This window comes from Aethalodelphis obliquidens, unplaced genomic scaffold (genome assembly GCF_003676395.1).
Source record: "Aethalodelphis obliquidens isolate GAN/ISIS:26980383/991018 unplaced genomic scaffold, ASM367639v1 scaffold8, whole genome shotgun sequence".
In the NCBI taxonomy this organism is placed as follows: domain Eukaryota; kingdom Metazoa; phylum Chordata; class Mammalia; order Artiodactyla; family Delphinidae; genus Aethalodelphis; species Aethalodelphis obliquidens.
In genome coordinates, this window is record NW_020837952.1 from 31,286,349 (window position 1) to 31,430,527 (window position 144,179).

The 144,179-nt window shown below is 35.9% G+C and overlaps 2 protein-coding genes and 1 pseudogene across 5 annotated transcripts in view; 2 read left to right on the top strand and 1 right to left on the bottom strand.

Moving 5' to 3' along the window:
• Positions 1-3,455: 3,455 nt before the first annotated feature.
• Positions 3,456-4,403, top strand: LOC113620802 (proline-rich protein 13 pseudogene; annotated as a pseudogene).
• RASSF9 (Ras association domain family member 9) lies at positions 4,209-117,130 on the bottom strand. Of its 4 annotated transcripts, XM_027107122.1 has the most exons (6): positions 116,952-117,130; positions 116,407-116,715; positions 90,197-91,427; positions 88,609-88,727; positions 70,734-70,816; positions 60,835-60,926 (listed from the first exon to the last, which is right to left on the bottom strand). In XM_027107122.1, the coding sequence occupies exons 2-6, from the start codon at positions 116,451-116,453 to the stop codon at positions 60,850-60,852; spliced, it is 1,557 nt and encodes a 518-aa protein (XP_026962923.1). In that variant the 5' UTR covers positions 116,454-116,715; positions 116,952-117,130; the 3' UTR covers positions 60,835-60,849. The 4 variants fall into 4 exon arrangements, with proteins under 4 accessions (XP_026962924.1, XP_026962923.1, XP_026962925.1 ...); XM_027107123.1 differs by lacking the exons at positions 60,835-60,926; positions 70,734-70,816 and adding an exon at positions 4,209-4,570 and having other exon boundaries at positions 116,952-117,121; XM_027107124.1 differs by lacking the exon at positions 70,734-70,816 and having other exon boundaries at positions 60,896-60,926; positions 116,952-117,118.
• A 25,864-nt stretch (positions 117,131-142,994) lies between these two features.
• NTS (neurotensin) overlaps positions 142,995-144,179 on the top strand; it is a 10,973-nt gene continuing 9,788 nt past the window's right edge. Inside the window, exon 1 of the mRNA XM_027108248.1 lies at positions 142,995-143,176. Within this exon, the coding sequence (XP_026964049.1) occupies positions 143,104-143,176 (73 nt within the window). The 5' untranslated portion in view covers positions 142,995-143,103. The remainder of the gene's footprint in view (positions 143,177-144,179) is intronic.

Sequence of the window (144,179 nt, forward strand, 5' to 3'; positions counted from 1 at the left end):
ATTTACATTTATAAATAGTTTTTATGACATTATATCTTTAATAATTAGCTGGGAATTTATAAAAATATATTTACAAATTTTCTCTTAAACTGTGTTGAATCACAATGTACTAGCAAACCTGTTATGAAATTAGATCATTTCACAATAGATAAAAAGTTGACACTATTTCCATTGACTATAAATTACTTTGAAGTTTATAAAATTAAATACTTCTAAATAACTCTAATCTAATTTCCTATTCAGAATTTGGCAAACACAGAATTCTTTAGCTAGTATTTGCTTTAAGTCTTATAAGAAGGCATTTGATATAGAGCATATTAACATTATAAAAACAAAATTCGGTGAAAGAAAATGCATGTGTTGAGAGCTGTTGAAAAATATAACTAAAATTTTATATTAATCTCATCTAATTTAGGTAATAAGTTGGCAAACAAAGGTTTTGCTTACTAAGTTGATAATTTTGACAGCTCTGATTATTTGAATGTTACGTAATGAATTTTATCACAGAACTTATTCGTAGATTAATTTAATAGTTGTAGCAATAATAAAAGCCTATATTTTATATCTTTGATTTCAAGACAAGAATAGATTAGATAAATATAGTATGTATACATCCAAAGAAATATAAAATAGTTCTGAATTAACAAAATAGAGGGGAGACCCTACATATTTTATTGTAGATTTTGACAACTTTATGTTTATTTTAGCTATATTTCATTTATGAATGAAAATATACTGATTCATTTTATCAAATGAATAACACATGACCTAATGTGAAGAGTTTACATTGCAGATAGTGATTTTTTTTCTGGTTTCAGTGAAGTATTTTATACAAAAATTTTTCACAATCATAGATCATGCCAGTATGTGACAAAGAATATAATGAGATTGATTCATTTGTCTTGTTCCCAAAAATGATGTAAATTACCAGTAAATTGGTCACTTTGAAGGAACTGCTGATCATAAAAATGACTAGGACGAAAACCCTGCCCTATGGTTTTATTCCCATTGTATATGTAAGTACAGTCATCATTGCAGCTAAGAAATGCAAGAAAAAGAAAAAGACTAAATTTTAAAAGTACAGCTGCAAGTTATTAACTCCTGATTTATTGAAGCTATACAACTAAATGCCTAGGACAGTAACAGGCATATAACAGGTATTACAAAACATCTACTGAATAAAATGACTATCTGACCTTATTGAATATCCAGTGTAATGGGGAACTCATCACACTTGCAAGTAAGTTTCTATACACTTAGTTATAGCTAATGAGTCCTTATTTCTATTACTTGGGCAGAATTATTGTTGAAATAGTCTGAGACCTCAACAGATGACCAGTTAGAAATGGAGAAAGGTTGGAATTGGGAGGTACTAAACCTTGGGGAACTGACGTTGGTATGAAGAAGAATGGTATTCAAAATAGACAGGCAAAAATTCAAATCACAATGTGTCTAAAGATATACATTGAATATGTACTGATTTAGGAAGTTGTCAGTATTTGAGAAAACTTTTTCTTAGGTTTCAATTTTTTATTGATATGTAATTTAAATGACAGTAATACCACATATCTTATGTGTAATGAATTTTGATGAATACATATATACCCAAGTATTGAGTGCCTCAGTCAAGATAGAGTTCCCTCCTGCTGGTTTCCAGTCAGGTCTTCCTAATCCTAGCACTGAGCCTACCATGGTTTCTTTCACCACAGAAGGGGCTTCCTTGTCCTTGAACAGTATGTACATACAATTACAGAGTATATACTCTTTTGAGTCTGTTTTATTTTCATTCAAAATCATGTTCATGTGATTTACCCATTTTGCTGCATGTATCAGCAGTTCAGTTATCTTTATTGCTCAGTTGTGTTCCACTCTGTGACTATGTCACAATTTGTCCATTTCCCAGCTGATGAATATTTGGGATGCTTTCAGTTTTTATTTATTACAAAAGAGGTGCTTATGAGCATTCTATACAAGTCTTTTTCAAATTTTCATTTATTTCTAGAAGTAGAATTGCTAGGATTTTTTTTTAGCTTTTCAAGAAACTAGACAACTCTTTTCTAAAGCGGTTGCACCATTTTGTACTCCCAGTTATCAATCTCTGAGGGTTCTAATTGTTCCATACCCTTACAAACACTTTTTTAAAAATTGAGATATAATTGACGTATAACATTATATTGGTTTCAGGTATATAATATAATGATTTGATATCTGTATATGTTGTGAAATGAGCATCACAGTAAGTCTAGTTAACATCCATCACCAAACATAGTTAACATATTTTTTTCTTGTGATGAGAACTTTTAAGTTCTATTCTTAGCAATATTCAAATATACAATAGAGTATTTTTTTTAATTTATTTTATTTTATTTATTTTTATTTTTGCCTGAATTGGGTCTTTGTTGCTGCGCACGGGGTTTCTCTAGTTGTAGCGAGCAGGGGCTACTCTTGGTTGTGGTGTGCGGGCTTCTTACGGTGGTGGCTTCTCTTGTTGTGGAGCACGGGCCCTAGGTGCACGGATTTCAGTAGTTGTGGCACGCGGGCTCAGTAGTTGTGGGTCACGGGCTGTAGAGTGCAGGCTTAGTTGCTCCGTGGCATGTGGGCACAGGGCTTAGTTGCTCCGTGGCATGTGGGATCTTCCCGGACCAGGGCTCGAACCCATGTCCCCTGCATTAGCAGGCAGATTCTTAACCACTGCACCACCAGGGAAGCCCTGCAATAGAGCATTATTAATTATAGTCAATATGCTGTACATTACATCCCTAAAAACACTTAATCTTAGCCATTCTAAAGGTGGGAAATGGTATCTCATGGCAGTTTTAATTAGAATTTCCCTGAGAACTAATAAAATTGAGCACTTTTTCTTGTGCTTATTGGCTACTTGCATATTTGTCTTGTTGTTTAAAGCTCTGCTCATTTTTTAATTGGGTTGTTTGTCTTTTTGGTATTGAGTTATAGGAGTTCTTTCTATATTATTTATATGTTATATATATTCTTATATTATACCCTTCCATATTCTTTATATATACTAGATATGTCTTTTATTAGATACATATATACTATAACATTTTCTCCCATTTTTTGGCTTACCTTTTCATTTATGTTAACTATTTCTTTTGATAACAAAATTTTTAAGTTGATGAAATATAATTTATAAATATTTTCTTGTATGGTTTTTGCCTTCTATGTCTTACCTGAGAAATCTTTGCCTACCCAGAGTTCTTGAAAAATTTCTCATGTATTTTGTCTATAAGAGATATAGTTTTAGCTTTATATTTATGTCTATGATCCTTCCTGAATAAAATATGTATGTGAGTGAAGTGCAAGGGGAATCAAAATTTTGGGGTTTGTTTTTGTTTTTTCCATATGGATATCCACTTGGTCGGGAACTTTTCTCTCCCCCATTGAATTATATTGTTACCTTTGTTCAAAACTGACTGTTGAAGCAGTGGTGTTAAGGTGACGGGACACCTGGATTCCTCAGTTTCCTTCTTTTTCCATTCCTGGGCTGGAGGAAATACCTGAACATATGGAACCCCAATGCCGGGCAGCCAGGGCCATATCCACACTCCCCTAATGTCGGGTACCCTGGAGGTTGCAATCCTGCCCATCTACCACCTGCCACCCCTACCTTTCCTCCAAACCCCTTTCCCACTCCCCCAGGAGCACCCCAGGGGAATCCAGCCTTTCCCCCTGGTGGGCCCTGTCATCCTGTGCCACAACAAGGGTATCAGGATGCCAACCCTCAGGTCCCTACCCCCCTCAATACCCACCACCTGCCCCTGGCATGTGTCCTGTGAATCCATTGACTCCTGGCAAGGTAGGAGCAGGAATGGTGATTGACAAGAAGATGCAAAAGAAAATTTAAAAAGCTCATAAAAAGAAGCAGAAACACCACAAACATGGCAAGCTTTCCTCCTCCTGCTCTTCCTCTTCCAGCAGTGACTCTGACTGAATACAGGGCCTGAACCCTTCCCTCAAGTCTCTCCAGTTCTGCTCTCCCATCAAGTTTCAGATGCCATCTTGTACTGGGGGAAATTAGCCCTTGTGTCCCTCCCCCCGCCATCCCTGCAATCTAAGCCTTTCTCTGCTGTCCAACCCTAACTGGCTAGGGAAAATGGGAGAAGAATTGCCATGGGCTAGCAAAGGCCGTCTTCCCACTGCTTAGATAAAACTTTTAGCTGGTGAATTTTTCAGAGCTGTATTTTGAAGATGGTGAGATTTGAGCTAAATGCTGAAGACAAGTCTAAGATCTGTAAAATGTGATTTTTTTACTTTCTTTTGTAATGCTCATGATTGGGGAGATGCTGTGGAAATTTAATTATGGAAAGAAAGAAACGACCTGTACCTTTCTTGTAATTGTGGCATGCTTGGGTGATTTAGTGGCAAATAAACATGTCCCAGCAGGCCTTTTATTGATTGCACTCACTGCAGGGCTGCTGGGAAGTGGAGTCCATTTGGCTGATGAGCTCTGACTGCCATTTTGGAAACTGATATCTACCCCTTAGCTCAGTATGCTATCTCAGGTCCTGCTCTCACTCTCCAACTCTCAGTCCAAATAAAGCTGTTTCTCCTGGGGAAAAAAACAAAAAACAAAAACTGACTGTTGATACATCTTTATATTTCTAGACTTTCTATTCTGTTTCATTGATCACCTTGTCTATCCTTATTTTAATACCATACTGTCCTGACTCCTATAATTTTAAGTCTTGAAATCAGGAAGTGAAGGTCTAACAACTTTGTTCTTCTTCAAGATTGTTTTGTCAATTCTAGAATATTTGTATTTCCTATAAATTCTAAAGCCAGGCTCTGATTTATATAAAAAATACTAATTGGCTTTTGAAGAGAATTACATAGAACCTATACAGACATTTTGATGAATTGGTTTCTTAACAATTTGTCTTATAATGCACGAACATGCACAAACATTATGTATCTCTTCATTTATTCTGGTCTTCCCTCTTTTCTCATCAATATTTTGTAGTTTATAGTAGAAGGATTTGCATATGTTTTGTTAAGTATTTCCTGTCCTTGAATGCTGTGTTTTAAATTTGATTTCCTAGTTTTCTGTTGCTAATACATAGAAATACAATTAATTTTTGTGTATTAACTTTGTATTCTGTGCTAAGTTCACTGTTCTAGTAGGTTTTCTTTTAAGATTCCTTTGGGGGTTTCTACATAAAATAATGTCATCTGTGTATAATGACAATTTTACTTCTTTTGTTTTAATCTGAGTGGCCTTTTATTTCTTTTCCTTACCTCACACTAGTATTTCCAGCTCAGTGCTGAATAGAGGTAGCAAAAGTAAACATATTCACCACATTTCTCAATCTTGAAGTGGAAATGTTCCATTTTTTACCATTAAGTATGTTAACTATAGGTTTTTCATAAATGTCCCTTATGAGATTGAAAATCTTTCTTTCTCTTCCTTGTATACTGAGTACATTTATCGTGAATGGCAGCTGAATGTTTTTTCAATACTTTTTTTGTATCTATCAAGATGCTCATGTATTTTACTTTTTGTTATGTTAACGTAGTGAGTTTGTTTGATTGATTTTCAAATATTAAACCAACTTTATATTGATGGAACATATCTAACCTGTTCATGATATATTTTTGTGTATGTATATAAATATTGCTGGATTCAATTTGCTATTTTGTTAAATATTTTTGCATCTATATTCACAAGGAGTATGACTCCGTAATATTTTTTATAATGTCGCTTTTAGAATTCATTATCAAGTTTGTGTTGATGTTATAGACAAGTTGGAAAATGTTCCCTCCTCCTATCTCTTTCTTATATGTTTAATAATATTTACTGGGGATGGGATATGACCCTGGGATTTGCTTTTATGTTTGAATTCATTTTTCATTAACAGATATAGGGCTATTCAATTAAGTTTTCCTATTTCTTCTTGTGGAAAGAATCTATTCAAAAATTCAGAAATCATACTTTACTAAGAGTTGCCAAAATTGAACTTTGAAAAGTGACAGTGTTAACCTGACAACTGGCCTATGACTTTCTAGGATTCCATACACTGGTTGGATGTTTGAGAGCTGCAGCTCCTAAGGGGAAGGCAGGAGCGGGGAAGAGCCAAGCCAGTTGAGATCTCAGACACACAGCTGGATTTTGGGGTAAGATTTCATTTCCGGTGGGGAGACTGAAGCTAACTAAAGAAGCAGAGCAGGAATTTCAGTTACACTGAATGAGCAAACACAATAGAGGTTTAAAAAAGAAATTCTGCCTTGAGGATTAATGCAACTGGAACATAGATGGAAGTGACACAAGACCTAAATAAATAATAAATATTTAATGCAAAAGGGATCTAATCTCAAAAGGCTTTAATAAAAGGGGAACTGATCTCAAAAAGTTACATACTGTCTGATTCCATTTATATAATGTTCTCAGAATGATAAAATTATAGAGAAAGAGAATGCACAAGTGGTTGCCGTGGGTTAAAAGCATGATTAGAAAGGAGGCAGCATGAGAGATTCGCTTTGTAGGGATGTAATGATGTAATGATGGTTTTTTATGTTGATTATAATGATGGTTATATAAATCTATACATATGGAAAAATATCATAGCCTTACACACAACAGCATAAAATAATGAGTGCATGCAAAACACAATAAATTTGAGCAAGGTGTATAGTTCGGTTAATTCTACTATACCAGTCAATTTCCTGGTTTTGATAATGCACTATAATTATGTAAGATGTCACCATTGAGAGAAGCTGGGTGATGGGTACAAGGAATCTCTCTGTACAATTTTTACAATTTTATGTGAATTTATAATTATTTCAACATATAAGTTTAAGCAAATTTAAAAATAAATAAAAAAGGGAATTTGTTGGCTCACAAAAGTTAAATATCCATGGTTATACTAGTACCAGAGTTTCAAATTATATTACTAGGACCCACTCTAAGAAAACGTCTTAATTCTGCTCTCTTTCTTGTTGGCTTCTGTCAAAGATTTAATGAAAAGACAGTAGCTTCCCAGACAAGTACATTTTGTGTGTATGTGTGTGATGGGGGTGGGGGAGAGTTAAGGAGGACACAATTATCTTCTTCCAGCAATTCAAACATAATATTCTGTGTCCAAGTGTTACTGGACAAAATTGGGACATATGATCATTCCTAAGCCAATCACAGTGCCCATACCCAGGGTATGTTGTTGAGTCGGCCTCATAAAAAGCACAGCGAATTGAGACTGTGGGAGGGGTAAGTCAAAGGTACATCAAGGTATTGTTACCAAAAGACAGAATAGACACTGGGTTCCCTGAAAAACCACTAGGAGGGCATAAAATTACTCAGAGCTCATGTCAGGTGTGCCAGACACTTAAAAGAATATGGTAGGCTCACTATTCTAGAATGCACTCATCATTCAAGCAGAAGTCTTAATACACTTTCTGACTTAAACAACATTGGTTTAGAAACTGGGTGGCATTTGAGAAGACAGAAATTGACATATTAAAATGGAAAATACTTTCCCCTAAGCCTCATTCATTAATCATATATAAAATATGCTTTCGAGAGCTGCATAAAATAAGTCTAATTGTTATTTAATTTAGAGTTCTTTAAGTTAGGCAAATATCATTTTACCCTGAAATCTCTTTTTTACAAAGCTAAACTTCTTTAATTTTTATAGGACTCCCTTATATATCATGGTTTTCAAATGTATTTCTCTTAAAGAACTGTGTGTATTATTCTAGATGTGGCCTGAACAGCACAGAGTAAAGCAAAACTCTTACCTCCCATGTTCTGGACACTGTATCTATGCTATTAGTTAGTTTGGTGGACATCTTCACTATGTCACTGACTCATTATATTTGCAGTCGACCAAAACTCTTCCTTAAATCTTTCCTACATATACTTTTATTTATTTGCACCTTTTCAATATTGAACTTGTAAAGATTTTTTAAAATAATTCATTCTTTTACTTTGTGTTGGAAAAATTTCTATTTTAAATATCACATTCTCAGATTTTTCCCCCTGTAGTTTTAACCACCTAGGATTATCTTGCAGTCAATATCTTCAATTTTGTATGTCAATAATATTCCCAGTGTTTTCTCATCAATAATTTTCAATTAACATATTATCTGTATCCAGCCCTATTTATCATTATATATCTTGGTCAAGAAACAAACCTTTCACATAGATTTAACACTATTGGGATCTGGGCGTTAAGTCCATCTGAGTATTTTATTGTCAAATATGGTTTGAACTCTCTATGTGTTGAAAACATCTCCAAGAACCCTATGTGTTGCTTTACTTAATCACCACAACAACCCATGAGGATGTAATATTGTCATCCCCATTTTACAGATTAGAAAACTGAGTCACACAGAGTTTAAGTAACTTTCCCAAAGTTGTACCATTAGTAAGTAGCTGAGCCAGGACTCTAACTAAGGCAAACTGACTCCAGAACCTGTTTTCTTCCAACCTCATCACTTTCCCTCACCACTCATGCCTACAAGAATATCATGTGCAGTCTCTTAAAAGGCCATACTAAAATTCATGTCATTAGAACTCTAGAACCAAGTCTGAATCACTAGGAATCACTATTTTCCCAATTTATCATAGTCATGACTGCAAAGAAATGAGTAGAGATGTATAAATATTCACTAAACCATGTGCACTCTTACAAGCCTGAAAGGAACCCAGAGGACGTTATACTCTGGGTTACAGACTTATACTCACCTAACTTTTAGCTGCATTATTCAATATAAGAACTATTCTATTATGAGCTGGACAACTCAAATTTATTATGGAAAATCTCAAGCCAAGTCTATAATCTTGTTTTTGCTACAATTATGATATCAATATTTGTTTAACTATTTCAGGCTCAAGGTTACTTTGACCTTTCCTACTATTTCTGCTCCCAAGAAATCTGCCTCAGAATTCTGTTCTTATATTCCTTAAATCAAGAATTCCTCTTTTCATCTCAAATTTGTCCTAGAAGGTGAAATTCCCCTCATCTTCTGCCTCTACAAGTAAAAGGAATTTTGAGTAGAATTGTTATTCTTAGGAGTCATTACCAATACCATGTCTTCAAGGACCCGAAAAGAATATATACTCAAAATCTGAAAAATTTATCAAGGCATTAACAATGAAATAAAATAAAGAGAAAAATAAATTGGAGTCATCAAAAGTTTATGGTAACAAATCCAGACGCCTGTACCCTGAAACTCTGCCTATTATGAGCTCTTACCATCTATTCTGGTTTGCATTCTGTTCTCTCCTCTCCATTATTCTGGAGGAAAAATAATCATGTTAGTTAGACCTTGTATTGGTTAGATCTCTACTGGTAAAAGCATCAGAAACTCAATTAAAATCAGCTCAGAAAAAAAAAAAGAAAGATCACTGGCTTCCTTAAAAAAAAACCCAGAACTACAAGAAAGCCAGAGATTGTGCTAAAACTGAAACAATTAAGAGAACTCTAATGCCACCATCATCCAGTCTTTCTCTTTCACACATTTTCTCCTTCTTCCTTTTTCTTTTCTTTCTCTGTAGGTTGGCTTTATCTTAACAAAGCTAATTCTTTTAAGACATCAGAGACTTTTACCTGGCAGCTCTAGGAATTTCATTCATTTCACCATCAGAGAGTAACAGCCCTTTTTTCTTTAATTCTGATTACAAAAATCCTTGGGGAAAAATGTTGATTGACCTGACATGAGTCTGTACCCATTCCTGTGGATAAAGGGTTGGGTTTCCATGATGGAAATATCCCAGTACTACCTGAGGATGGAGTGGAGGAGGAGCTATTCCCACCAAAAAGGGGAGAGTTCCTTCTGGAATAGGGAGCAGTGTTCAACAGGCAAACAGTATTTGCCCAATGCATGCTCTCTTTACCCACACTAATACAGATATTCCTCCCCTATATTCTCTATATTCTCTATACTGACATGAGGAAAAACAACCTTTTCCAAGTCTGAAATTTATCTGCAAAATAGACATCTCACATTATCAAGATCTTTCTATCAAGATCTTTGTACTGTCTTTTATTCAAGTCCCAAAGCACTTTCTTTCCAGTTTTTACCTATCTCACAGTGTTCACAGGCAAATAAAATCCCTGCCAATGAAACTACCCAGGGCTACTTATATCTACCCAGAATCACCTAAATATTCAGTATAGACACAGCTTAGGTTCTAGCTCTGGGATCTTTACTATATAAAATTTTAAAATTATATAGCATTCCCATACAATAAGTTTGCAGTTTGACAAATTTAGAAGGGATTAGGTATAAACCACGTAATCAGTCAAAAATATGAATCACCTGTGGTGCTTAGCTTGCAGGTATTTCAAAATGAAATAAAATTAAGATTGCAGGTATTTTAAAAAGTTAATTACTTTTAAGTTGATCCAAGACCACAGGTTACACCCCTAACTCCTGCAGCTGGTCAAAACATCATGCATGGAAAACAGAAACGATTCAAGTCATTCAACTCCACAAAAAGAAAAGCAATAGAAAGCATTTTCTTTCCTTTGAGTTATTAAGACCCCAGTTCTCAATGTTATTTTCTCTACACATTTGTAACTTGCCATGAATTATGACATATGTCATAAACGTTTTGTACTAACAAGAACTACAGTAATAAAGTTTGTAAATAATTCCTTTTTCAGTAATTATATGTAGATCCAAGTTCATCCCATACCATAATACATTATTCCTATTTACATCTTTTCAATATTCCTCCTTGAATGGGAGGGAAACTAGTGACCTTATAGTGAGAACACAGGATTAAAACCACTGAAGAATATTTAGTAGGATGGACATGACCAGATTTGCTTTCACTAAAGAGCACACTGGCTACATTGTGAAAAGCAGGGAGACAACTTACAGGCTGCTGCATGCAGTAATTCTGCAGAGAGATGAGAAAGCCAAGACCAGAAACAGCAGCAGTGGTAATACATGTTTGAAAGTGGATTGATAAGATACAACAAAAGTCTCATAGGCAGACCACTTTCTAAAAATCACTGAGAGAAGTTGACTTTACGTTAATAAGAAATTAAATATTTATTGTTCAGTGACCTCATGCAGGGCAGTTTTATGGACACTGCTGATTTAGTTACAAACAAAACACTAAAAATCCCTGCTTTTATGAGGCTCACGTTCTAGGTGGGCATGTGAAGAAAACAAATGATAGTAATAAGTTCAAAGTATACTACATTTGATACTGATAAATACTATAGGGAATAATAAAACAAGGAGGGGGGTTAGAGGTACAGTATCTGAGAGCTGAAAATGTAGATGTTCCCCAAGAAGAGCTCACTGAGAAAGTGGATTCGAGAGTAAAGTCCTGAAGGAACTAGAGTCAAGCAAGTATAAGGCAAAGAGAATTTCTGGCAAAGGAAATATCTTTGAGGCAAGAAAGTGGTGTTCTCTGAGATGTCAGCATGACTGGAGAAGAGGAAAGGAGGTGAGAATAGTAGAAGATGAGGTGAGAGAAATACAGGGTTTGCAGGGATCAGATCACACAGGGCCTTGTAAATTGTGTCAGGATTTAGGTTTTTATTCAGAATAAGAGGGAAAAGCATTGGAATCATTTGAACATAAGAGTGGCATGATCTGACTTTTAACAGAATTACTCTATTGTATTGATAATAGACTGAGGGGAGGAAAGGAGGACAAAGGTGGAAGAAGCCTCATCAATTAGGAAGCTACAGAATAATCCAGATGAGGGATGATGGTGGATTAGATCAGGAAGATAGCAGTGAGGTGGTAAGAAATGGCTAGATTCTGAATACATTTTGAAGGTAGAGGTAGTAGGACTTGCAGGTGGACCAGATAAAGGAATGAGAATAAGAGATGGGTAAAGAATTTTGCCAAGGATTTTGGACTAAGCAATTGGAAGACAGGAGCTGGAGGCCATCATTCAGCCCATGATAAATATATATCCTTTGTAATGCAATAGTCCAGCAAAGCATTTCTAAAAACTGTACTGGAATTATTAAGCTACACCTATTAAATAGTATTACTGAGAATCTGTGGAGAATATTATTGACAAAGAAAAGTAATGAGATCTGGATGGAGAATAGGATACTTATAACACTAAATGAATTTTCCCTGTTTTAACTGTGACATAATAAACAGATCACTTACCTGGACTTTGTTGCTTAGGCTATGGACAGAAATGTTATTAGTAATAATTATTATTAGATTCTCAGGAGACTACATTCATTTATGCACATGCAAAAATATTACAGAAATTTTAAATACAAAAACAGTACAATATATTTTGTTAATATTGTGTATTATTATATAATATTATGGAATATTCATCTGTATCTACTTTGTTTTTTTATTTTTCTAGCATAGACTTTTATTATCTCTTCATATAGCCATATTTTGAAACATCTTTTTCTATAGCGTTAATATAAAGATAATTTAGTCTTTCTTCTAGTTAGTTAACCAAATTTCATTTTTCATGATAGAGAATTTAGAAAAAATTTTTTGTAATTTTAACCATCAGAGTTTTAAGATGCATTATAATGTAATAAAATAGTTATGACATTTTGAAACTCTGCTGGTCCTTTTTTTTTTTCTTTCAGTGTACATGTCTGGCTTTCACTAGAATACCTTCTGTCATACTTAAATTTTGGCAAGATTAATAATTCTGAAAAAAATGTAAAAAATTAATCTGAAATTAAGGCCTACCCACGAACACTTCAAATGCATGGTCTAATTGTCTCTGTGTGGTATTGAGCTACTCAGTTTTGTAAACATTTGTTTATACTACATATTTTGAATTATTGACAAATGTGTAGGAGTCTCATCACTGGAACACTTGTTTCTTCAGGCTGTTTGCTGCATTGGTGTCAGTTTTCAACATCATTTTATCTGAAACTGCTAGACTTTATCAAGACAAAATGTGTTAGATAGGTTAAGACATGATTCCTGTACATAAAACATGAAGGTTCACATCCAGATGTACTTAAGATTTGTAGTGCTGCTGTCAGTCTGCACCCACCCCAAAAACACAATAACTCTGATAATTTCCATTTTGTACAATTCCCATTAAAAAAAGAGGGTGCAGGGCTTCCCTGGTGGCGCAGTGGTTGAGAGTCTGCCTGCCGACGCAGGGGACACAGGTTTGTGCCCCGGTCCGGGAAGATCCCACATGCCGCGGAGCAGCTAGGCCCGTGAGCCATGGCCGCTGAGCCTGCGCGTCTGGAGCCTGTGCTCCGGAACAGGAGAGGCCACAACAGTGACAGGCCCGCGTACAGCAAAAAAAAAAAAAAAAAAAAAAAAAAAAAGAAGGTGCACATATAATTTGCTGCTTGAGTGAATATACGCCTGACAAAAGAGGACTTCTGTTTTTGCTAGGCATTGAAGCAACTAAAATCTACTGCTTAATATTTGCACATATAATGACTAGAAGAATTTTCCACAAACTAGTTATGGTTCTGGTTCTGTATATTTCAAATTTTGTTTCTCCTTTACCATCCACATGTATGTGGTGTTAGGAGGTAAAGGACATAGTCATACTGTAATATTGCCTCTGGCAGGCACCTTTATAAGTCCATGATTTGCACCTGGTAAGTCAATGTGGCAAGTGATGGAAGTCTTTTTGAGGGTCATTCTAACTGTGGCTGGCAGGAACTTAATTATACATAGAAATGACTATAAATCAAATAATAATATCCTACCAAACTCAATTAACTGTCAATTCAACTCATTTCCCTTTATCCAGATCCAAAATAGTGCCTGTGACCACTCCAAAGTCAACTATCAAAAGGGAAGTGTGATCAAGGCAAGGTCAAAGTAATAAGATGTATGAAATTATAAGCATATTATACATCAGATATACTAAGATATAATTGTAATACATAAAAAATTGTGAGTTCACACAGATGAATTCACCATTTGTAGCAGTGCTATATGTTTGCCTTACAAATACAGGAATTCTGATTAAATGTATTTTGTGTAATTCCATAAAAAATGGAAAAAAGATGGTGCATTTATAATTATAGTACTGAGCATATAAGAAATGTTCATATTGTGATTATATCTGGCCCTATATCTCACAATGCCAGCTGAATCTGAAAAACCCAATTTGTATTCAGATAAAGTATGAAATTATAAATGTTACAACATGACATCTTTTCACATCATGTGGTACCCTAGATATTAAACACAAATGTCATTCTTTTTTTATCCCTAAATAGTATCAGAATCCAGATGAAATCCATGTAAAATAACATATTTCAACCTATTTTTAATAACTCGGTGAAAATGAATTTAAATATTTATGAAGATAGAGTTTATTTTTGAGTATATTATTCACAGGCCTATCTCTTTCATATAACCAAAGCTCATGGAAAATATCAATCAAGGATCATAATTCTATCCACTATTATTTATTAAACCCTCAACAGAACTATTTTCTATAAACGGATGTTTTGTATTATGATTGATTGCCAAGTGAGATAAACTGACTCAAAAATTGCGAGCCATTTCAGTTTCTGGTAGGGGGTATATCAGAATTAATTTGAACAGATACTTTTTATTCTAAGCAAAGCAATATAGAGTCTGGCCCCTTTCCTTTTGAAGTTCAACATTATTAAAATATCTTTGATGAAATGAGAAGGCCTGACTGAGGTCGTCTTGCAAATGTGGACAGCAGGTACTCAAAAAGAGGAATTTACTGAAAGGATGAAAAATATTAGTGATCTGGGCTCAAAACCAATTTCTAGAGCTGTGTGGTTGAGACCAGATTCTGCTTCTGACCTGGCCTTGCTGGTACTATTATAGCTTGCCTTCAGGAAAATGGCAATGTGTAAACTTAAACTTATAAAGCCATGTGATACAGAACTGCTGTTTTAGAAACCTAGCTCTTCTTTTATCATGGAGTAACTATTGCTAATCATAGTATGAAGGGAGAGAGAATTTTTCTACCCTACCGCTGTCCACTCTCTGAGAAACTGCTACTGCTGCAGACCAGCAAATAAAAAGAATATCTAATTCTCTGCAGGTTTGCTAGTTCTCACTGTGTAGCTATAATCACAGTACAAGAGATCAGGATTCTCTGACAACTTGAGCAGGCTTTCTGGTTTTCTATCCTTCAGTAATAATAACTAATTTTGGTTTCATGGCAGGAAAAAAGAATGCCGGCCAGGAAATAAAACCATTCTCTCCACCTGTAAACTGGAGCCTGGGATGACTTAATTTGAATGGTCTCATATTGTGCTCTTCTATTGCTGGAGATGCATAGAACATTTTATAACAAACTCTAAGCCCAACCTTGGAGGAAATGAATGATAGAGTTTCTATTGATAAGATAGAACCCTAGAGGCAAGTGTTTTTTCAGATAATTTTGTTTCTAAAATTTGGTGGAATTCTTCTTTAAATTACCTGATTAGTAGCCAGATGGATATCTGAATGTTTTTATATTTAATTGTGATATTTAAAATATTTCTATATAACTCTTGATTAAATAATGAATACTAATATAAATTAAACTTGTAAAGCATCATGACATGACATAGAGCATAGATGAGACTATCCAGAGAGTGTGTGGCATGAGAGGAGAAGGGACAAAGATGAAGACCACATGAACACTGAATTTCAAGAGTTGGATAGAAGGGGCTGCTAATTAGACAGAGAAGAGGTAGATAGAGGAGGAGACCAAACAGAAGGAGGAAGTAGTCAAAATGGCTGTATTGACACCTGGAAAGCCACTGGTAATTTGTGAAGAGAGTGTGATGGCGTGTTATATAATGTGTGTGTGTGTGTGTGTGTGTGTGTGTGTGTGTGTGTGAAAAGTCAAACTGTTAAATGAAAAACTGCTTTGTAGTTGAAAAGATCTGAATTTGTAACTCGGGTCTGATACTTATTAGCTGGATGATTTTGTGTTGCCTCGGTGTCATCATTTTTTAAAGAGAGACATTAATGCTTAAAGTGGCTTTAAGAAATAAACTGAATATTATGTGTATACTCCCTAGCCAAGTTTAAGTATTTACTAATGGTAGCTATTGGTACTGTTAAAAAGTAGCTTAGATCCTCCCTCCTTCTAATGACTTTATTATTAATAATGAAATTACTCATGATAATAATAATGCTAAATGCTATTGACAGACCGTCTCTACTAATCAGGTTTTCTTGATGGCTAACATGAAATTTAATTAACTTAAGCATTAAGGGAATTTATTGGAAGAGTGTGTCATGTAGCTTACAAAATTATATAGGAAACAAAGGTGCTGAGATCAAGCAGGCAGTCCAGGAGACACGGCATAGTCAAGATGCCAAAAGGTTGTCACAGAAGACATCTGCTCAGGACACTGAATCGTGGCCAGACAGCTAGACATTCCTTATCGCCTCCTGACACTGACTGCTATGATACTAAATTGTCCACTCTGCCACTGGTGCTATTCCAGGGCTGCTCAACCTCAGCATGATTGACATTTTGGATCAGACTTTGATTTGTGGGGCTTTCTGGTGAATTGTAGCATGCTTAGCAACGTCTCTGGCTTCCGCCCACTAGATGCCAGTAGCCCTTCCCAAATCTTGACGTCAAAAATTTCTCCAGACAAAAAGGGCCCCAGTTGAGAACCACTGTGCTTTGCAAATATCTCTGACTTACACCTTTGCTTCCCTCTTGCAAAATTCAAATATAGAACAGGGGCATCCACTTAGTTATACCTGGGTCACACGACCAGCCTCTAATTACCAGGTAAAAGGAATATTGCTCCAATTTAATTTTCCTTGTTGGGGACACTTGGTTCCCGCTGTTATATATGAATTGTGTTAAAATACTGCTCCACAAAAGCAACAAATATCCATGGAGTCTCCTCTGTGCCAGAATTATGCTAGACCATTTACAGTGGTTTATGATCTTTACAACAACACTTTAAGGCAAATATTGTTAGAATTATTGAACTGATGCACAAAACGGTGCTTTAAGACTACATATTTTGCCCAACACCACACAGATGAAAAACCAAGTTTGTCTGATGCAGATGTCCATTATCTTCTATCAGGTCAAATTCAACTCCAGGTTATAACAAGCCCACCTCAAGTTGCTATCTTTTCATTTTGTTTATTACTTAGAGCAAATGGTTTTTGATTATATTGAACTATAATTTCTTCATTGTGGGAATGTTTCCACATGGTGTTTACAGTAGTGAATTTTTGCAGGATTGTTTTTGACTTATGTCTCTATTCAATGAACAAACAACATTGCCCATTTTTTTCATTCCAAATTCTTCTACTGTCACTCAAGTCTAAGCTGTTTCAGTGTCATGTATACAAGAAAGAATTTCAGTTCTGAAAAATCCTTGAAGATGCTTTTCAGAAGACATCTGAAGAAAAAGTGTCAATTCTAGGTTTCCTCTTTCCTAAGAGAGTTCTTTTTTTTTTTTAATGTCTTTACTGGAGTAGAGAGTTCATTTTTACATCCTAATTCTGTGTCAACTTGCAAACTCATGATTTCTCCTCGAAACTAGCAACCTAGCCCAAAATCTGTCAAATTGAGTAAGTCCCAGTATGGAAGCTTGCTGGCTGTACAACTAAAGTATCTTGAGGGCACTGTCCAACTGGCCCATGTATTTTGGGCTATGATGACTCAGTTTAGCAGTATTTATCGTATAAACATTATTAAATGGCTATTTGTTGACCACTTATTTTTTGGCTACTTGGTAATCTCTGTAAATACCTTATTGTCTTATTCTGTTTAGGCTACTATAACAAACACACCATAGACTGTGTGGCTTAAACAACAGCATTTATTTCTCATATTTCTGGAGTCTAGGAAGTCCAAGATCAAGGCTGGCAGATTCATTGTCTGGTGATAGCCTGCTTCCTGGTTCATAGATGGTCTTCTTCTCCTGTGTCCTCACATGGTGGAAGGGGGAAGGGAGTTCTCTGGGGTCTCTTTTATAAAGGGCAGTAATATCATTCATGAGGGCTCACCCTCATGACCTAGTCACCACCCACTCCCCTAATACCATCACATTAGGATTAGGATTTCAACATATGAACATTCAACATAAAGATTCAGTCCTTTGCATTTATTTTCCTTTGTATTTTATCTTCTCCACACCTGTGCATTTATTATTAGGTCATTTATAGATGTTTGGCTTCAACAAATATAAACTGTACCAAACAAACATGCAAAAATCAATAAACATTTAATACAGTTTTGTTATCAATAAATGTTTTGGGGACTTCTCTGGTGGTGCAGGAGTTAAGAATCTGCCTGCCAACACAGGGGACACAGGTTCGATCCCTGGTCCGGGAAGATCCCACATGCTGCGGAGCAACTAAGCCCGTGTGCCACAACTACTGAGCCTGAACTCTAGAGCCCATGAGCCACAACTACTGAGCCCATGTGCCACAACTACTGAAGCCTGCTCACCTAGAGCTCTGCAACAAGAGAAACCATGACAATGAGAAGCCTGCCTACCGTGATGAAGGGTAGCCCCTACTCACCACAACTAGAGAAAGCCCGCATGCAGCAACAAAGACCCAGTGCAGCCAAAAATAAATAAATAAATATTTTTTTAAAAAAATCGTTTTGACTACATGCCAATCCACTTGCCCAAACCAGAAATATTATAGCATCCATCACTGATAATGATCGTTTTTGGACTAAGAAGTCTCTTGCTCTCATTATGATCCAAATGCTTTCATTCTCTGGTGAATATCATGCTTTTTAAGTTTTATCTTTCTACATGAAATATAGATAAGAAGAATGGGAGAGGTTGGCAAAGGAAAGAAGTTTAATCTCAGTGGATTTCACTCTCTTTCCCATAGTGTATCCATGTCAGCCAAGTTGCCAAAATGTAAGAGTAGCATAACAATATTAATAGCCATTCTTAATTGAGTGTATACCAGGTTACATGTACTGGACAGAGTGGTTTATGTGCCTTATTCATTTATTATTCAAACACCACTAGGAAATAGGTTTATTCTTCTCGTTTTATAGCTAAGGAGTTTGAGTTACAATAAAACTGAACATGAAGCAGGTCAGTACCAGGGCCATGTCCTAACTGCTGCTTTCTAGTTCAGAAGCCTAGTTTACATTCTTGTTACAGAAGTGTTACTGCTTTAGGAGAGCAGATCGTTAGTAGTGTTATTTGGACTAAAAGGGAAAAAAAAAATGAGTTCAGGTAAGAGGACTATCACTAGGAATTTACTTATTTATTTTTGCATATGTGATATATATATATATATATATATATATATATATATATGCGCCAGGTTATTATACTTGCTCTTGTAACCTCTTTACAAGCATTAACTAATTCAGTTCTCATACCAACTTTCTGAGGAAGGTTTAATTATTATCACCATTTTAGGGTGAGGAAAGTGAGATACAGAGAAGTTAATAGCTTGCCTAAGTCACAGTGCTGTTAAATGGCAGGAGTGGAATTCCAAACCAGGTGGTCTGGCTCCTGCACTCTTGGCCTTAACTGCTACTGTATGCGGAGGTGAGGCGAGAGTTTCACACATTCTCATGTTCTCATCTCCTTTTTAGTAGGCTTAAATTCCATGGTGAATTGTAACTGATCCCTTGCAGAGCAGTTTTTCCTTCCCTACTTGATCTTTTACATCAACTTATAAATGTGTTATTATATCTCTTCTCAAAAAGAACAAAATTTATATTACTCCCATTTCTCTTTGGAAATACTTCCCCATTTTCCTACTGGTCTTCACAGTAAAACTTCTATAAGGCATTTTTCTATATTTATTATCACCAATTTATCTTCTTCCATTTCTTCTTGGACCACTACAGGTATTTACCCCCAGTGCTATATCAAAAGTGCAGTAAACCAGTGTCATCATTGATCATTGTTTGATCCAGAAATTAATTCTTAGCCATCATACTTTTTGACTCATCAGCAGTTTTTAAAACTTAAAATACTTTATTTTTTCACTTTTTCTTTCAGGACACCAACCTCACTTGGTTTCCCACTTAACTTTCAGGCAGCTTTGTCTTAGTCTATTTTTCTGGTCCCTCTACATCTCCTCCAACCTTTAATCAGTGGAATGTCCCAGGACTCAGTTCTTGGACCTCTTCTCCTTATATTTTTATTTTTCTATTCATATTTACTCCCTATATGGTCTCATCTAGTCTCACAGCCTACTAATATCTATACAGATTATTCCTAAATTTTATTTCAAACCCATACCTCTCCTCTGAACAAACATATGCATTCAATTGCTTACCCTACAACTGCATTTCAAACTTAACAGGTTTAAAAGTTAGTTCCTAGTCTTTTTCTCCCGGTACCTGTTCCCATTCCCATCCCCCCAACAACATTCCCCCTCCATTCCACCCCCCCATCCTCAGTCCCCCACCACTGTCAACCTGCTGTACCCATAGTTGTCCCATTTCAGTTGTCCCATTCCATTCCTTGTGTGATGGGCTTTATCACACATTCCACAGAGTATCTTGTTTGCCTCAAAATATAGCCATAAATTCACCACTCTTCATGATCCTCCTTCTTTCACTCCCAACCACCTGCATTGTGCAGGTTTCCTAATTGTGTCCATACTTCTGCCTTTACCACACCAGTCTGTTTTTCCACACAGAAATGGGAGTTATCTTTGAAAAACACAGTTAGATCCTCTGCTGAAATTCTTCCATTGGCATCCCAACTCAAGAGTGAAAGTCTAAGTTCCTATAAGGTGGACGGGCCCAACTTGACTTTGACCTTTTCTTCTGTGTCTCTGCACCTGGTTCCCTCTCCTCCTCCCCTTTGCTGTTCCTTGAACGTTTTGGACATTCTGTCCCAGCAGAAACCTGCTTTTTCCTCAAATGAAACAACTATACCCGTGTGGCTCATTCTCTCACCTCTTTCAGGTCTGTACTCAACTGCTGTCTTCTCAGTGAACCTCCTCTAGGAACCCAGCCAGACAGTCCCATCCTCTGTCACCTTCTGGCACTCACTGTACTCCTTTCCTGCTTTGGTTTTCCCCTTAAGGTTTGTTCACAGTGAACACATTGTATACTTTATACATTTTTAAAAATCATCACACAGAATGTTAAAAAGACATCAAAGGTAAAGCTTTAATGAAATTAATAATTATTATACTTCAATCAAGGATATTTTTAAGTGACACTGGCCACCCCATTGGTGCCTGGTAGTGAAGAGCACAATGGCTACCACACTACCTTGATTCCTGCTAAGGTACCAGCGTACCATTGCTTTTGTATATCAGTGCAAGTGTCAATACAATGAAAAAGACAAACAGTGTCTTAATAGTGTTAAAAAATAGCTTTGACTTTGTGGATGCTCTGAAAATGTCTCTGGAACCCACAGGGTTCTGAGAACCGCATTTTGAGAACTAATAGGCAAAGTGCTTTGGAAACTCAGAATAAATGTAAGGCAATATAAATATAAGAAGGTTACAACTGTAATAACTAGGTTGATACCGCCAACATACTGAACAATCAAATATTCAAGAAGAAATGCAATTAAATAGCAAACATTTTCAGATGCAATGCCGTTACCTAAACACAAACCCTCAGAGTGTAAAGAGGAACAGAGCGTTGGAACTTTAAACACAGAATTTCTCAGTTCATGGAAAATGTTAGGGTAGAGGCAAAGTTTAAAAAATCTGGAAACTTTAAATGACTTATCCTCATTTAATTGTTGACAGTGATAAGATTGACTCCTTCCCAGTATGCTGTGCTATTTCAGAAATGACACTAGCACAATTCTTGAATCTATGTGTCTAACTCAGATATTTCTCCTCAGTACAGAGTCATATAGCCTTTCAGCTACTTTCTGGGCATCTGTCAGAGTACTTGTCACTCTATTCATTTTCTGAACACTCTACTATCCCACAAACTCCTTGGGGGAAAACAGCACATTATTCCTTTCTATGCCCCACATGTGTGCAGCCTAGCATTTAGTACAATGGCTGGCATATGGTAGTTAACATTTCTGAAAATTTTTCTCTTTACCCTTACTTTAGTAAATAATAGCTTTTACTGTTCTAAGGTCTTTCCATGTGTTCTCTTTAACGCTCACAACATTGCCATAAGCTAAATATATTGTCTAAATTTTATGAAAATAAATGTAAAATACTCCAAGACAATGAGTCATTTGGCCAAGTTGCCAGTGCTAATAAGCAATGAAGCTCAGGTTGAGCCCACTCTCACAGCCATGATGAAGTGTGTAATAATGCTCAATAACTGTTAATTGAGTGAATAAAAGTCACTTGGAAGGTCTTTAAAAACATGTATGAATAAATTTCATTTTGGTGGATCTTTAAAGACATGTTTGTTTCATTTATTGAATTATGGGGAAGCAAACTTTCTTATAAATTGTATCAATTCTGTCCTTAATTAAAAGTTTTATGGGCTTCCCTGGTGGCGCAGTGGTTGAGAGTCCGCCTGCCGATGCAGGGGACACGGGTTCGTGCCCCGGTCCGGGAAGATCCCACATGCCGTGGAGCGGCTGGGCCCGTGAGCCATGGCCGCTGAGCCTGCGCGTCTGGAGCCTGTGCTCCACAACGGAAGAGGCCACAACAGTGAGAGGCCCGCGTACTGCACAAAAAAAAAAAAAAAAAATAGTATTATGAATTTTTACCAAGGGTAAAATGACTTTATATGGAATGTTTATATTGATATAACTGTTCTGAGGATATTTATGTTCACTCATTTTTTTCTATCTCATCAAATATATTTATTCGCTATTCATAAACAGTAGGGAGATTTCGTCTTTGAAAGTTAGCACTATATTAATAAATGTTTATAGCCAAAATATTGAGATAGAGTAAATGGAAAGCAAACTGCATTTTTGCTTTAAAATTCTCAGGTTGTTTTTCCTGGGCAAGTAATGCATTATTTTCTTGAGTGTGGAAATTGTTTTGTATGGGGTTTATAATAACAGAAATATACATTATATTTCTCTTGATAATGACTGGGGTGGTGTACACACAAAACTAAACTGGATGCTTGTCAGTCAAATAATCATCAACTTGATTGCTCACACTTCGGGGAGGATGCTTTGGAAATTTTATTCTGATGGAGTCAGGGATCATTCGACTTACTTTCTATCCAGTTACTAGCATTTACTTTACTTAGCTTCAGAAAAGATTTCTTGATATCTCACATCACATACGTTCTTAATTTTGTATATATACATAAGAATCTGTTACTGTGTATATAATTTTGCTATTTATCATCCTTCCCTAGCTATCCTTTTTGGATGAAATGGAGTTTTACATATTACCACTGCCCCAGAGCATTTGATGGGAGGATCAAAGTTGTCAAACTTCTCTTTTTCCTCCAACAATCTGTTTTCCCAAAAGTTCTACCTAATAATAAATACTATACCATATCCATCAGAAATCCTAAGCACACTGTAGATTACTAGAAAGATTAATATCCAAGAAAAGATGACAGGACTCAAATACCAAGGAAGCAGACCTCACTTGTGAATCATACACCATAAGGAAAAAGAGCTTTCAAATGGGACACATGTTGGTTCATATCTATGTCCTGTCACTTTTTTAGGCAATTTAGAAAGCTTCTCTGAGAACTAGCTTATAATTTTGTAAAACAGGGATAACCAGCTATAACTTTGTGAATTTAATATATATAATCATATATAAATATATATAATCTATTACTGATTATTATTATATATAGTTAATATACAATATGGTATATACTATGCCACATCATATCATATATCATATATACCATATACTGAAACTGCCTATTGCATAGTAACTATGTAAAGTATGTAAATACTCAAATATAACTACCATTAGTTCCAAGTTATAAATTGGAATAAGCAGAAGAAATGTTTATAGGGGCTTCCCTGGTGGCGCAGTGGTTAAGAATCCACCTGCCAATGCAGGGGACGTGAGTTTGAGCCCTGGTCCGGGAAGATCCCACATGCCGTGGAGCAACTAAGCCTGTGCACCACAACTACTGAGCCTGTGGTCTAGAGCCCACGAGCCACAACTACTGAAACCCATGTGCCTAGAGCCCATGCTCCGCAACAAGAGAAGCCACCGCAATGAGAAGCCAGTGCTCCACAACGAAGAGCGGACCCCGCTTGCTGCAACTAGAGGAAGCCCGCATGCGGCAATGAAGACCCAACGCAGCCAAAAATTAATTAATTAATTAATTTTAAAAAATGTTTATAGCTTGAATATAGGTTTGCTATTACAAATTAGCTAGCAGTGGAGCTAACAGTTCTAAAGTCACGTATATACACTACCAAATGTAAAATAGATAGCTAGTGGGAAGCAGCCGCATAGCACAGGGAGATCAGCTCGGTCCTTTGTGACCACCTAGTGGGGTGGGATAGGGAGGGTGGGAGGGAGATGCAAGAGGGAGGAGATATGGGAGCATATGTATATGTATAGCTGATTCACTTTGTTATAAAGCAGAAACTAACACAACATTGTAAAGCAATTATACTCCAATAAAGATGTTAAAAAAAAATCTAACGTCAGAGAAGGCAAGTTTTTAATCAAATGTTCAATTGCTGACCATAATATAAACCACAGTTGAGTAAAAAAAATTATCTTTAATGTGTAAATAATAATCAGCAAAATTTTGGCTTTGATATTTTAGCTTATATAGTTTTTGTTTTGCTTTGTTTTGTTAGTGGTGGGGTTAACTAGTGGACAAAGCTTGCTTTGAATGGTTCTTCATGGTCTATAAGACACAGAAGCACACAGAAATGAGGCCATTTGAAGGGCATTTCTATCATAGGTGATGCAACAGTGAGGATTATAAATCTTTGAACCAAATCTTTGAACCAAAGGAATGTGTGTTCACCTTTATAGATGACAGATCATTAATTTTACTTACAACATATCAATAATCTAGTCCCTAGTCTATAATATTGGTAGGTTAATGGAACCAGATGACATTGATACCAATTACAAAATGTAACAGAGGCAATCATTTTTCAAGCAAAAATATAGAAATTAACAACCTTCTCTTCAAAATCAAATCTCTCTGATCTTAAAAGGTGATTTTGCCACAGTGCCTGAATGGTTAAGTAACTTCTGCACAGCTAATTAATCATGGATCAAAGATTATATTGATATAAATGCTAGAATCACCATAGATTTAACTGGTGCCAAACCTCAGGCCTTTTGAGTTGTCAGATTTGTATTATACTGTTAATGTTTATAGCAATGTTAATAAAAGGTTTGTAATGCTTATAAAACTTCCTGGCACACAAATATCCATCGTAGGTCTGATTCCTGGGAAACCTGATATAAGAGATGTTGTATCAGGAATGCTCCTAAAGGCAGGCACAAAAATGGGATTTTGTAGATGGGACACCAGCTGGAAGTAAAGACTCCATCACTGATGGTAGCTGACAGCTCCTAGCATGCTATAGTGGTGCAATTGCTAAAAATTTTACTGAGGACAAACTGGGATGAGATACACATACAAGGAATTGTCCTTGGCTGTTGCAATACCTCATATGACTCTTAGAAAAAATGAAAAGTCCATGGCTCACATTAAGTGAAGTCTACTTACCATAACTACTGTGACCGATGGTGGAAAATAGAATAAAAAAGCTCATAAAAGTGAGCCTAGTAGGAGGGCAGAACACACAGGAGCCACCTATGTTCTGTGAGAGAACTGGTAGCAGTTACAGGAAGAAATATTGTAACTGAGTAGAATAATTTAAGTAGTGCCTTGCTAACATAGTATCTTAATTGTTTTTACTTCAGTTGTTACTGAAGCTACACATTTTTAATATCTATTGATCATATATTATCTTACATTGTGAATTACCAGTTTATGTTCTTTGTAAATTTTACTATTGTGGTATTTGTATTTTCTTTTTAACTTGTAAGAGCCTTTTGTACAGGAAGGCCATTACCTTTACCTGCTATATGTAGCACACATATTATTACTATATTTTTAAAACCATTCATTTCAGTTTTGGTATTTTTGATACAGAGCTCTCCTAAAAAAAATTGTGTACTTCAAACCATTAGTTGCTGTTGTTTCTTCATTTGTTTTTGTGTCTAGTAAAGCTCTTTCCCATAATTAGAAAAATAAACACTCATCTGTATATTTCTTGAATCTGTTTTTAATTTGTGCATTAATTTTTATATTATATCTGTAAATTCTGAAGGACTTTTAATGGTAGACTAAGGAATCTTGGAAAAAGAGGGGAAAACAGTCTAACCGAATTGTTATATTGTCAGTAAACCAATCTAAAGTTTACTGAGTGCCTATAGCAAGCCTGACACAGTGCTGGTTCGTTTACAGACTGGTCATAAATGTTACACCACTGTTAACATTGTGTCATTATGCTTGGTTTACAGATAAAAAATCCAAGTCCACAAAGTGTAATAGTTTGATCAATAACACCTAGTTCGTAAGTGGTAAGGCAGAAATTTAGATGGTTCTGTTTGACCTAAAGCTCATGTTCTTTCTATTACAGCGATATTCTATAAGCAGTAGGGAGGCTCCTGGACTTTAGAGTGGAAAATGACATGGTCAGAACTGGGCTGTAAGAAAATCATTTTAAAAATAGTTGACATGGGAAAATTTTGTTAGAAAAGGACATTCTGGAGGCTATTGAAGTAGACCGAGTCAAGGATAATGAAATCCCTGTGTCTGAATGCAAGTAGTGGCTGGAAATTACAGAGGAAGAAATAGAGAAGAGATATTGTAGAGAGAGGGTTGGCAGGACAGGGTAACTGACTGAGTGTTGGGGAAAGAAAATAGGTGTGCTAAAGATGATTAGAAAATTTCCAACAATTTAACTTGAATATATGAGTAGTTTTTCAAATATGAAATTTTTCTAAGGAAGATTATAAGGTTAATTTTGGATATCCTGGAGTGCCAAATGAAGAGGGAAAGTCCTACGTGATGGTGTAAACTGTGGAATTGCATCTTGGGACAGGAAGAAAGGGTTGAAATTGAGTTATACATGTGGGAATCATCTGCATTGATACAACAGAAACCATGAGATTGCCAAAGTTATGAGGTGAAATGAGAAAAATCATGGGCAGATGCTTGGAAAATGTCTGCATTTAAGTGGTGAAAATAGGACAGGACTGTAGATGTGAAAATAAAGGAGTGTGTAGAGAAGTAAAAGGGGAAACAAAGAGTTTTTATAAAAAGAGAATAATCATCTGTTGCAAACAATGTAAATATTTTTAAATAACATATAACCTACACCATCAGTGTCGTGACCATAGGCCCTCACACTAACCAGGTGTGTGTCTGGCTGCTGGAATTCCCGCTCCCAGCAACTGCATTACTCTGTCTGCGAGCTTTCTCTGGTCACAAGCACCTGTCATCTGTGCTCACGCCACAGGCTAAGAGTGTCAGAGAATTCCCTCCCAACCCGAGCAGCCCTCAACCAATTAACGGGACTTGGTGTATAAGCACTCCAGCTCCCTTAAGTCTTGAGAGGATACCTCTGAGGCACATCTCCCACACTGGCTACGCCAGTTCCCCAACATGCTTAACTTTAAGTTATTCTCAGGAGAAACTTACCTGGTGACAAAACTTTATTGACTGTCTTCTCTTTTATCATTGCCCTGGTAGTGTTTCCTAGAATCATTTAAGAATGTGTTCCCAAACTCAAATCTACCTCAAGATCTTCTGGAAGAACCCACGTGAGAACAGAACATGAAAAATGGTAAAGGATATTAGTCTCAGGGACAGAGAAGCCATTCCTGACTTCAGGAACAGCCCTCACAGATGAGTGGAAGATAAATTGCATGGAAGAAAACTAAGAATGAGAGAATGCTTGGAGATGCCAGGTAATTTGATGTAGAGGGAAGTTGAGAGGATTAGATCCTGGTCTGAGCCAAGAGTGGGCTTGAACCTTGCTTCTCAGCCTAGAGTGAGGTGAAGAGAGATGTTGAGGTTCTGAGAAAAGCAGATGAATTCTAGAATAGCTGCTGCAGATAACATGATAAGCCATCAATCCAAGTTAAAAATATTTTAAGATACCATTAGGTAATGAAAAGAGCGTTTTTTTTTTTCAATCCCTGCATAGGGATTCTGGCTTTACCTTACTGGGTAACCACATGCAGGACATTTAACTTCTCTGGCCTCATTTTCTATCTGTGAAATGGGGATAAGACTCATCAATCAAATATTTGTGGATTAAATGCAACAACGTATAGGGTTTCCTGGCACATACTAAGTAAGAAATGTGAGCTGTTAACCCATCTGAGGGGCGAAAAGAATCCAGCTGCAGTGTGATTGCATAGTTCAGAATGGCAATATTCAGCTCGGTGCTATGTACCTTAAAAAAAAATCAAAATGTTGATCTCTGTTACCTAAATCTTGAGATAAGAAATACCTATTTGTTCCAAGTTTTCCTTTCTCAGGGGTTCTAAGGGACTCACGGGTCCTATTTTGATAATATACTACATTTGCCTGGCATGCACTTTAAAAGGTAACAAAAATAATGGTTACGTCAGCTTTGGCTTTATGGATGTTTTACATGGGTATTATTTTTCAGGCAATGAATGGTATCTGATTATTCTGGGAATATCAGATTTGACTTGAGGTTTCCTTCTCAGATTTTATTTACAAATCAAAACAATGTACTGAATACCAAATTAAAAAGAATCTTTCAGGCACACTGTTATGCCCCCAAAGGAAGCAACAACCTCAAGTGAACTTCCTTGTTCTTAATACATATTCTAATTTCTTTAAGTTTTTCTCTTTTAAAAGTAGATTTTATATACTCAAACATTGTTTTTATTATTAGGATTGATTAGACATGGCGTTAAAGCAGAAAACACTATTTTACTGTTATTTCTATAGCTATGAATCAATCATGTGAATTTTTTGTGTACTGTATCTCCTAAAGAGCATGGAAGGGAAATATTCACATAATCATTACATTTCAAAGTTTATGGGGTCAGTTGCTCTTATTAGACGCTAGCAAGTAGGAAGCAAAATGTTTAAGTATCAGCTATGATGCTTCTGGCTTTTGAATATGGATATTCTGGTCTTCTACTTGCAGACTACACGGTTTTTTTTCTCTTTACAAATCCAGATTAAAGTAAATTTCAATGCAGAAAAAAATTTTAAAGGTTATCAGAAAGCATTTTGCCTGTATTGAATTGCACCTGAAATGATATAAAAAATTATACAAAGAAAGCTTCTTTTGGTAATTGTGGTAGAATATGGATTTATACCCTTATGTTCATTTAAATTATTCAACATTATCTTATTGAAACTTAACTATTTCATATGTTCTCTACTAGACACAAAAGTCACAAAAATGAAAAACTCACAGTGCCTTCCCTCAAAGATTTAACCATCCAGGGAAACTATTAACCTGTCCACTTCCCTTTTATGAATATAAATTATAAAAATGGGATTTCCTTCGCCAGGAATTCAGCCAGCATAAAAATAGTTTTTTCTTCCTCTGATTCTGTGGCTTCCAGAGTTTTGGCAACAATCCGAGCCCTGAACTGAGCCATCAACACATATAGCACAGAATACTAAAATAACCTCCTAATCTCCACTGGAATAATTCTAGACATATTAAAGTTTATGTTCTCTCCAAAACCTTCTCCTACCCAAGATTTTTCCATTCAATTCAACAGTGTGCTTAGACCCCAAAGCTAGAAATCATCCTTTATCCCTTCCTTAACACCCCTAATCCAGTACATCGGCAAGTATGCCAGTTGTAACCACTTATCATTTCTGCCATTTACCTTATCCAAACATTATCCTTTCTCACCTTGGCTAAAACAGTAACTTCACAACTGATCTTTCTTTCCACTCTCACTCCTATGTCCACTAAGCCACTAGAATAACTTTTAAATTATGTAAGTCACTCATATCCCACAAAATTTGATCCTACATCATATGTCATATCCTCTCCCACCTCCAGTCCTGCTTTAAATACTCCAGTGGCTTCTATCCCAATTAGAATAACATTTAAACTCCTTACAACATCCCACAATCTGTGACCTCACCCATCTCTTAATGTCTTCTTTCACTCTTCCATTTTTTCTCTCTGCCACCATGGTCTTACTTTTCTTAAGAATGCCATTGATTTTCTTCTTTTTTAATACAGGCTTTTCAGCTGTAATTTTTTGCCTCTAAGCACTGCTTTAGCTGCATCCCGTAGGTTTTGATATGTTTTGTTTTCACTTTCAATCATCTTAAAATGGTTTCTGATTCTCCTTGTGATTTTTTTCTTTGACTCATCAGTTATTTAGAAGTGTGTCACCTACTTTCCACATAGTTGTGATTTTCCCAGATTTCCTTCTGTTACTGATTTCTAACATCATTATTTTATGGTTATATAGCATACTTCATATAATTTCAATCCTTTTACATTTATTGAGACCTGTTTTAAATGCAGTTATAAGGAATGCACATTCTACTTTGTAGGATGGAATATTCTATAGACGTCTATTAAGTCTACTAGTTTATAATGTTGTTCAAGTCTTATTTTTCCTTGTGGATCGTCTTTATAGTTCTATTTACTACTGAAACTGGGGTATTGAAATCTCAAGTTATTATTCTTAAATTTTCTATTTATCCTTTTAATTTTGTAAGTTTTTGCTTTACATATTTGGGGCTCTTTGTTAGTAATTGTTAGTAACAATTTTTCTTTCTCTGATACTACTTTGTCTGATATTAGTATAGTTTCTGCAGCTCTTTTGGTTACTGCTTATGTGGTATGTCTTTTCCATCCTTTTACTTTCAATCTGATATATGTCTTTGAAGTGGGATCATTTTTTAAAATCCATTGTGTCGATCTCTGCTTTTTGGTTGGAATGTTTAATCCTTTCTTATTTAATGTAGTTACTGATAAGATAGAATTTACATCTTCCATTTTGCTGTTTGTTTTCCATTTGTGTTACATCTTTTTATTGTTGTTCTCTATTTCTCCTTACTGCTTTTAATTTTTTTGCTAAAGAAATATTTTCAAGTATACAACTTTAATTCCCTTAGTGTTTTTTAATTATTATTTATTTATTTTTGGCTGTGTTGGGTCTTCGTTTCTGTGCGAGGGCTTTCTCCAGTTGCGGCAAGCGGGGGCCACTCTTCATTGCGGTGCACGGGCCTCTCACTATCGTGGCCTCTCTTGTTGCGGAGCACAGGCTCCAGACGTGCAGGCTCAGTAGTTGTGGCTCACGGGCCTAGTTGCTCCGCAGCATGTGAGATCTTCCCAGACCAGGGCTCGATCCCATGTCCCCTGCATCGTCAGGCAGATTCTCAACCACTGCGCCACCAGGGAAGCCCCCCTTAGTGTTTCTTGTACTAGATTTTTTTGAGTTATTTTCTTAGTGGTTGACCTGGGTACTACAATTAAAATTGCAATTTATAGCAACCTAGTTTGGATTAATACCAACTAATTTCAATAGTATACAAAAGCTTTACACCATTCCCTCCCCATTCCTTTGTGATCTGATTGTCATATAAATGACATCTTTATATATTATATGCCCATGAATATAGACTTATAATTATTACTTAATGCAGTTGTTTTTTAAACTTAGGAGAAAAAAATATTACACACAAAAAGCACATTTACTCTATCTTTTACATTTTCCTATGTAGCTAGCTACTTCTTCACTGATGCTCTTTATTTCTTCGTGTCAGTTTGAAGTACTATATTGTTTCCTTTCATTTCATCCTGAACAAATCTTTTAACATTTCTTACAGGTCAGGTCTACTAGTGACAAATTAGCTGTTATTTCTTAACCTGGGAATGTCTTAATTTCTCCTTCATTCTTGAAGGTGATTTTGCTAGATGTAGAATTATTGGTTGACAGTTTCTTCCTTGCAGCCCTTTGAATGCCTCCTGCATTCCAGATTTATGTTGAAAAACCATCTATTAATCTTACTGAGCATCTCTTTTATGTGATGAGTCACTTTTCCCTTGTTACTTACAAGACCTTCTCTTTTTCTTTGTCTTTCAACAGTTGGATTTTGATATGTCTGTATGTTGATCTCTGTGTTTATCCTCAATGCTGTTTAAACTTCTCAGGTATGTAAGCTTCTTGGGATTTTTTTTTTTTTTTTTTTTTACCAAATGTGAGATGTTTTGGGCCATTAATTCTTCATATGCTCTTTCCGCTTTTCTCTCTCTCCTTTCCTTCTGGGACTCCCAATATGCATACATTGCTATCCACAGGCCTCCGAGCCTCTTTATTTTTCTCCATTTTTTTTCTTCTGTTCCTCAAGCTGGATAAACTCAATTGACCCATTTTCAACTTCACTGATATTTTCTTCTTCCAACTCATATCTGCTATTGAGTCCCTATAGTGCACTTTTAATTTGGTTGTTGTACTTTTCAACTCCTGAATTTCTATCTGTCTCCTTATTGATAGTCTCTATTTGGTGAGACATTGTTCCCCAACTTTCTTTTAGTTCTTTGCACATGATTTCTTTTAGTTCTTTGACTATATTTAAAATAGCCGATTTAAAGTCCTTGTCTAGTGAGTACAATAAATGTGCTTTCTCAGGATCCTAGGGACAGTTTCTATTAATTGCCTTTTTGTTCATGTATATGTGCCTAACTTTCATGTTTCTCTGCATGTCACACATTTTGTAGAAAACTGAACATTTTGAATAATATAGTGTTGCAACTCTAGAAATCAGATTTCTTTTCCTAAGGTTTATTTTTATTCCTATTTCTTCTTCTTGTTGTTGTTGCTACTATTTTTTTGCTTAGTGACTTTTCTGAACTGATTTCATAAAGTCAGTATTTATTGTCATGTGTAGCCATGGAAGTCTTTGCTTGGTTAGTTTAGTTACTAGCTAATGATTAGATAGAGATTTCCTTGATTGCCTTCTACCAATATGTCTCCTAGGCTTTCTCAAGGGGCTGAGTGTATGTTGGGGTACGCGTTCAATGTTCAAACAATTTACAACTGTAACTTAATCTTCACTTCCTGTTTTCCCGGTGCCTCATAGTCATCCAGACGTGAGAGCTTAGAGCCTTCTCAGATCCTTCGTGGGCATCTACACAGCCCCAAGCATGTATGTGCCTTTTAGATTCCCAAAAATATATTTTCACTTTTCAAACCCCCTATGGACAGTTCACCCATCAGATTTTCCTTTTAAGTTTGTTGGTCAGCTTGTTTGCCCCATCTGTTATTGCTGCCACAGGCAACTGCAACATTAAACAATTGCTGCTAATTGTTTTCCATGAATGCCCAAAGGGAAAGGCTGTTCACCCTGAGTGAGGTCTGAATCAAGTTAAATAGAGATAGGTCCCATAAATGCAGTTTTTCAGAAAACTGGAAACAGGTCAAATAATGACAATTCTTTGGAAATTGAGCTTTAGTGGAACTCCAGTCCTACTCTGTCTCCTCTAATTGATGCTAGGCTGCTGTATTCACTGTGATTGTACAGATCTGATGTCAGCTACTACAAAGCTGGGGAGAGTAGAATGGGAATAGGGCAAGTTAAAAACAGCTCAGTGCTTTATGACCACCTACACGGGTGGGATAGGGAGGGTGGGAGGGAGGGAGATGCAAGAGGGAAGAGATATGGGGACATATGTATATGTATAACTGATTCACTTTGTTATAAAGCAGAAACTAACACACCATTGTAAAGCAATTATACTCCAATAAAGATGTTAAAAAAAAAACAACCACATAATTTACTGCACTTGTTTAGATTTAGCCATTTATCTTGAATAAATGCTCCCAGAATCTTGCAAGCTTTCAGCTAACTTCCAGAGTTCCCCAAAAGCTGATTTTTGCCAGTGCTTTCATTAAGTGAATAGGCTAATTTTGAGTCCCGTCTTAACTCAAAGAAATTACAGTACATTCAGTTTTTTATCTCCTTCTGTTTTGAACAGAAAGAACTGTGCAGCAAATTATAAAAGTTTTGACGTGGTCCATCTCAGACACATTAAACTATCATTAACATGTTTGAACAAAAAGAGAAAAAGTATAAGGCCTATGAAGAGGTCCAAAAGAGAAAAACATGTCTCTGTAATCAGAGTAAATTGGCCCCAGTGAAATAGAGAACATACATTAATTGAAAGAATTTTTTTTCATATCGCTCAGTGCTCAACTTTATTTTTTTTATTTAATTTTTTTATACAGCAGGTTCTCATTAGTTATCCATTTTATACATATTAGTGTATATATGTCAATCCCAATCTCCCAATTCATCACACTACCACCCCCCAGAAAGAAATTTTAAAAAAGAAAAGTATATTTTAAAAAGGGCAAAGTGTTCCAACAAAGGACAGATGATAAATGGCGTCAGGATACTGCTGAGAGGCATAATTAGAGTTCACAATTGTCCAAGGACACATTATTATGTGAGATCCTTTACCTATTCAACTTTCTCTAGACATACATGCATTATTCTCATTTATAGCTTTTTAAGTGAATTTGTACAATAACTAGATCCAGGAGGTATGAGGATAAAGAATGGAATAGGTACTTTTTATGTTCAGATTTCTTCACTTGGGTAAACATTACAAATGCAGGTACTTTAGAGCACAGACTTTAGAAAGATACAAATCTAATTTCAATTCCTACCTCATCTTCTTAATAGTCCTGTGACATTAAAAGAGTTACTATTTAGAAACATCATTTTCTCCCTATGTAAAATGTAGAGTTTGTGAGAAATAAACTAAATAATGTATGTAAAGCTCTTAGCTTGGTTCCTAGTTTGTAATGAATGCTAAATAAATGGCAGCTATGATAAGTGTATTGTCTGTATTAAATATCTGTGCATATAAACAGGAGTTCTCCTAATTCTGCACTTTTCATAATAACATAATTTTAAATAAGGTCTAGTCCACATGTGAATATAAACCACATACAACTTGATCAGTAGTTAATGTGGGTCTTCCCTGGTGGCGCAGTGGTTGAGAGTCCGCCTGCCAATGCAGGGGACGTGGGTTCGTGCCCCGGTCCGGGAAGATCCCACATGCCGCGGAGCGGCTGGGCCCGTGAGCCATGGCCACTGAGCCTGCGCGTCCGGAGCCTGTGCCCCGAAAACGGAGAGGAAAAAAAAGAAAGAGGCCCACGAAAAAAAAAAAAAAAAAAAAAAAAAAAAAAAAAAAGTTAATGTGTACAACACAATTAATAAGTAAGCATTAAGAAAGTATGATTCTATCACTCCTACTCCCCTGTGTTATTGGGGAAAATAATCCAGAGCTGTTTAAAATGAGAGGCTGAATAATTTTGTTCATTATCTTGTTGTTTCATTGCTCTTGTTTCATTTCTCTGTGATAAGTCTGAATTGTTTCTTAATGCAGCATAATTTTTTTCTTCTTTTTCTATCATGCCCATTTTAGTTTGGTATTAGATCAGTATACTACTGTAGAAAAATCTTGCTATCATTCAGTTTGACTTCTGCATCATTTGTCTCTCAAACTCAAATGCATAATTTATATCTGCAGGATTGCTATTGCTATAGCTATTTTTTCTTAATTTCTATTTCATAGATTCACTAAATACTACATTTTCTCTTCTATAGTAACAGTAATAATCATCATCATCACTACTATTCATTGAAGATTCTCTATGGACTAACCACAGTCCCAGGAATAATAATACCAATGTCTACTGTTCATTGAGAAAAATTTCATGTATATCTCAATCTTTGCAACAAATCTATTAAGGAATTATTATTCTTACTTTATAGATGAGAATACTGATACTCAGAAAGCTACACAGGAATAAAATTGGACAGCTTTAACTTGAATTTTTCTATTTCCAAATACATATTCTTTCTATCTTACCATATAACCACTCCAACCAAAAACATTTTCCTTGCAATCATGACTGTTAAAAAAATTTTCTACATTGATGTTGAAGTGACATTATATGTTGCTTTTAAATGTAAAAATAAATAGTTTTCAAATTAAATATTGTCTCTAAGATTATCCTGTATTAGTCAGAACTCTATTCTCATTGATCGATTCTTGCTTCCTCTTCTCAAGCATATCTTGTCCTTCCTACCGTAGACCCTTACCGACAGCATCTGAGGTTAAATATATTTAATTATTTTATGGTAATTTACATATAAATTATTAAACATATAAATATATTCCCCTCTCATGTTTTTTGTTCCATAAGCTTTCAAATCACTTCCAACCCTATGTCAGTTAGTATGGTCAGTCACACACACACACACACACACATTTACAGACATATATGCCCACCACATACATACATACACAAAATGCTACTGAGCAAACTATCCAAAAACTCAGTGGGTTAAATAATGTTTTAATTTCTCACAGTCTGGGGATCAACTGAAGGTAAGCAGATTTGACTAGACTCAGGTTGGAGGCTGTGGTTATCCCAGCTGTTTGAATTCATGCATCTAGAGATAGCCTGATGTACTTTGGGCCTTGCTCTGTTTATCTTTCTTCCTTCTGCAAGTTGGCTTGCTGGGCATATTCTCCTCATTGTAATAGTATATTTGCAAGAGAGGGACATCAATGATACAAGCACTTTTCAAATCTCTGCTTGTATCACTTTTACTAAAATTCTCCTGGATGTAGCAAGTCTCATAGCTGTGTCCATGAAAGTAGGAGGGAGGGGGGAGGATAATTTTGGACAAGATTTAATACCACCAGACAGAAATACATTATATATTTCTAAAAATTACCCTAACCAGTCAGAGTCTTGGACACAAATGTAGACTACTTTAATTGGCATTACAGCTCTCATATCTGGATGGCACCTGACATACAGATATACTCTGGGGCCAGTTCACCCTCGTCACAGTTCAGGAAAAGGCATCACCACACAATTTACCATCAGCCTTATCAATTAAGAGTGAAATAATGTTCAAATAATTTGGTCTTCTTCCCTATAATTAATGATGAAAGAAGATAGGGGTAACCCATTAACATAGCCTTCTTATTTGCTTCCACACAAATACATAGACGATCTCTCTCCAAGTTCACATTTTTGGGGTGGGTCTGATATAAAGAGTGCTTAATTCATTAAAAACATATGGATTAGCTAAAGAAAACTGAAATTGTCAGTCATCAGATCACTAAGGTTAGTGCAGAAGCACTTCTTTAACAGTGTGGAAGGTGTTTTCTAACTATGTTTTCTGTCCCCAAATATTATAATTCTGACTTCTGTATATTCTGCCCATAAAGAACTACAAAAAGTAAAATAAGGCAAGATGGTAAATTGTGACTAATAGAAAATTTGTAGTGATAATTTGACTTAAAGTTTAAATAATCGTGTTTATAAAACAGATAAGCCAGAAGCTTTTCATTTTGAGATATTTATATGAATGTAATTTTCTAAATTTATTTGGCCTAGCATTAAAGGCTATGTTTTCACAAGGTCAACAGTTATTAATAGTATACTCTTAGGATCATATAACACTAAAATCATTCAATTATTTACATATTCCTAGGTATGTATACATTTATCTTCAAAACATGTATATATAGATTTTATGACTCATTTGATAGTTTTACATCTCTTTCCATATGCTGACTATGTCACTAACACATATACCAAAGGCATAAACATTAGTAACTTTATAAAGGTATAATTTAAATAATTAGTCTCTCTTCCATTTGACAGTATTTCTTAAAAATATCTAACTCTCAGGTTGATGCTATGGTAACTGTCAGTGTTACTAGTGGCAACCAAGAAAAGCAATCTTGAGGTTCAGCAATAAAAAGACATAAGAAAACAATTGGAAAAAAATTTTATCAGTTTACTTCTAACAATATTATGAAAAATAGCAGAGAGAACACTTTGGAAATGTTCAAGTCTTGTGTCAATTTGTTGACATGATTCTAAGACTAGTTTACTTTTCCTAGAGAAAACTGTTTCAGCCAGAATTACTTTAATAGTTTTAATTTTTATCTAAATGTAGTTGTTGACGCCTTATTTACATTACTTATATCATTTGAAGCAAAATTGTATAACTTTTGATGGTTTATTTTATTTTTTTAAATGATTTGTGCTTCTCTTACAGTAGAAATACATGTCACTTTGGAATAAAACAAGTAAATTAATGCTGAATATTAATTATATATTTGATTTAAACCACACAGTTTATTTTGAAGACCATATAAGAAATTATTTCAATTAACAAAATTTTGCTTTTAAAATGGTTTTCATTTAGTGAAAAGATAAGGAACCTTATTTATTCAATTTCTAGTTCCACTAAAACTTTTTAAATTTTTAAATATTTTTGATACTGAAATCAGGTACGACCTTGAGCAATTATGCTAAGTGAGATAAGTCAGGCAGAGAAAGACAAGTACTGTATGATATCATTTATATGTGGAATCTAAAAAAGTTATACCTACAAGAAAACAGAGTAAAATGATGGTAACAGGGGATGGGGCGTGGGGGTATAAGAGTGATGGTGTTTAAGGGTGCAAACTTATAACAAGTAGTAAATAAGCCATGGACATCTGATGCACAGTATAATGAATATAGACAATAATATTGTACTATGATGATATAATGTGATAAATACTGCTTCAAAGGCAATCATATTACTATATATAAAGGAATCATAGTAACATGCTATATACCTTAAACTTTCAAAATATAACATATCAAATTTATCAAATTAAAAAAAAAGAATTTTTAATTTGTGTGTGTGAGAGAGATTATGCACAGATGAATTAGAACAGTACTGAAGACATATATTTATCTAATTGTCCTCAGCTGAATTATTTGAAAAGGCAGCAAAATTTAATTTAAATTATGTTTGAATCCCTGATTGTCCCTTAAAATTTGTTTCAAAGATTATACTATGGTACATTCTTAAAACAAAAATTATTGTGTATACCAATTATTCTGTCACAAGCCCAGCAAGTCAGTTTAGGAAGTAGAAATAACTAAGCCCCTTCAGATGTCAGAGAATTTACAAAGCTTGGAAAGATTGAAGATTCATTGATGTGTCACAAAAAGCAATCACTCAAGCATTGAATAGGCATCTGTCAAAAGCTTCCAAATGATTTTTCAAGAGAAACTGTTTAATTTCTAGCATTGAGAAAAAAGAATGGGGTGGGGTTTACTAAAGAGGAAATACACATAAAATTCTAGAATTCTTTGATATACTGTTTTCCAAGCTGCAAATAAATTCAAGATCATGAGCATGTACTATCAAAGCAGGAGTCACCTGATGTGTGTACTTGTAGCAGTTATTCGGGAGACCATTTAGACTAAATAACGAAGACATTTAAATTTTATGATATTACAGATTAAAATGGTCTGTAGTTATATGGAAACATATGCAGTGCTGTAGTTGTCTTTTTAAATGTCTATATTTAAGGTAATACTTTATTCTTTTCACCGAGCTTCCAGAAAATGGATGATGATGTGTCTTACAATTAATAGTGTCTATGAACTGAGGAAATACGGTCCTTATACTTCACAAAGCAAAATCCCAGCCCAAATTACATTTTATTTGTAAATGCTTTTTCTAAAATGATTGATATCACATTTGCTACCTTGAAAAGGCAGACATTTTTCATATGACTCGTGTGATCTATTCATTTGTGTAGCAAAACTTCTATCATAGACAAGGCACAGGTACACTTTTATTGAGCTTCATCTTTACTTTATCTTATTATTACTAATTCAGTACAGTAAGTCCCCTACTTAAAAACCTTCAAGTTGCGAACTTTCAAAGATGAGAACGTGCGTTCCGTCAAGGTCAGGTGTGAGTGAAATTGCAGTTTGCCCTCTGTCTCCTATTGTGATGATCCTTCAGCTCTACCATCTACCACCTCCTCTCCCTCCTCCAGTCAGTAACTCTTCTTGCCTGTTCACTCGATGCCAGCCCCTGTATGCCAGCTGTTGTACTGTACTACTGTGCTTTTCAAGGTACGGTACTTTAAGATTAAAAATGTTTTCTTTATTTTTTGTGTTTGTTTCTTATGTATTATTTGTGTGAAAAGTATTATAAACCTATTACAGTACAGTACTGTATAGCCGATTGTGTTACTTGGGTACCTAGGCTAACTTTGTTGGACTTACTAACAAATTGGACTTAACGAACACACTCTTGGAATGGAACTCGTTCCTATGTAGGGGATTTACTGTAATATATTTTCCTTTTCTACTTCTTTCTATGCGTCCTGCAAGTTATAAGGCCTATATTATTCTCCGTTACTCTATATTTCTTATTGTAGTAACTGGGCAACATTATAACTCTTCCAGGACTTCTCGACCTCAGCACCAATGACATTATGAGTCAGATAATCCTCTGCTGTGGGAGGTTGTCCTTTGCATTGTAAGATATTTAGCAGCGTCTCTGGCCTCTACCCACCAGATGTCAGTGGCAAACTCCCCTTCTCCCAGTTGTGACAAGCTAAAGTATCTCCAAACATTGCCAAGTGTTCTCTGGAGAGCAAAATCCCTCTGGCTGAGAATCGCTGATCTATTGCAATGCTTAAGGCCTTGATGAAGTTCACATGTGGAACTATGATTCAAAACCTGAATTTATCCATTACTTATAGTTTGTGTGATCTTGGGCCTCATGTTTATATAAATAATACATTTCTTATAGAATTATTAGAATTAGATGGATAATATATGTTTTAGAATAACAATTTATACCTTTTACTATAAAGAAGATTTAAAAGCATTTAAAGACAAAAGGAAGAGGGGTCATATTAAAAAGTATATATTTATTATTATTTTAGCTATTGAGCTGAATTTAATAATAATTTTGAAAATTATTTGGTATATCTTATAAAGTCATTATCAGCATATTTTTTTCTCCTACCTGTTGTTCTTTTCATGCACTTCTTTAGACCTGATACTTTGTAGAGATACAGAACATTTGGCCACCTTATTAGTTTTAATTCCTCATGTAATTAAGTAGAATTCTTGAGTCAAACCTCACACCTACCGTAATTATACTCAATTATGCCTGTTAGTTTATGCTTTTATTATCCATCCCAACTACTACTCATTGCTTTCAACCAGGTATATTTCTCTTCATGCACTGGCCACTAACATTTCTTCCTGCTTTAATAGGGGACTAGTTAGATACTGGGAGTAGTATCTATTTGGTTGTATCTTAACTCTTATTGGTCAATATAACTTAAGCCTATCAAATTCTTATTCTCACCAGTCTTAAATATTAGCCAACCTTTGGTGGCATGGTCTGACTTAGGTGGCCTGGAAAGAATGGAAGCAGGGAAAACTATTAGGAGACTATTTCAGTAATCTATAAGAATAATGAGATTGCAATGAAGAAGAGATGGCTATAAGAAATATGTAGATAAAATCTGATTGAATGTTGTTGATGGACAAGATTGTGGCATCTGAAGTAACTGACGGTTTGTGGGACATCTATAACATATTTGATTAAGGAATTATAAGAGTAAAGAATAGTGGAAAACGATGAGGTATTCAGTTTGGAACAAGCTAAGTCTGAGAATTAAGTGGAAAATCCAGGCTCAAATATCTAGTACAGAGTTAGATTAGACCTACATAATATCTAGAACTTAGTTTTTAGCCAAAGCTAAACCTTTGGACATATATATAAATATATATAAATATATATATATATGCACATACATATATACACACACACACATATATATACACACATATATAACCAATTATATATATATATGTATATATATCCAATATAATGTATGTATATGTATTTATTTTTTTATGGTCCATCTTAATGCCTTAACTTCTATACATACGTAAACACACACGTGTATATGCAAAAATCAAATCCTCAGACACTGGAATTATTAGTATCATGTAAGTCTTCTCAGATGGCCCTAGGAATTTTTAAGGTCTTAAATAAATGAATGTTACTTGTGGAAAAAATACCAACCATCATATGATTGTAAATGGCAAGAAGATGACAATATTCTCAACATATATTACTACAGTTCACAGACCATGGCTTTGTGACAGCTGTATAATTTTAGTGAAATTATGAAGTAGAACAAAGCACTGTAATGTTGGGGAAAAGTGCTTCAAAATCAGTCTTTGAACTGTAAGACTTTATATAACACAGTTGCTACTGACAAATACAATCCTCTCAATTCTTTTTTTTCAGTAGGAGGAGCTGTCATGTATTTCCTCTATCACATTAATTTCTAACTTCCTTTATACTAACATAACCAATCAGATCTGAATTTATGACCATAACTTACTGCTCCTTATTTCATACCTCTCAAAATTTACTTTTAATAGTTTAGTTGAAATTTCAAATTCTTCTACAGAAGTTCAATTTAATCCAACATCCTTCAGATATTTTTTCTTCCATTGGTCTCTTTCACTAATTTGATAAAAGTTTATGAAAAGAACTGACACAGATGTTTTAAAATAATACCTACATTTGGTGATCTAACACAATGAAGATATCAGTAGGATATCTTGTCTATCTTTCTGTGAATGTGGTTTTTGTTCCACAGGCTGCAGGATTGTAGTTCTTGCTTCTGCTGTCTGCCCTCTGGTCAATTTTCTCTTTTTTGTAGTGTCTTTGGTTTTGGTATCAGAGTAATGCTGATCTCATAGGAGGAGTTTGGAAGCATTCCTTTCCCTTGAATTTTTGGGGAGCTTTATTTTATTCTCTCATTTGGAACATATTCCTCTGTCTTCTCATTTTGTTTGACTTTTGCTGTCTCTGAAATTATGCAAAGCAGTTACCTATCTGGTCCTGAAGATGTGTCCTTATGTGGGAGCATCTCCATTGTAGCCAGTGGCCTCAGTGAGAGAGCCAGATCTGAAGTAAGCATGGGCTGTCTTCTCCTGGGGTCCACTGGCACATGCCACCTTGATAGGAGGTAATTCCAGAGTTGGAGGGGCTAGAGTTAGTGCCAGGTGTGAGCCAGGGGTTTTCCCAGGCTCAGTAGCAGTCACTGCCTTGTCATGGGGCAGGGGCAGGGCCCAAGGAGCTGAAGCCCCACTTCTGAGCTGGCTCCACTTTTCCGCAGTGCACACAAAGCCAGTCTTCACCTTATCAGGGGGCAGTGCTGGAGCAGAAGAGACTGGAGCAGGAGTCCTCTGTGGGCATTGGGATGCACTGGGGTAGTCTTGGAAGGCCAAGCAGAGTACCAGGCAGTTCAGTCTTCTGCCTCTGTACTGGGACTGAGAGCAAGCAAGCCTGTGCATGCGCTCTTCAAGAGCAGTCTCAGTTTCTTACTGCCCTCAGGTAAGCCCCACTTGTTTTCAAACCAGCTAAGGGGGTTTGTCTTCCCAGGGGTGAACCCCAAGGCTAGGTGCCTAATATGGGGCTTGTGCCTCTCACTCCCTAGGGAAGGTTCCCCAAGCCTGTGATATCCTCCTGTTTTTCTGGGTCACCCATAAGGAATGTGGGTCCCAACTAGATCGCTCCTCCTCCCCTCCTACCAGACATTTTGTGGTTCTTTCTTTATAGCCTCAGTTGTAGAAGAGCCATTCTGCTAGTCTTTATGTCATTTTAAGTGAGAGTTTTTCTATATGTATTTGTATTTTTGATGTATTCGTAGGGGAGGTGAGCTCAGGGTCCTCCTACTCTGCCATCTTTATCCCCCTCTCCTAGCAAGCACATTTCTATCCCTGACACTCTCAGTGTAGGTACTGATTAAGGCTGTGTCCTTGACCATTCATTATTCTCTCCCTATTTATCTGTAGCAATCATATTCTCTACTCTGTTTCAATCATCATTTCAATATAAATGGTTCTTAAAATTTTGTCTCCATTAATTCTATCCATCTGAAATTCCAGACCTTTTAAAATTACTATGTGAATGTGGATTTTTGTTAAGCTCAATTTTGTGACCAAATATTTACACTGTATATCTTGCCATCATGGCAAATTCCACAAAAAAAACCCCACAAAAGTCATTTTTTATCAACTTGGCTCTTACTACTAAATTACATTTTTATGTTAACGATACTAGTGTTCTCTCATGAATTCAATCCTTTTCACATGTTAGTTTGTTTTATTTTATTCCATTATTTTATGCCTGGAGCTGAGCTATTATGGAAGACACAAAAAACAAATGAACTTTGAGCCTTGTCTTAAGGGGTGAACTTGACGATTAACCAGATGTGTAACACTAAATGATAAATTCTCTAGTTATGGGTATGAAAAGCATACAAAGGACATACATAAATGTCTAACTGAAAACTAAACTGAAGGGTCAGAAGATGCCTCTAATCTCAACCTGTATGATCTCAGAAAAGAGGACCACTGAATTTTGTTTTGAAGTTTGTTAGTTTATCAGCAAAAAGAGTATGGGAAAAGAAAGAGCTTCCCTGTCAGAAGGAATAGCAATTATGAAGACATGAAGTCACTTGAGCATGAAACATTCTTAACCTAACTCCTACTCTTGCCTTTCCTCCCATAATCAGTTTGTCACAGAGTCTTCTACTCTGACTTCAGGACATTCCTCTCACTCTCTACATTTCCTTTGCTACCACTTGAACTATCATTAACTCTTATGTGGATTTATCTCTTAAATTCTTAACTGATCTCCCTGCATTTTGTCTCTTCTGATTCCAACTCATCCTACACACCAATTTCAGATAACTGTAATTATGTTAGAAACATGAACTGAATTTGGTCTTAAAGTTAGAATTAGAGCTTGTCACTATTCCAATTCAAGAATGGATGTTTGAGTCATTCCCTAAAGTAAAAGAGACAAGAAAAATAAAAGTTTGTATCTTTCTAATGTAACCTGAAGAGAGATAGCTAGATAGACATAGATGATAGATAAATGATAGATAGATGATTGATAGATGATAGATAGATAGATAGATAGATAGATAGATAGATAGATAAAGATACAGAACAGAGGACTGTACCATGAAGCAAAATAAGAAGGGACAGTTTGTTCCAGAGAGTTTAGCAAAAGTCACAGAAAGGAGTTGCCATTTGAAGGGATTCGATGTTTGAGTATAAAAAAAAAAGAAGAAGAGGAAATAAGAAAAATAAAATCCAGACAGAGCCAAAATCTTGTAGAAAATCACGCAACCATAAATATCTTATATATAAGTTAATATATATCTTGGGAATGATGAATGACCTGCTTACACTAGGAAATATTATGTGCAAATCTGAATCATTGGGGACAATTTTCAGAGCTCCTAGTAAACTCTAGAGTGAATGCTGAACTTCTTAAGTTGAAATCAAAGGTATTTGTGATGGTTTCAGTGACCTTTTAGTTATCTCTTTCTGCTTCTTTATATAACCCATTGTATTACTCAGGGTTTTCCAGAGAAATAGAATCAATAAGATGTGCATGTATATGTCTGTGTGTGTGTGTGTGTTTGTATATATAGAGAGATTTTAAGGAATTGGCTCACATCATTATGGAGTGTGACAAATCTAAAATCTGTAGGGTCAGCCAGCAGGATGGAGACCCATGGAAGAATTGGTGTTGTAGTTCAAGTATGAAGGCCATAAAGCTGTAGACCTGGTGTATTAGTCAACCCTGGCTGCAATGACAAATTACCATAGACTGAGTAGCTTAAACAACAGAACTTTATTTTCCCATAGTTCTGGAGGCTGAAAAGTCCAAGATCAAGGTATGGCAGTGATCATTTTCTAGTGAGGGTTCTCTTCTTTGCTGGCAGATGGCCACCTTCTTAATATGTCCTTATAAACTGGAGATATCCTCTCCTCTCCTCTCCTCTCCTCTCCTCTCCTCTCCTCTTCCCTTCCCTTCCCTTCCCTTCCCTTCCCTTCTCTTTCTTTCTCTCTCTCTCCTTCTTCTTCTATAAGGCCACCAATCCTATCGAGTTATCACCCCACCCTTATGACTTTATTACATCCTAAAAGCACTATCTCCAAATACTTTAATTACCTCCTAAAATTACCTTAGTTACCTCTATTTACAAATACAATCACATTGTGGTTTAGGGATTCAAAATATAAATTTTGAAGGGATACATTTCAGTCCATAGAACCTGGGAAGAGGTGATGTTGCAGTTGAACTCTGAAGGCGTCTGCTGATGGAATTCCTTCTTGCTCAGTGGAAACCAATCTTTTGGTCTATTCAGGTCTTCAACGGGTTGGATGAGCCCATCCACATTATGGAGGGAATATGCTTTACTCAAAGTCTACTAATATAAAGGTTAGCTTTATCCAAATATGCTCTCACAGAAACATCTGTAATAATTTTTGAGCAAATACCTGGCACTGTGGTCAAGTTGACACATTAAATTAACCATCACACTCATGTTTCCTCCCAAACTGCTTTCCTCTTTTCTTTGACATGCTTCAAAACATCCTTTCCCCAATGTTTACTCACCTGGAATATATTATTTCCCTACCTCTATTTAGAAAAATTCCACCCATTTGGTAAGATACAGATCAAATGCCATCCCTTTCATAAGGGTTCCTTTGATTATTCCCCAGAAGCAATTACTATACCTTTCTGTTTCAAAGTCTCTAGTAATTTGTAGCATTTGTGGCATGTAGTTCTTATCATAAACAGACATATCATTTGTGTGCTTATATAAGTTTTGTTACTAAATTTTCATCAAGTTTATCTCTGGAGTATCTCAAAAGCAGTATCTTTCACTGTTTCATATCTACTCATAATTCTTATTATTTTCTATTTCCCCATGTTGCCAACAGAGGGACACTGAGTTTCAACTGGGGTTCAGCTCTTCTACTTTGTGGTAGAATAATTAGAGAGATTATGAGAAAAAAAGAGTTGGTGAAGAATCAAATGTATAGCAGGCCTATACTATGATGTGTGAAATGTTTGAAATTACACAATTATATATGCTTACGTTAGACTATGAGGTAATAAACAATTAAATCATTCTATATAATATCACAGGTGGGTTTTATCAATATTTATGATGTTACAGGTGGTTTTATCAATATTTAAACACATTTTTTACAGAAAGCTATTTTGATATTCTAGAAGCACAGGAGGAAATATTCTATAACATCACATCTTTTATAATGCAAAATTTTTTAAGTTATCTAAACATGATATATTAGTTTTCTAAGGTTCCCTTAACAAACTGTCACAAACTGAATGGTTTTAAACAAGTGAAATTTATTGTCTCACAGTTTTGGAGCCCAGATGTCCAAAATCAAGATGCCCATACTCTTTCAAGGCTATAGGGGAGAATCTGTCCCATACCTTCTCTTAGCTCTGGTGTCGCCAGTAATCATTGGCATTCTTTGGTTTGCAATCATCTCACTCCAATCTCTGCCTCTGTAGTCAAATGTCATTCTTTTTTTATATCATCATCTTCTTATAATGACACCAGTAATATCTGATTAAGGTCTCAGCCTACTCCATTATGACCTCATCTTAACTAATTATATCTGCAAATAACCTATTTTCAAATAAGGTCACATTCTGAAGTACTGGGGGTTAGGACTTAGACATAGGACTTAGACATAAAAGGAGAAGTTAGGCAGGATAATTTCTAACGGGCTTGACAGTCCTTAAATGTTGGGCTCCTGATATTTTAAGGGACAGAAATGACTTATGTAGTTTGAGCATCGCGTGTTAATGAAACCATAATTTTCTGAATCTGTTTCAAAGTGGAACTTCTTTCTATAATATTTTCATTAAAGTAACATGGAAATCTGATTGATTATACCCATCTTTTGCTGTACAGTGTGTAGAATCCGTGGTGATTCTGATCATGTGTTAATGCAATGCCCATTATCACATGTAATACTACCTACAGTCTTGTAAGGTGGGAATTACTATCCTTACTTTAAAATTGTTGAAAATGAATCCAGGAAGTTAGAGTAGTTTGCCTAATGCAAACTACTTAGTGGTGCACAAAACTGGTGTAAGTTCCTGGAGTATTCACTAAATGTCAGAGGATAGAGTAATGGGGTAGCCTGAGGCAGGGAGGGGTGAAGTTTGTTATCAAATAGAAAACATTTTTTGGAAAAGCAGAATAAATATCCCAGGAATAAATCTGAGTTAGAAGAAGCAAAAACATAAATGTTTCATATTAAATTTTAAGAAAGGAAAAATAGACAAGGAGTAATTAGTGTAAAGAAACAAAACATTATATAGGATAAGTCAAATGGGAAACCATAGGAAATAGTAACATAAGAGGGAAGATAACTCATTCAATATCTGGCCACATCTTATCTCTTCATCCCTATTTCTTACCACTTCTCTTCCAGATAGTCTAGTCAAAATGAGCATTTTTACATGTCCTGCAATTACAAACTCTCTAGACACTGTCCTTTTACTTGTTCTTTTGTATCCAGTACCATCCTAGTCATAATTGTAGATAGTTATTCCTATCATAAAAGGGCTATGCCATGAATAGAGAAAATCAGATTAAAGGAACGCATTTTTGTAAATTAATAATATACTCACAGAAATAAAAAGAAACAGTCTAATGTTAATGCTTACGCTGATAACTGATACTCCATGTTGCATCGAGGAAACAAAGGAACATTGTCCAGAAAAACCTGAATTGCCAGACTAAAAGGAACTACTGAATACTCAGTAGATTCTGAAATTTTATCCTGGGGAAAAAGAGAGGACTCTAAAAACTCAAGAGAGAGAAACAGAATGAAAAAAGGTGATATACAAAGGTGAATGAATGGGAAAGATATAAGGTTTCTGATCTGCCAGATCAGTGAAATGATGCCTTCTAAATACCAAAAGAAAATGATTTGCAACCTAAAATTCTCTACCCAGTCTAGCTATCAATTGAGTAGGAGACTATAACAAAGACATTTGCAAATGTGTTCATTTTTTTTAAAGATAAAAATGACTTTTATGAATATATAAAATAAATCAATGATTTTATTTCACCCATTCATTGATGTTAAAACCAATTCAAATGAGAATTTGAATATATATTTAGAAATGCTAAAATTAATTTGAAGTTATAAAAATTATTAATTCGTATAGAGCAATATGAGGTAATGATTGAAATCATCTTTTCTTTAAGGCAAAATCAATTATCTCTATATGCTAGACAAAACTCATTTGGATTATTACGAAAAAGATGATTTGAATGACTATCAGTTTTCCACACCTTGACTTACACCCCTACACAATTATCAAACAGTTTAGTCAATGGGAAGATTATCCAAGAAATACACTTGTATAGGTCAGGCAATTCCTGAAGAGTTTGCTAGAGGATGCCCAGAACTCCACGGAAGGGACATTCAGTAACCTTTTTGTCCTTTTCCAATTCTGTGACATGTTTTCCTGACATGAAAGAAAACTCTCAATTTTAAATTCTTAAGCATTTATGAAGCCAGTGAAAGATAATCTTCAACAAGATAAAGAATGATCCAAGAAAAAAAATAACATGAAGTTTCTGGAGGATAGGTAATTCTTCCAGCTCCATTGCTCGATTGCTGCAGGAGAGCAGAGAAGCTCCAAGATGATAGCCGAGCGTCAGTCACAGCAGGAAACCAATCATTAAGAGCAATGTGGAAAAAAAATTAAGTGCAATTATATATTATGTATATATGGGATCTCCAGAGGAAATTATTCCCATACTTTGACAGATCGCTTACTGTATTTAGAGAAGGAAAAAAAAAAGCAGTAGATACCCAGAAACTAAGCAAATGAAAAAATGCAATTATTAATGCCAGGGAAAAAACACTATTTTATAAGAAGATAAAAATAAATGTAATACAATGCTTGGATTGATACTAAGGCATATTTATATATCATAATAAAATAATGACTTGATTGATTTAATGCATGCTGTAACTATATGATGTAACTATACTGGGCTATTGGATGCTGGGGAAATGTGTTGAAATAAGAGGGCTGAAACCATCGTATAATAGGAAGTTAGTAAATGATGTCAAAATATGATAGACTAGGAAATAAAACCTTAACATTACTTTTTAAAAATATGGTTTTTTTTAATGTCTGTAAAAAAATGAATGAAACATTTGAAAATTTGTCTTAGGGGAAGAAGATCTGGGTTGAGTGAGAACTGAAGAATGTGTTCTTCGTTTTCATTAAAAGTCTCAGTTTTATTTGATTTCTCAAATATGTGTATTTATAATATTGACACAATTACAAAATAATTTCCAAAAAATGGACAAATATGTAACTGCACAGCGTGTGTGTGTGGTAGAAACAGGATTAATACAGGTGGCTGAAGTTGGGAAATTATTCTTAGTTGAGGTAATATTTGATTTGGTACCTTTTGAGATTCAGCGTTTTCTTGATGGAAAAAGAGAAGTAAAGGTTTTTCGGTATAGAAAATATCATGTGAGCTGGTCTCTACCATTCAAATAAGTTTACTGAGTTATGGATATAACTGAGTTGTGAATATAATTCTGTATTTAATTATCTCTGACATTTCCAGACTATTTACATAAAATTTATATCTATATATAATGAAATGCATAAAAACTACATAAATTTAATTCCTTGTATCCTTGCTTCATGTGTGTTGCATAGATTTGTAAGTGTCTGCTTTTCTGATGTTCTAATATTTTAACTTGCATTGTTCAGGAGAGAACAAAAAGAAGAATGAATTACATGTGGACTGACATAAAGAACTTCCACATTCTTGTATGGAAAGCAAGTCTTTAATATATGCAAGCATATATTTTCTTATAAGCAGATGTTGACATTAGAAAATAACACGTAATTGAGCACAGATGGTGTGCTTGGCATACTAAAAATGCTTAGGGGAAAGCACTTAGCAGAAAGCACAGATTTTCTTTTCAGTTAGGATTCTTTTGGCTTTAAATATTCCAGATTTCTTTCTCACTTAATGCCTCTTTGCAAAGGGAGTATTCTGAGCCAGTATGAAAATGATAATATACTAAATATTAATGATAGATATAAAAGTGATTGTAATTCCAAATCAACCTCAAAAGAATGATGCTACATAGCGTAAGTGTAAATGGTAATTAACATTAGTATTATGTATAAATTACATATATATCTATTATATCTTTTATTTCCAATTTTTATTATAGTGATATGACTATTACATTCATTTGTATTAGTCATTGAATAAACTAACCTTAAACTTGCTGTGGTGATAGCTTAGTATTTCTGATAACTGTAGTGAATTAAACCTGCAGCAGAATAAAATAGTGTCTACTTTCTCCTATTAATGTTTCCTGTTGAAATGTGTCTAACTACTTAACCAAAATACTAATGATGATAATTGAGGGAAGAAATGGGGAAAAAAAGTAGATAGATAATGGTTTCAAATTGGCATTTGGTATAGCAAAATAATGCTAATTTTCATTTTAAAGTATAATACCAAGACATCCACACCATGTTCACAGCACTGACTTTTAAAAATGTTAAAAGATGTATTTGAAGTTGTTTACTCCTTATGAAAGAGGAGAGAGGACAGACTACATCACAAATTTCTGGGCTGTGCCCAATTTTTTTGTTCAGTTGAGAAGACTTGAATTATTTTATGCCCCAAAGCCATCTCTTCCTCACAAAGGTTTTCCCATTGACTTCAAAGTAAGAGCCACAGGGGTGCATATTAACACTGAAATGGATGAAAAACAGATTCAAAATTTTGAATGAGCATAACAAATTGAAAGGCAGCTAGTAGAAATAATCAGCAGATCAGTCACTGACAGACCATTTGAATCTCTATTATATTAAAGTCAAATGAAAAGGATGAACATATTGTTTTCTGTGAATGTGGAAAATCTGACAGTAGAAATGCCTATTCATAAGACAGGGGGAAAAGGAAGCATTTAACTCAGATGCAATGTACCATTACTCTGACAATGAAGCACGCAGGATACTTTATTCTTTGCATCCCATGCTAAATCTTAGGATATGCAAGGATTTTGGTGACTTAACAGTTCTTAATCATTCTCACAGAAAATTTTTTAAAAATAAAGACCCGGGCTTCCCTGGTGGCGTAGTGGTTGGGAGTCCGCCTGCTGATGCAGGGGACGCGGGTTCGTGCCCCGGTTCGGGAGGATCCCGCGAGCCGTGGAGCGGCTGGGCCCATGGGCCATGGCCGCTGAGCCTGCGCGTCCGGAGCCTGTGCTCCGCGACGGGAGGGGCCACGGCAGTGAGAGGCCCGCGTACTGAAAAAATAAAGAAATAAAGACCCGAGAAGAGTTAGATACTCTGGTATTCTCTGAGTATAAGTAAGTTGTTTTTTGGGGAAGGTTTGCCTCATATGAATCTCTTAAGAGTCAAAAGGATAGCATGGAAGATTTATTTTGAAGAGCTTTGATTAAAATTATTTCTATACATTTCAAAGTTTTCTTTTAACTCTGGGTGGAGGATTACTAATTAAATTGACTCATCACATATTTATTGAATATGTTATGATAGTGAACTAGCTGCAGAATAATCAATGGAAAAGTTTTATTCAACAAAATTTGAGGCCATTATAATACTGGAGAACAGAAAGGGTACCATCAACAGAACAAAAATTTTGAAAAATTCCAAAAAATAGCTAATGAGATTGGATAAATTCTTAAATCAGAGCAGAGGAACCTGCAGCTGAAGCCACCAAGAGTAAGGGAGGGATTTCACCCAGTGGAGTTCCGGGTAAGCTCCAAGTTCAGTATCAACTAGTACCAGCTGCAGAAACAGCAATCATTAAAGTGTTCATGAAACTCTATTCTGAACAATTGTTGTCTTCCTTCTCACTGCCATGAAAACAGAAGCGCTATTGACGAGGGATAGATGAAAGAGCAATGTGGTTCCATCTCCTTCACAGTGGTTCTAAACCATGGTGGCATTGTTAGGATTAGATGCGGAGCCTTTACAAAGTACTAATTCTTAGCTTGCCCTCTCCAGATAGTCTGAGTCTATTGATTTTTACAGGACCCAGAAGTCAGTATTTTTGATAAATTTCCCAGGTAGAAATTTTTTACAGTTTGGTCACTGGTGAATCCCCAGCATCTAGAACAGTTCCTAACACAGTAGGAACTCAATAGATGTTTGCAGAGTGAATGGATAAATGAATGAGAATGATTGCCTTTAAGAAAAATATTAATAACTAGATAGTTGTATATAATTGAAAGATAAGGTCACAGTTCTAAAGAAAAAAACAAGTGATCCTAGATTTTACACACAATTGAATGATCAATAAAATGTAAGAAAAACAAAAGTAAGCATGTTTTGAAATATGCATACACAATTTACCACCAAAGCAAACTATGTGAAAGCATGACTCAAGGTCATACTATAAGCAAATAAATAAGAAATCCAAGCAGTAGAGCACAGGATATAAGTAGCATTTGAGTACAACACAGATGTAGTAAATAAAATCTGAAATAATTAAAAGAGAACCCAGTAGACATGGCACCTGGAAGATTCTCACTACTGCAGGGAATACTTTCTTCATTTGATCTCCAATCACACTACAGGTTTTATAGTGAATAACTTTATAAATAAATTTTAAATGCTGTTTATTACACTTGAATTATTTAATCAAATCAAGCCATAAATATTTAATAAAATTACCAAATAAAATATAACTGTTAATAGCTGTAGTATGAAATATACTTGGTCTTCATCACTGGTTCCTGACACAGGAACTCCTAAAACCCTTGAGATTCCCTGCTGTGATGTCTTTTGTTATTCTTAAGGAACCCCATTTGATCACACTTGAGTTTATGCTAATGAGGTGACTAAGGGGGTGTCCCTAGATAGCCTCGGGGTGGCACTGATCACCAGAGTAAGTAATCTGAGGGCTGGAACTTTCAGCTCCACCCACCAGCCTCCAGGAAAGGAGGTAAAAGGGGCTGGAGATTAAGCTCTATAAAAGCTCTTGAATAACAGCATTTGATGAGCTTCCAAATTGATGAACATTTTCACATGCTTGCTCCTGTGCTGGGAACCCTTCAGACCCTGCCCTATGTACCTCTTCATCTGGCTGTTTATCTGTATCCTTTAAAAATAAATCAGGAAATGTCGTAAAGTGCCCTTCTGATTTCTGTGAGCTGCTCCAGCAAATTATTGAACCTAAGGATGGAGTTGTGGGAACCCCCGACTTATAGTGGATTTAAAACAGTACTTCAGTCAGAAGTATGGGGGCCAGGACTTTGGACTAGCATCTGAAGTGGGGAGCCATATGTGGGACTGAGCCCTTAAGTGGAGCTAGAATTGAATTGAATTGTTAAACACTCAGTTGTTATCAGGTGAATCAGAGGATTGCTTGTTGATTTTGGAACAATATTTTGGCCTGGCTTCTTTCACTCAGTATAATTATTGTAATACTCTTAAGTTATATAGTATGTATCAGTAGTTCATTCCTTTTTATTGCTGAGTACTGCTTCTTTGTAGAGAGATACAATCATTTATCCATTCACCTGTTGATCAACGTTTAGATTGTTCTTCATTCTGGGCCTTTACAAATAAAGCTGCTATGAACATTCATACACAAGTTTTTGTATAGTCATAAGCTTTCACCTCTTTTGCGTAAATACCTAGGAGTGCAAAGTCTGGACCACATGGCAGGCGAATGTTTAACTTTTTTAGGAAACTGTCAAACCGTTTTCCATTTTGTATCCTACCAGCAGTGTGTGGGAGTTTTAATTCCTTTGCATCCTTGACAATATGGTCAATTGTGTACATGTGTTTAAGTTTAGCTATTCTCATGAGTGTGTAATAGTATCTCACTGTTATTTTAATTTGCATTTTCCTGATGATTAATGATGTTGAGCATTTTTTCATACAGTTATTTTTTAAAGTTGTCTTCTTTGATGCAGTGTCTGGTTAAATAATTTTGGTTTTGTTCCTTAATTGGGATGTAAAATAGTGTTTTAAAGATTCCTCTCAGGTGCTTCAAGTTCTTAAGAATTTTTAAATTTTGTCTTTTCATTCCGATAATGACTTAAAAATTAGTGCGGTTGTATTATGTTTCATTAGGACGACAGTGTATAACAAAATTCTGCCAAGCAATTTCAACTCCTGCATTTCCAGTTGTGTGCATAAAGAATTATCCAGAGCTACAGAGAAGCAAATAGTTGCCTATTTAATGATCAAATACTTGTGCAGAATGATTGATGCCAGGCAATCTACATTGCATTATTGCTTTTACCCTCTGGAATCTTAAGATTTTTTTGCATCAACTTTTCTCTAATTAATCAATTCATATAAGCAAATTGACTTTGATATTCTGTATTTTTTCTAGATTTTTCTTCCTTATGTCTTAATATCCTCCATTCTACTTACCACATACAAAAAAAAAAGACATTTTTAAAAAGTCTCTTCTTGCTAGCTTAGGAGAAGAAAATCTCTTCAGAACTACATTTCTTTCGCTTTATGATCAAGGAGCATGTAAGATTTGCCACATTCCTCCCATTTATTTTTGTCTTTTTAACATGGAACCACAAAATTATTAACATGAAAAAGTGGGACTTTTGTTTATGAAGATATATACTGTTACTGTGTACCAACACCTTTTTTTCTCTAGGTCAACATTGGCACATGTCAATTTAAATATTTTAACATCACCCTTCAGCTGATAGGTGTTGAGGTACAGGAAGGAGAGGTGAGAAAGGCATGTGGGCTTAGTTGCCCCACAGCATGTGGGATCTTAGTTCCCCAACCAGGATCAAAACCACGTCCCCTGCATTGGAAGGCGGATTCTTAACCACTGGGCCACCAGGGCAGTCCCATGGAAACTTGTTAATCATAGGTTAAGGGCAAACAAGAAGAGAGGGAACCGGTCAGAATGGCCATCATCAAAAAATCTACAAACAATAAATGCTGGAGAGGTTGTGGAGAAAAGGGAACCCTCTTGCACTGTTGGTGGGAATGTAAATTGATACAGCCACTATGGAGAACAGTATGGAGGTTCCTTAAAAAACAAAAAATAGAACTACCATACGACCCAGCAATCCCACTACTGGGCATATACCCTGAGAAAACCATAATTCAAAAAGAGTCATGTACCACAATGCTCATTGCAGCTCTATATACAATGCCAGGACATGGAAGCAACCTAAGTATCCATTGACAGATGAATGGGTAAAGAAAATGTGGCACATATATACAATGGAATATTACTCAGCCATAAAAAGAAACGAAATTGAGATTTGTAGTGAGGTGGATGGACCTAGAGTCTGTCATACAGAGTTAAGTAAGTCAGAAAGAGAAAAACAAATACCGTATGCTAACACATATATATGGAATCTAAAAAAAAAAAAAAGGTTCTGAAGAACGTAGGGGCAGGACAGGAATAAAGAGGCAGACATAGAGAATGGACTTGAGGACACAGGGAGGGGGAACGGTAAGCTGGGACGAAGTGAGAGAGTGGCATGGACATATATACACTACCAAACGTAAAATAGATAGCTAGTGGGAAGCAGCCGCATAGCACAGGGAGATCAGCTCTGTGCTTTGTGACCACCTAGAGGGGTGGGATAGGGAGGGTGGCAGGGAGGGAGACACAAGAGGGAAGAGATAAGGGGACATATGTATATGTATAACTGATTCACTTTGTTATAAAGCAGAAACTAACACACCACTGTAAAGCAATTATATTCTAATAAAGATGTTAAAAAAAAAGAGGGAGAATCTTGTAAATCATTTAACTTATTCATTCTTTCCACAATTATATGTTTAACATTAGGTACTATGCTACATGCTGATGATACAAAGGTGAAAGAAGACATGGGCCTTGCCTTGGTAGAACTTTTACAATATGCATGTTGCATATGTGCAAAATAACATTTTTCAGGCTACATGTATTTGTAGAATTTGTAGATGCACTAACTGTGACTAGATGATTTCCCTGTTTTGGCTAATCAAGGAGAGAAATAGTAGAGAGTCATCTTTCCTCTGTGCCTAGAGATTGGAATTTTGATCATCATAGACTTGCATTCACAGACTTCATTAAGAAATAGTAAACCTTCCTTCTTCATTAAGAATAGTATTTGAGGGCTCCCCTGCTGGCGCAGTGGTTGAGAGTCCGCCTGCCGATGCAGGGGACACAGGTTCATGCCCCGGCCCGGGAAGATCCCACATGCCGTGGGGCGGCAGGGCCCGTGAGCCATGGCCGCTGAGCCTGCGTGTCCGGAGCCTGTTCTCCGCAACGGGAGAGGCCACAACAGTGAGAGGCCCGTGTATCGCAAAAAACAAACAAACAAAAAAAACCTAGTGTATACAAATCATTCATAATAGAAATTTAATTGATTTGATTACAGTCTAACAAATTGTTTATTCTGAATTACTTTCGTTTTTACCTACTCTTTCACTTATTTGTATTATTTTCTTAAGTTTAAAATTCTCTTGTTATACTCTCAGTTTGTTTTTTACTTTGTGATTTATGCTTAAATTTACAAGCTATTTCAGACAAAATGAAGCAAATTCTGTGGTCTCTGTTTAATTTGTCCTATTGGCAAAATAAAAATTGTATCCTAATATGACCTATGTGCCTCTCACACTTGTTCAAAGAATTGAAGGATGCCTTATACCCTGTTACTTCACTCCACCCTATATTTCTGCTGTCATTACCACTCACTCATTTTATTATTGCCTTGTTTCAACATGTTGCCCAACTACCCCTTTTACACCTGCCTGTGTTCTCTGTCACATTAATTTAATACCCAGAATGTTATCCCTTTTTCATATTAACCATTTTATTTTTCAGATCAGATAAATTGTTATTTCTAATGATTTTTGTAGTCCCATTTCCAAATCGATGGAAATTATTATGAAATTAAAACATCATTTTGTGCCCATATGGAAGAGGACATTTTTTTGAAAGTACAATGCTTTGTAAAGCTACACTAACATGTATCAGATACTTCGTGTCCTAATTACCATACCCTTAATGAAAAGTGGCTGTTTTGTAAAAAATGAAAAAAACCACATATAGCAGAAATTCATTAAAAATTAAAATTTATGGGAAGTTTTCAGTTAATAGAGTGAATCAAATTGATACCCAACATTTATAGAAAGGAGGCAAAAATAAGCAAATAATCCTTTTATCCAAAAAAAATGTAAGTACTCTGTATACCAGAAATAATAGTACATTATAACCATTTTTATCATAGAAAAAATGTACTAGTTCCTTTGAGGAAGCATCCTTTGTCCAGAAAATTTCACTTACGGGCTTCTGAATAGAGCTGTTTAACTTTATTCACAGGTTCATACTATTAACTCCTCTCCAACTACTCTCTACTGTTTAACTATTTTACTCTCCATGTCCTTTATTGTATAATGCTTAACATTCCTTAAGTATTTTTTATTTCATGTACTGTTTCTCAAAGTAGATTAACTGATTTGACATCATCTTATATTTCTTTTTCATATAAATCTAGGTCCAATATTGATACCTGGTTGAGATCTGCTACAGCCTCCTTCAGTAACAAAATACTTATAAATTTGTACGAAAAAATAGATTTTAATGTGATTTTTATATTTGATAAGACCCTGGGCCACAAACATGGAATTAGCAATAACAGAAAGATGAGTCAAGCATGACTGTAGTTTTCAGCTTTGGTAATTGAGTCCCTTATGTTTAGAGACTGGGAAGGGGCAAAAGTACGTGATTTGGGAGAAACATGCATAGGAGGAATAATAGATGTGCAGGTGCAAATAATGAGAGTAGATTTGGCTTGATAAGCTTCAGGTGCCTGCATTACTGTCAGGTGGTAATGATTAATAGGTAGTAGGAAATATAAGTGTAGCAACAGGGTGATGAAATAGGTTTGGTAAGACCTAGTTATTTGAAGTGACTGGATTGGATGAAATCCATTGGGAGAATGCTAAAAAAGAAGAAAGAGAAAGGAAGGAAAGAAGGAAGGGAGAGGGAGAGAGAGGGAGGGAGGAAGGTAAGGAAAACAATGAATAGCTCAGGAATCTGACTATGAAACTAGTGGTCAGTTATTTTAAGGCCAGATTAGTAGGCATAAGCCTAAAGTAGGGCACAAAATAACACATGTAATCCATGAATAAAAGAAAAAAGGGTATATACGCATGATTTATAGTTTGTGAACAGAGTCTGAGACTCAAGGTTTCTATCCAGGAATGTAGGAGAAGTGATTCACAAACATTCTGATGGACCATGGGAACCATCAAGTTTATCTTCCACAATTGCTAACTGCCTAGCTATGAAAATTTTTGAATTCAGGATTCAAGAATTCCAACTAATGAATGGACTTGGGTAGGAGATAGAAAACTCAGTCAAAAATAGGCTTAGGCAATAAGGACTATGAAAATAGTTATCAGGAAAACAGGTTCATGTACAGGGATTAGTTAATAAGAAACTCTAGTGCAAATGCAAAGTAAGAATCCAGCAGGAGTGCCTATAAAACCACTGTACATTCTCAATATTTTCCCTTGTGTCTAGGTTGGGGCTCTTAAAAGTAGAGGCAAATAAAGTCATTTCAGCTGAACGTCTATGGAAGTGGGAAACCAGGTTTATTCACTCAAACACAGCCCCCCCCACCCCCGCCAAAGGGAAAAGAGCAGCCCAGGCAGGCTCACCCAAAAATCGGGTGTAGGGTCTCAGGCTCAGCTCCTTTCAGGTTCTCCAATCAAATTATCACTCTTCTTCCACGGAGTAGGATTGAAAGGCAAAGAGTACAACTCCAGGGAAGTCCCTCCACATTGAAACATGAGAATTGAGGATAAAGTAACCTCCCCTAACAGAACACTTAAGGTTTGTAGTCTCTCTGCCCCTTCTTCCAGGAGTTACTGCTGAAGATAATGAGAAAGTGCTCATTTCTCCGGGTTCCTTTTTTTTTTTTTTTTTTTGCGGTACACGGGCCTCTCACTGCTGTGGCCTCTCCCGTTGCAGAGCACAGGCTCCGGATGCGCAGGCTCAGCGGCCATAGCTCACGGGCCCAGCCGCACCGCGGCATGTGGGATCTTCCCGGACCGAGGCACGAACCCGTGTGCCCCGCATTGACAGGCGGACTCTCAACCACTGCGCCACCAGGGAATCCCACTCTGGGTTCCTTTTTTAAAAGCTTTCTCTCTCCCGCTCCTCCCTCTCCTCCCTCTCCTCTCTGTAATAGAACAAAGATTCCTCCCTTTCTGGGCCTTGTGCCAGGCAGCTTAGGGTGCTTGCCATCTTCCACATTAGGGCTAAGAACAGACCAAGGCAGTTAAGATTTTGATGAGTAAGAGGCTACATCTTGCTACCCTGCCCTAATAATTCACTAGAGTATGCCAAAGAAGAGGTTAGCATTAGTAAGAGAATTGCTCATCTTATAGTTGTTTCATTCTGATAGTAGAATAGGATTTTTCCCTTTTCTTCATTACTTTTCAAGCATAAAATCTGAAAAAAACTGATAACTTTTCCTCAGCTCAAGAGAGGGGAAAGTGGGGTATAAGCAGATAAATGAGGGCCAGCCTCGGAGGGAACTGGGCTGGGGATTTCCTGTCCTTCCAAACTTCCAGGGTATAGTTAGGTGGTTTGTATTTACATCTGCCAAATCTCCTCTCATCAGAAAGAAGGTTAAGTCTACTCCCTATCCTGTAATTATGGTTTTTGGTTCTGAATTTTTGATTGAGGCCCCCAGGTAGTGTTTTTGCTGGCACAGATCTCTTCCTACCTAGAGCTTTGGGTGGGTCCATCCCACTATGTTGGAGGTATTTATCCTTTTTTTTTTTTTTTTTTTCTTTTAAGTTCCTTCAGCAGCCCTCTCAGCAGCTCTGTTCACTTTAAATTGTATCAGGAAAATTAAAGAGAATATCTTTTCAATACAAAAAACATTGTGAAGAAATTCTGAAAAATAAGTTTATTGGATTTCAACCCAGTGTTCTACACTGATTATTTTTTAGCTTCTCTATATAGCATTTTATTCAGAAGTCTTTAATAAATTAAATTACCTAGGCTGTTAATAATTCTAGAGATTATATCAGAAGCTGCGACATTTTCTCCTGCCACATTGTGCTACAATTAGTCTTTTATCAGCTTCATAATTTATGACTATTTTTTTACACAGTCTTTTAAATTTTTCCAAAAGTTGGTTTCCTTCTTTGTAAGCTTCTCTTTATTTTTAATAATATAATTTGCTTTCTGTGGTTTGGAATGACATCATACCAATGGAAATTATCATATTAGACAAGAATATTAAAATTACATTTTATTGTAAGTCATTGAAAATGTTCATAGACAAATGGAAATGATCAGACACCATTTTTGCACTATAAAACGTAAGTCCTACAAAGGAGATAATGAAAATAAAATAAATAGTGATTAAATTATGAATAATTAAGTGAACCAAAGGAAAATATGTAAAATTAGATTATCTACTCTTATTCCACATACATATGTTGATATAAAATGATGTTCCTTTATTTTTCACCAAACTCAGTGCTTTGCAATGATTGCCTCTATTGTTTTGATACTACATTAGTGCTGGTAGCATTTAGGATTTTGTTTGTTTATGTATCAGACCTATTCACAGTGGCTAAAACAAAAAGGAATTATTTCTTTTCAAGTAACAAGTCAGGAAATAGGCAATTGAGGTCAGTGCAGCTGCTTAACGAAATCATCAAGGACCAACACTCATCCTGGCTTCCTGATCTACCATCCTTAGCATATAATTTTGGACACTGCTTCACTTCCAGGGAATTTGATCTTATTTCAGGCAGAAAAGAAGGGCAAAAGGCAGGGCAACTCAGTCTGTCCTACGAAGAGACCTCTACTTATAACCTTGGCTGGAATGCAGCAACCCCAGACCCCTTGCAGTTATTTTTAAACATGTGTTTTAACCAAATAAAAGTGGGGCTCTCTTAGGCCTTCCTCAAAAACACAAGAAAAATCTCAAACAAACAACCTATCCTAATTAGAAAAAGAAGAATAAACAAAACCTAAAGTCAGTAGAAGGAAGGAAATAATAAAGATCAGAAAGGAAATAAATAATATAGAGATTAAAAAAACAATAGAAAAAGTCAATAAAACCAAGAGCTGTTTGTTCGAAAGGATAAACAAGATTGACAAACCTCTGGCCAAGCTCACCAAGAAGAAAAGAGAGAGAACACAAACAAAATAAGAAATGAAAAAGGAGACAAAACAACTGATAAGCAGAAATACAAAAAACCATAAGGGAATACTATGACTAATTATTTGCCAACAAATTCGACAACCTAGAAGAAATGGACAAGTTTCTAGAAACATATAGCCCACCAAAATTGAATCAAGAAGAAATAGATAATTTGAACAGACCTATCACTAGAACTGAAATAGAATCTGTAATTTAAAAACTCCCTACAAACAAAAAGTCCGGGACCAGATGACTTCATAGGTGAATTCTACCAAACATACAAAGAAGAATTTATACCAGTCTTTCTCAAACTCTTCCAAAAAATTGAAGCGGAGGGAACACTCCCAAGGACATTCAATGAAGCTACCATCACCCTAACACCGCAACCAAAAACACCACCAAAAAAAAAATTACAGGCTAAAAGCAGGGCTGTCTTAGTAAGAAAATAATATATTTGCCATTGCATTTCTTTCTGACAGAAATAGGTTACAACACTATAATGATTGCAGAAGTTTTCAAAATTAGAATGCTTAAGATTCAACTAGAATGTTTATCAGAGGTAGATTTCAAGTCCTCAAAAGGAGAGACTCATTCAGTAGGGGAGAGTCATCTCAGTTAATTCTGATACAGATGCTTCACAGACCATTCTTTGAGAAATGCTAGTAAATTCTAGTAAAGTTCATTGAAGATCCTTTCCATTACTATTAGTGGAGTTCAAAGATAATTGGTGTTTTAATTTATTTGAACTTTTTGCTTCATCTTCTTGTAATTTTATTCTTTTACTTCTAATATTTTCCATCTTTTTCTTTATTTCTATATATGAGACTATCTGTTATTGCAAACCTTGTCATTTCTAATAATAATAATGATTAAGTGAACTTAATTACTTTTCTATCTTCATTGATTCTTTTTTTTTAACACATTTATTAATTTATTTTTGGCTGCATTGGGTCTTCGTTGCTGTGCAGCTCTTCTCATTGCAGTGGCTTCTCTTGTTGCGGAGCACAGGCTCTAGGCGTGCAGGCTTCAGTAGTTGTGGCACATGGGCTCAGTAGTTGTGGTGCACAGGCTTAGTTGCTTCACGGCATGTGGGATCTTCCTAGACCAGGGCTCGAACCCGTGTCCCCTGCCAGATTCTTAACCACTTCACCACCAGGGAAGTCCTGATTCTTGAAACATAAACAGTCTGGAAACTGTTATATGCTTTTGGGAATAAACTCTAGATGCATTACTTAAGGTAAATTTTGAGACATATTTAAAGATGGCAACATATTGAGACTTTTTCAAGTTTGAGAGTATGCAAGCATCAAATCCTCAGAACTGCTGTGAAAGAAGACTCCTTTTCTATCTCTTCCCTTTGATTCTGGTACTGATTTTAACAAATATCTTTCATAGCCTTCCATTGACTAGAATGTGATCTACCTTAAAAGAAGCAAAGGAGCTTAGTAGCTGTAAATTACTAAGCAGTTCCACCCTCCTTGCTCATATTCAGTGATGAGCTAGAGCAGGCTTGTGCCAGCTAATTAGAGGCAAGTGTCAACACCTATTTCCAACTCCATGCTCAATGACGTCAGCTTGGTAGTTTGAAATTGGCCTTCCTGGGTATATTTTACACCACAGAAATTGGCAAATGCTACAAATTAAGTTTTTGCTTTGTTTTTACTAGAACATTACTGCTTATAAATTTACCTGACTTTCCTCAGCTTCAACCCCTCAGAAATTTGAGTTTTGTTTTACATAGCTAAGAGGTAGGGCTGAAGGAAGAAAGAAAAGAAAAAGGAAGGAAGGAAAGTGGGAGAAAGGAAGGAAGGATGGAAGAAAAAGACAGAGATTTGGTGAAATCAATCAAAATCTGGGCCTCCTTTGTTCTCAATTTCATTCAAAATTTTTTAAAAAAATGAATTAGAGTCTGAGGATCTGAAATAGAGTCCTTCTTTTTTTTTTTTTTTTTTTTTAGTGGGTTGCGGGGCCCCCCCACTTTTGTGGCCCCTCCCGTTGTGGAGCACAGGCTCCGGACGCGCAGGCCCAGCGGTCATGGCTCACGAGCCTAGCCGCTCCGCGGCATGTGGGATCTTCCCGGACTGGGGCATGAACCTGTGTCCCCTGCATTGGCAGGCGGACTCTCAACTGCTGCGCCACCAGGGAAGCCCTAGAATCCTTCTTAATAAAATTAAATTAAAAACTTTTTTTTCAATACCATACTAGTTTCTACTAAAAAATCCTTGGTTACATTAAAATTGTTTTACTCATCCATCTCCAGATGAAGAATCTAGGCATTTTTGAAGGACAGGATAGGAAGAAAGGTGTGGAATAGCTCTAGAACAGTCATATAAATCATTTACTGTGTTCTGTAGGATACAGATTATGGGTTGCTGAGACCATCACAATGGAAGGTACGGATTTGCTTATAAAAAAGTAGAAAGTCAGAACTGAGTCAGCTCTCAAAGAACACTACAGAATGTTGTCCTGTAAAATGCTACCAAGACAAGCTGCATGGTTAGGCAGCCTCCACACAACCTGTTTTTGCAAGATGCCCTTGACTGATGCATAGAGCCAGCTATCCTTAAAACAACACAGCAACACAGTATGATAATAGTGAAGAAATAATTTTGTAATTGCTTTTGTTGTGGCAGTTCTATGGAATCCTCAAGGCAAACTGCATACTTTGAAATGGGATGAACTACTAAGTTAGTAGTCCAAAAACAACAGTCCCACCTAGGTCATTGATTAATGACATGCAATACATGCACTCTGGTTAAGTTTGTATTTTGCAAGTCAATCTAAATAAGTCTGGCACACCACGTAATAGACTTGAAAAAAGATCTCGACTAAGGACATGAACTTTGGGAAGACAGATATACCAAGAGTCATTGTAAAGAATGCAGTCACCATCCCTTCCAAAAGAATCCAGCATTACAGTTTAAAATAACAGAAATTCTGAAATAGGTATTTTATGAACAGACAAGGCAGTCATAAGACTCTGTTAGCTGTGTATACATACATATTAAATGTTCTTATTTTGCTTCTAATTTTTAGTTAAATCTGTCACAGTATCTGTCTGGTTCCATTCACTTTTACCTATATACACCATGAAAGACATTTTTCTAATTGATGTTAATATTATTATCAAATGTTCTTCTCAAAAATTTTATACCAAACTATTGAACTAAAAGTGATTAAGTCCACCCAATCTCATGTGTATTAAATATTCACTTGGTAAAAACCTAACTCAAAGTAGAGAAAGTTTTAAAATAGGCCAATTTCACAATAACTGAGGACAGGTGTGGAGGTGACAGAGGCATAAGGGTGGATCTAGGGCTCACACATTGTCCTTAGAACTCTTTCTACCTACTCACCCTGCTTCTCTCTGAGTTTTGGCCACATTCTCTATTAATACAATCAGGTTTCCTCCATGTGGTGGGGAAAACGGGCAACGCTAGCACTTAATTATACTTTCTGCACTGTGAATCCAGAAGCAAGAGAGTTACTTTTTTTTTTTTTTTGGTACGCGGGCCTCTCACTGTTGTGGCCTCTCCTGTTGCGGAGCACAGGCTTCGGACGCGCAGGCTCAGCGGCCATGGCTCACGGGCCCAGCCGCTCTAGCGGCATGTGGGATCTTCCCGGACCGGGGCACGAACCCACGTCCCCTGTATCGGCAGGCGGACTCTCAACCACTGCGCCACCAGGGAAGCCCAAGAGAGTTACTTTTAAGCCTTCTAACAAAGAAAGAATGTCCCAGTTTAAATTATGTGTTTATCTTTGAAAGCAATCACTGTGGAGAGGAGAGTGAATTGGTCAAAAGGCCTAAATGAGAAGCTAAGCCAAATACCTTCTCCTAAATCTGGGAACAGTTGAAATTGATATGATTTATTTCCAGTACTTTTTAGCTTCCTCACAAAAGTTAGCAGAATTTTAAGAGCTTTTTTTTTCCAGTTCACACAGGAATAGCTGATGAACATATATAACAATTTCCAGCTTACAAAGTGTTTCTTCACAAATGTCATCATATTTGCTTGAGGTAGTTTGAGTAGGTTTTTGTCCTTTGTTGCTGAGAAGCCTAATTCACAAGGCCTAGTGGGCTTGGTTTTCCATATTCAGTCTAATTCATTATAATTATAATTATTCCAAATGAGAAAACTGAGATTTAGTGATGTTTTTCAAGTACCCAAGGTGAATAAGGATTCTATTTCAGAATTTCAGACCCCAATTCATGTTTCTCTTTTTTTGTTTTTGTTTTTAAATTTTGAATGAAACTGAAAAGAAAGCACGTCCAGCTATTGATGCATTTTATCATCTTATTTATTTGTTTATATTTCTGTACTATCATTAGCCTGCCTTTTGAGGGCAACTATATCCGAAAGCCAGTAAGAATCCAAGTGTTGCTTTCACCTCAGTGACCATTTATAAATTACTTTTTGGTGAATGAGAAACAGTGACTCCATTTGCACTGTAAGACTTCCTTGTTCTTGATTAAATTGCTAATTTGAATCAATAGGAATAGAAAGTCACCTTGGTTCTTACAACAACACTGTTAGGTGAACGTATTGCTCAATTTTCTGTTCATTTTGTGGAAGAAAATCAGAGCACCATTAGCCTAAGACTTTATTCAAAAATGCTGTGAACAGAAATGTTCACAATGACCATTGTCACGAAGAAGGAAGGAAAATTTTAGCTGAGCTTTAGCAAGAGGAGTTATACAAAATTGAGCTAATTTTGGAAATAGTTGGTCAAAATCAGTTCTGGGAAGATGGAGAAATTGTTCTGCAGATTAGTAGTTATTTGTTAGTCAGTTAGAATTTCTCAAGAAGTATGAGGAGGAAGTGTTAGGGACTAAGGTCATGTGTCAGTAGGGTGGGAGAAACAGCTGTGGGAGACAAGGACTTGCCTCAGTAGAAACTGTCAGTCTTTCAAGCTCTCTTACAATTCTATTCTAGTCTATGGAGTACAGACTCATCTCCCCTCATTTATGTTTGGGTTACATTGTCTGTCTGGACTGCATATAAATAGAACTCTGTTAATGCGTCTCATTATTTATTTACAAGAAGATCTAGCTTTTTGAATTCCTTTTTAAAATAAGTTATTTGTACTTAACTTAATCAAACCCCAAAATTTAACCAAAACAAAACAAACCTAAAAAACCCCTCTTTCACTCATTGTCACTAAATGTTTTTTAAAATATTCCCCTGATAGCTTTGATCTGCATTCTAGCATCATCTATAATTGGACAGTAAGAAGTATGTAGGGCTTGCTTAATACATGAATATAATATGATATATAATTTAATACAGTAGTTAAAAGGATGAATTAATATATCTTAATGTAAGCTAAATCATTTGAAATCTGTTACCTTAAATATATTAACTTGGAAAATAGCATCAATAATTCTGTTCACTGGAAACCATGTAACAGCAGCCCTGAAAATGTATGAGCGCTGAATAATATTCATTATGGAAATTCATTTTCTAATAACATATCAATGTAGCCCTGTCCAACTTATAATATGCTCACCTGATTTACAACGGACCTTCTTGTAATAGTTATCAGGGTCATACATAGTTAATAATTCAATATATCAGCCTAATTTGAAAGAACTAATTGCTTTATTGAACAATATAATTAAAATATGTCTAATCTGTTGGGTATTTAAACATATTAACATGGTGACAAAACAAGTTTAACCAACATTTAAAGGTTCCCAGTCATCACCACAAAACAACATGGAGGGAAAAGTAAAGAAACCAAGAGGTACCTGTCTATGCACAGTGTGTTCATTGGACTCACTGTATCTTTGGATCAGACTGGTTTTGAAAACAGAGTGTTTCTATAAATAATAAATGCAGTCACCCCAACAGAGAATCTTTCTGTTTTGACAAGAACAAAAAATTAAAATATATCAGTTGCTTCACATCTCCCACAACACTGCAATAATCTTGGAAGCACAAGTGTTTCACCTTGTCAACATTTCATTGTCAATACATGTTTTAAGCAAATATTAATATAATACATAGTGTCATTGTACCTGTAATGCATAGGAAGCCATTTCCATAATTCTAATAATTAAGATTACTCAAACACAACCGCCTACCATTGGATTAAATTGAAAATATGTAGCCAAAATTATCTGAAGTAAGAAGCTTGAGACCAAAGAGTCAATTTCTTGTAAGAGTAAATTTAAATGTAACTTCTCTCCTGATTGAGATCCTCCCAGAAATAAATGCACCAGGTGAGTGACATTGCCTCTCACCAAAATAAAGTTTAAAGTGTATCAAAGCTGCTGTACCCCTTAGCCCACAGCCTTCTTTCCTGCAGAAGCCCAGTGACATTAAACTTTCTTGCCTGCCTGAGAGGTAGAATTCCATTGTGGTTAAACGTAGAGATTTTAGAGATAGCTACTTGGGTTCAAACCTTGGCTTTCCCACTCACTGCCTTTAGGACACTGGACAAATCACTGAAAATATCTACCTTAGTGTGCTTACTTTTAAAATAACAGAAATAAGAAATAAAAACCTACCTCACAGCATTGCAGTGGTAGTTAAATGGTTGGGTAAGTGCAAAGCCCTTTAAAACAGTGCCTGGGGCTTCCCTGGTGGCGCAATGGTTGAGAGTCCACCTGCCAATGCAGGGGACACGGGTTTGTGCCCCGGTCCAGGAAGATCCCACATGCCGCGGAGCGACTGGACCTGTGAGCCATGGCCGCTGAGCCTGCGCGTCCGGAGCCTGTGCTCTGCAACGGGCGAGGCCACAACAGTGAGAGGCCTGCGTACCGCAAAAAAAAAAAAAAAAAACAGTGCCTGGTTCATAGTGTGAACTGTGTAAATGTGAGTTCATATTATTGTTTATCCCCATCCCTGTTCTAGATGGCCAGGGTGTCTTTCTACTGGGGAAAACCTTTAAATAAAGTTTAAAGGCATAAACCTGGGCAGAGACATAGAATTTGGGTGACTGATGGCTAATTTGACGATCCTAGGGAAGTGGACTCAATAAGTAGTGTGATAATTCCCATTAAAATTCAAACCTCAGGATCATGGACAGAGACAGCAATGAAAGGTCAGACTTCTATATTCTGGCTCTTTTTTCTGTTTCCTAGGCTATTCTTAGAATGGGATACTATAGGTCCACTTTCAATGTAGTTTTGGTTTACAGTATTCTCAATCTGTCTCCAAGAAAATACTCAGAAAATGTTCAAATTTTGAAAGTAATTCTAGTTCTCATTTTACAGATAAAATAACTCAATTTAAAAATGATTGCTTGATCTTTCTTATGTCACACAAGTAATCATAACAGTTAATCCCATGTTGGAATCAACTAGTCACAGATTGAAATACTTCCATTTGGAATCTCACTATATCAAACCAATCAAGGGTAAATTCAGTTAAAAAAACTGAAATAGGTGAGCTATAGAAAAATGAAAGATTTTAGCATTAGAACAGACCATGCTGTCCAAGTTGAAATAACAAAGACTTGTAACCCAAATGCCTAAGAGAATTTCATATTCTGAAGTAATCAAAAGTGTGTTTTCCTAAGTCAGTTTTGTTTGCTCCTCTGATATTCTCTCTTCAGTGTTAATGGTACCATTCTGTCAATGTGAATGGCAATCTGGTGATTCATCCTAGACTTTACCTTCTCTTGCCCCTGCTTCTTTGCAAAAAGCCCAATTATTGGGGCTTCCCTGGTGGTGCAGTGGTTAGGAGTCCGCCTGCCGATGCAGGGTATGCGGGTTCGTGCCCCGGTCCGGGAGGGTCCCACGTACCGCGGAGCGGCTGGGCCTGTGAGCCATGGCCGCTGAGCCTGCGCGTCCGGAGCCTGTGCTCCGCAACGGGAGAGGCCGCGGCGGTGGGAGGCCCACGTACCAAAAAAAAAAAAAAAAAAGCCCGATTATTATACTTCAAAATCCCTCTCTAGCTCCTTTCCTTCCACATCTCTACCTCACTTCCAGCTCTTAGCAGTTTTGCCTGGATTGTCTCTTGACCTCCTTTCTCATAATATTCCATCGAAGTCAGAGAATGTCAAAACCTTAGTATTAAATATAAAGGCCCTATGTAATAAGACCCAACACCTTCCTCCTCCTCTTCACTCCTGAAGGTGAGTATGAAATATTTCCTGCTCTGAACTTCCATATTCTGGGTTAAACACTAGGAAAATTATTGTTTTGCTGTTGTTTTCTGCTCAGACTCCTTTCCTTACCTCTCACAGAAGTAGGACAGATGGCCCAGCCTGGCTAGTCACAACAGCCTCACTCCACTGGCAATAGTTATTGGTCTAGAACAGATTTAGCCTGTCCAATCAGAGTCTCTTTCCGATGTTTTTCTTATGGTTCTAACAAGAAACTCTATTGTCCTGGACACATGGAACAGGAAACATGGGGTCTTGGGTCAGCTAATGGCCCCCATCACATGAAAAAGCCTGTCTGTAAGATAACAAATGATGCTAAGTGGAGAGGAAAGATACGTAGAAAAGTAGTACTGGCAGAGTTGAATTCCTCTTCTAAACCCTGAAGTTTTCAGAGATGCCAAGATTGCAACAGATCTTCCTTTAATTGTCACAGAATCTTCATTATCTTTACAACATATGTAGTTTTTTGTATAAGCAACTTAATTGGGTTTCTGTCACTCACAACCACAGAGTCCTAACTATAAAAATACACAACCTGGACCACATGCTGTCTGAGCACTCTCATTTTCTATTGATTTGTGTTTGTGTATTTTATTCCCCAAATAAGACTGAAAATTTAATGGAGGAGGGGAGAGGGTGGTGCTTCATACATGATTCTGCAAATATTAACACAGTAAATAATACATAATTGTTGAATAAATATGTTAACAGATCACTAATTTAGCAAAGCTTTGAAAATAAAGCAAATTTAAACTCTTTATATATAATTATGGATTTTGAAATAATAAATATTTATAAATCAGTTTAAATTTTTTTCTCAAAATAAACTTATAATATTTGACCACAGTAGTCTTATAGCCCAATGTTACCATTTTGCAGATGAAAGATATAGGCCCCAAAGTGATGAAACTTGACCAGGATCACCGTGTTGATACATGGCAATCTTCTCAACCTTATCCAGACAAGAGGCAAAAAAAAAAAAAAAAAAAGCTTTATAATATTTGCTTGGACTATCCAAGCAAAAGTAATTCAATGAGTTAAATTAGATAAAATTAATTAATCATCTTTATCAGTGTCATTGCTTTCATTTACTTAAAGCTTCCTTTATTTATATTTATTGTTTCTGCTTTTAACAACAAATTTCCCAGGAATTAAAATTCTAGTCACTATAAAAAATAGATTTCTTTCTTTTTTATGTGTTTATGTTTGTCCAACAGAGAGTAAATCAATAGTAAAGAAGAGAGTGAGTCTGTCAATATGACACTCCAGGATATGTAATTGATTCTTAAGCTTTTGACATTTGCCCTAAATATATACTGAGTATCGTCCATCAAGACTTCTTAAAGATTTTTTTCTTTATTAGAAATAAACAGTGAAAGTTGATGTGAATCAGTCTTACAAAATTTTCTCTGAGATATAGGTTTCTCACAGAGTACTTAGTGAGAAATGAAATATTTCAGAAATATTCATGAATGTTTTAAAGTTGAAAAAAATTCCAAATCAGATAAAGAGCATGTGAAATTTAAAAGGGCAAAATTCTTTTTTTCAGTAAAAAATATTATTTCCTTTAAGAAAACTAGTTTAAGCTGTTTATATGAAAATTTCATCAGTAAAGTTAGGGATTAATTTTATCTGTTTAATTTAGTATCTGCAAAAAAAAAAAAAGCACCTACTTTGTTTTACTTCTACACCACATCTAATTTTTTCAGTAAAACATTCACCACACATCAAAGTATACCCCAGATGTGGTCACTTCTCACCATCTCCACTGCTGTCACCTTCATTCAAGCCACCATTTCCCACCTGAATTGTTTCAGTGGATTTTTACTGTCCTGTATACCCCACCTCCAGTGTTCTCTTTTACATACAATATCCATAGGGATCCTATTAAAACATTGCTTTGATTTTGTCCCTCCTATGTCTTCCCAGTTTACCCAGAGAAATGGTAACCTTTATGATGGCCTACCAGGCTGACACAGTCTAGCAGTTTCCTCTCCGATTTCCCATTACTGAATCCTCCTTGCCATGCTTCCAACCATCCTCTCTTCCCTTCTGTTCTGCGAACACATCATGCATGCCCACAATGCAGTTTATGCACTCTCTCTTCCCTCTGAAGTGCTCTGCACCCTGTTATTTATACATCTTGCGTATTTCCTTCTTCAAGCATCTGCACAAATTTCAACTGTTCAGGGAGACCTGGATTGACCATTGTACATAAAATTAGCCGCACTTCTGTAACATGCTTTGCTTTCTCATAGCAAGTTATGCTAGCTAAGTGTTGAATATTTTTTTATCTCCATTAACTACAGTACAAGCTGAATGAGAGCAGGGACATTGTTTTGTTCACTGACATATCCTCAGAAACAAGTAAGGGTTCAAAAATATTTACAGGATGAAAGAATAGATAAATAAAGAATGAATGAATGAATGGAGTAGCACCATCTAAAATCTATAGTGAGGGGCTTCCCTGGTGGCACAGTGGTTAGGAATCCGCCTGCCGATGCAGGGGACACGGGTTCAAGCTCTGGTCCAGGAAGATCCCACATGCCACAGAACAACTAAGCCCATGCGCCACAACTACTGAGCCTGCGCTCTAGAGCCCATGAGCCACAACTATTGAAGCCCGCACACCTAGAGCCCGTGCTCCGCAACAAGAGAAGCCACTGCAATGAGAAGCCGAAGCACCACAACGAAGAGTAGCCCCCGCTTGCTGCAACTAGAGAAAGCCCACACACAGCAATGAAGACCCAACACAGCGAAAAGTAAACAAAATAAAATAAATAATAAATAAATAAGCAAAATCTATAGTGAGGCATTTAAGAAATTTTTAATTGTTTCTAACTATTTTCATTACTTCTATCATTTTCATTTCCAAGTTTGTGGGTTTTATTCTAAATAATTTGGACAGATTCTGCAGTTGGAGTTAGATTCATGACTTTAAGGTAAATATGACGTATTTCTTCCAGGTTAGTGCTTGAGGACATACCCTTCCTAATTTGAGCCTTCAGATAAGACCACCTTGATTACAGTCTTGTGAGAGCTTTTGAAGGAGAGGACCCAGCTCAGCTGTTTCTAGGAAACTGTGAAATAATAAATTTGTGTTGTTTCTAGGCTGCTAAGCTTTGAGATAATTTGTTATGTACCAATAGATAAATAATCAGATTAGGTAATTTTGCATGAATTTATCCTTGCATAGAACTTGAAATATAAGTTTTTCTGGTGTTTTCTAAAGACATATTTTCTTCTTTTGGCAGTGCAGCAGTTTATCATTAGCAAAGTATAGTTTCTTCATCACCCAGGCATCATCACCCAGATCTAAGAATAAGCAAAACTTTTTGAAAACTTTTTCAGTTTTTTTAGTATAAAGGAGATGTTAGAGAAATTATTCCATCATATATTATATGTAAAGGTTAAATATGCTCTGATTTATTTATTGTCCTCAGTTTGTTTTCCACATATTCTATTCTATTGTTTCTAAGAGAAGTTGCTTATCTGTGGAACTTTCCATTTCCTATCTCTTGTAGAGCCTTTTTGATTGTTTATTCTGTTTTTGTTTTTGGCACATCTCTGAGATTATTCTTTGCCTACATAATCGCTCACCTAGTTTTATGACCACTTTTTTTCTTTGTGAGTCACTACTGTTCTCTTTTGATTTACTGGATGTTTTTCCCCTCAGTGATATATTAGCATTTCTTCTTTTGCTTTATGTAATTAGGAACTTGTATTCAAACAAGACAAAGCAAAACAAACTACAACCAAAACAAACAAACAAAAAACGCCACAAAGACTACCAAGACTTTAGGGGATACTATTATACTTCAACAAAATCACCTCAGCACATTTGTGTTACAACACAATAGCAGATCATTTGTAAAAACAAGAAACTCAAGAACAGCTTTTTTAAAGGAAAAATAATTGAATATAGGTAAAGTTAATAGAATTTAATAGGTAATAAGTTAATAGGTAAAGAAAATAGAATAGAATTTATAAGTCACAAAACCAGCATCATTAACCTAGAATTTCTGTCTCTAAACCTTCATGAAAGAAGTAGGTGGTCAATATCTTGACTAGGAAGAGAATCATGGGATCAAATAAAATATGCTCAGTTTTCAACAGGTGAGGATTGAAAACAGAGAGAATCTTATTAATTTAAGATAGTTTCATCCTAGAAAGAAAGCAATTACTGTGCCCTTTTCTCCTATTGGTGAGTTACACTGCATCTGTATATAATTAAATGTTTACTGTAATCTGACCTAAACCCTTCATCTCATTAGATTCCTGAAAGGAAACTACTGTATCCTCCCCATCCCCTGCCCATCACTTAGTAATATGTGTTTCTGTGTATAACTACACCCTGGAGCTTAATTATGTCTTAAGTATAATGCAAATCAAATTATTATTTGTCCTTGGAAGTCCTTGCCATCAGATATAAGGAAATAAGAAAAGGAAAACAGCAGAATGACTTTTCAGTCCTAAATAACAACAAACATCCTACTTACTTTCTTTTTTCAAGTTATTTTCTGCACAGGAACTAGCTCTCAATTCAGTAGATGCATTCTATTGTAAATTATTAACATCCTGATGACATGCATGTTCAAGTGTTAGTTTGAACCAAATGAAATTGCAGATTTCTTAAGTGAAAAATTGTTTAATAGCAGTAACTTTATACTGCTTAACCTAGCAGGATACCTGATTTTCAATTATTCTTTTAAGAAATGTTAACCTACGTTTGGGTTATTATTCACTTGAAAGGAGCTATTTGTTTTCCACATTGTTTTTAAAATCCATTGAACACCTTTGCATATGAGATTTTATCTTTTCCAAACTCATTTATAATCATACTTTTCAGCATATTCCAGACTTGAAACAACACAATATTATATATAACACCAACTAGATTACCTCTTGACCCAGGTGTGGACCTGTGCTGGTGTAGGTTTACATTTGTGTTTCAGTTGTCTGTAATTTTCTATGAGAACATAAATCAGCCTTTTAAAGCCAGGATTGAATTTCTCTTGTGATCAGTGGAACATTTGGTCAAGCTGATTTTTTTTTTTAATTACAGATATAGAATATGCTCACTGTAAAAAACTTAGTATGTATAATTGGACCAAATGGAAAAAATGAAAACCAATTTCTACATAGAATACCTAGGTTACTATTCTGATGTATGCTCTTCTAGTTTTTCTTCCCCTATATTATATTTACATAAATCAGCATATGCACTTGTATTATATATTTTGTGTATGTGCATGTATGTATATACAATTGCATAGAAAAAAATAAATGGTTGGTGAGCCTGTTAACATGTCCTCTTTATGAATTCTTATTACTGTAGTATCCTCTACTCCTCTGCATCTATGGACATTTTGAGGCAAACATTCACCTATTCTCTCACATTGTTTTAGAAACATGAGTATTTGTAGACTCCTATAACACAAGTACACAAAGGTGTGCTTCGACTCATGTAAAATCAAACATAATAGAAATGAAGCTTTGTCTACTAAGTTAAAGACAAAATAGAAATTAGCTGGCTACTTAATTCAATAAATAAAGTAAAAGTAGAAAAAGTAAAAACTTCCCGAATAATTTAATTACTTCTCAATGAATGTGAAAAAAACAATTGTTAAGACTACAATTTAATTTGGACTAGGCAAGCCAGTGTTTCCCAAGATGCTTCATAAAATGCTACTTTAGTGGATCTTTTTTAGGTGTAATCGAAAAAACGGAGTTAAGAAACCAAATAATATTGGACATATTCAGTTACCTTAAGTGAAGCAGGTTATTTGTTGTTGTTTGTTATTGTGTATTTTTGTTTGTTCTTAACACAGATATTCTCAGATCTTTTAATACGCTAATATACATTGCAAATATCCAATAATAGAAAGCAGGATACAATATTTTCCCAAATTTTGGGCCATGGAACTCCTCCACTTCTTTTATTTAAAAGAACTGACAAGGGTTTCAATGAACAATTCCTGACAAATGCTTGTGTACAAATATCAGAAATGATTTTCCTTGAATGTTTAGCATGTTGTTTCTTTTAGTAGCTTCTATTTAGTGGTCTATGTAAACTAGATTAGAAGCCTTGTGCAAATTTTCTAACTTGATAGCCTCACATGCCTTTAAACTCTTTAAATTCAGTGATCTTTACCTTTCTGACTCTTTAGTCCCCAAGGTATTTGGATGTTAATTTCCACGGCTTAATCTTAAACTCTGAAATATTTTTCTTTTATCACCTCCTCTATTCTTTCACTTCTTTACTTGACTGAACAAATTCCCAATTACTAGACATCGGTATTTCAATGCACCTCTTCCTTTTTTCTTCCTCTTTGGTTTTATCAGTATAACCAGTCACAGCTCTTCTTAAAGTCATTATAAGGGATAGCCAAGGCTTAAGGCCACTGCTCTGTGAATTTTCTCTTAGTTATAGAAACTAATTTTTCAATTCTAACAATATCTCAAAATCAGCAAATCAGAACCTTTATTTTTTAATCTACTCTTGGTTCTACTAAGTCCCAATCAATTTACAATTTTATATATCTTTTGTCTCCTTCCTCAACCATAACCCAAAGTTTCAAACACTTTCCTACAGTTAATACTGCTGAATATCTCTCCTGTCTTTCCCTTTGTAATCCCAAGAGCAGCCACCATTTAGTACCTCATTCGCTCCTAGCTACACTTTTGCAATAGCATCTATTCCGTGTGTCCTTCCAGAATAATAGTCTCAAAAAGGTTTTGATCATGTTATAGCCAATTTATTGACTATTTAAATTAAATACAAGCAAATGCAACATTTATGTATCACTTTTGCCAAGTCTATTTCCTTTAGCCAGGCTAGACTGGCTCAGATCTCTTGTTCATTTGTTAATCTTTGTATTCCTTTGCTTATGCTTTTTCTCTCTACCTACAGCTTTCTAAGTCCTTCAGGGTCCAAAATAAGATCTTTGACATCATGCACTTAGTTTCAAATCTGACTGTATTATCGTGGGAAATTTGCTTATCCTCTTTTAGCCTCAGTTTTGTTTTGTTTTTTTAATCTGTATGTTTGAAGTGATAATATCTATCTCACCCTTGTGCAGTTGAAATGAGATAATGATTGCAAAATCCCTTGTTAAATATAGATCCTCAAAAATGTTAGGTTCCTTTCCTAACTGATTTTCGCTTCCATATAGGCTTTCTTTAAAATTCTGTCATGTTACTTTTTATTATAATTATCACTTCCACTCTTTCATGGCTGTATGTCTTGCTTCTTCAGTAAGTTCTTAGAGACTGCACCCATCTTGAATCATACTTCTTTTGTCTCCACCACAGTATATAACATGTATTATATTCGTTGTTAGGATCATCAAATATTAGTTGAATGGATTTTGCTATATAAGTTATAAAATCTTCTATTGAAGTACAAACTAAAATCTTGAAAATTTAAATTGTGAAGGATTTCATGTGAGCTCCTAATCTGTAGATGACGAAAAAAAAGTCATCTAACTTTTGGTATTTAAAAAGAAAACACAAAAGGGAGGAAGGAAGGGAGGGAGGAAGGGAGAAGGAGAACAACAATTAAAATCTGGTTTTTGAAAAACAAAATGTATATACAGTTTAAGATGAGAAACTGATATGAAAGAGCTAGAAAACGAGTTTTATTCTCTGCCTACAACATTAACAGCATGGTAATGCTTGGAGGAAAACACTGCTATGCCTTAGTTTCAGCAACTCTAAAATGCAGGTAAATTCACTTTAACTCTCTTCCATATGAGTTATGATGGTAGGACAATATCATATGTGGAAATGTTTTGAGACTTTTGGAAAGTTTCAAAGAACTGCTATATATAAAGTGAGATCATCATTGTGTATACTGTAAATATTGTATAGATGTGTTTCTTATAGATTTATAATATTAATTTATTCTTATAACTTCTTCTTATTAGTCGTGATTTCATATTTACATGGCATTCATTATACCTGATATGATGTACTCTTTCTTCCCTGACTCTCTTGATGAATGTGCTCCCTGAAGTTCAGATGTCTCCAAGTTCAGCTGTTTCACCCATCCGTAAAGGCTGTGTGTATTAAGTGTCTAAAGCTCAAGATGTTTTTTTATAATTAGAGTACAGTAAGCTCTCAATTATCTATGATAGTGGGTTACTGGGAGAGCCTATATAAACAGATTGGTTTGGAGATTTGTCACTTTGAGTAAACTCTCCCAGGGTGTCTGCTGGGAGTGGCAGAAAGGGTAGGGTGAGAGGAACAGGCAGGCTGACTCCTCACAATGACTGGAGCTCCAGAGGGTGGCTCAACAGATAACTTCTGGAATGTCCCTGTGTCATTCCGCCCTCGAGGATGAGAAGACTGACAAAGCTGAGAGCCTCTAGCAACAAACATTTGTTGAGCAAACGAGTGAGTGAGAGGATTGACTTGGTGTGGCTCCAGCAGGGGAGAGGTCTCTTCTTTTACTTCCATCCCAAGTTTGGAGTAAATAAATGCATGCTCTAAAGAAAGACTGTGGTACTGCAAACTCTTATCTCAGGAAGCTAGACTTCCATGAGAGACAATTCTGTCATATGTTCTGTAAAATATATTCACTGCAACAAGGCAACAAATAATAACAAAATATTTTTAAATCAATGCTAAATATGGAATATTACTTCTTTAAAGATTGTACAATATTTATGACATTCAGAAACAATATTTCTGGGACTTCCCTGGTGGCACGGTGGTTGAGAGTCTGCCTGCTGGTGCAGGGGACACGGGTTCAAGCCCTGGTCTGGGAAGATCCCACATGCCGCGGAGCGGCTGGGCCCGAGCACCACAACTACTGAGCCTGCGCTCTAGAGCCCACGAGCCACAACTACTGAGCCTGCATGCCGCGACTACTGAGGCCTGCGCGCCTAGAGCCCGTGCTCCGCAGCAAGAGAGGCCACCGCAATGAGAGGCCCATGCACCTCAGCGAAGAATAGCCCCCCGCTCGCCACAACTAGAGAGGGTCTGCACGCAGCAGCAAGGACCCATCGCAGGCAGAAACATAAATAAATAAATAAATTTATGAAAAAACAAAACAAAACAATATTTCTTCTGTTCCTTTGGAAACTGCTGTTGATTTTCTGTAGTAGATACATTGAAAATTGTAAACTGTTTATTGAGACGGGGAGAAGGTGCACGCCTTCTAATTGTACAACCAGTTGTCGAATGATTGATTCATTTGAATTCAACCAATATTCATGAAATACTTGTCAGTTCCAGGCATTTTCTAGTTACTAAGGATGAAAAGGTAAACAAGATACTTCACCTGTCCATTTGTTGCTTCTGTGGGTACGTTGGTATGAGTTGCAGAGAGATTTGATCCCAGGCTCTAACTCCTCCAAGGCTACATGACACTTTTCTATCAGTTCTGTTTTGTCTTTTTTTTCCAAAGAAGGAAATGACACTAAGATAAATATTCTTAGACTATTATAATTGGGACAGTAAGTGTCACATTAACACAGACTGCGAATAATCCACTTTCCTAAAGGCAACATGTGGAAAGAGAACTCTATTGGGGATTCAAAGGTCTGAATCTCAGTTATAATTCCACCATTACTATCTATAAAACTTCAGCTGTCTGGAACTCTGTAATATGAGATGTTTGGACTACATGGACTCTTAAAGATGTCTCAGACTCTAACTGCAATAAGACCATAATAAAAGAAAGATGGGATTTTTGAGAACTACATGGATGACAAAAAGCAATGGGACATGGAATATGAGGATTTGGTAGAGTGAAGAGTTTAAGGAGGTTCTGAGGATTCCAATTTGGATAACCTGTGTCTGGGTAAAAGTTTTAGAGAGGTTAGTTAACTGCTAACTCCTTCAAAATACAGGCGAACTGAGGAGAAAGCAGCAGCCAGGATGATTCATATATTTGACAATTGAACACTAATTGCCTAAGAAAACTATAATCAATCTTTTTTTTTTCCTTTCCCTGACTTGTGTGTTCTTGTTCTACCCATCTAGAAAAATTCCACTGGCATATGCATAAAAACTCATTACTCACTTAGCATGGAGTAGGCATACACTCTTCAAGCCTCATTTAATTTGTGTCTACAAGGAATGATGAATGCTCAGCATGGGCTCTAATGATGATTTTAAGATAGTGGAGTAAAGCATAAAATAGTGACCACCCATGATCCCAGCTAATGGCGGTATTAAGTACAATAAGGTAGAGACAGAGACTTCCAGAGCCAGTTTCAGCCGAGCTTCCGTGGTGACTGAGGCCTACACAGAGTGCTTGTGAGAGTCCATTTGTAATGACACAGCACTGCATCAAGGCTTTAAAGTATTTAACTTGCATCATACCCTCCAACTGCATTATATACGGAAAGTTGCTTATTTATGTGTGTATATGTGAAAAGCTGAAAGATTTTAGTTCAAAATAAGTAGATCATTTTATCTTTTTATAGTATTTTGGGATTCTTCATCCTGAATCATTATCATTGATATTTTGGTTATAATGTAATAGCCATATGATTTTTTTCCTATAGTATTTTTATCACTTGTATCTCCAAATATTAACTGCTAAAAAAATCTTTTTAAAAACTGTAACATCGAGATAGAGGTCAGAGCTGTTTTCTTTCCAGTTGTATCATAACCATCATCTAATTCCTCACGTGCCAAAGTTACAAATTGCCTTCTCTCTAGCTCAGCTAAAGTGAAGTAACATTAGAGGAAGATGGTCAGCAATCCCCTGCTTCCTTTGGAAATTGGGGTCTTGATTATGTCTTTCTCGATGTTGTCTGTTATGAAATAATAGTTGTAAGGTGAAATGTACTATGCATAGAATAATGCATATTTGCTCAATAATGTTTTTTGAGAAATAAAAGAAACACTTCATGTGATAGCATTTTTAGCCAAAAATTATATCACTTTCTTATTCTGTTATAACAGGAGTGTAGGTCTGTCTTCCTGTCAAGAGCTCCTAAATTGTTCTAAGTCACCAAGCATTAGAAATTATGACTCCTTCTTATGTATATAAAATGCCGATTATCATAAAAAATATTTATGAACTTGATCTCTATCTTGAGAAAAAAGAGAATGTAAACATTCTGCACCTCTCTTTTGTAATAACTTGATTCCTTAACAATTAAATATTACTGGAAATTAATTTTTCCTGAAAATCAGTCAGATGTTTTTGACAAATCGTCATTTGGTGTCTGAAAGATAGTCTTCACGACACATAAGTTACTCACACCAACATCTCTTAACTTTGAAAATTCCATGGTCCATTCTAAGATTCTTCAAAATTTTTGCTGCCTTTAACTGTCTGTTCTGTGAATAGACAATCCCTTCATAATTTGTCTCAATGACCAGCTATGGTGCAACTTTATCTTATTTTTGTTAAAATTTTGGTTGTTGCTTCAAATTCAGTATAAACATGTAGTTATTATATTTCATTTCATTGCTCTATTTCTGTCCTTTTTCTTCCACACACAAATTTTTAATTTTCATGCTGGATTGTAGTCAAGTATGTAAAGTGAATTTTTATGATGTAGCACAAACCATATAAATAAATACACAGCTGAAATGGCAATGGGATGAATAGATAGACACTGTAAATAATCCCCAAAAACTCACAGCAAAAACTACAGCATAACCTACTCTTCAACCCGGTGGGCATTTAAATTTTTTGACAAATAAAATGGTGCATACTTCTTTTATTATCCTTAGCATATTAAAAAGTAATAAGATCAAGAATATATTATTATAATAATACTTGCTATAATAATAAAAGCCTACTTATGCCAAGTGCCATGCTAGGTATTTTTTTAAATTAATTTTTATTGGAGTATAGTGACTTTACAATGCATGCTAGGTATTTTTCATGCTACATCACTTATCCTTAAATTATTACAAAAAGTCAGATACTATTATCTCAGTTTTCTAGTTGAGGAAATTCAGGCATGAAATGCTTGAATAATTTGACTAAAATCATGTAGGAAAAAAGGCTGGAATCCAAATTGAACTGAATAGATCTGGCTTCTTGAATAAAAAGTGTCTTAGCTATTTTGTAGACGAAATCATATTTAATTTAAGCCCGTAAAACACAACACTTTTGGATAGTTTATTATTCTTAATATGCAAGCCTACTTACTGGCCTGTGTGAGGAAAAAAGTATAAGACACATCAAAAATATCTGCAGTACTTACATGGCAACAGTAGTCCACACAATAGTCTAATTTCTTCTATCATTTTTGCCTCAGAATAAGCACTATTTAAAAAATGAGACAATAAGGCTTCTGTCCTTGGTCACCTGCCATCTCTGGAGCTAACTTTTAACAAGTGTCTGTTTCCAGATTTCCTTTGGCTTCTGACCCTAGAACTGTTTCTGTCTTTCCCAAGCCAATGACCTCTCTTGGTCATTTTGAGAATTCTTGCACTTCACATCCTTTCATTTTTGCTTGGTAAAGCCTTCAGTTACTCACCAGCTCTGTTAGAATTAATAAACTGCAATTGAATGTCATTGCTTTGGAAACATTCAGGTAGCTATTTTAAAGCACAAAAGTTGCCATCTAGACCTCCTCAGTCAAATTCTCCAGGGTGAAGTTTAGGAATCTCTATTTTTAACAAGAACTCTTTGTGATTCTGTTGTGGAGACAGCTTTGGGAATTACTGCAGAAAGCTTCATGGCTCAGAATGGCCAAAAAAGTTAAATTTCCAACCCAGGGCATGTTCCTCCCTAGTTTGACCTACTTTTGAATTATAAATCCCGGTTAGCATTACCACCCTTCATCCCGGGAAATTGCTGTTCCTCTCAATATTTGACATTTGTCATGTTATAATCCTTTGGAAGATGACCTCAGGAGTGAGTGGTGTGAGTGAATGCTGAAAAGGGGATATATAGCCTTCCTGTCCATCTTTGAGCTCTTTCCCCTTAAGGTAATTTATCTTTTCTGTCAATACTTGAGAAGCAGAAAAATTATTGGTAATCACTGTGTCAAATAGCTGCACTTACTAGAGGAGTGATTCATGAAACTCGTATACATAAAACGTAATGCTAAGAAGCTTTTCAAAATCTTAGTTTCAGTTCTGAAATGGTATAAAACTTTCTCCACTGTCTTGTGTGGAGTATGACGAATGCTACTTAGAGTGAAAAATAAACTTTAAAAATATGATTCAGAATGGAAAAACCTTACCTTGAATATGCATCTATATAAATGCCAGTGTATTTGTGCTGAGTGATAGACAGTTACGATATAATCTTTCCAAGATACTTAAATTATAAAATGGAAATAATTTATAGAAAGGGAAAGAGGTAGTGTTCATTTTGAATATAGTATGTAAGCGTATTTTACTCAAGGATAGAAGTTTCACTTTTTTTCATTACTTACAATAATAGTTAACATTTACAGAACAACTTTTATGTTCAAGGAACTGTGCTAGCCCTTTGAGTTATGAATCTGATTTTACTAACACTTTTTTTGGTGACTACTAGGTGCTAATCTCTATTAGACACTAGAGCAATATAAAAATAAATAATACAGGCTCTTTTCCTCTCCATCTCTATTTCCAGCATAGTTTTTCTGTTCTGGAAGCACAAATGATGTTCTTTTTTCCTGGCCATATATTGTTTAGCTAATGTAACCATGACTTTTTTGTCTATCAGGACTGGTACTAACAGCCCTACAGCCCTGCCCTAACTAATTTGGAAAGAAATGATAAGAGCGAAAATGTTGGGAGAGGCAGAGTTTTGAGTTTTAACTCCTCTTTTGTCAGTTAGTGGGCTACTTTAATTTAACCTTGTGTAGACTCTGCCAGAGATAAAAAAGAGAATAGAGCCAAGAACAATAAATGTATATCTAACATGTGTTGTGCATGTACCAAATCCATTGAATACATTACCTTACATAATTTAACCTAGCTTAAAAAAAAACCTTAAGGAGTATCTAATTTATTTTTTAACTTTTCTTTTTCTTAAAGCTTTTAATTTGTTATTAGCCCTAAAACTGTGATAAATATCATAGTTTGTGTGTGTTTTCACAAAACTTTGCATATGTTTTTTCACAAACTTTGGAATATATATTTTTAAAATTATTTTATAGGTAGGTATCTGACATCCTGGGATTCAAATGGTTTGCTTACAGCACTCAGGCTTTCTGTTCCCAGTTGGTTGACCTTGTCATTACTCATCACTCTCTAGCTGTTTGGTGTTCATGAAGGTCTCTGGAAAGCCTCAGCAAAGAAATGAGAGAGTCAGAGGGGTATTCTATTTTATACAAAAAACATTTTTAATGTGTTTAAATTATAAAGATTATATATATATATGTATTATATATACTTGTGCCCCAAATGATCACTTTAATATAAAAACCCAGCAAAAATTATGCATCTCCATTTTTATATGATTTGCTTTCTGGTATGCATGGGTTTTTTTAAAACAGGGTTGGTCTATATACATTTTTAATTCCTTTCTTTTAAACTAGAATTTCACTGTTGTATGGTCTTATAAACATCAGAATTAATATTTATAAATTTCTCACACAAATAATACCTCAGAATTTACCTAATAATTTGTCTATTATTGGACTTTTAAATTCATAAAACTATAAAACCTAAATGCATATGTGTTTTCATAACTTTTGGAATACTTTCTTGCCATTTATTATGAACAATAGGAGTACTGACTGAAAGCTGTGAATAATTGAGAGTTGTTGATAGATACCAATATTCGCAAGTTACTTTCCAATGTTAGTTATCGCAATTGCCTTAAGTAAATCTAGGTGACTAGTAGGCCATTTCATTTACAGTTGACCCTTGAACAACACGTGGGTCAGGAGCACGGACCCCCAAAAGCTGAAAAATCTGTGTATAACTTCATAGTCTGCTCTCTGCTATCCACAGTTCCATATCCTCTGATTCAACCAACCGTGGACCATGTAGTACTGCAGTACATATTTAATGAAAAAAATCTGCATGTAAGTGTAGTGGACCTGTGCAGTTCAAACCAGCGTTGGTCAAGAGTCAACTGTATTCTACTTCCAAAGTGAGAAGTTCTTCAGTAATCTGAGTGGTGGGGCCCGTACATGGTAATAGCACAAATTCTAATAAAATACACAGCCAAATCAATGGAATGGTATAGGAAGTCCAGAAATAGACCCCAAATACATACCAGAGATTGGTTCACCAAAGAAAGGTGGGACAAATTTATTTGGTAAGTGATGTGGGATAACTGGTAACTATCAAAAAAAAACTCTTTCTACTTCTGAACATTGTAACAAACTGAATTTCAGATAGTTCAAATGTTTAAAAGTAAAACATAAAGCATAGTATAAAAAAGACATGATAGAAACTTATTTTTAAAATTACTTATCACGCAATGGAAAGGCCTTTTTAAGAATAACCAAAAACAAGAAAAAAACCCTCGTGTTATTAATGAGAAAAATCCATAAATTCAAATTCAAAAAATTAAAAAACATTTTTGCATTCAAATAAAATAAAAAAGACAAACAGCACACACCGTGGGAGGGAGGAGTACATTTCCAACTCAGTTGTTAAAGAGTTAATTTCCATAAAGAATAACCAGCAATGTTTGTTAAATTTAAAAAAATCCATTTGTCACTCTGACACATTTCTACATCTAGTAATCTAGCCTCTCAGAAATGCATTGATGGGATAATAGTAAATGATTGTTTATAATAGTAAATGATTGGGAGACACAGAAATGCCCATCAAAAGAGGACCGGTGAAATAAAATTATGATAATTGATATAGTGAAATTCCCTGCTGCCATCAAACAGAATAAGGAATCGCTACATGAATAATGTAGGAATATATATGTATAGATCTGTATATGCATAGATTATCTCTAGAACAATAAATAACAGTGATATTTCTGAGGAGGATATCTGGGTAATTAGGCCATGGGACAGAAGGGAGACTTACTTTTCATGGTGCACATTTTTTGAGTAGTTTGAGTTATAGTAATAATAATTTGAATATCATGTGTCTATTTTACTTGAAAATAAATTCAATGGTATTACACATGCATTATATATACATATGAAATGTAAGGAAAGACTTAGTAGTCTTTTGTAAAAAGGTGTCTGATATTTCTATTTAGGAAAAATATAATATTTAAGTTGCTTTTTTTTAAATATGAAGGTAATCATTTAGTTTTTCACTTCCTGATATGGAACTATTAATTATGAAACCTACAAATTGTGATTCTCAATTCCAACAGTCGTTGAAAACACAAATTAATGCTAGATTAACAAAATGACTATTGTATGTTTTCTCTCACTATTGAGATACACTGGCTAAGAAAATAGTGTTAACTTATTTCTATGTGTCATTACTGAACATTATATACAGTCTTTTAATAGAGTAATTTCATGGTCATTTATAGAAGGAGCAAATGAGTTTCCTTAATTTTCAAATGATTTAGTTTCAAAGACAGTCAAAATTAAAGGCCTATTTTGAGAAATAAGGGTAGTGACAAACTGAATAATAGCAAGTAAGATTTACACTTGAGTATTTTTACATTAAAATGGATTTCATTCTAGAAAGCAACATACCAGGCCATAAAACCAGCTATCCAGTGTAAAAGTGAGGACATACTTTCATGACAAATTGAAACAAATATGTATGAAACCCAACAAAAAGTTTTGTTAGATCTTTTTTGCTATATATATTGTCATGAAACAATATCTGATCTTAACTTGTGTGAGTTAGCTCAGCAATTATATAATTTCAACTGATACAAAATTTATTTTTAATATAGCCAAGTAACACACCCAGAAAAACAAACAATATCTCATGAAAGAATACAACCATTCCTTTTATTATTCTGGATCAGTTACACTTGAAGAAATTATTTGTACTTTATATTTGTCATATCAGGTTATTAAACCAATCAGGTAGTATGAAATGAAATAGCCTAATATTTAAAAGAAATCTATGTTAAAAGGTATTCCTTTGTCACTAGAAAAATATTTTAAATCAAACAATAATCCTACTTAGAAAAATTATGAAATGCAGCCACAGAAATATATTTTGTCATGTACAATAGATGTTTAAATAAATATAAAAATAAAATTTCAATGGATTAGGATAGCTTCTGCACGCTAATGAGAGGGCATTTATGTTTTTAATTAAAAAGAAAATAAAATAGATATTTTTAAAAGAGACTTTGAAGTTATTTTGTGTGTCTACCACTTAAAATCTAGTTCTATAAAATATAATTTTTCTTACATGCAAGGGATGCAGAGGAAAATACTATAATTTAACCATTGAGGGGCTTTAAAAAAAGACAATATTTCCATTGTTTTAAATCAGTAACTCTGTGAATTAAAAGTAAAATAGAAAATTGACACTACTTTAAAATTTTTTCATAATAACCCTAAGATTTAGTGCTTTCCCCAAAGAATATATAAGTAGAATTACTGTTAATATTTTGTCTTCTAAAATGCATATTTCTGTATAAAATGCACAAGCATCATTTACCATGTATGGAAATAACTTTTTTAACAGGTTACAATCTTCTAAAATTTAGCAATTCAATTCCAAAACTGAGTAGGGGCAAAGAGGTTGTTGTAGGGAATAAGGTCAACAAGATAGAAGACAAAGTAATACAATCAAAAATACATTGGGGGAGGGAAGTTAGATGAGTACATAAATAAACATAAGCTAAGTTAGAATATAAATGTTCCTCTATGAAAAATACACTAAAATATTTGTGGGTTCAGAAATTTACAACAGGTTGAATGGAACAATATATGCTTTATAGAAGAGATAACATGTTAAAAACCTGAAATGGGTGGGATTTCAGTGTATAGAAGATGGAGGAAAAAGACATTGCAAGTGGGAGGATGAACAAGGCACAGTCAATGAAAATCTGTCTTGTTATAGGAAAGATTAGTCAGCTTTGGTTTGCTACTTCTAGCTGCATATAGCAATTTCATAGTTAACCTGTCAGGTTACTCAAGAATTTATAAACATTTTATTTTAAAGCCTCTATAAATAATTAAAACATTAAGGTTTCTATCAAGTTATAAATTCTTAATATAAATTCTCACTTAATTTGATAAAGAATAGCTCAGTATCCAGAGATGAGTGCATCGTATTTTAGTATTTTTATTTGTATTATTACTCCAAATTAGAGATTCACCATGGTAACTGATGATTTAATATTGTAATGAATCAAAAGCACAAATACATTTGTATATAACTAAAGAACAAATAGAAATTCTAATGTGAATTTAAAACTTGATGGTCTTGCTTTCTGACGAGTTTTTAACGTTATCTACTCTAAAAATATAGAATTGGCCCCTAGAATGCATCACTGTGCTTAACTGTATAAAGGCAGACATTAATGCAGTTTCTAAAATGAAATTATCTGTCTAGTCCTGTTTCTTATCAGAACCTCTTTTGAATTCAGATAATTAATCAAATTATATAGCAGATAACAATGTTCTTTTCATTATTTTCTCACTAAAGAGTAATACAAAGAGATGACTTTCACTTTAGAAAAACATTACGATTGGTTTATCTTTGATGATGATCTTCTGAGTTTAATCCCCAGGAGTGAACAATAAATATCTCAATAGCTTACCATAGTGCTGAATGATTTAATGGGATATTAGGCAAATAAACTTCCCTTTCTCAGATGACTGTTCAATTCCCTTCTTATTTCTTTTAAATTAAACCCATGTTAGTGTTATTACTTACTGTTTATCACCTTAGTTTCCCTAGAATGGAAATTCCTACTTTTCTTACCATCCAACTTCAAATGAGGCCTTCAGCAATATCTTGGCATGAAAAATAATAACATTAGATGTTCTCCAAAAGTGAAATATTAAGAAAGTTCTAAATATCTTCCCAAAGATAGGTGAAATCTGGGGGATGGAGAAATTTTAAAATAGATTAGGAAACTGAGTTAAAACATACACTACAGTAAACATAAGGATAAAAGGGAAGAAATGAGAAATACTGGGAATCTTAACCAATATCCACATATTAAAACTAAGTAAAATAATATTTCTACTTACATGTGCACTGACATATGGGAAAGGTGTTAGCTAAAGAAAAAATAAACTGCAGCTGTATTCATTGAACAGTACAATAAAACAAACTGTTTTCAATATGATATATGTTCAATAGCAAGAAATAAAGAAGGGAAAGAAGCAGGAGAGAAGAGAGAGAAAGAGAAAGGAACTTCCTAACTAAAAATGAGCAGAACCAAGCCTCTTCTGGCACTGTAATGACTGTCAGTCAAGATAGGATCTAAATAATCTATTCAATTTGTTGAATATTTACTATCGCGCTTGAGGGTGGGGTAGAGAGTAGAGCTAGCACTTTTTTTCAGTTTTTTTCAGTTTGCACCTTAGATGAAGTACTACAAAGATAATCTGAATTATAGTGTAGCAGAATAAAAGATTTTTGTCCATATTAGGTCCTATCTATATGTTCAGAGACGAAATGCTAATATTAATACTTATGGCACGTAGAACTCTATTTTACCCACAGGAAGGACCCCAAGTTGCATCCCTTCAACCTTTGTAGATAAGGTATAATCTAACAGGACTAGGACCCTGTGATTTTCTCTGTAACCCACGCCATATCTCATTCAAGGAATGAAACTGCACAGACCATTGGTCTGACCAAAGTTTTGCATATCAGGGAGAGAAAGCACATTCATATCCCTTAATAATTTTAGGCTTCTATACTCCTCTCTGATCCACTGCTGGTATTTGTACATGTCCCAATAGCAACCCTTCCCACTTCCTGTCATCTAGGCCTAACAGGTAGAGGGGTTCAGGAAGTAACAGAGATGATACACATTCTAAATATCAATGAAAAAAATCAGAATTTGAATTAATACAGTTACAATATAGTAGCTGTCATGTACTTTACAGATTATAAAATTCCAATGATACATTGTTGAAAAATATATAACAGTACATTTTAATTTTACTTGTTCATGTGTATAGTTTCAATATATTGACTAATATCAAGAATTAGTTTGCAGTTTGAATAAATCATTTCTCACAGAAGCTATGAGATGATAATTCCCATCAAATTATTTCTCTGTTATATACCTGCAAGCTATTTGTGCTGCATTCTTAATAAAGAGTTCATTGTTTGAACTTGCAATAATTAGGTCACATTGGAACTCTTAAATCAAAAACAAACTTACAAAATTCTCTAGTTTTTATTAACTACCGAACACTTTAACGTGATTTACATTTTTTTGCAGAATGGAATATTTAACGTTTCCTACTAAATTAAACAAACGCGAACAACATTGAAGTAGGTCAGAAAGAAGCCATTCAAATTATGTTGACAACAGCACCATATCTCCTACCGTTGTTTCTGAGTCCTGACTGTGGTTAGAGCTGATACCAGTGTCCGAGTCTGTGTCATTTGAATACATGTTAAATACTCTTTGAGTAAAAGGAGGAACCTCCCCACTGCTGGTAGGGACCTCAGATTCCTTTCCTCTGTTTTCCTTTAGCTGGCATTCATCTTTGTTGCTAATATGAAGGGAATTGAACTCCTTGGCCAGGAGCTCATATTCTTTAGCTTTCATCTGAAGCAATGAGTCACTGTATTTAATCTCTTTCTGGATGCCACTCAAGTAAGAGTGGATTTTCAAACCAGCTTTCATGCTTTTCTCCAAGTCACACTTAACACTTTCTAAATTAGAGCCTTCAAGTTCACTTGCAGCTGCCCCTTCCGCATCTTCATTTATCTCCGTGCAAATACTTTTTACCTCTTGTTCTATTTCGGCAGAGAGCTTATCAATGAGCTTTCTATAATATGTTAGTCGTTCCTCCAGCTGTACAATTCCATCACTTTCTCTCAGGTCCTCCAGAATCTGGTTTTCATCATACTCCAAGCCTAGTTTTTGCTCAACTTCACCGAAACTGGGCGTCAAATATGCATCCTGGACATAATTTTCTCCATCATTTTCTACCCGGTTGAGGTGGAATTTAGCTTCACACTTTTCAATTTCCAGATCCAGCTCTTTCATTCTCTTGACTTGTTGATGAATAGTATGATCCTGGGAAATAATCAGATGAACTAATGTCTCCATACTATCTCGCTCTTGGGAAACCGTGTCCTGCTTAATTTTAGCCAGTTTCCGGAAAGTTTTTCTGACTATTCTCTTTTGCTTATCTGGTGGTAACGTCTTCATGTAATTTGCTGGGCTGAGCTCCCACAGTTTTTCTGTGTTTTGCATTAATTTGGCTTCAGCTGTCCGCCACAAGGGAACTGGAAGAAAAGCATCTGCTTTAACCAAAACAAACTGCATATTAGGCTGCTCATCTCCCCATGCTTTCCAAAGCTTCAGGATTCTTGTTAATGGGGGAAGAACCCGTTCAGAGCCTCTCCACTTTTCTATGATGCAGTAATCACTGGGCTTCCCCAGAAGAAATCGTTTCTCTCCAAACGTAGTCTCGTGTTCCTCAAGCAAAGCCTGGATGATGTCAGCAGAGGTGGTGCGTTTGGTTAGCCCACAGACAATCTTCTCTTCTTGGCAAACCCAAACCACAATTTCTTTCTCTTCTGAATCCATGTCTTTAGTTGGAGATCTGAAAGAAAAACAAAGTACATTATATTACTGTCATCACCTGTGTAAACTCAGGAAGATGATTTAACTTTAATACCCTTTCTAGATTTTACCATTAATGAGAGATGCATTTTGAGGTTGAGACTACATAAGAATCAGAAGTTTTATGGCAAGAAAAAAAAAGTTAAGACCATGAAAGATATGTTAATTTCCTTTTTAATTCCTAGTGGGCTCTGGAAAGAGCAAATTGTCATCAAAGACAACGGAGGCTATTTTATCTTTAGAAGTCAGCCACAATATAACTACAGTTAGAACCGGCAGAATTAAGACAATAATCAAAGTGGAGATTAATGAGAAGTAGAATAAGACTGTTTTGCTGGAGCCTTAGGACTGGGGAATAACCATGGAAGCATAAGTAGGATGTTATTAAAGTCATAGAGTTGAAAATAGTCCATTACTGAAATTAGTGATTATTTAATTCTATGAGTATTTATTGTATGCCAACCATGTGCCAGACATATCAGAAGATGCTAAACATACAGCAATAAGCAAGGGAGACAAGGACACAGACATAAATGTGTAATTAATATAATATCAGATAGTGGCAAATGCTAGGAAGAAAGTTAAACTGAATGAAGGGATAGAGAATTACTTAAGGAGAGGTCTACTTTATTTAAAGAGCTTAGGAGAGACTTCTCTAAGAAGGTGACGTTTGAATAGGAACATAAATTCACACAGTTAGCAGTGACGCAAGTGAAGATTTAACCCAAGGAAGAAAGCTGGCTCCAAAGTATACTTCTAACAGATACACTATAAAAACAAGTTTACAAGTTCGATAGTTTAGACATGTGGATTAAATTGGGAAAAAATCATTAACTACTTCTAAAAGAGGAACTTTATAACATAAATTCGCTTTTGATAGCAATGGAACCATAGCACCTCATTAGAGCACCCAACTGGTCAAGGAAGGACTTTTCCCAATGGTCGGCCATGGAGAAAAGCATGTGGAAATGTGTTACCTTCTGTGCCTTTTGCTTATTAATCTTGTTCCTGCTTCGATGCAGTAATAAAGGATTTTGACTGGCCTGGATGCCTCCCTTAGCTGACAAAACTCTCATGTATATAAAAGCCCTACTGCTATCTCCTTAGAGTAATTCCTACGTCCTGTTCCACTTTCTGGCTCGGGAAACATCAGTTCTGGGTCTGTAGCTAAAGATGACACATGAGTTATAAAGGCTTCAGCTCTACACTGCAGCTGTGAAGACTAGGAAGCAGGGATCAGGGAGTCCTTATGTATACTAGAATAATAATAAGGACATACATGACAATTCCCCAATACTTCCAGGATCCCCGCTCTAATTGGGATTCTCTTGTTTTGGAAGGAGCAAGTTCTTATATATTACAGCTTCTACTAGAGATCTGCTAGTTTTCAGCTCATGTGGATTATGTATCACTGACAGTCATTATGCACAATCAAGAAAGATATTATTATTTCCATATGACATATGAGAAAATTAGTGCCTTTATTAATAGCCTCACAGTCCAACTGGTTCCAAACCCCTTTTTTTAAAAAGTCTACTCTAAACGTCCTTGTATTTTCTTGAGTCAGTTATTTTCTAAATATTTTGAGGAATTTTTACAACCATCATTCAAACCAGATAATTTTCAAAAACTTCTGCCACTTGACTGAGCATGTTTAAAAGTAATGACCATTCTTTATTGAATGTAGGCAATAAATCTTCCATACCTAGTATAAACTTCATGTTTAATTCTACTTTGTAGCAGGCTTAGGATTTTGAAAACTGTGTTTATTTTATAGTGTGGCTCCAATTGAGTTTCTATTCATTCATTCATTTGACAAATATTTGCCGAGCACCTCCTCTGTGTTTGACACTGTCATGGAAATGTGGATCATAGAAAGACTTGTATGATTTATTAGACAGTATCCCTGGCTAATTGTGGGAAACACTGCTTGGGTTGGGAAGGAAACACTTACGTGTCTGTTCTAGTGCTAAGTTTCTTATTACATCAACAGTTCCCAAATGTTAGACTGATGACCCCTGGTATTATTTCATTAAAAAAATTAGAAATATATAAAAGATGCAAAATAAATATTAAAAATAAACCAATTTAGGAATCTTATAGAATCACTACTTTTTCAAAATAATTGTTTTCATTTGGTCCCAGATCCATGTAAACCTAGTCATCTGATATAAATAAGGAATTTAATTCTAGAGCTGGGACTAAATAAAATGCTCCCTTCCCAACCTTTGAAAGTTTACTATCTAGTATAAGTAATGACATCCCCAAACACATATATAACAAAGGTTAAAAATACAAACTTAACACTAGATAATTTGGTTTGTTATGTAATATAATGTAACAAACTTCTTACCTAATGATTCAAATTTAGCAGTTGAGACATATAACCTCCAATTCTAATGCAACAAAATAAAAATAAACACATCCATTGCATGACTTAGTGTTTGTTTTGTTTTGCTCTGCTTTGCTTCTGTGTATGTTTATTGGAAGGAAGGGATAAAGATTTTTACTGGATCTTAAACTTCCCGGAGAACATACTATAACCACATAAAGACTGAAAAATCATAAAGCTTTAATTCATATAATCGCATATTCCAATAATTTACTTCTATTTTCTATTTTTATCCGTGTTTTAGTTCCATTTATAAATAACTTCATTGTTGATCTGATTAATATTTTTTTTTCTTTTCATATTTTACCTTTGCTCACTCAATGTTACTTAATGGTGCAAATTAAATTTTTTTCTGTATATCGGAATATGTTTGTTGATAATTACTATTTCCAATCCAACAAAGTTACTTTTATTTTAGAAATTTCTTGGCTTGCAGCATTCTTGATTTTACTTATGTACATGGTAGTTACTAATATCATCCCCATTTTACAGATAAGGCAACTGAGATAAAAACAGGGTAAGTAACTTGCCTAAAGTCACAAAGCTAGAAAGTAGAAATGTTCCTTCCAACTCTGGCTTTAGATGTTAACCTACAACTAATCCCTGAAAATAAATTACAATAGCCATTATGACTACCCACTCACAAATATTTCCCAATTTGTGAACTGATTACATTTCAAACGTGATTTTTTTTAATTACTTGAAACTCAGTGCATTTTTCCTATAAAATTAAAATTCCACCTTATATAATCAATGAAATCCCCATTTTGAATGCTTTTAGGTAAAGTATAAATTTGGTTCCTTCAACTCTATCATTCTTTTCTTTTTGAACACCCAGTATAAAGGCAAGTATTGAGAGAGTCCCATGTATCTGATTCTGTAATATTAAAGGAGTAGAGACAAAGAGATTCTCAGCAGATGTAAGGTTAACATGGATGGAGGTTACAGGAGTGGTTCTCTCTAGATACTATTGGAGAAAGTAACAGCAGGTGGACATTGAGATAGGAGGCTATATAGGAATATGATAGCTGTTCACAAGTATAGGTTATTTACAGTGCAACTGGCTACAAATTGGGAACTGCTTGGATTAGAGGATTCAAAATTTATAACTTCTATGTTACATTATAGGGTAAAAGCATTTACCTAAAAATACTACGTTAATCAAAATAAAGTAACTACCACACTGACATTTAATTCACACCAGTTTAAATTTTTAGGTTAATTTGCTAAATGTTCATGTATACAATTCGAAAGTAGATATGAAAGTTGATAAGCCAGAATTTAATCAGTTCATGGTTTCATATAGCAAGGATATTTTCTTTAACATCCACGTCAGGGAGGCAGAAACAAAGGAGACATAAAATGTTTTAAAATGCCTTGCATAATGTTACGTAGGGTGCCTCAAATTTGGCTTATGATCAAAACACACAAAAACCAATAAAGCTTAAGAAATTTTACCATGAAATAGTATTAACAATTGAATAAGATTATGGCTGTGTTTTGTCTTGATTTGAACTAGTTTGTTTATTTCAAGAATGGTTCCTAAGAAAAGAGAAAATGCTCTTGATATCTAAACTGTGACTCCCACCAACACATAACTGTTGTACCCAATCATCTTTAACTACGCTTTAGTCATTGGAAACTGAATTAAAAGTAATTTGAAACACTGTTCAACAGGTTTTACTACACATTCTAAATATATATTTTACTACATCTATGATTATGTAGTATACATTATGACATTTCTCATGCACATACTTTTAAAAATTGTGTATGTATTTAAACATTTCATTAAATTTGATAATATTAATATATCCTAAGATTCTCATGGAAGAATTGTCTTGTTGCTTAGCATGCTCTGTTAAATTTATTTTAAAATAGTTTATAATCACAAAATATGTTTGAAAATTATTTACATATACAGAAGAAAATAAAAAACATAATGCTACAGTATCCATTTTTATCTAATGCTTTAAATTCTTTTTTTTCCCTCTGAAACATTAACAAGATTTATTTGTGAAGATTTGCAAAATAGATATGGTGGGAACAATCCTTGATATTTTAAAATATATTTCATCTTAACTATCACTAATTCATTTTGAATTCTGATAAATCATTTTTTTCTACTCCCCTGTACCCTTCACTGTAATACTGCAGTATATATATATATCTCACTCACATTTCTCACAAGATTGCTTCAAATATCAGATAAGTGAAAGGAAAAGAGTGCTTTAAAAATTGTGAAAAATGTACTGGCTAAATATAGGTTATTAACTCTAATGGTAAAATTACTGTTATTACTACTTAATGCAGAGAAGGGTATAGTGTTTTTAGTATTGTTATTCAGTAACTTTACTGAGCTTGCCACAGTAGTTAACAATATTATTTTATAAATATTTTCCAACCTATCCCACAATATTTGTTCACCTGCTTTGACTAGTCAATATTTTTGCAAGTACACTTCCAATATAACACAACTGTTCAGCTAATAAGAGATGTTTAAAAAGATCATTAATATAATCTTTGGATCACAGATGAGATGAGAATACTTTTAATCTTTCTCTGATTTATAGCTCTCTGATTCTGACTGAGTGTGTTAATGAAGCATATTACTCTGAAAATAAATATATACATATATTTATATATTTATCTGATTATTCTTCTACGACTATTTCAGTATTCAGTTTTTGCCTTTTTAGAGTATCTTCATCAGACAATTAAGAAAATTTATATGCCAAATGAAGCTCTTCAACAACGTGTGTCAGCCTCACTTACAGGCACTTTTCCATATTTATTCTGAAATAGAGTGAAATATATGAGAATTTTTGTGAGAATTTTTGCATTTACTCTATTATCAATCAGGAACTTAAAAATATTTCTCCAGTGATAATTAGTTTTAGTACCACAAAAACACACAGAATTAAGATGAGTTGGCTAGGAATTACAAATGCAACATTCATACAATTAAATATTTCTTCAACAAACTTTCACTGAGTATGGTGCACAAAGCACTAGGGAATAAATCAACTATTTAAATCTGGAAGTGTTAAGATAAAGTATTAAATAGGATACTTTGATATCAAATTGAAGATCCCACAAAATAAGTATTTACAGAAAAAAGATTGTGTGAAGGCAGAGAAAAATAAAGGTAAATGGATAATATTTGGTTATCTTTATTCAGTTGTCCAGAAAGAATAAAAGGCATTGAAGTTGGGGCCCAGGAGAATAACTCAAAGGACAACATTTCTTCCTAGTATCGCAGACATTAAGGTTTAATTGAAATTTGATGTATAAAACTTATCAGGACAAATATTTCATATTGACCCCTACTTTCAAAAAAATAAGAATCATCAAAATAATAACTAATTAAGAATAATTACATTATGATATGCTTCTAAAACACAGTATATGAAAATTAGCAACCTACAGGTATTTATAGAAAATATTTGGATTTCTGAGTGCATCTTTCCTTAGAACCTATGTTATAATTCTTTGTTTCCTAAGCCAGCCTGGAAAGTATGATACTAACACAATCTAGCTGCCATATATAGGAGTGATTCTGAAATGCTCTTATTGCTTGGCTCTCTGCAGAATCATATTCCATGCTTGGAAATCAAGAGTTACAACTTTTTCAGTTCCAAGCTATTGGTGGCACCTGTGTCTGCAAATAGTGACGCACAAGTCTCCAACAGATTAAAGGATAAAGACCTGTGAAGCTTTGGGGGCATATTGGGGGCATATCTGAATGTTGGCCCAATGCCCGAAGACAGTTCTCTGTTTCCTTTTTATTACCATTACCATTACCATTACTTAATATCTACCATTACTTACCATTACTTATTATTTACCATTACTTACTATTACCATTACTTATTATTTAAACTGAATACTCTCCTTATAAACCAGTTGTTCTCTACTAGGGGTGATTTTGCCCCCCAAGAGACATTTGGCAATGTGTGGGGACATTTTTTTTCACACTAGGGTCTGGGGGTGCCACTAGCATGGGCAGAGCAAAGAATGATCTAGACAAAATGTCAACAGTTGTGCTGTTGAGGAATCCTGATCCATATTTACAACAAAATATACTTTCATCGCAGCTTTATCTATAGCCTTTTCTTCTTACATCTTCTGGAGAATCTATGAGTAAAATACATGAAAATAAAAATAACAAATAAGGGAAACATTTCCAATCTCAAGTAGACTAAAATAAACAATACAAGTTGGTATTCTACTTAATGGAATGCAAATGGAACTTTTTCTCCTTTCACCCCATAGCCAATCTTTATGCTTATTATTATTAATCTGCCTAACTGGACTTCCCTCTGTTAATCCCAGAGCTGGTCCTACGAATACTAATATTTGCATTAAGATGCTATAGAAACACAAATATTCAAAATAGAGTTAATTTTAGTTCAGGAAAAAACTTGCATTCACAGACTTCATTAAGAAATAGTAAATCTTCCTTCTTCATTAAGAATAGTATTTGAAGGCTTCCCTGCTGGCGCAGTGGTTGAGAGTCCGCCTGCCGATGCAGGGGACACAGGTTCATGCCCCGGTCCGGGAAGATCCCACATGCCGTGGAGCGGCTGGGCCCGTGAGCCATGGCCGCTGAGCCTGCGCGTCCGGAGCCTGTGCTCCGCAACGGGAGAGGCCACAACAGTGAGAGGCCCGCGTATGGCAAAAAAAAAAAAAAAAAGTCAGTAAATAACACTTAGAATAGACTAACTCAACAATGCAAGGTTCAGAAATGATGATTAGGAATGGGAGCAATAAAACAGCAATAAAAGAAATTTGATTTCAGTATATTTATTGCAGGCTCAAATCTAACAATACCTTGTAGAAAGTCACATTGCTTTGAATAAAAGCATATAATTAATTAAAGAATAAAGATGGGTGATGATGAAGAGCAAGTTTACTGAATCATGTTCCATACCAAATATTATAAACTGGTATTTGAATATACAAATCCAGTTCTATACCAATTATGAAGTTTAAAATCCTGAGGATGCCACAAATAGTTTGGATGGTGAAGGTTTAAATTACATGTCACAGCTATTTTTGAACTAAAAGATCAAACTTCCAAATTTAATAGCATCTCTTCCCAATAATCAGAATTATCACAGTACAACTACAGTGAGTTTAGGTAATAAATTACTTAGCTTCATTATGATTATGTAAGAGAAAAATTTATATTTGTGTACTATAATTGGCTTTTATTAAGAGAAAAGTAATGACCCAAACACGGAAATTTCAAGACAGAATTTGGTAAAGATAAAAGTTTAAATAAACGATTGACAAAAAAGTTCTACGTAAATCAACTGAATCCATTCTAAGTTATCCCCCAAATAAATTGTCCTTTTGAATTATGGTACAACTTTTTATAACTGGATTCAACATTCATTTCTTAACAGAACTGTAGTTTTAGTAAATGTAAACAAATGCTGAGGGTAAAATGCTACAGAAAATAAGATGATCTCACGGGGGGAAGGTGGCGTGTGTGTTGTGTGTGTGTGATGAATTGGGAGATTGGGATTGACATCTATACACTAATATGTATAAAATGGATAACTAATAAGGAAAAAAAAGTGCATCAAAATTTACTTATAAAACTGTTCATCCAGCATTGTTTGTTATTAACAATCCAACAAGATCTATGTTCATACACTGTAAAACTATTCATTTTGAAAAATAAAGAAGTATGTAAAAATTATATCATTTCTGTGTAAAAATGCTTGTATACACATCACACATTACACATAAAATGTATTAAAAAAGAAAGAATAAATACTAAGGGAGTAAGTTTAAAAACAAAAAAGAAGATGATCTTTACGTTCAGATATGTGTCATACATAGGAAGGAGAAAAGATATGTTTAGAGAGAAAGATTTTAAAAGTTCAAGATCGTCTTAAACATTATTGGAAATCATGAGATACATTCTGTATAAATATGCTACAAAATTTAAAGAATAAAAACAACAATTATCAAAGTTGAGTAATATTTAATAAACAATAATAAGATGCAGAAGTTGACCTCAGTGTCTTCAGTTCATTCTCAATTCCCATAACCCTTTGAAGAAAGTCAGATTAGGTAAAAGAGCCTCATGAGAATTCATTTGGGACAGGATGCTGATTTGGAGCTTGTCTGTAAGGAAGACCCTTTCAGATTTTTACTTAACATGATTATGTCTGGGCCTGGTATTTGAGGAAAAGCTACTTGGAAAAAAATAGTAAGGCGACTAGGGAGAAGAACAATGGGATGTGTGTAAAAGGAGACATTAGATAATAATAGCTCACATTTATTGAATGCTTAATATGTGCCAGACATTGTTCTAAGTGCTTTATACATACTAACTCATATAATTTTTGTCACCTATCAGATAGGTCCTATAGTAAAATCCATTTCACAGATTAAAAAGCTGAGTCACAAGAGATTAAGGATTTGTTCAATACCACCCTCAGCTAATAAGTGGGGGAAAATAAGGATAATGTGGAACTAAGGAAAATAAGAATAATTTGGATAAATGAGTTAGAATTGAATCCACACTGAGGAACTCCCTACTGCCTAATACAATAATCAACATGTTTCATTAAGTTTTATCTCTGAAAACAAGGTACCAAATCTGATTCAGATGTAGTAATTGGGCTTCCCTGGTGGCGCAGTGGTTGAGAGTCTGCCTGCCGATGCAGGGGACACAGGTTCATGTCCCGGTCTGGGAAGATCCCACATGCTGCGGAGCGGCTGGGCCCATAAGCCATGGCCGCTGAGCCTGCACGTCCGGAGCCTGTGCTCCGCAATGGGAGAGGCCACAGCAGTGAGAGGCCCGCGTACCGCAAAACAAAAAAACCTATTTTAAGTTTGTTTTGGCTATTTTATTTTTTTATTTAATTTTTTAATTTTTAAAAAATTTATTTTATTTATTTTTGGCTGCGTTGGGTCTTCATTGCTGCGCACGTGCTTTTCTCTGGTTGTGGCGAGTGCGGGCTACTCTTGGTTGTGGTGCGTGGGCTTCTCATTGCGGTGGCTTCTCTTGTTGCGGAGCACGGGCTCTAGGTGCACAGGCTTCAGTAGTTGTGGCACATGGGCTCAGTAGTTGTGGCGGACGGGCTTAGTTGCTCCGTGGCATGTGGGATCATCCCGGACCAGGGCTTGAACCCACGTTCCCCGCACTGGCAGGTGGATTCTTAACCACTGCGCCACCAGGGAAGTCCCTTGTTTTGGCTATTTTCTGTACTTAAAAATTGATCACCTTAGGCACCCTGAAGGCATTTGATGTAAACCAAATATACTATTGATGGGATTCAAGACATGATACCCCAAAATATGGCACCTTGGTATACTGAATATGGTAAGCTGAAGGTGTTTTAGAAAATGGGAGAAACAGGGAGTTCACTTGGACTTTCCACCCAAGCCTCTCCCCTGAAACAGGTCCTAACACCCTCACTTGAGAGATACCCTTCCTATACCTGAAGGAAAGGAGTGTCCTTATCTCTGAAGACAAAGGGATGAGAAGAATCCAACCAAACAGGCCCTGCTAAATGTCTCCCAGTTTACTACGCTTACTTCATATCCTTTGACCTACCTACCACACTTCTCCATGAATGTCCACTCTTCACTAAACCTAGCATAAAACAACACAGGTTTAACCATTTTTTTAGGTCTTCATTTCCTTAGGAAGGCTCCTGTGTCATGCGAAACTTACGTTAAGTCAACTTGAATTCTTTTCTCCTGTTAGTCTGTTTTGGTCGGTTTAATTTTCAGAGCCAGTCAGGGACCTTAAGAGCGTCAAGAAAAACTTGTTATTCCTCTACACTGTGCATAAAATTAAAAAAAAAAAAAAACAACGATATTAAGTGACAATTTTGATTCCTTCTGTAAAGTACACACGCACAGACACAACACAACATAAAGTTTAAGCAAAATTAAAATTAATGAAGCAGGCAAATGGTGAGGCAACTCTCTGGCCCACAAGCTAACTCAGCTCTGGTTATTTTACACAGAGTATGGTACACGCCCTCTGAAGTAACATTTTTTTGAGATCACAGTACTGCAGTCTCAGGAAGATAATCACAGGGCGTGTCTGCCACAAATAATACAAGTCTTTCCTTAGGTCTCTATGAAAATCTGGATCACTGTTTTGATAGATGAAGCATGAAAATAATGCTATCAAATAATTTTCACGAAACACAGACTATTAACATTTTATTAAAACAGTTTTAAAATTGGAGTCCTTCAGAAAATTAATCACTCTGAAAAATTGGAGCAGTCAAAAATTAAAACTACCTTGAAAATTAAAATTTTATACATATATACGCATAGAAAAAAAATCACTAGTTTTGTGCTCTACTAACACCAGTTTAATTTTCTAGGGAGTAATAATATAAGTCAGTCACGTAGGACAAGAAAAACCCTAGACATTCCATACCTACAGGGTAGCTATAATACTGTACATAATTCCCATAAACAGAGAAAAGGGAAGGGAATATGTAAAGAATGTGTATTGGGGACTATGGGGGGGTTAAGTAAACTAAGCTCATAGCTCAGATTCCAGAAATTGAGTATACTCAAAATGTAAATATTTAACATGTAGTATTTACTAGATGAAATGCTGAGAAAATATCTACTCTCATTGGAAATTCTAGGGCTAACTTCCAAGTGTTACCTGTTCCTGGCAAATACCTAAAGTTTCCTTATTGATTTATACTTTGTAAAGAAATATTTCATAATAACAAAGCATATTTATTAAAGGAAAGTTACCTAGCCTGAATATTTAGTTTAACGATAGCTGTAGTTATGTCAACTACTAACAGTTTTTCTTTTGGCAGCTAAGCCCGTAATTGGTTTTGCCTTCTTAGTGGAAGCTATTTCCTAATGATGGTGACTTTCAGCTTGTATCTGCCTGCAGCCACCTACTCTTCCCTCTCTAAATGTATTCTGAAATATGTTGGCAGATTTGAATGGCACTAGAAATATGTAAGAATTTGAATTATCCAGTAGGATAGCTGAAAATGCAAGATGACCTCCTTTATCCCTGATTTCCATGTTCAGAACATACTCTATAATAAACAGTAATAAACTGTGACTTCCAATTGGAAGCTTCATCAAAAATAATCAGCTCTTCACATTAGTCACAAATCAATTACCTAAAGAACAACAAAAAATTAATAACTTTTAGGAACAAGAATATACCAGGGCCTGTCATGCCATTTTGTTAAGGAAAAGGAGCTACTTGAAAACATCACTGATAAGAGAAAAATACTGGTCATCTACATCAAAAGTATCTTACATCCATTTACTTTCCCAAAGTTTTTAACTCTAATATGCTCTGAATTTCACTGCTTTCACCTCCTCTAGGACTTTGCTTCATAATTTATCCCTTCTTAAACTTATTTTATCTTCTACCTTTACTTCTGGGCCTTCCTGCTACCAGGTCACATTATAACAACCATCCTTTGACCACATACACACCTCAACTATCTTCCCTTCACAGACTCAAATAATAACCCACAGTCACTTTCTCTAGTTTACCTCTTTCCAGGAACAACCACCATAAAGTGACTTCCACCGCCCCCCCCACACACCCACAACAGAAATATTTCTTCCTACGTTTATCAGAGATCTAACCTCCAAACCCAAGTGCCATTTTTGGAACTGATCTGCCTCGACCTCTTTGTAATATTATGCATTGTGACCTTTTCCTCCCGTTCTTGCAGCAGGCCATTCCTTGATTTCACTCTCCACGGCTCTTCCTTTCCCTTTCTAGCTTCTTCTCAGTTCTGACATGGGCCTTGCTTCCTCTGCACATTCAGTAAATGTAGGTGTCATACAGGGGTGGCCACAGATTCTTTGTAGCTCCTTCCATTGAGAGATGGAGTCTATTTCTTTTTGCTCGGCTAGACCTTGGGACTAAGTATGGCCAATAGAATATGGTAAAAACCATGTGTGCGAGTTCTAGAGTCCAGGCTTCAAGAAACCTTGCAGCTTCTGCCTTCTTCTTCCTGTAATGCTGTCCTGAGACTGCTGTTTGATGAAAAAGCTTGAGATGAAAGACCACATCGAGAGAGAGAGACCCAGCCATCTCAGTTGTCCCTTCGGAACCTAAGCCTTGACTAACCCACTGCTCGTGAGATAGCCAAAGTAAAACTCAGAAGAACCACCCCAGTTTACTCAGAAAATCATAGCAAATAATACATTGTTGTTTTCAGCCACTCATTTTTATGATGTCTTATTGCCAGTAAGTGATAACTGATACAATAGGCATCCCGCAGGTTTCTATGACTCATTTCTTGTCTCATTATATACACCTTATGGGTGACTGTAATATCACCCACAACTTTATCAACCAACTGAATGATGATAGTTCCCACATTTACTTATTTTTCCCTTGAGCTCCAGACCAATATTCCAAACTTTGTTTTGACATGTTTATTTGATCATTATGTTACTCACTGCCACCTCAAATTTGGCCCATCGAAACTAATTCACCATCCTCTCCTCTCATATCTCAAACTATTCCACCTCTTGATTTCCCATCTTACTAAATGTAATCACTATCTCCCCACCCTTTCTCTCAAGTTTGAAAACTGGGAGTCTTCCTAGACTCCTTTGTCTATCTCATTCCCCTTTAACAACCAGTCCCCATGTCTGTTTTACTCTTTCTCCCAAATGTCTCAAATATACGCCCTCCTATCTATCACCACTACTACAATTCGGACAACTTCCAGTTTTACAGTAAGTTACTGTAATAAGTTAGGACATATTATATTATGATAAACTCCTGCCCACTTCACATTTGTACTCCATAATACTGTCAGGCTTCCCTTTTTAAACTGCAAATCTAGCTGTGTACCTTCCTTGTTTAAAATCTTTAAATGGTTTCCAAGTCCTGCATTTTCAATTTGTTTACCTTTCTTCCTCTCCCTCATCACCCCTCCCCGCTCTGTCTCTGTCTCTCTCTTACTCTCTCTTCTGTTCTCTGTTTCTCTCCTGCCTGTTCCTAGAATTCCTTCCATGATCTGATTCCTCCAACTGATAGCCAAGCACTCTGTAATAGACACCTTGAGCTAGCTATTCCTAGCATCTTGCTGATCTCTGACAGATCTAACGTGAGGGTAACTGGCTGTCACTGTAACATCTATCACCCTATGAATTGCTGGACTGGATTGCACTGTATCTGCCATGCTTTTATTTTTCACTCTGGGCTTTTCCATAACCTATTTCCTTGGCTTGAAACACCTTTTTTCCCCTTTCTTCATCTAACTCTTACTCTGTTTCAAATGTTGCTTCCTCTAGGAAAATTCCCTTATCATCTCTGAATAACCCCATTCCCGCCACTCCAGATGGAAATGGATGCCCATTCTTGATGCTTCTACAGAACCCATTGTACATTGAGTGGTAGCATTTTCTACCTTCGTTTTTTGCTAGTTTGCCAGTCAGGTCCTGGACTGACTCTTTCATCTTTGAAGCCTAAGAGCCTAAGACAATAAATGTTAAATGTTCTTTTATTTTTTGGAGCATGAGAGGAGGAAGGGGGTTCGGGGGGAGGTACATAAAGGGAATTTTTCAGTCAACTAGGGCCTGGCGGTTACCACTATCCCACCATATATTTTTGTAAATAAAATTTTGTTTAAGTACAGTCATGCTCATTTAATTATGTACTGCCTGTGTCTGTTTTCACGCCACATTGACAGAGTTGAGTGGTTGAGACCGTGACATTATGGCTGGAATAACCTAAATATTTATTATGAGGCCTTTTACTCAAAATGTTTGCCAACTCCTGACCTAGATGATTTACCTGCACCAAAAATCTAGATTTTGTTTAGTTAAATACTGAAATGTTATTTGAACTCCAATATCTATGTAATAGTTCTGTGTATTATTCTCTAGGGGACAAGAAAGTAAAAATAATGTGGTCTTTAAACAGAAGAATGTATGATCTCATGGAAGTCACGGCCTTGTTTGGAAGTAATTTCAACCAAAGGCAATGACTGAAGGCTCACTAAGAGGATGGCTGTGAAATGCTTCATGGAGAATGAGTGGGTTTAACATAGGATTAGTCAGCGTGAAGGCCTTGGCTGGGAAACCAGTGTGTTTTGCCTTTAAAGTCCCATTCCAGGTGCAGTGTGTTCCATATTAATCAGTCCCATATGGATGTCAGGAGGGCTGGCAGTAGGTTGGATGAAAGGCTGCTTTCACAGTGCAGTGTGTCCAAACACCAGGTGTTTGGAGGTGGAATATTTGGAAACATTCAAGTGACACCTTGAATTTTTTTACTCTAAACCCTGATGTTCTTCCCTCCCCCGAGTTACCCTTGCCATTTTTTCTGTTCTGTATGATAATGCAACTATATTCCTATTTACTCAGACCCCACATTGTAGTTATCACTGAATCTTTTTTTCCATCCTGATACTTTCTATTGTCCCCATACACTCAGTTTTGAATTCCTATAAATTCCGCCTCTATAGTGACTCTTATAACTGTAATCTCTATCTGAAATTTCCTGTTCATTTATTGTTTCCTTACTGTCTGCCCGTCCACCACTGTACTATAAGCTCAATGAGAACAGAGACCTTGACTGCCTTTCTCATTGCTGTATCCCCAGCACCTAGAATAACATGTAGCACACATTATAAGGTAAATAAATATTTTTTGTTGAATACATGGACTTTATTATGATACTTTAAAATGCCTGCCTTGTATTTTAATTATTTACATATGTCTGTGTGTCTACTAATCAACAAGTTCCTTAAAGTATGGTCCATATCTGATTCACATTTAATCTTAATAAAGCCCTCAAAGTATGAGGTTCATTTGATATTTCTGAATTTTTAAAAATCATCACATAACCAGTATCTTGAGTCCCCAAAAGGGAAATATATACAAGTAGATGCCCAACCTGATACGGTGGGATAGTTTAGAATGTTTTGTTTTAAGATGCTAAGGTAGATAAGAAAGCAATACTATAATATGCTCAGATATGTAAAGCACTATATAGCACAAGCTGCCAGCTTACTTAATTCTCTAAACTGTGACTACAGCAAGGTCTCCTAACTAAAAGTAGAACCACTAAAAACGATCATTTAAAAAAAAATGACTTAGTCTAAGTTTCATGCCGATTATTAATAATTCTAGGAAAATGTTCTTTGACTTTCACTACTAGAGTAAAAGAACAAGCAGTCAAGAAATTAAAGCTAATACTTTGTGGTCCACTGCTGTAAAGTGGCTAACGTCCTGTGCTCTGAAAAAAGATGAAATCTCAAAGGTCCAGTATAGCTTCATAAGTGCTTTTCCTAATGGCGTACAACTCTTTTCTTCATGTGAGACTGTAGTTATTATATGTCTACTCCATGAAGACATCCATGGTTTTTCAATAGCACTTCTCATAGGTTCCACACAAATGTAATTTTATGCAGAGCTAAAAATAGGTATCTTCAGTTTCTACTGTTGAGGACTGTGGTCTCCCCCAAACTGATGTGCTGCTGCTAGATCTTAAAGTACTCTCAGTTAACCATAACTGCAGGGAATTCCAGAAGGATTGACAAATGCCAGAGTAAATGAGGAGTGAATGAGTAACCAAAGGTATTGGAGATGGCTGTAAAATGTCTTAGTCATTGGTTGAGAACAGCAAGCATACACTGTGCAGTCCATCAATAAACCCCAGACACAAAATTCCTACCGATTATATACCATCATTAGTAAGAATAAAAATTTGTTGAAATTGGACCACTGTCTGCATTAGTGGAATTACCATTTAAAAGATCCACAAAATAGAAGAATAACTTAATTCTATAAGCTGATACACTGACTAGTTTAATAGGATTATTAGAACAAATAGCAGTCAATTACAGTTGACTGTAAGTCTATTACTGTTATATAAACACATCCTTAACATTTTTTTCAATTGTAAAATACTGTTTTCACCAACCAAGCAAGATTCTGGATTCTCACCAAACTGACCGTATTACTGCCTGCTTCCTGAATTCTTTTCTTTTGATTATCCTGAGTCATTCCTAGCTTTGTGTGCTTCAGCCCCTCCTACATCTCTCTGTACACCTTGTCGTGTTCCCTTCTCTTGCCCAAGCCTGTCCCCTGTGGAAGTTTCATAAACACTATCTAATGTGATGATGCTCCATTTATTTTTCTTTATCTCCATTCACTTCTCTTATATACTTCTACTTAGAGTCAATCAAAAACATTTAGTGACACCTACTCTATAGAGGAACAGCCTTCCTAAGACATTATACTTTCATTTTATAAATTGTATTATAAATATAACTTTATTTACCCTGTCAACGGTAGTTCCCCATGGAAGAGTGATTTTTTTAAAAGTTCATGCATGAGATACTAAACTATAGTGCTCTTTTCTCAATTAGGAGTTTAATCCCTTAAGAATGAGGTGGTGTCTTTGCATGTTTGGTATAATACAAAACACAGAGTTTACCAGTCCTAAAGAAATAAAATAAAAAGATAGCTACTCCTAACATTCTTATATTTGTATTACTAAACTTAAAATTGTGCTTAGCAAACACTCAATAATTCTTAGATATTATAATTTATAAACTAATCATATGTCTTTATAATTGGAAATAAACACATTTGACTTTTACCGTAATGGTACCTTTCCTGGTGGAGGTTATGTGGCAATGCATCATGTTTAGGTAAAATAAAATTACCAAAAAAATCCTTCTTTCAATTCTATTTTTAAAAGTTTTCTTGAAAAAAAGCAGGACAAGAGAATTAAATTCTACTCTGCAGAGGAAATTTTAAAACCACAGAAGCTTAGAGATGAAAGGGACCTTAAGTATCCAATTCAATCTCTCATATTTTTAGACAAAGATAACACTAAAATATTCAAATTATGTATCCTTTGTTCTTATCAAAAGTCCACAAAGACACATAAGGAACTGTCTCTTAAACTATGCTATGCATTGCAAAATCATTAATAGTCTCATAATTTTGCTCAGATGCGGTGTGAGGATTAAACATAAAAGCTGTCAGAATTGAAATATTTCATCAAGATCCAAGGATAGTATTGCACAACATTTATAGACTCATTTCTAATTATATTCAGTAATTTATAATGTATCTCTTTGTATCCAGGGAGGAAAAGAGATCAGTGATGATCAGGAAAAGAGAACAGAAGTTCTAGTGAGTCAAGGTTGAGACTTTGAAGCCACAAATATCATGTTTAGGTGTTAAAAACTTAGATATACTTCATAACATATTTAATCCAAGAGGCCTGAACAAGGAGTGAATATTTACTGAGCTTTTATTATGTCCTAGCACCATGCTAAATTTTTATATATAATCAGATTTAATCCAAATTCCTGATGGTTTAGGATTAACTCTATTTTAGAGATGAGAAAACTAAATACTAAATAGGCCATACAGAGTAAGGGTTAAGAGCATGGATTCGAATTCTGTCTCTGCCACTTATTAACTGTTGCACTGCTCTGGGTCTTAATGGGCTTACATGTGAAATAGCAGAAGTAGTAGTACCTTCTTCACAGTGTAATTTTTTTTTTTTTTAAAGAAGATGTTGGGGGTAGGAGTTCATTAATTTATTCATTTATTTTTTTTGGCTGTGTTGGGTCTTCGTTTCTGTGCGAGGGCTTTCTCTAGTTGTGGCAAGTGGGGGCCACTGTTCATTGCGGTGCGCGGGCCTCTCACTATGGCGGCCTCTCGTTGCTGAGCACAGGCTCCAGACGCGCAGGCTCAGTAGCTGTGGCTCACGGGCCTAGTTGCTCCGCGACATGTGGGATCCTCCCAGACCAGGGCTCGAACCCGTGTCCCCTGCATTAGCAGGCAGATTCTCAACCACTGCGCCACCAGGGAAGCCCCACAGTGTAATTTTAAGTATTATGTAAATTACTTAGACCAGTGCACATAATAAGTGTTATAAGAAGTATTAGCAGAGGTGGATTTACCCTGAAGCTAATGAAGTTTACGCATAAGGGCTTCCTCATTTGCACAGTCACATTCCGAGGCCCCATAATGACCTTAGTGATATTATTAATCAGAACTTTAAAGAGCAACTTATTTAATACCCATTAAATATGTCAGCATATTTAATACCTATTGCTCATTTTAAAGAGCAACCCCTTCAATTGTCAAACTTAAATTTGCCTTTGCTTGTTGTTATTATTGTTATCGTCGTATTAGAAAGATGAAATATTTGCCCCAGTGCATACAACTAGTAATGGCAAATCTGAGATCTGACCGAAAGTCTAGGTGACTAAAGAGCTGGAGTTTTTAACTAAGATAATTTTCTGCCTGTTTCTAGCATTTTCCCTTTGTCTTATAACTGTAACTATCTTATAGAAAGAGCATAAATCCTCCTTTCATGTGAGAAAATAAGTATTTCCCCAACTGTATTTCCCTCTTACCTCCAGAGAAGGAGGAAATGTTCCACATTCAACAGTGAGTGGGGTCTATAGTAGCCAACTACCATCATCCACCAAACCTCACTCACATACATACATGGTTGCATTCCAGGAGCATGAAAGGAAGTGAGAGCATCCCTAGAGAAGAATGAGTAACCCTGCACCTTGGTTTGTTCTCTACCAGAAGTCCAGTAAAGTCTCTTACAGCATCTATTTCTCAACTATGACCCTTAACCATTTGAAAGCAAGGAGTTAAACCTAGAAGCAGGGGTGATGAGAGCTCAACCTTGAATTTATGGATTCATTCTTTAACTTACCCATGAGTCCATTCACTGCAAATGTACTGATTTACTACTCTGACACAAGTGCTTTATGGGGACCAGCTGTATTTGGAGAGTATATGTTGAATTCATTTGTTCAATCAACAAATATGTATTGAGCATCTACTCACTGTTTATCTAGAAAGAAACAAGATAGATGAGGTCCCTGATCTCACTGAGTGTATACTCAATTTTTTTATAGCTATCTTAAGTCACTTTACTTATAAAAACAGAGGGCATTCTAGCCTGCAGATATAAACCTTTGAGAATAATTTGCCTTGTTTGTCAGCATATTTAATACCCATTGCTCATTTTCATTCTTGAAATATTTTTCTTATCACTGCCAATGCTAAAATGTCTCCCCAAGGCTCTATTCCATTCATATAAGTAATGGTCACTGTTGGGTGACCATTCACATTACTAATCGCTTTAAATTACTATCAACAGATATGCAAACTTTCTCTAGAAGGTGTAGCCTTACAACAGGCTCCACAATAATTGAATCACAATCTATTTTAAAAAGCCAAATAATTGACTCTTAAGAAATCAGTGTTGTATGTGTTATGTGTGTTTTGCCAAAAGGATGTCTTTTAAAACTCCTAAGCAAGTATACATGAAAGAACATTAGCACACAGAAGTATGCTGAACTTTTTCCTTTCACATGTACTTGGTGCAGATGGCATTTTGCCTTATTTTAGAAAGCCAATATGCTAGGGACAAAGAGATCTCTTGTCAAGGACTGGAATACACATTCACCTGGAAGAGGTAAACTCATACTCCTACTTCAACTTTCTTTCATTTTTAGAACTAAAATCAAAAGAAGAGAGCCATACTTTTGTGAATTACCTAGAGCCATTATCAGATCTCCCAAACGACATACCAATCAAATAACATCAAAACTTTCTAAGTTATACAGTCCAGCTAATAAAGAGGCTATGTAAATAAAATTGTTAACCAGCTACAAACTTTTAAAAACTTTTTAAAAATCCTTAAGATTTTCACCTTGACATTCTTCATGTATTGATACGGTACATAATAAAACATCTTATGTAGTGGATTTTAAGTTGGGTTATAGTTTTTTTGAGTGACAATTCAAGATCTAACCTAGAGCTCAATTTCACCGCTGCCACTGCTCTCAGGATATTTTTGCCAGGGATAGAGCATTCCAATCATTGTTCCTAATGCGCTGTCTCTGTCAAGTAATAACTACTTAAGTTACCAGGTATTATCAGGGGAAATCTCTTTCAGGAACACCTGGGAACTAAAAAGATGTATGTACTCAAATATCCAGCATTTCTCAAGCCAATTTCAGGGCTCTTTCAAACATTTATTGGAGGTTAGACAAAACAATACAAAATAATTTCCTGTTCTGCAGAATTCATAAATTACCATACTTCTAATTACAAAGAGAAAACATCCAGCTTGCCAGCAACTTCTACCATGACCTTAAAACTCAATTCTTCCTTCTGATGAAGTAACTGCGGCATGAGGTGCTTAAGAGAGCAATATGAGGCACCTGGTTTTAAAACAACTTGGTTAGATATGTTCTAATTCATTCAAAAGCAAATGCAGATTTTATGTGTCAATTATACAACAATAGAGCTGTGTTATTTACTTCTAATAATTTTATTACAAATATATTTTTTGGAGACTTTTGATTTCAAGTTGATATTAGGACAATGCTTGTTATCACCTGTGATATAGGTATAGGAAAAGCCAAAAGAAAGCCAAGAGCTGACTGAATGGTACCTAACAATAATTATAAGGCCTTATTCACTAAATTAGATCCTTTCGTATTCATTGTTATTATCAATGAATCACCTGAAAGAACAATTCTGATTTTATATATCCAACGAACATATGAAATACTGCTTTAGTCTGGCAATTTTTTGCTCCTAGCAAGGTTTGGTTAAAAAGTCCAACCAATTTTCTGCCCTCAAATTTTATTAATTAAAACACCAAGGAATCGTAACTTACAACCGAGAATCCCCCAGATCTTTAAAGTGACATTCCACTTTTCTGAACTTATAAAAAAAAAATGTTGCTGATTGCTATTTAGAAGCATTAGCTTTTAAAGCAATCATTGTTTTGAAAATAGAACCTACAGATGGAACTTATGTGAATACTTGAATATGTTAATAATCTGAATTCAATTGTTGAATGACCATATGAATGTTGAGTAAATTCATGCTTCATTATTTCCTTCTTTGGGTTTTCTATGAGAAACAAAAGCCACCTAGTGACTTTTAGAAAATATTTTCAGAAACTTGAATAGCTTATTGAAAAGAAAATATCTAGACTCTCCAACGTTTTTATTCTTCACGTGAACATAAAGTTGCTTAAGAAGGTAGTTATCAATCTTTGGGATTCAGTCACAGAACATTTTATTATTATGGAACCAAAGTAAACAATCCATCTCCTGAGACCAAAAGGTCTTCTGAAAATTGTACTCTTCCTATTAAATGTTATGAAAATTAGAAAATTTTTAAAAAATAATTCTGAGCATAAAGATTTTACATTGGCTCCATTTCTTCTATTTGCATGAAAGTTAGAAACGAAAAGCATCAGGGCGGGGGCCGGGTGGGATGAATTGGGAGATTGGGATTGACATATATACACTAATATGTATAAAATAGATAACTAATAAGAACCTGCTGTATAGCACAGGGAACTCCAGTTCGCCGTACAGTAGAAACTAACACAACATTGTCAAACAATAATAATAATAAAAAAAAAAGAAATGAAAAGCATAAAATGTTTGTGTGTCCAAATAAAATCATTTTGTGACCAAGTATTATTTTCAGATTTCCTGAAGACTGTTTTCCAGATTTTTAAATCGAATGATTCTTAACATTTAAAAAATATTTTCTGGTAGGGGAGGATTAGCTTGGTGTCCAAATCCATATAATTATTTGTCCATCTCCCTGGTTTTTGGATTTTATCAAATATCAACCAATCCTTTATAAAGTATTCACTTTTATATAATACCAGCTGATCTCAGATGATGCTAGAGAATAAAATGATTACTGTGTTTTTGATTTGAATACAAATTATAATTTTAGTTTATAAAATTATATAAACAACTGTATTATATACGTCCATCACATACCAGGCACTGCCCTGGGAATTAGAACACAATGGGGACTAGACAGATATGGATGGCCCTGCCCTCCTTAACCTTTACAGTGTGTGTTTTCTAAAAGTTTTTTATGCCTCATACTTTGAAGTTTCATTTGTTTTCCATCCTGTCTCTAAAACTCTCAAATATCCATGTATTATGAGACTATTTACAGAGCTACCTTAGGACGTTCAATCTTGGGTGATAAATATTCTGAGTGAACAAAACTGAAAAGACAGAACAGGATGCAGAAAAGTTCAATAAACTTTCTCAAAATTTTATGATCTCAAAATCCTAATATTCCCTCGAAAAATCCTCATTTTTTCCTGCTGACAAAGATACAATTATATTCAAGTTGTTCTTTTAACTGTATAAATGTTATATCACAATGTATACAAATACATTGCTCAAATTTTTCCTTTACATTCTACAAGGAATTTTATACGATATATTTGAAGAATGCATTGGCTGTTATCAGATAACTGTTTTATCATCAATCGAAGAATGAATCTATCAAAGGATGAATCACTTGTCATTTAAGGAAAGTTATTGGTTTCTATATTTTGGAGTGGAATTATTTAAATCATTATGGAACCCAGGAAATGAAATTGATAAACTTAATCATGTAACTAAGTTTCCTCTGTAGTTTCACCTTTGTGAAGGTGAAAAAACAGACAAAACAAAAATATCTCATCTATATCAAAACTAAACCTTGAAAAAAACAAATATACATTAATTCTATTTCAACACACCATGTGGCTTATTTACTGCTTAGTTTGAAATACCCATATTTTTATGTCCCTAGCTACCCCTGTGGTTTAAGCAACCTTAAGGATTGGAAAAATACAAATCTTTAAAGGGAGGCACTCAGTTATTACAGCAACTCATGCACAGCCTCACTATTACCACTTTCGCCAAAACACACGTTCATAAAAAAGCATCACCTTCAGGAAGCACCATTCCATTTTGTCAGAGCAACTTAAAATACTATTAAGTTCCCCATCTTTTATTGTTTCCTTCCACTTTTTCATAATTTTGCATAGAAAAAATATTTTTAAAATGTTTGTATACTCACCTCCCTGAACAAAAGCTAGTTTTATGGGTAGAGTAGATTTTGCAGTGGCAAATTAAGGCAACAAAAGTGGCCATATGAGAGAAACTCACAGGGGTGCATGCAGTTTTATTGCACTGTTATTTGGCGTACCAATGACAGAATTCTTCAATTAGTTAACACACACACACACAAATACACAACAACTCTGAACTACAGGGATAGTATTCAGAAAGATCACTATGCCAAAAACATAACTTGTTTTGTAATACCATGAACTTTCCTGAAGTAATTTTTTATATATTTTTACAGCATTTAAACAAACACACTTCAAAACCGATGCTACTGAAAAATCCTTTAAAAAGTAGGAAGGATTTTCTTTTGGTAAGGGGAGTTGTCTGAAATATTTTTTAATGCATTGACACTACGAAAATACAAGCCTATTTTTGATAACTATTACTACCATAGTTTTTAATACTACCCAGACATATTTCTTTATTTTAACATACAGTTTCATTAATTATCATAAATACCATATTCGTGACATATCAGATTATTAGAAAATAAAACAGGTTTAGGAAGTTTGATAGTATTGATTATTGCTGCTTTTGTTTCTTAAGCTAGTCAACTAAACCATAAAGACATTGGAATGAGGTAATAACAGAATTTTTCAAGTAGACATTCATGCCCAAAATAAAGTCTGGAGATTTACTTTAAAGTTGTACCACTATATTGTCATGCAGACCCTCTAAAATAATTGTATCATTTCCTACCATGTAATTGTATGCTTTTAAATTGACACTAAGTAAATTATGACAAGTACAAACAGGTGTGATTGAGAGAAGCGTTGTGGAAAAGCGCTTATGCCAAAACAAGTATGTTTAAAAAGTAAAGCCCGTGTCTACAATTAGCCTCACATTTTTTTAGGCATAAAAATGTAGCACTTGAGTTAATAAAATATTTAATAGGACTGATACACACATACTGACTCAAGAAAAATCTGTGTGTGTGTGTGTGAAATATGTTTATTTACACAATGGGCATTGCCGGCTTGAAAACAGCAAATCGAATCAAAGTAAAATAGTAATAATAAGGATTAAGAAGGACAGCTGTTTGAATCCTTTCTTAATGCCTAAAATCACCTAAATTTCTCAAAGATTTTTGAAAGAATGAGTTCACAAAAAGTTTCTCTACAGAGTATTTTCACTTTGGGAACTTTCCAGGTTTTAGGAATGCCCCACTCAAAAAGGGAGCCAAAGCATTGTTTCCGGATTGTATCAGCAGCTCTGTTTTTCTGTTCTAATTAGTGGCTAATAAATTCTAGTTATATCTTCATCAAAATGTTAACTCTTCCTATAATATACTAAAATTCTGTCTAAAGCAAAATAAAACTTGCCATCCCACTACTCTCAAATAGGCGAGGCAACAAACAAGAAGAAGGTGATGCTAGTGGTGGAAACCAGAAGTGGTCAAAGGGAGAAAAAAGGAGTCAAAATAATCCTCCTTTATTTTCAGAGATCCTTGAACTGGTCACTGCAATCATTGTTACTGGAACAATATCCTCACCAGTTGAGTGTACACGCTAGCCCTAACTCCCTAGAGCTTTGTTCCCCAGGAGCAATTTTCATCAGAATCTAACTGCAACAAAACACATACTTTCACAACAGAAGCTCCCGAATACACACACGCTGGACTTTACCTGTTTTTATGCCGAGTCTTCAGCAAGTTCCTTCCAAAGGGAGCCATGGCCCGCCAGGCCAGCGAACAGCAAGGACAGTATCTCAAAGTTCTCTGGGGATGGGGGAGATATCTGGATTTCTAGGGTGAAGGGAAGAGACCTGGAAGCTTCCTCTTCACCTCCTCAGATGCTCCTGGCTTTCAGCTCATTAGTATCCGTCTGAAGGGAGCTGCTGGAAGTTGTGCAACTGTTGCTTAACTTTGAACTGCGGGATTGCTGTGGCTGCTGCACCTTTGGAGACCTGCCCAGCTTCAGCCTCGAAGGAGGCGTCTGGAGGCAGGAAAAGGAAAAGAAAAAAAAAAGAGAGAGAGAACGAGAGGAAGGGAGGAGGACTCTATTGTGTTCTATAGTTATTTGCAGACTTGCTAAAAGAGCTGCCACCCCACAGGCATGGTAATACCCACGGAATGGGAATTTCACTCGCTTTGGAAACCCCCCTCTTCCGCTCTCCACGCCCAACCACACAGGGTGAAGTGAACACACATAAAAGATTTAAAAGTAAATACCTCCACCTCCCATCCAGCTCCAGTCTGTGAAAAGTAATCTGACGGAGGCAAGCAGGAGTGAGGGCCAAGAAGTCTTTGCCCAGCGATTCGACACAAAATTCCCCCGCCCGGGGTGTCAGTGCTGTAACATACATCGAGGAGCGAAGCTGGAGGCTGGATCGAGGGAGACTCCCAGACCCCTGAGGAATCTGAGCCCCGAGTTTCCCCCAACTCCGTCCCTCTACTCTTCAAGGTCATCTTCCAAAAGCTGGAGGACCTGAAGGACCAAAGGGCTCCAGGGCTGAATGATCACAGCACTGGCACAGGAACCAGCCAGGGTTTGGGGTCCCGACCCCGCCGCATCTTTGGCACTTACTGGCCCTTTTAGACCACGGGAGTTTGAACGAAGAGCCAACTGTTGGCTCTCGCCCCTCGAGTAGTAAATTGAGAAAGGACGCGCCGCGAGGACTTCAGGGAACTGAAGTGTGCAGGTCGAGGGGCTGGCTGACATCACCTAGTCTCACGTGATCTCGAACCCTGGCCCACGGCAGCCCCGGCAGAGTTGGGCGAGCGCACGCGGGTGCGGGCGGCAGCGAGCAGCGCGGGAGGAACTCCCCTGCCCCGCGACGCCGTGGGAAAGCGCTGTCCAAGGGCGAGGCCCTGCATAAACTTCCCAAGACATTTTTTCTAGGATTCCGTTTCCACTCCCCTCCTCCGACTCCCCTCTCTTCTGCCCCCGCCCGCTCGCCCCAACTCCTGCCCGCCCCAGGCCCTGCCTGCTGCGCTTCTAATCTTGGGCTTCCGTAGCAGAGGGAGGGAGGGAAAAGAAACTGTGGCTTCACTCTGAATACCACTTCAGGACAGGGGATCTCTGGACCACTAGAAACACGAAAGGCTCAGACTTTCTTTGGGAGCACACCCTCCACCCTCAACAAAAGCAAGCAAAAAAAGTGATCTCAAAGGTTTCTATAATTTTTATATGTCCTGATTTATGCAGAATTATACAGAGCTCAAAAAAATCATTTTTCCAAAGTTTACTAGCATAACTCTTCTCTAGTCCTCTATACTGTATACACATATATGTATTTTATATAACATTATTATCTAAAATTTGTTGTTTATTGTTTGTAATTGTACATAAATATTATATATAAGCCATATATATATATATATATATATATCCCTAACTGTTAGAAATTAGCCAATTTATTACAATAGCCAGTGCTTTAATTCAGTTACCTTTTTTCTACTCCTGGAAGATAGGATAATTTTTTTAAAAAATACAGTCATCTTTTAAATGGATCTGTGGTAGTGGTACCAGAGAAAACCTTTAAAATACTGAAAGTCGTAAGTAGTAATGACATATTTTGTTTTACATGTATGTGTGTATATATATATATATCTCACATATACATACACACTTTACATGCAGCGTAAATAAAACCATATTTAGGGTGTACTTCAGTTTCAGTTCTTGACTTTATTTTACAAGCACATCACAAAAAATCATTTAAACTATCATGGAAACTTGCCCAGTTATTCTAACTTATTCAAAATAGAATCCCCTAAAGCTATACTGCTTGCTTATTAATATGATGGCTGCAGCCAATTTGCAAAGAATGTTGCATTTACAAATATCCCTGCATTTCCTATAGTTTTGGTTCTCCACCCTTATTAACATTATTTGTATATGTAGTTTTCATATAAAACAATTTTTAATAGAGGAGTTTAATGGAACAAGAGGAAACATTCTTTACTAGCATAATCTTATGCTGAGTTTCAAGTTCGCACAAATGAACCTCATTTAGGATGTTATTATTCCTCACATAAAATATTCTATTAATACTATTTATGACAAGCTCTTTGATGTGTAAGAATTAAATATCTCTCAGATATTAAAAGCTGAAAGGAATCAAAAACATGGGCACTAATATCTAAATAGAAAAGTAAGCAAGTAACAATTTGAAAAGAAAATAACAAAACCATGTTTAAAAAAAAACTAGTAACCAGATATTGTATAGGTAAATTGAAATGAGATTTTATTTTGCATCTACCAAATTGCCTGATTTTTAAAATGATTATTCTCAGCTCTGTCAGTATGATGGTCAGAGTAGTGTTGACATATAGTATTAGACAAGGAACTGGCTATTTTTCTTTACAGGGTAGAAAGTAGGTAAAAAATTATCTCAAAGTGAAAATTAGGCAAACTAATGACTGCATGTCCTTTCAGTGATATAATGGAGCCTTGTCTAATAGTTCTTCCCAAAGATAATCCAGTCCCCTGGCAGAATGCAATTTTTTAAACTTACTATTTACTACTGATTAGGCCCAGACTCTGTGAAATTTAGGTTTAAGTTGTGTTTTAAGAAAAAGGAAAGATGCAAGTAGAAAGATAACTCAAAAGGTTATAGTTTTATTGCACTGTAGGACATCAACCAATTTTACATCTAACTTAGTTTTATTTCAGCCTTCTGTCTTTAATTCACTAACTATATATAGCAGTCTTCCCTATCCTCTTTTGGGCCAGTTTTACAATTCTGCTGAGTTCCTCATTAATAAGTCAATCTTTGACACTTGCCCACTATATATTTGTATGAGATTCATAATAGCAGTTTTTTGAAAATTATACTTTGAAAAACTCTGAGCATGCATCTGTCCTTTTCTGAACCAATAGGAAATCTTCATAGAAGAAAGATGGTTACTTATCTGTACAATCCCTATCTTTCCCTATGTGTAAAATGTGTTTTGATGGCAGAAAATAAAATGTTCTTTCAATCATCTCTAAGTATACAGCTCAACCAAAATAAATAGAAAAGGTATATTTCCTTACATATTTAAATTAACATGAAAAATCAACAGGGAGGATGGTACATTATACTTGATAATAAAAGAATGAATATTCTCTTCAATCAAATGAACATTATTTAATCTGTGGTTGAGGTGTTATCAGAAGCTAAACAGTGTTAAAACATGTATTCTGATAGAAAACCCTGTTTTTGAAGGAGGTATAACAGACAAATGTATCAATTTTTGTCTAGTTCATTCATAGCCTCTCTTCACATTAGGAAGTTGTTGGTTTTTGTTTATATTTGCTGCACCACGCAGCATGTGGGATCTTATTTCCCCGACCAGATATCAAACCCATACTCTCTGCAGTGGAAGCACGTGGAGTCCTAACCACTGGACAGCCAGGGAATTCCCTAGGAAATCTTTTTTAAATCGAATTTTTCCAGTGTTATTGAGATATAATTGACCTACATCACTGTATAAGTTTAAGGTGTACAGCATAATGACTTACATATATTGTGAAATGATTCTTGCAATAGGTTTAGCCAGCATCCATCATCTCATAGATACAATAAAAAGAGAAAGAAAAAAAGAAAAACAAATTTTTCTTTTTTGTGATTAGAAGTCAGGATTTACTCTCTTAACGTTAATATACATTATATACCTGTGTTAACTATAGTCGTCATGCTGTTCATTACATCCCTAGTCTTATTTATCTTGTAACTGGAAGTTTGTACCGCCTACCTCCAATTCCCCCTCCCCCCAACCCCATCCTGACTTCTAGTGACCACACTCAAGACATTTTATTATATGAACTTTTCTGACTTTTAGCTTTAGCACAGATGACTTCACTAAAAGGGTAGCAGATATAAGTATAGGGGTTAAGAGCATGAGTTTTGTAGCCACAGAGATCTACGTCATAGTAAAGAGCCTGGCCACTTCCTAGTAAAGATCTTGGATAAATTACTTGATGTGTCTGAGCCTCAGATTTCTGATAATAATAATGCATTCTCAGTTTTCATTAGACGTAAGTTTAGGAGAATTTTAACTTTTTTAAAAAATACTGTCTTGTACAGATGTGTTGTATTCTTATTACTAGAAATTTACTCTTCACATTTTAATGATTAAATTGGCTTACTGGTGTAATTATCATACACATCTGTGCTAGTAAGAGCCAGTTTTCCCCAGGGCCTGCATGAAAAAAATAGCAGGGCTGAGGTTCTAGATCTTGGATTACACACAGGTACTTGACTCTGAGCCAGTTTATCACCACTCATATGGTAATCTGTGAGGAAATAACATACTACAGAGCTTGTTATAATCAATCAGTTTATCTGATTTACTGAAAACCCCATTTTCAATTAAGGGGAAAAGAGTAAGATAGAGAACCTGTTTTGTTTGGACAACAAATAACTCAGAAATAATTAAAACTGGCCAGAAGAGTGGAATCCAAACTTGAATGAGAATCTTTGGACAATCAAGATGTGGCAAAAGGGCACCATGTAGAACAGAGCTGTTTATAGCAAAAGGTAGAAAATCTCAAAAAAGTTAGTGGAGGATACGGTTAAACTGAATTCCAGAGCTATTATTTTTATTCCAATGAGTGTCTATCTTCTAAAGTTCTTTCCTATCTTAAGATTGCTCATGGAAATAGAAAACATGTCTAAAGAGTGGAACAGATGTATTTTTTTGTCACAGAATCTTTTAAATAATGAATGTAGGTGTCATAGGTTATGAAATAACCTCTCTAAAAGTTTTGAGCAAGGAAGAGATAACAATTTTGAATGGTTTAGGAAAAGCCCAGAAGCAGAGATCCCATTTCAGCTCTAGGATTCTATTACTGGCAGTATTCTTTTGATTCTCCAAAAAAAAGTTTAGAATGGCCGTCTAAGCTTTTGTAGGATTTACGTAATCATGTCTAATTAGTCATCCAGCTAATAGGTGGCTCCAAGCTTTTAATTAATTAAACAGTATTTGAATAGCTGGCTGGTTGGGGGTTGGCCAGATACCTGTGTCCTGAATAAAAGGCCAAATTTCTTCACTTGGTAGCCATGGCTATTATTAACTCTAAATGAGATAAAGTGACAAATCCATATAAGGAAGGCTGCTACTAGTAATTGCTCAACTTCATGGGACTTCCCTGGTGGCACAATGGTTAAGAATCTGCCTACCAACGCAGGGGACATGAGTTCGATCCCCGGTCCGGGAAGATCCCACATGCCACAGAGCAGCTAAGCCTGTGCGCCACAACTACTGAGCCCGCGTGCTGCAACTACTGAGCCTCTGTGCCTAGAGCTCATGCTCTGCAACAAGAGAAGCCACTGCAATGAGAAGCCCGCACACCGCAACAAAGAAAGCCCATGCTCAGTAATGAGGATCCAAAGCAGCCAAAAATGTAAAAAAAAATCACTCAACTTCAAAGCAAGTGTTGTGAAACAAAGATACTTTAATAAAATGTGTGCATATGAATATATAAACACCCTCAAATATACATTCACCTGCTATATGAAACAATAGAGTTATAATGTGTTTTGGTGCTTTATGCAAAGCATTTTCATGTCTGATATCTGATTCCACTATGGTCAGCAGAAGAGAAAATATTATTTTAGTTTTATTAATAAGAAAACTGAGGTGTCGAGCCATGTGATGATTTAACTATTACTCAAAACAAAGAACAAACTGGAATCAAAGATGACTTTAGGGCTTCCCTGGTGGCGCAGTGGTTGAGAGTCCGCCTGCCGATGCAGGGGACACGGGTTCGTGCCCCAGTCGGGGAAGATCCCACATGCCGCGGAGCGGCTGGGCCCTTGAGCTATGGCCGCTGAGCCTGCGCGTCCGGAGCCTACGCTCCGCAACGGGAGAGGCCACAACAGTGAGAGGCCCGCGTACTGCAAAAAAAAAAAGGATGACTTTAGTGTAGGTAAGAATCATGGATACCCTCTATTTCAATTGTCTCATTATGTAAATAAAGAAGACAAGACTCAGATATAAATGCACTTGCTCAAAAACTTATGTTAGCATGAAGTAGAACCAAGAACAGACCTTGTTGGCTATACTAATAACTCAGATATACCTTTTCAATTAACATTAAAATAGAACAAAATAAAAAATATAGAGCCTAACATGGACCTTAGAATTCATCCATGCAAGGACTCATTTTACTGCCAAGGACTCTAAGTGCAAAAGAGAATAATTTAATTTCCATACTTCATGCAATATTAGGCTTGAAACTCTGTTCTCCCAGTTCAGTATTCTTTTAAAATTATATAACTGTATGTGCTTAATCTATTTGCAAGCATTTAAATGACTTGGGTTCAAATCTCACAGGCCTAAACTACATCTATTTCACAGTTTATAAAGAAAGAAAATAGTTTTAATCCAGTGACAAGAATTTTCATGTGCTCTTGAAGCACTAGCAGAGTTTTTCTTGAAAAAATAGTGTCTTATAGAGATATATGTTATGCTTATTACTAGAAATTTACTCTTCAAATTTTAACGTGTCAAAGACAATAATTTTGAAATTTGGAGCTCTCTTTTAGTAAATATGAAATGGAATGGATAAGAAAAGGCGATACCATATGTTTCCAGTCAGGATATTAAACACCACTTTAGATCGTTCAAGCCAAGCAAGATTTGATGCAGCGAATTGTTTACAAGGGTGTTAAAAAGAATGGAGAAACATAAGCAGAATACCAAGAAGCTGCTACCGTGCTTGTGCTGAAACCCATGAGCCAGCAACGGCTTCTCAGCTGTTGCAGACACTTCTTCAGCCTTCCACTACTGTTACAACTATTCCAGGTGAAAACCCTGAAGTGTGCACTCCAACAGTGCTGGGTCAGCATTTGCAAATCTCTCAGCTCCTCCCACTTTCCAAACTTCTGCCTGTATTTCTCAATGTGAGGACTTAAGAGAAAGTTGGCACTGAAGCCACTAGCTTGGCAAAGCATCTCAGAAATATAGTTCGTATGCGTCTAACCCTGTCAGCACAGGGGGAAATAGAGAATGATACGGAGTCAAGAACAATTAAATCATACACAGTTTGACATTTGGTAAATAGTTTTTCAGTGTAGAGCTACCTGGAAGATTAGAGAGATAAAAGACATGCTTTCTGTGTATGCACTAAATGGGGGAGAAAAATAATTCAGGAACGTGGTATGTATGTCTAAAAGAGAGAGGCTGAGTAAAGTGTCAGACTGTGGGTATGTCCCATCTTATGACTGATGTAAACAGAAAACTGTAACAGTGGGTGCTCAAGACTTGGTTCATACTGGTAATAAAAGCTCCCAGCCAATATTCCCTTCCTTTCGGGAAGGCTCAAAAGCTCTAAGAGAGAGAATTCTTGTCATGTAATATAATTTCCTAACTAACCTAAATGGATAGAATCCATACCTAATGTGATTATCATGAAAATTAATGTAGTAACAGAGATAACGTTCCAAGTCCATTACACATGGTCAATAAAAGTCAGCTCCATCACCCTGCAGGCCCTACCACTTGGGGTGTGTATGATTCAGGCTAAAATTATCCTCTTGGTTGGATTGTTCTCGACAGAATTGGAATCACCTCTTCTTTTCTTACTTCCTCAACTATTCACACATGAAATTGCTAGAATTATTACTTGTGAAAAATTTAAGTTGGTTGTCAGTCTTCAGGTCTGACTGGGTTATAGATATTATCAGTAAATATTAAAAAAGAGTTTACATTTGTATGCTGAATACAGGAAATAATTAGAGTATCCTTCAATTCAGAGCATTTAAAAAATGTTACAAAGAGCAATCATTTATTGGTTTAAGACTCTGGAGTTTGCCTCAAATATTACTAATACCCAAAATAAAAGCCTGAAATCTGGTTTCTCCTTTGAAATGCATTATGTGAGCGATTCGAATTAATCTGTGGTAATTTTCAGAGAATATTATGGAATGACAAATCTTGATTTTTAACAAAGGTTTAAAATATTTAAATTATTAATGTTAAAAAAGATACAAACATACTAATACATTTGCTGATCAGTATTTCTTACCATTTATGTTTGGCTCATGTTTAACAAGCATGTTGAATTGAGGCTAATTAGTTCTTTGATAAAATAAATGTTTATTGGGCACCTAGAGTATGCAAGACACTGAATTAAAAGTCTACTATTCAGAGATGAGAAGGCACAGTTCTGGTTTTCAAAGAGCTTGAGTTGAATGGGAAAAGCAATTGTAATATAAAGCATCGTTCCTTGAATAGAGCTATGCATAAAGCACAGTGGTGATATGGGAGAGAAGCAATTAAATCTATTAAGGCAAGCTGAGGAAAATCATAATAACACTGAGAACTAGGTATTATTATTGCCATTTTATGAATGTTAGCAATAATGGCTTAGAATTATAATACAATCACTTACATAATCTTTGGAAAAATTTTCCTTAATTGATACTTAATAGATAGTTTATTAAGTAGATTTGGGAATGTTTCCTTTTTAAACTTAGTAAAGACTTTGTGAATGTAATTTTAATTTACCACTATCAACCATCTTTCTTTATGATGTGGAGAACATATTAGCCTCATATGTATCAAAACACCAGTACCAATTGTTATGGACTGAATGGTGTCTTCCCCAAATTAATAAATTGAAGCTCTAACCCCCAATGTGACTGTATTCAAACAGGGCATTTAGGGAATCATCTAAATGAGGTTAAATGAGGTAATAAGAGTAGGGCCCTAATCCCATAGGGCTGGTGTCCTTATAAGAAGAGAAAGAGACACCAGCGCTCTCTCACTCTGCAGGCACGGAGAGGAAAGGTCACGAGGACACAGAGAGAAGGTAGCTGTTTACAAATCAGGATGAGTGTCCTCACCAGAAACAGAATTTACCAGCACTTTGATTTTGAACTTCTAGCTTCCAGAACTCTGAGAAAATGAATTTCTGTTGCTTAAGTGGCCCAGTCTATGGTATTTTGTTATGACAGCCCAAGTAGACTCAGACACCAATAATATGAAGCTGATGAACTTGGACTAATTTTCCTTGGGGAAGAACAAACCAGTACCTTTTTTCCCTTGGAAAAAAGCCACCTCCTTTAATACCCACTGTGTTCTGGTAGTAGAGGTGGGTGAGTTTGCACCTGGATCTGGGAACCTCCTGGGAAGCTCAGGGGTCTCAGTACACATCTTCCCCTTGAGATTTAATGTTATAGAATTTCTCAGTGAATAAAAGTGCCATCTTGGACTGAAAGGCTACCCGGGTTGCCAAAGGTGATTCGAGTCCAACTGGGAGGAAGCTTGCAGGTTGCATGTTTCTCACTAGGGTTCTACAGAAAAACCTGTAGTCTGTGAGGGAGGACTTATCTGCACTTGCTTGTTAGGGCAGTGGGCACAGATCCGACTTTGTGGTTCCAGTTTTTGAGATTGAAACCTTGTGAGAGCCATAGAACAAGGGCAGCTAAAAAACTAGAACTGCAAGTAAGCTGTTCACATTTGCAAAATTTCCTTCCCAGTATTCTCTGTAAGCAGGACTGCTTTGTTTTTACAAAGAAGGAAGGAAGTAAAGGAAAGAGGGAGAGGTGGTGGTATTAGATTTCCTGATAAATATAGGCATTTACTCAAGTGATTGATGGGAGAAATATATTTAAAAATGTGACTCTATTGCTACTCCAATCTAGTGGCTTAGAGCTTGTAGATTTTTCACATGTAACAGAGCCTTAAAACTACAATTCAAAAAAAAATTGTCATTCTTATAAACAGGCAATTCACAGAAAGATTAAAGGAGCTCACTGTTGAAGTGTTAAAAATATGTCCACAGATTCTTTGATGCTCCCCCTTTCAATAGGTGAAAGCTTAATCCCACCTCCCCCTTGTGTGTTGACAGGTCTGGTGACACTCTTCTAACGAACAGCAGTAGGTTCAACTTAGTGACTTCCTTCTAACAAATAATGGCAGAAGTGATGGTGTGTCATTTGCAACATTAGGTTATAAAAAGGCTGTATCTTCTATCTTGCTCTGGGGTAAGTCATGTTGTGAGCAGCCCTCTAGAAAGGCCCACATGATGATAAATTGAAGGCTTCAGCCAGTGGCCACATGGGTGAGCTCAGAAGCAGATGACACCCACCCCTTTCAGAGATTACAGCCCTGGCCAATAGCTTGACTGAAACCTTATGAGAGATCTTGAGACACAACTTTCAGATTCTTCACTCTTAAAACTGTCCGAGTTAATAAAGGTTTTTAGCTGCTAAGTTTTGGGGTAAATTCTTAAACAGAGTACTTGTCTACTGATCACAGTTCCAACATATGGGGGAGGGGGAGTTGCCCGCACACCACCAAGCAATGCTCCAGGCAGATACCAGCTGGGTGTCCTAACATTTTAACTCAATTCTGACACATCTACCCAGAGATAGCATTGGATTCCACAGGTTAAGGGTTTAGTCCTACGAGACTCCACTGACGCCTCACTTCAGGCTCCAGATACAAACCCAGGGTGTCACCTATCCTTTTGATGAACAGCCTGTAAATCAGAGGTTCGCACAACCCCCTTCTTGGGTTTGATTAATTTTTTAGAGTGCTCAGAGAAACAATTTTACTTACTAAATGACTGGTTTATTATAAAAGGTTATAACTCAGGATCAGCCAGGTAGAAGAGAGTATAGGGAAAAGTATGGGGAAAGGGCGCAGTTTCCATGCCCTCTCAGAGTGCTCAACTCTCCCCACATTGCCAAGTGTCCACCAATGCAGATGCTCTCTGAACCTCATCCTTTAAAGATTTTCTGGAGGCTTTCTTACATAGGCATGAATGATTCATGGTGACTGAACTCAGTCTCCAGCCCCTCTCCCCTCCCTGGAGGTGGTAGAGGCCAGGAGACTGAAAGGTCCAACCCTTAAAACAAATGGTTGGTTATTCTGGCAGCCAGCCCCCCATCCTTCAGTGGGGTCCAAAATTCATCTCGTTTATGTTAAAAAAGGCAGACATCTTTACCATTCTCACTTAGTAAATTCAAGTGTTTTAGGACCTCTGAGCCAGAAATGGGGACAAAGGCCAAATATATATTTCTTATTATAAATCACACTATTACACAGAGTTAAACAATTATTATAATCAGACTTACTAGATACCAGAGAAATGCTGAATAAAACAACAAAGTCAAGTACCTTCTTAAACATTAGACTGGCCAAATTTTAAAAATAATAATTCCCAGTATTTTCCAGGGCATACACTTTTTATGGGTATTTAATCAAAATGCTCTGTTTGGGGAATAATTTTGGGTGCAGTGGTTAAGAATCCACCTGCCAATGCAGGGGACAAGAGTTTGAGCCCTAGTCTGGGAAGATCCCCCATGCCGCGAGCAACTAAGCCCGTGTGCCACAACTACTGAGCCTGTGCTCTAGAACTCACAAGCCATAACTACTGAGCCCGCGACCCACAACTACTGAAGCCCACACAGCTAGAGCCCATGCTCCGCAACAAGAGAAGCTACCGCAGTGAGCAGCCCGTGCACTACAACAAAGAGTAGACCCGACTCCCCGCAACTAGAGAAAGCCTGTGTGCAGCAACAAAGAGCCAACACAGCCAAAAATAAATAAAATAAATTTATATAAAAAAAATTATGTAATAACCTCTGTGGGAAAAAGAATGGATATATGTATAACTGAATCACTTTGCTATACACCTGAAACTCACACAACATTGTAAATCAACTATACTCCAGCATAAAACAAAACTTAAATTTTAAAAAAGAAGTAATATAATCACTCCATTTATAGACAACCCTATTAAAAGTAATGTTAGAGCTATATACAGTTTGATGAAATGATATCAGAAATTATTTTCCTTCAAGTTAAGCTACATATTAAAGATTGCTAAGGAAAATGCCTGAAGTTGTTAACAGGTGATGCTAACGAACACAGTGGCCTGGACTGCTCTAGCAGATTGGAACTATGTGAAACGTGGGTCCACTAATTCTAAATTTTATGATTTTTTTTTCAAGAGAATCCATGAAAATTTGATTATTTTAAAATGTGAAATCTTGCCATATTAAACACATAATAAATTAAATTTTTTAAGATTCTAAAGCCAAATATAATATTTCTGAATGCAGACACCACCCACAGTGTTCCAGATTGAGATCACCCTATAAATGAACAATAATGGATTGAGGAGATCCATAATAATGGATTAAGGAGATTAAAACTACCTGAAAAACTTTACTGAAACTTTATTGAATTCATTATCATATCTAAAAAAATAATATCTTAGTCAAAGAGACAGTAGCCAGCCACTGAAACACAGAAAAGTAGAAAGAAAGAAATGTGTCCTCAATGCAGGTACTGCCCATCCCAAGAATCAATATATCAGATCTTGATATATTGTACTCTGTATTGCCCTGTAGCAGAGCAGTTGAGGACTTGGGGTCTTGCGCCAGACTCCATGTGTTTGAATCCCAGCTCTGCCACTTACTAGGTACTCAATCTTTCTGTGACACAGTATCTCTATTTGTAAAACAGGGATTATAACTGTATGTACAACACTGAAATGCTGTGAGAAAGTAATGGCTGAATAAATATTAGCTATTATTACTGTGGAGGTGAAGTATTAGATTACCAGAGACTGGTGCCAGAAACCATTCTTATCATTTAATCTTTGTGCTGATTTCATTCTCACAAAGCAATTGCTGATTATAATAGACTTGTGTAAAATGAAAGAATGCCTTGGTCTGAGGGTGTAAGAGCAGACACTGGGGTAGTTAGAGACCTTAGTATAAATTAAGAGATTGCTATTCTGATTAAAGTACTTTACTCTCGGTGAGTTCAGTTATCGTGAATTAAGTTGCCTGGGATTTGATTATATCTAGAACTAAGACATGATTATTTTTCTGGATCCTAAACCATGGTGAATTCACGAAGACAGACACCAACCAAAGAGAACTCTTGGCATCTAGGCAGTTGGAATGTTCTTTTTTTCACCGTGAGATTTTTCTTTCAGACTTTCTCTCTTAAAACTGTAATAAAAAATTATGTCTCTCTTACTCATTGTTTAATTCCCAATCTTTAGCACAGTGTTTGACAAAAAGTCAATGTTCAATAAATATAAATGATTGAATGAATGAATTTCAAATGAATCAACAATCGAAAAACAGATTTCTTTGTATCAGGTTGTTTGTTGCCATTTACCTTGTTTCAATCGAAGTGTTACTTAGAGAATTACTTCTGGTTCATTGATGGTCCCTTTTAGTTGAGTTCCAAGTATTGAATATTGTGCTGTGTCTTTTACAATTGGAGCAGGAGTTGGAGAGTGGAAAATGAGAAGTGGAAGAAAGGAAAAGCAACTAGCTATTTGAGAGAACATCTTTCATTCATTTGAGGGTAAGGGATTGCAGGAATGAGGTATATACACGGTCAGTTCTGGACACAGCAGAGTAATGAATATCAGGTTTATCTTCCTGACATAAAAATCAACAAAATAGGATAAAATATATGAAACAACTCTTTTCAGGCTTTGGAAAAAACACAGCATATAACTATAATTCCTGAAAGAACGATAACTCCTGAGCTGAGTCCCACATTTACTCTGGTTTTCTGCCTGGGAACGTCTCAAACTGCTGCACAGGGATGAAGAGCCTCCAAAGAAGGCAGCAAACCTGCCGGCCAAAGAAAACAGCGATTCTATTTTGTTGCTGCTGAGGCTGCTGTCTTCCATGGCACAGGGTAGCAGAGATGAGGGAGTTGCACAGAGGAGCCTCAGAAATCTGCATAGTGGCCCCTCCAGATATCTGACTAAACAAACACATGGCAATGATGTACAAGGCTTGACTCCACACACCAGGCAGAGAATAATTGTTGGGAGAATGAGAGCAGAACAGAGATTCTGGAAGTAGCCAGATGCTGGAAGAAATCGGATTTCCAAACTGCTAGAGTGAAGAATCTTCAGAAAGGCTACCCCTTGAGAATAAGAACTGTGCCTGAGAGCAGTGGTCCCTCCAATCTGGTCCTCAGAACAGCAGCCGTAGCATCACCTGGGAACTCGTTGGAAATGCTGATTCTCTGACACCAACCTGATCTACAAAATCAGGAACTCATCAGGTGGGATCCAGCACTCTGTGAATCAAAGAAAAATCCACAAGGAAATTAGAAAATGTTTTTAAATGAATGGTAATGAAAATACAACTTAATCAGAATTAGTGAAAAACAGCTAAAACCACGATCTGATAAGATTTATGTATTTAAATATTTATATTTGAAAAAAAGAAGAGGTCTGAAATTAACGTCCTCAGCCTAACCTTAAAAAGAAAGAAAAGGAAGAATAATTTAAACCAAAAGTAAGTAAAAGGAAACAATAACGGTAAGACTGAAAATCAATAAAATAAAGAACAAATGATGGAAAAAATTAAGGCCCAAAGTTGCTTTTTTGAAAAGTTGAATAAAAATGAAAAATATCTAACAAAATTGATCAAGAAAAAAGAAAAACACAAACAAGATCAACAATGAAAAAGAGAATGTTGCTGTAGAGCCTCCAAGCAATAAAACGATAATAAAGAAATATTATTGATACTAATAAAGGTATATGAATAAGTCTGATAACTTAGATAATTTAGTAAAATTCATTGAAGGGCACTAATCACTAAAACAAGGAAAATTCAATGGGGTTGCATATACACATTTAAGAACAGTGAAGTACTGAGGCAGCATCTCAAACTGGTATTGGGATCACGTTGTCAGAATTAGTAGACAACTTCCTATAATGATCATGATGAAAGACAATTTTTGGGAAGTGTTGGTCTTAGCATTTATGTTCATTTAAACTGTTGGTTATCCATGGCTTAAATAGTCTGTGATACCCCCTCAGAATCTTGCAGACCCACATCAAAATACTTACAAATAAGCGTATGTCATCTTCCATGATTAGTTTAGATAAAATTAGACTGGTGGGGGAAAAAATAGAACATATAAATAGAAGTAGATTTGTTTAAAAATAAAAGAATTTCAAAATTTAAATTTCTCACCAGGCCAAAGTGTTTTCTCTGATAGATTCTAACCAAAGTTAAAACAATAGTACCAATCTTATACAAATTTTTCAGAAGATATAAGAGGGAAGATCACTCCCCACTTCATTTTATGAGACCAGAATAATCCCGATACCAAAATCAGTCAAGTATACTCCAAGAAAAGAAAAGCTACAGAACACTATCTCTCATGAAAAGATATGCAAAAATCCTTAACAAAGCACTAGCAAAACACATACAACAATATATAAAAAGGATAATATGACAAGACATAGCAAGGTTCATCCCAGTAACAAAATGTTGGTTTATTATTTTAAAAAATGAGTACAAATACTCATCACATTAATAGAAAGAAAGAGAAAAATTCATATGATATCTTAATAGATGTGGGAAAGTACTTGACAAAATTGAGCACCCATTCATGATAAAAACTTACAGCAAACTAGGAACAGCAGACACTCACCAAAAAGTACATAATGTTTGATTACCTTTATATGAAGATCAAAAATAGGCAAAATTAAGTGTTTACCTGTGATGTCACAGAAATTTGCTGGGGATGTGTATGAGAAAATTTTCTGGTATGAAGGAAACAATCTTCATCTTTATTGGGTTTTGAATAACACAAGTTCAAACTTTTGTCAAAACTCATCAACCTTTACATTTAGGATCTATGCCTTTCACTGTATGTAAACTATACCTCAATTAAAAACAAGCCACAGGGCTTCCCTGGTGGTGCAGTGGTTGAGAGTCCGCCTGCCGATGCAGGGGACAAAGGATCGTGCCCTGGTCCGGGAAGATCCCACATGCCGCGGAGCGGCTGGGCCCGTGAGCCATGGCCGCTGAGCCTGCGCGTCCGGAGCCTGTGCTCCGCAACGGGAGAGGCCACAACAGTGAGAGGCCCGCGTACCGCAAAAAAAAAACAAGCCACAGGAGGACAAAAGTTATATATTGGACTACCATTAAAACAAAAGAGGGAAAGAACTGGAATGATTTTTAAAAGATTAAAGTATGTGAATACAAAGTAGAAAGTCAGGAGAAATAATAAATGAAGGGCTTCCCTAGTGGCACAGTGGTTAAGAATCTGCCTGCCAATGCAGGGGACATGGGTTTGAGCCCTGGTCCGGGAAGATCCCACATGTCGCGAAGCAACTAAGTCCGTGGGCCACAACTACTGAGCCCACATGCCACAACTACTGAAGTCCACACTCCTAGAGCCATGCTCCGCAACAAGAGAAGCCATTGCGAGAAGCCCGCACACTGCAACAAAGAGTAGCCCCCACTTGCTTCAACCAGAGAAAAGCCCACACACAGCAACAAAGACCCAACACAACCAAAAACAATAAATAAATAAAATAAAATAATAAAATAAATAAATTTATAAAAAAAGAATAAATGGAAAGAGTGTGTGTAACTTATAATCAGATGCACAAGATTTATTGAGTATGTATTACATACACATTTTGTGATATATGCATACCATCTTTTAGATAGTAATTATTTTTATTTTATAGATGATGATAGAGACCAGAGAATTAAAGTCTAAAGCCACAGGTAGAAAGTTATCAGAATAAGACTTATACCAGGGATTAGCAGAATGGTGGATCTCGAGGCTGAGTTCAGTACATAGACATTTCATTTTGTCCGCTTGGTATTGCAAAAGAGAAAATTGAAGTAAATATTTGCATTTAAAGATTGTGACATTTCCATAAAAATCTGAATTTCTGGAAAATACTGAAAATTGGAAGATTTGCCGTGTTGGGCCTATGTTCCCACATGCAGAAAAATCATCTGAAGCTCAGTGTCAAGCAGATGGTCCCCTTAAACAGGACTTAAACAGGACATGTTACCTGCTTGTCTCTGTAAGTGTTTGAGTATGGATACCTAATTGATGACCACGTTTATCTGAATTCAGGTCCAGAGAAGACATAGGAAAAAAGGTGATATTGCACAGTGAAGGGGGGACAAAAGATCATATGAGTAAGGAGTCTATGATTTAGGAGCTAAGGGATTTGTGTTTACTAAAAGATAGCAACAAAACCTGATAATGCCCAAAGCAAGATATTATATAAGAGAAAAACACAAAAAGCAGAGACCTGTCCAAAAGGAAAGTCCATTTTATAGTGACTAATACCCATTGGATGTTTTCCAGCTTGTTGTGGGGATGCTATACTGTAATAGAGAGACTCACAGAAGATAAATTAATTTCTCAAAATTGCTTGACTGTTACTGAAGAATTACCTTCCTCTGGGATAAGAAGTGAGGTTAGACTCTGAGCACTCAGAACCAATGTGATTAAGGGCAGGAAGGTGGAGGAAATTTGTAACCCCCTTAGAGTATCTAGGTCTGTGTTCCCTCCTCTGTAAAATTAAAGCATAATATAAGACTGGTTTTTCCATAACGGACCTTTTCAGTTCCGACATTCTTTGGCTTCATGAATTAGGATGACATTGAAATATGGCCTAGTACCCCAACAGTGCTTGTCTGGTATTTTTATTCTATACATACTAGTGCCTCCACCCAGAGTACAAAGTGGGAAGGGTTCTTCTTTTCAGATCACTCACTACAACTCTCCACGGGTTGCAACCTCAATTAACTTCTTGATTCCTCTTTCATACTTTCAAATTTACTACCCCAGTTAAAACAATTCAATGCATCCAGATCCATTTAGGTTCTACATAGCCCTTATAATAAGCAGTCTGAGGGTTTTTTTTAAGTTTCTTCATTTGTTTAATATGTGTAGCACACCTGAACCTGGAAAGGGAGGGAAACAAGGATAAGTTGTTGAATTAGAATCAACTTGAAAATAGAGTCCAATCTGACTTTTTACTAAATGTACTTTTAGGTTAAAAATATTAGCCTGTCCTTTATTTGGCATAGTATTTTCTACAGCATGTTAACACAAGATTTGTTTTTGACTTGTGCTTGGATCCGGTATTAATATTACAAAGATTAGCTGTTGCTTTAGAAATGAAAGCTGTTCAGTCCTATCTAAGCTCTACTTAATAAGTCCCCTTATCCTTATTTAAACTCTCTATGGCTTTATTATTTTTTTAACCAACACAATGAGAATGATATCATTCTGCAAATCCTGCTTCATAGTATGCTATGTTACATGAAATCAAATTAATCTGGCACGTTGCCTGTCATAGAGTAGGGTTTCAATAAATTAATTTCAAGTTTAATCTTTAGATTGCTCTGAGGCCTGTGGTATTGGTTACGGTGGATGTTTCTAGACTCAGAATGCTATATTGTTGACTCTAGTCCTCTGCCTCTAACAACTTGCCCCTCCTTATTCTTTCTGTACACATTGGCTCACCACGTTGGAAACATCAACACAGTGCCTATAGGACCACCATACTCCCACTCTTCCTTAATGATAACTTACAAAATGTCAATTGCAGTCAAAAATACCATTCAAGACTCTCTTGAAAGGAAGCATTCTCTTATACCATTTGGCTAAAAATCTCTCCAGAAGAGATTTACTTCCTGTGTTTCATTGTTCACAGTTTGGAGAATGAAAATGTCTTTGTGAGAGGTGAAGGAGAAATAGCCACCCTAAAACTATCAGGGAAGGGTGCTTAGAATTTCCCTAGTTCATTAATTCATCCAGTTAACAATATTTACTGAGTCCTTACTATGGAGAAGCATTGTTTTGTGTTCTGAGAATATAAGAAATAAGACCAAAAAACAAAAACATTCCTGCTCTCATTCACAAAAGACAAAAATAAGTGGACAAATAAAGACTATAGAGATTGAATGAAGTAGCAGTGGGATAGGTTTTAAAATAGACAGTTATATCAGTCAACCATTGCCACAAAAATGCTGCATAACAAACTACCCTAAAACTCAGTTACTTAAGACAAATAACTTAATTCTCTTCATATATCTGTGAGTTAGCCAGGGTGATTCTGCCTTCAGCTCAGGAAGCTCTGCTTCACACTGCAGTTTTGCAAGTTGGCTAGTTCGACTGTGCTTCACGTTTCTTCTCATTTGGGGACCACCCAGGAAAAGTTCTTCTTCTGGCAATGGCAGAAGAGGAAGAGGGCGAGCCAGAAGCTGCAAAGTCATGTCGAGTCTTTGTTTTCCTTATGTCTGCCAACATCCCATTAGCTAAAGCAAGCCTCATGGCCAAAATCATGATCAAGAGTGGGGAAGTATATTCTACCCACTCTGGGGAGAGGCAGGGGATGAGTATTTGCTGAACAATAATGTAATTACAACATTCATTGACGATCTCTGAGGAGAAAGGTTGGCATGTTTAGGAAAAAGCCAGAAGACCAGTATGCTTGAAACAGACAGAAGGGGAGAGTGGTAGGATATGACAGCTGAGAGGGAGGCAGAGGCCCCCTCAGGGTAATACAGGCCACAGTCAGGAATTTGTTCTAAGTACAATAGGAAACCTTTAGGGGTTTTACACAGAGAGTAGTAAGAATTGATTTACATTAAAAAACAAAAAACTTCTCTGTGTGGTGACTACATTGAAAGGGACCGAGTCTGTTGGTAAGTATACTATTCACGTTACTCTTGCTGCAGCTCAAGCGGGTGATGATGGCTTAGACCTGCATGGTGATAGTAGGATGATGGCTTGGACCTGGATGGTGATAATGGAGTAAGGAAAAGTACTTGGGCTTGGAATCAATTTTGGTGGCAGACCTGCACCCTAGGGAGTTTCCACCCTTGGAAGTGGTAGGGGAGAGGGAAAAAAGTTGTAAACGGCTGCCAGCTATTTGATCTGTGCAACCCAGTGAATGATGGTGCTAGTAACTGAAATGGGGAGCACTAGGGGAAGATGATATTTTTAGAAAAGTGTTGGAAGGAATCGAAGGTTTTATTATGGGTGCTTGGGGCCGCACCATGACCACCAGGGGAACCCCTGTCACTCTGGAAACAGGAGCAAGCCCTGCTGAAGGCCCTTGTTGTGGACCTGGACATGGAGTGGTGGCAGCGGGACCCACCTTCTCGGGCCGGCAGAGGGTCAGGGGCGTGGACACGTCCTTTGTGAAGGGCGACAATGTCAACACCTGTGCGTCCCTGATGGTGCTCAGCTACCCTGAGCTTGAGGTCCTCCAGTAAGCCCCCTTCATCCTGCAGAACCAGGAGTCGCTCCCAGCACCCTCTTTTTTGTCTTTACCATGCTGGGATGGAACTGACCAGAATATAAGCTCCACGATGGGTGGTAGGGACCAGGCTGTCTTGCCCACTGGTTGTAGCCTTGGCACCTAGTACCATGCGGGGCTCACAGAAGACCCTCGAATAGACACACAAATGAATGAGCAGTGTACCCACGATTCCTTTGGAGTCAACGACTCAGGGAGCATTGGCTAAAGAAGAGCTTGAGAAGGATCCTCTGCAGCTTCGGCATTTCCCCCTCCCTGCTCCTCTGCCGGCTCCCAAAGCTGCCATCCTCCTGCCTCAGTGTCTTTGCGCTTTGCTCAGAAGACCCTTTAGTCCAAATTCAGCAGAAATGTATTGATACCCAACTTACAGTTTGGTGAGGAATAAATGAGATCATGCAGAAAGCAATTTAGCATAACAGGGCTGGGGTAAGCCCTCAATTAAGCCACTGTTAATTCTGAGGATGACTTCTTGCTTTTCAAGACACAATTCACTTGTTCCCATCACTCTGTACCTTTCTCTAGCAGCAGAATTAACCACCCCTTCATCTCTGTCCTAGGCCTCTTTCTTAGGTGTGTGCTATTCCAGTACCTCTCACACTGTATTAAAGTTACTGGTTTAGGAGATACTTGCAGATCTTATGACCTATGTATGATTGGAGCAATCTCCCTATTGCAATAGTCCTCCTACCTTCCTTGCAATAATTGTTTTGAATAAAGTTTCTCCTTACCTCAAATAAAAAAAAGTTTTATTTTGGACAGTAAGGTTACCTAATGATCCTCCAAGTAGAGCTGCTGTGGATGTGATTGGATATGTAATCTGAGTAGTCAGAGATGAAAATTGAGGGGTTACTAGGGAATAGATAGGATCCACAGCCATAAGATTTAACAAGATCAGCAGGGAAAGAATCTAAATTGAAAAAATAATAAGACCAAGGACCAAGACTAATAATATAAACCGTTATGTTCCAAGTTCAGCATCTAATATCTTCTTCAGATAAGGAAAAAATACAGTATTTCACTGAATCTGCTTCTGGTAAATGGTAGCTCAAGTACATTTGTTCTATTTTGTGTATTACAGGTGGTACAGAAATTTTCTTAGATTTTGTAACAATAAAAAAAAAAGCAGAAGCTTTTCTTTAAAAAAAAACTCATTTTTTACTCTAAATAGTTACACTCTAATTTGTAAAACTAAGAAAAATAAAAGTTGAAAATTGTTAAGGACTTCTCCTGTAATGCTTTCATTTTGGTCTTACTCAAAAAGGAGGCTTAGAAGGACAATTACTTGAGCAATACACATAGCGGTGAGTGATTTCATGGACATATCGATATTTTTCTTTGACATGAGAAACAAGATTATAAGTGAGATCAGCAGTACCTACAATATGGAATATCCTTAGTTAAATATGGCAACCCGTTAACATGTGAATCAAAGCTTGTGTTATAATTGGAGTTTAAGTTGCAAAATATGCTTTGACTACAGAAATCCATCATCAATTTTTCCAAATTAATTACCTATACAGATGCGAGAGCAGAGACAGGAAGAGCCAAAGGGAAATGAGCTGGGAATTTATAGAGATTATGGGCAAAGCATGATTACACATAGATTGGAAAATTGGACATTTGGTTTACATTTACCTAACTCTCCAAGGACAGGATTATATGCATTTTGTGTGAAAGATAGTATATGTGGGTGTGGGTCTGTGCATGCATATAACTGTCTGTATGTCTAGAAAATGGACCTTAATTGAACAGAAAAATCAATTGAGTTTACAAAGAGATTGGCATCATTGTTTGTTCAGATGAATCACAGTCACAGTTCCAAACCAGAGACTCATTTAGAGGAATGGAGTAAATGCGCAAGTTATCCTAAGCACTCAACTGGTGAACGCACATGATCCCAGGGTGCTTTCTTAAATATCTTTAATGTTGACTTCCCCAGTCAGGGAGGAAAAGAATGACTAGAGCAAAGTCTCAGAAAACTGACTTAAAGTCTCATATCAAATATTAAGATTAGTGATAACAAAAGAGTTTTTAGTAATTGAAATTAAAGTAGAGATGTGGCTGAAAGGAATGTTACAAGTGGAAACATGGAAAAACAAGTCAGAAATTTTAAATAATCAGCTTTTCAATTCAACCTAGTGAATATGTATTGAGCACTTACAGTCTGTAAGCCTTGGAAGAAGAGGATATACAATGATATGTGAGCATCCTTTCCTTCTAGAAGTTTACAGATGTAGGGGAGGAAAAATAATTTTCCCTCTGCCTTTCTAGGTTCTCGGTTGAGACCGCACCACCATTGCCACCATAGTAACTGATTAACAGTTAAAAACAGAGTTTAGGGTTTCCCTGGTGGTGCAGTGGTTAAGAATCTGCCTGCCAATGCAGGGGACACGGGTTCGAGCCCTTGTCTGGGAAGATCCCACATGCTGTGGAGCAACTAAGCCCGTGAGCCACAACTACTGAGCCCACATGCCACAAATACTGAAGCTCACGCATCTAGAGCCCATGCTCTGCAACAAGAGGAGCCATCGCAATGAGAAGCCTGTGCACCGCGACAAAGAGTAGCCCCCGCTCGCCACCACTAGAGAAAGCCCATGTACAGCAACGAAGACCCAACGCAGCCAAAAATAAAAACAAACAAACAAACAAAAAACAGAAGTTTAATACTAGGTACCCTTCCTGTATCCATGGGAGATACCCAGGAAAACTGAGTGGTTCCCCAAAATGGTCCAACCCACCACCTTAAACACTATCTTTAGCTAAAGACAAAAGAAAGATTTTGGGGAGGGGCTTGGGGAAGGCCTGTTAATGGGAGATAATCAGGCAAAGCACAGTAAACCAGGGTATGATTGTTACAGAGTCCGAGCCTTCTCCACTGAGGTGAGTTTTCAGAGATTTAGTCATCCTTCTCTTCCAGGTGTAGTATAGTGAGGGAGGTACCCTTTCAAACAGAGATTCCCCTTATTAACGTAAAGGTCCCTTATAAAAGGGTAACTTCTAGTCTGTTTTCAGAGCTTCTCTTGCCTTGGCTGTGTCTTAAAAATAACCAGCTCAAGTAATCAATATGCCAAAGAGGCATAATTTGGGGTGGCACATTCTGCTCCCCTTCAGTTTACCACAAACGGCTAGCAGAAACTGGGAAGAGTAGAAGTAGATTAAACTTTTAGGATTCAAACTTGGAAAGGTTCACCTTGAATAGGTCTAAAATAGAATCTTTTAAAAATTAAAGATAAGTCAGAAAGTGAGAGAGCGGTCAAAGGGAAGATGGAGGGCAGATTCCAGATGGTAGAAACACCACAGGGTAAGTTTTGGGGATTACGGTATAAAAAGATGGGCACGTCCAGGAAGCTGTATATAAATGGGATGATGAAGCCTCCGAAGGTACAGGAAGAAATCATCTGAAACTGAAGACACACTATTTATCAAATAGTTTTTGAACTTTCCCATCTCCAAATTAAATGTTTACAGACCACTCTTTCTAATTGCCAATCTTTCAGGCATCTCTGTTGATTTTTTTAAGTAATTAGCTAGCAAAAGTCTGATTTAAGTCACAGTAGAAGCTCAGAAATCTACCTACAGTAGAAATGTAACCTACAGGTACCCAGATAAACCTATTTAGATAGATAAAAAGATAAAACCTATTCAGAGTTAGCTGCTTCATGGTGACCGCAAGCTAGAAGGTCAACACGTGAAGGTTGTCCAAGGGTAATGTTCAAACTCTTCATTAGTATTTTAAGAGCTAAATAAAAATTAGAAGGATTTTAGGCATAAAGGCTTTAGAATAAAGATATTTCACCCATCTCCATAGAAAGGTGCCTGAAATCCTGCATAAAAGGCATCATTGAAGTACTTCCTGAAATACGTTTAAAGGCAAATATCCACAGGTAACTTACTGTCTCTTAAAACAAATTGTTTAATTGGCTTTTCTATAGCTCGAAGGCATTGGAGCTGAAAAGCAAAGGTGTAACAGATGTTTTTAAAAATACCATTTAGAGGTCAAATAAAGTTTATCTATATCATAATTTTACCATAAAAGTTACACATCTTCTTTTTCTCCCAAAAGAAAAGGTAGTGTATAGCATCTATCTGATTTTCAATTATTTGACATTTGCTAACACATTTCCCCCAATTCTTTCAGGCTTATCATTTCTACATCGACAGCTAATGAAGTGATATATTTAAAACAACAAGAATTCCCACTATTAATTCTCCCCCTTTCTTTCTAATTAATTAAGAATAAATTTTGTCAACATTTCCCTGAGCTTCATGTATGAAAGAAGTCAGTTGAGAAAAATAGGACTCACACTTTCTTTTTACCATTAGGCTGCTATCACACATTTTAAAAGATTGTTCTTTGTATTTGCATGTCAAAAGCTCATAAAACAACTAATTTAAATATCATGCAAAGAATATATAATTTCTTGACTTCTTCATTAAAGTGGCTTTGAAAGGATTCTGTCACAAAGATGCTCTGATCATGAGAAGAAAGCATAATGCTCAGAATTCTGATGTGATCAGTCAAGTGAAAATAAAAATCCTTTTAAACATCTATTGCGCCCCCTAGTGGCATAAAGGCAAAAATCGAGTACATATTTCAAATTTCTTTGCCGATTAATTACCCTTTACATATAAAACTTTCCTCAAGTGAGTTGTGTTCAATGCCTGTGTAGTATGTAAGTCTGTAAAACAAACTAAAAGAAGTAAAAAATATCAGCCATTGTTAAATTCCTAAACATTAAGTTACATGAATGACTCCTTGCTATTTTAAATTATTATTACATGTTTGGAATTAGTCCCTCTTCTTAGGTGTAGGATAAAATGGAGAAGTCAATTCCGTAGACATATACCATATGATATAAATCAACTCTCTGTAGACATCAATCCAGACTTCTTTTCTCGATTGTTACTATCTGGTTGATATGTTTAAGAAGTGAACAAGTCTCAGACACATTTACCTTCAAATATTCACATTTTTAACAGCACCATCTTTTCCAGTCATGCCATGTATCCTGAAATACTTAATGCAAGAAGAAAACTTCACTCCAAAAGACATTTTGAGCCATTTTCTTCTGAGAACCCGGGAGAGGGAATGAGTGTCATTGTAACTCATGAAATATGTGAAGATGTGGTCTTAAGAATGCGACTGGTGGACGGTGGTTATTTAAGATTGTCTCCGTTCCAGAAGTACAGTCTCATCTTTATCACTATCACAGGGGAAGAAATCTGATACAATGGCGAAAACCAGTGAAAAGGGGATTATAGACTGAATAGGATGGGGCAGCAAGAATGAATCTAAAGGAGCAGAGCGATGCAGACAGAAAACAAGGAAAGTATCGGAAAACAGCAATCAGTGATACAATAATACATATTTCTGCCTGCTAACAAATAAATTATAGTTGGGTTTTGTAAACATGAAATTGTCTTTCTAAGACACTCAACCATAAATCAGCATACATAATTCAGTCAACCTTTCAGTTACTTAAAATTGACTTTTCAATTTGTTAGGAAATAATACCCTATTGCTTAGAGCTACTAGTCTCTTTTCTTAAAATTGATTCTCTCTCCTTTCTCTAAATTCTTTTGTTTAACCCAATATTATAACTGATTTTCTGCTTATCTTCCACTTGCTTTCTTTTTCTAGCATGTATTGTCTAAGACCTTATCAGTCCTGAAACCACAAAACACTTGTTCAAAAGTATGGGTTATCAGAAAAGAATCCTGACTCTTTAAGAACTTCCAAACCTAAAGAATTACTGATTTTAGGCATTCATCCTGGAGATTTTGATTATATTAGAAATAACAGATCTCATGCTTCACAAAATCAAAATGACAACTTCTTAGAGTCAGAGAATAAGAGGCAATGGGGAAAGAATGGTACTGGAAGTTCTTTTCCAGTATGCTCTGTATGGAATTGCTTTTGAATGACTCCTGCGTGCCGGAAATCTGGAGCAGCAGTGTCAATTAGGGAAGATGTCGCTGTTACTGGAGGTTCAGAAGTGGGGGAGAGGTGGGGGGGGACAAAGAAGAAAGGGAGGAGGAAGTGGGGAGTGGAGGGGAGGGATGGAAATGAAGGGCACATCCTGAAGAGATAATCCCTGTATACTCATGACATCATCCCCTGCATATATATATATATATATATATATATATACATATATATATATACATAGGGAATGGTCAAAGCATCTTTCATAGTTCAGTCACTCCCAAACTCAGCTGGAGGCAAGAGGAAGCACTAGAGAGCCCCCTTCAGCCTGTCTCTGACGTTTATGGACTGGGCTTGCTAGAAGGCTCAAGAAGATGATGGCAGGAATGAAAATCCAACTGGTGTGCATGATACTCCTGGCTTTCAGCTCCTGGAGTCTGTGCTCAGGTAAGCTCAGCTGCATTTCACAACTCCCTGAAGTGATTTCTTTTTCCATTTTTACTGTGTGTTGCCACTTAACGTTAATGTATCTAGGGAGAAGAGTTTCTCCCTTATTCTGGATTTCCTTTTTAGTGATAGAAGCTGGATACTTTCTTTCTCTGTTTTATGATTACAAGAACTGAAAGATTTCTTTTTCCTTTTTAAATCTGCAAGGTAATAAAAGGGATTTCAATGAAACACTTCATGTTCCGCTTTGCAATGTAACCACTAGAAAAAAAAACATGTGAAACAAATCAAGCTGGTCACTCTCTAATGAGAAGTACAGGAGTGGTGACTGTCAAAGTGCAAACCCATAATTAAAACTGATTGCATTTGAAATGTTTTATCTCTTCCTCATTCATTCTCTTAGGACATGGTGGCTTCTCCCTCTCAAATATTATTTTCTTAATTGTGTGTATGTTAAGATAACAAAGTGAAAATTGATGTTTAATGAATAAATGAATAAAGCATTATTTGTAGAAAATTATTTCTAGAAAAATACACAAAATACCAAGCTCTTTTAAGAATACATTTTATATAACTTTTCTGTGTGACAAATAGATGTATTATTAATTTAACTATTTTTTTGCATGTCATTTAAGTTGATACAGAATGTAACTGGAAAATTTTATATTGATAAAAATTATTTCCCTGTAGAGTATTTTGCATGTGATAATTAAGATGAAACCATACTTTGTCAAATATCTATCAATAGGTCACCTTGAAAATAAGATTTAAACTTAAAAGAATAATATGAAATATTATAGTGATTGCCATATGCTCTAATTAATGTTGGAAAATAATTGAATGATCACATCAAGGTGAAAAAAAACAAGGGATAAATGCAGCAAAAATATTTAGCCTGTTTTATACTGTTATATCATAAATATGACACTGAAATGTTTAATTCAAACTCCTGCTATGATTTTATGAATTAACTCAGTATAGTGTTCTATAACTTTATTTCTAT

Excerpts from the sequence above, each read along its gene's own strand:
- RASSF9 (XM_027107122.1), bottom strand. The coding sequence starts at position 116,453 with ATGGCTCCCTTTGGAAGGAACTTGCTGAAGACTCGGCATAAAAACAG. Across the intron at positions 91,428-116,406 it reads AAGACTCGGCATAAAAACAG|ATCTCCAACTAAAGACATGG; the intron begins GTAAAGTCCAGC and ends TTTTTCTTTCAG. Across the intron at positions 60,927-70,733 it reads TATCTTTCATCTGCAAAATG|GACTTACGTTTTATAGTGCA; the intron begins GTAACATTGGGC and ends TCTCCTTTGTAG.